Raw genomic sequence first — 144,179 nt, 5'->3', positions numbered from 1 at the left:
GAGGCTGAGGTCAAATGAGATAAACAATAAGGCCAACTTAAGTTATTGGGAACTCAAACAAAAAAACAGGAGAATGAGAGATCAAATTAGGTTTCTAAAGAAGCAACTGACAGAGCTGGAGGGCTCAAATTAAATCATTCATTTTTGTTTATAAGCATATTTGTTTGCAGTACATTTGTATCGTGTAATGTGTACTTTAGTTTTAAGTTCAATTAATAATTTTAAGTGTTTTTCATTATTAAGTTTTAAATGCCAATATTAAGAATGTATAGTTAATTGATGCATTTTCTTTCTAAAAAACAATAACAGATACCTCCATTGTGATTAGTTTTGGGAGGCCACATGCAATACCATTTCTATGTAAACTGTCTGAAGTCTTATCTTGCAGGAAGAAAACCAATGAAGATAGAAGGCTTCTCACCTTTCCTTCCAGTTTTTCCCCAATAACACATATTATAGATTGTTGTTTTTCAGGTGTCTTCAGGACTGATCTTACCATGAAGCTATGATGGTGGCGTTGGACAAATTAAATAAGTATAATGTATCACAATGGAGATGTAAAATGGTGCATTAGGCCAAAATAATTATATATATATATATATATATATATATATATATATATATATATATATATAGCATAAAGGGGTAAATAATCATACCTAACCAATCCTAACCAAGCCCCAAACTTTTAGGAGAATACTGATGTATACCTACTCCAGTCTTTTCATATGCAGAGGAAGGGGGAGGTCTGCTTTTTTTGCTATAGAACCACTTGCAGTGGGTGTTCCAGCTAACCTTTTCAACAGAGCTAAACTGGGAGCTTCTAAGTAAGTTTCTAAACAGTTTTATACTGGATTTTTAGATCAGTATCTGTGCATATTATTCCTTATAGTAGTGTCTATTACATGCAGTTAAATGAAAATTGGTGTATACTGTCCCTTTAATTTCAAAATAACCAAATAAAGTGAAGGCTACTCGTTGTCAGTGCTGGTTGGAGCCCACTTCCAGCATAAATCCATTTTCAAATCCTTTAGGCGCAGGCCTGTATATAACCCAGAACTCTTCCTCCTTCACTATGGTCTTAGTGGGTCAAAAAGATGCTGTCACTAATTAAAACAATAAAGTTACTTTATAATACAGATTATTGTATTGTTAGGTAACTAATCTGTTTTTTGTGTCAACGCAATCACAATCAGGCATTTTAATTGTTTATCGACAGCACTTTTTTTAAAAAATGATTGTTTTGATGATTAATGTCCCTGTACTCAACAGTCCTGTTTTACTAATCAAATTCTCCATACTAAAAGGGACATTATAGTGCAAAAATAAGTAAATAACTAATTTATTTTTAGCACAAGAGGCCCTGCAATGTTATGTGTTTAACACAGGGCAAAAACATAGTTAATGTTGTGTTCGAGAGCTGAAGAGCACTGCTGGTCATTATCAGATACAGCCGATGAGCCAATTGGCAGTGACAGTCATACACCCAGCTATGGGACTGCTTCTGCTTATTGGCCAGATTACAAGTGAAGTGACATGCTATTTATCGCTTTCGCTCTTGCGCAAACACAGTGCATATTACAATGTTTGCATGCAAACGAAAGCTGACACGCTACCTTGAGGACAATGTTCTTGGCATAGTATACATTCTTCTATTTATTTTTAAATATATATTTATATACAGTATATATGATTATATTTTTGTAAAATATATATCTATACCTATATATATAATATATATATATGTATTTAAAAATACATAGATCATTTGTGAAGAACATTGGAATGTAATACCTGAAAATATTAAAAAACAAACAATATATACGTATGTATATGTGTGTTTACATGTGTATATATGTGTTTATATTTGTATATATGTGTATACGCATATAACTATAAATATCCATGAAAACTACATATATACTCATATAAATATAAATGTATATATATATATACACATATATTCATACACATATTTATACATGTATATGTATGTATATACAGTATACATTATAGCTCTTTCCATTCAAATATCTTGTCACGTACCATATACCTTTTAACCTCATCATTTTTTATTTTTAATATTTATATGACTACCTTCCTTACCCACTCATTTTGATGCTATATTTATATAGATACAAACTTAACATTTATCATTTGTTCAGTGAAGAAAAGTATTTTAAAAAAGCACAGTTTATTGGTGCATTACAGAGTTTGTTTATATGAATATTTACAGGTCAAACTTGCTGTAAAAATGTATACTTAGGGTGTATATGTAATTTTTAATAATGACAAATGCACCCCATAATTATTTTAATAGCTTTACTAAGCTGTACTCAAATTAAAAAAAATGGCTACTGCCCTCTGAGCTACCAAGAACATGCTCAACCAGTTCACATTCTGCTTTTATAGAATATTAATATGAGTAACATATTTCCCTTTCCAATAAATTATAAGAGCTATGCAAGTTTGGGCCATTTTGGTATTGTTCTCTAAGCCAATACAATTAATTATAAGCCATATAGAGCATGTTCTTATTGCAATATATATTGTTTATACTGGGGCTTTTTACCCACACAGAAGGCCTAGATCACAAGTGGAGCCCTATTGAATAAGCAATATGTGCTATTAATATCTCTGCACTATGTTAAGATTAGCGCACAATCTGGTATGACGATTCCATTGTAAAACAGAATAAGCAGGAAATGTTTAGCACGGCCGACATCCTTTTAGCTCCCCCTATTCTTTTAATGATGCAACACATAACAGCGCTAAAAAAGTTACTGCGACTTGAGACCTGAAGTGTTAGGGCTACAATAAAAGTAAAAACATATTAAATGTATTACACACGCACTTATATATATATATAATGTAAAATAAATGTTTATACTTGAAATAAATATATAAAAAGTGCTTAAGTGATATGGTATGACAAGGTGTATGACTGGGAAGTGCTCAAATGTACAGGTTTTTTTTGTTGGGGTACTCACCAGTACTTAGTACTACCACCTCTGCCAAATACTAGTAGTTTTCACAAGAGAGGGCTGCAAAATATGTCAAGCATTGTAAATAACTTTGACCCTATGCTTTTCTCTTTACTGAGCACAATAATCCGCTAGTACCGGCACCTTTTTTTTGTCCTAGTGCATCTTTGTTTTAGGGCGCAGGCAAAAGGGAGAGCAGCATACTATATATAGCGAGCCCAGTAGAAGTCTATGGGAAAGAGAGTTGGCATGGCTGTGCTCTCTGACCTCTGGATATTAGCACGTCTGAGGCTTTTGCTTGAGGGAAAACCTTTTACGATTAACTTGTGATATGAATACAATAATGGGAGCGCTAATGATTTAACTTGCTCTCAATAGTGCTAATATTTTTACAATTCATTTATAATCTAGGACATGGTTAATATCAGGTCCAGACCATAAGTGCACTACTGGTCCACAGTTGAACAGAGCAGCTGAGCCAATCATAGGTGGAATATGTATAAAGCTGCCAATCTCCAGTCATGTATTGTTAGGATCTGCAGTATATTGCCAGTCTGGAGCTTACATTAACATTTACGTTTTGGAAAGAATAGGGTCTTGGTAAGGAATTCTAGGTGGCCTGTTATTAAAAGGGTGTATAAAGAAAATGGTATTTTGTGTCTGTACTACCCCAGGGTACTGTTATGTAACAGCTGCTGTTAAAGGGACAGTCAAGTCCAAAAAAAACTTTCATGTTTCAAATAGGGCATGTAATTTTAAACAACTTTAAAATGTACTTTTATCACCAATTTTGCTTTGTTCTTTTGGTATTCTTAGTTGAAAGCTAGACCTAGGAAGGCTCATATGATACTTTCTAAGCCCTTGAAGGCCGCCTCTAATCACATGCTTTTGTATTTGCTTTTCACAGCAGGGGAGAGCTAGTTCAGGTAAACCCTATAGATAACATTGTGAGCACGCCCGTGGATTGTGGCAGACACTGCACTAATTGGCTAAAATGAAAGTCAAAACATAATGAATTAAATGTCATGTGATCAGGGGGCTGTCAGAAGATGTTTAGATACAAGTTAATCACAGAGGTAAAAAGTGTATTATTATAACTGTGTTGGTTATGCAAAACTGGGGAATGGGTAATAAATGGATTATCTATCTTTTAAAACAACAAAAATTCTGGTGTTGACTGTCCCTTTAAGTGGCATTTAAAAAAAGGCTGCTTTATTGTTTTAATAATGCCAACATCAGCACCATGTGCACATGCTTGGCACCAATCTCAGCGTTTACTTGGGGGCTCATGTGTAGATACTATCCTTGCACAGTAAATTGACCATAGGATCCAACCAGAGCTCCAGTAAACTCCAGCTGACAACAGTTTGATGTAGCATTGGAAAAAAAAGATAAATCAGCTTTTCTTTCAAATTAGTTTGCATTTCAAAATGACTTAAAAACGTATGGTGGGGATTAGGGGATATATAGCACCAGTACACTTTTGACTTTTGTGTTCCTTTAAAGGGACTATAATACATTGCAAAGAGTAGCATTTAAACAATAAACATCTCAGAATAAAATTGAATTAAAATTTGTTTAAATTGAAAACAATACAGCAGTACCAATAGTGTACTTCCTACTTATGCTTGTTGGCTAATATGTACTTTGCGCTTATGCTCATTGGTGATAAGTACGCTGAGTATTTGTAACTATAAGCCAGTGAAAAGTAGCAGAAAATATTAGCCAATGAACATTAGTAGAGTATTTATCAGCCAATGAGCAATAACAGGAAATGTGTTTCTGCCAAGAAGCATTTGCAGGAAATGCACAAATTCCACATTTGTTTCAAACTGTATTTAAACAGCACTTTTCTCAGAAATTTTCAGGCAAAAAAAAATCAACATGTTAATTGTCACTGAACATGTTTTTTAGTACAATCTCCCTTTAAAAACTGTGGTTTCAGCAATACTTTTGAAGCCCTACATGGGTTAAATAGATGAGTTACTTTGAAAAACAATCGGCTAGATTACGAGTTTTGCGTTATGAGCAGCTCGGTACTAACTTGCAAGTTATTTCCACTGCTCACCTCCCTATAGCGCTGCTATTACAGGTTTTAAAAAACCCAGCGTTAGCAGGCAATATGTCAGCGTTGAGCAAAATTGAGCTCCATACCGCACTCAAATACCAGCGCTGCTTTGAGCTGGTTTTACATGCTCGTGCACAATTTCCCCATAGACATTAATGGGGAGAGCCGGCTAAAAAAAAGCCTAACACCTGCAATAACGGAGCGTAAAGCTCCGTAATGCAGCCCCATTGATTCCTATGGGGAAAGAATATTTATGTTTAAACCTAACACCCTAACATAAACCCCGAGTCTAAACACCCCTAATCTGCTGCCCCTGACATCGCCGATACCTACATTAAAGTTATTAACCCCTAATCTGCTGCCCCCGACATTGCCGCCACCTACCTACACTTATTAACCCCTAATCTGCCGCCCCCAATGTCGCCCACACATACATAAATGTATTAACCCCTAATCTGCTGCCCCCAATGTTGCCGCCACCTACATTACAGTTATTAACCTCTAATCTGCCGCCCGACATCGCCGTCACCTACCTACACTTATTAACCCCTAATCTGCCGCCACCATCGTCACAGCCACTATACTAAAGTTATTAACCCCTAAACCTAAGTCTAACCCTAACCCTAGCGTAACCCTAACCCTAACACCCACTAACTTTAACATAATTAAAATAAATCTAAATAAAAATTACTATTAATACCTAAATAATTTGTATTAAATACCAAATACCTATAAAATAAACCCTAAGCTAGCTACAATATAGCTAATAGTTACATTGTAGCTATCTTAGATTTTATTTCACAGGCAAGTTTGTATTTATTTTAACTAGGTAGACTAGTTAGTAAATAGTTATTAACTATTTAATAGCTACCTAGTTAAAATAAATACAAATTTACCTGTAAAATAAAACCTAACCTGTTTTACACTAACACCTAACCTTACACTACAATTAAATCAATTACATTAATTAAATACAATTAACTAAATTACAAAAAATAATAAACACTAAATTACACAAAATAAAAAAAGAAATGATCAAATATTTAAACTAATTACACCTAATCTAATAGCCCTATCAAAATAAAAAAGCCCCCCAAAATAAAAAAAACCCTAGCCTAAACTAAACTGCCAATAGCCCTTAAAAGGGCCTTTTGCGGGGCATTGCCCCAAAGAAATCAGCTCTTTTACCTGTAAAACAAAATACAAACAACCCCCAACAGTAAAACCCACCACCCACACCACCAAACCCCCCAAATAAAATCCTATCTAAATAATCTAAACTCCCCATTGCCTTGAAAATGGCATTTTGATGGGCATTGCCCTTAAAAGGGCATTTAGCTCTTTTTCAGCCCAAACCCTAAGCTAAAAATAAAACCCACCCAATAAACCCTTAAAACAACCTAACACTAACCCCCTTACAGTTTTTGTAGACCGGACATCCATCCTCAACGAAGCCGGGAGAAGTCTTCATCCAAGAGGCAAGAAGTCCTCAACGAAGCCGGGAGAAGTCTTCATCCAAGCGGCAAGAAGTGGTCCTCCAGACGGGCAGAAGTCTTCATCCAGACGGGCAGAAGTCTGCATCAGCCAATAGGATTTTTTCAACTTTAATTTTGATTGGCTGATAGAATTCTATCAGCCAATCGGAATTCAAGGGACGACATCTTGGATGACCACCCTTAAAGGAACCTTTATTCTACAGTAGCCGTCAAAAGAAGAGGATGCTCCGTGCCGGATATCTTGAAGATGGAGCCGCTCCGTGTCGGAAGGATGAAGATAGAAGATGCCGTCTGGATGAAGACTTCTGCCCATCTGGAGGACCACTTCTTGCCACTTGGATGAAGACTTCTCCCGGCTTTGTTGAGGATGGATGTCCGGTCTTCAAAAACTTTAAGTGGATCTTCGGGGGTTAGTGTTAGGTTTTTTTAAGGGTTTATTGGGTGGGTTTTATTTTTAGCTTAGGGTTTGGGCTAAAAAAGAGCTAAATGCCCTTTTAAGGGCAATGCCCATCTAAACACCCTTTTCAGGGAAATGGAGAGCTTAGGTTATTTAGATAGGATTTTATTTGGGGGGTTTGGTTGTGTGGGTGGTGGGTTTTACTGTTGGGGGGTTGTATTTTTTTTTACAGGTAAAAGAGCTGATTTCTTTGGGGCAATGCCCTGCAAAAGGCACTTTTAAGGGCTATTGGCAGTTTAGTTTAGGCTAGGGTTTTTTATTTGGGGGGGCTTTTTTATTTTGATAGAGCTATTAGATTAGGTGTAATTAGTTTAAATATTTGAAATATTTTTTATTTTGTGTAATTTAGTGTTTATTATTTTTTGTAATTTAGTTAATTGTATTTAATTAATGTAATTGATTTAATTGTAGTGTAAGGTTAGGTTAGGTTTTATTTCACAGGTAAATTTGTATTTATTTTAACTAGGTAGTTAGTAAATAGTTAATAACTATTTACTAACTATTCTACCTAGTTAAAATAAATACAAACTTGCCTGTGAAATAATAATAAAACCTAAGATAGATACAATGTAACTATTAGTTATATTGTAGCTATCTTAGGGTTTATTTTACAGATAAGTATTTAGTTTTAAATAGGAATAATTTAGGTATTAATTGTAATTTTTGTTTAGATTTATTTTAATTATGTTAAAGTTAGTGGGTGTTAGGGTTAGGTCTAGGGGTTAATAACTTTAGTATAATGGCGGCGATTTTGGGGGCAGCAGATTAGGGGTTAATAACAGTAATGTAGGTTGCGGCGATGTTAGGGACAGCAGATTAGGGGTTAATAATATTTAACTAGTGTTTGCGATGCAGGAGTACAGCGGTTTAGAGGTTAATATGTTTATTATAGTGGTAGCGATGTCGGGAGAGGCAGATTAGGGGTTAATAATTGTATTTTAGTGTTTGCGATGCGGGAGGGCCTCGGTTTAGGGGTTAATAGGTAGTTTATGGGTGTTAGTGTACTTTGTAGCACTTTAGTTATGAGTTTTATGTTACGGCTTTGTAACATAAAACCCATAACTACTGACTTTCAGTTTACGGTACGGATCTTGACGGTATTGGCTGGACAGGCAAATTCGTAATACTGGCGCTATGGAAGTCCCATTGAAAAAGGACTTTTTGAAAGCTGCGGTAGTTACGTTGCGTTACGGCCAAAAAAGTGTGCGGGACAGATATACCTGCAAAACTCGTAATAGCAGTGGTAGTGAAAAAGCATCATTATGAGGCTTTTTCACTCATAACGCAAAACTTGTAATCTAGCCGAAAGTTTGTTATAATTGATTTTACCCTGAGCTAGTTCTGTCTGGTATCAATGTGCAATCACAGATATATGCAGGTGAGTAAGAATAAGGAAGTCCCACACCCCCCTTGTTTTCTGACTCATTTCTTGATACTTATGCCTGCTATTATATTTTCCAAGCAGTCACTAAATGTTGTCAAGATAGGTGTTTAAAATATCACAGTGAACAAAAATACTTAAAGGAACAGTCTAGTCAAAATTAAACTTCATGATTCAGATAAGGCATGCCATTTTAAACAACATTCCAGTTTACGTTTAGCATCAAATTTGCTTTGTTCTCTTGGTATTCTTTGTTGAAAGATAAACCTAGGCAGGCTCATATGCTAATTTCTAAGCCCTTGAAGGCCGCCTCTTATCTCAAGGCATTTTGACAGTTTTTCACAGCGTTAGTGTGCCATATAGATAGCACTGATTGGCTAAAATGCAAGTCTGTCAAAAGAACTGAAATAAGGGGTCAGTCTGCAGAGGCGTAGATACAAGTTTATCACAGAGGTAAAAAGTATATTAATATAACCGTGTTAGTATATCTGTAAAAATCTACATACAGTTTAAGGGTGAATTTTGTTAATATAGTAATGGAGAAAAGTATAGACTATACAACCAATCAAATCACAACCGTAATCATTGCAATAATCTACCTAAATTTTATTAGGGAATTGTATAGACTATGGCCTAGATTACAAGTGGTGCACTAAAGTTAGTATGGGTAGTGATAAGCAATACCGCAACCGCTCTAACTTACGCGCGTATTACAAGTTGAAAGTAAACAGTTGCACTTGAGCGCAAACAAAAATTGCACTCATTGTGTTAGTGCGCGTAAATACCTAGGGGCCGATTTATCATGGCCTGTATTGTGCCTAATGCACCTGTTTCCGCACGAGTCTTCAGGCTCGCCGGAAACAGGAGTTAAGAAGAAGCGGTCATAAGACCGCTGCTCCTTAACTCGTCTGCTGCCTCTGAGGCTGAGGACATCAATCTGCCCGATCTCATATGATCGGGTTGATTGACACCCCCTGCTAGCGGCCGATTGGCAGCGAATCTGCAGGGGGTGGCATTGCACAAGCAGTTTAACAGAACTGCTTGTGCAATGATAAATGCCGACAGCGTATGCTGTCAGCATTTATCGATGTCTGGTGGACATGATCACTACAGCGGATCATGTCCGCTAGACACTTGATAAATCGGTCCCCTAATGTCAAGTGTAACCAAACAACATAAATACATAAAACTAATCCATTACACTCATATAATCACTTTTTGAAAAAGAAAAAAAATCATATAAATATTTTTTTTAAAAAATGTATAAGGGTTAAAAGGTATATTGTATATGACAAGGATATAAGGTTATAATGTGTGTGTGTATATATATATATATATATATATATATATATATATATATATATATATATATATATATATATATGTCTAATTATGTGTATAGCAGTCCCATGAAGCCATATTCGACCTACGGCTTGATTTTAATTTTGAGTAAATATATATTAATATATATCTGTTTCACTTGCTTAATTATTTTTTTTGCAATTTGTTAAAATAGAGCTGTCTTTTTTCAGTCTAAGAAATGCAGAACTCTTTACTTAGTATATGCATTTATTACTGTACAATGTGCATTATGCAGAAGTTACTCTTCAAAGATAGATAATACCCATCAACACGGAATATCTAATCTGGGATAAGATTGCACTCACAGAAGTAGCTGGGGGCGCAACACTTGGTCAAGAGATTGTAATTCAGTTTTGGGGAGCAGACATAAGGCTATGGACTTGACCTGGGTTTTTATTGCTATCCTAATAACAATAATTATATAATAATGTACAATTGGTAATATCCATATGGCTTATTATAGTTTTTGTCAGCCTACTGTGTCCTGTCATGTCTTCTTAGACTGCTGTAGATCAATTTAATGACTCTTATAGGAACATTTCTCAAGCTTCATATGCATCTTCTGAGATTTTGCACTGCGGTTTGCATGAGAGAGCCTGTCAGAGGTGGCAGAGATAAATCACACAAAACATGTGAGTTTGGGGTGATTGACAGGCAATGCTCTGGTGTGATTGGTTGCGCAAGAACAGGGTGGGATGGCACAAGAGAGCTAAATCCTAAATTCTCCAAGCAATGCAGGATCAGAAGGGGTCATTGCAGGTGGATAGGTTTTCTACTTGAGAACTTGTCCACCTGCAGAGTTGTACCAGAGTTGACTAAATCCTGACATGCAATACATTTGTAATTAGTTATGGTCATTTTCTTTTGAAAAGTTTAATTAAAAAATATTATATTAAAAAAATGAACAAATAAATGAATGTTTAATAATTGCTTTGTTTGTTTCTCCTTATGACTTGCACACATTATATTTGACTTGAAGTTGCTGTCTGTCTTTTCACAACAAGCCAGCAGCACACACCCTGTCCAGATAGGTTGGGAAGGGGACACTGCACCTTTTGTGCATTTGCCAAGTTCAGATTCTTCCATTATTATGCCTTAATTTTGTTTGCTTTACTCTACATCCCCACTGAGAAGGCCAGAACATGTAGCTATAAAAACACCACACATATTTATTATGAGAACAACTGATCTTTAACTGTCTAATATTAATATGTTAAATGCACTATAGAAGTAAAAGCTGGGGAAATGTGTGCATCATGTGCATTATCACAGGGTAACTAACTTGGTTTTTAAAGTAGTTTACTTTTGTCATTCAGTTTAAAAACAACCTATATCTAGGCTGACCATATTGCCGCTTTAAAAAGGGACACATATGAAAAATACATATGTCAGGGCTGTTTTCAGGGCTGTTTAAAGAAATGGTTTTGTATAAGAACCCTCACATATGTATTTTTCATATGTGTTCCTTCTTAAAGCGGCAATATTGTCAGCCTACCTATATCCCTTAGTGAACTGTATCTCCAGTTTTACTCTAGGTCTTTCTGCTTCTCCAAGGGCTCATCCCCATCAGTTGTTGCTGTATGTAAATAGCGTTTACCTGAACTAAAATAAAGAAATCATTAGCATCTGGAATTATAAGTACGTAAGTGAAAAGGTAACAGACATGTGAAGGTTAAAAGCACGGCATAGTTGTATACTGTAACACCTTTGCCTTGACTAAGTGGACAAGGCTTGGAGTAAGGCAGATTAACACCCATTTATCTTATAATGTGACAGCAGTGGATTTTACCCATAAACCTGTTTCTTGTCATATGTAAGTCATGGTGTATACATATAATTAGCTGATATCACTCAGTAGGATATTATGTGCATTTTTTGTTTGCTTCACCTAGGAGGACATATTTCTAAATCCGATAAGGTGTTTCTTATTGATATCCTGTGCTGAATAAACCAACTTTTCTTGTCAATTTTTTATAGACTTTTCCCTTTCCACCAATTCAGCTGTCCTATAAGCCTTGATGCCTAATAATCCAAACTCGCCATCATGGAGAGAAATCACAAAAAATCTATGGGGATTTTTTATTTAGAATTATATGTAAGGTAGGTGTCTTTCATTCTCACCCAGAACCCTGTATAGCTAGATAAATTATTGTCATGCTAAATGTTTCTAATATTCTTTGAGTATCCATTTAGATGAGACCTCTTAGATAATCTTGCCAGAACAGAGAGCTTTAGATAATCAGACCCTAAGAGCCTAAATATCTACGCATATTGTATCTTTCCACTAGTCCAGTGGTAGCCACTGCTGATGTGAACCCGGTTACTGCAACTTAAGAAGCAGCGGTTATAAGGATGCTGCTTCCTAAAGGGACATTAAACCCAATTTTTTTATTTCATGATTCAGATAGAGAATACAATTTTAAACAATATTCCAATTTACTTCTATTATCTAATTTGCTTCAATCTTTAGATATTCTTTGTTGAAGAAATAGCAATGCACATGAGTGAGCCAATCACACAAGACATCTATGTGCAGCCACCTATCAGCTAATTATATGTATACACCATGACTTACATATGACAAGAAACAGGTTTATGGGTAAAATCCACTGCTGTCACATTATAAGATAAATGGGTGAGCCTATCTAGATATGCTTTTCAGCAAAGGCTATCGAGAGAATTAAGCAAATTAGATAACAGAAGTACATTAGAAAGTTGTTTAACATTGCATGCTCTTTCTTAATCATGAAAGAAAAAAAATGGGTTTTATGTCCCTTTAAACCCTCTGTAAACTCATCAGTTTGGGGGGGATTTACATGGGGTGGCACTGCAATAATAAATGTGAGCAATGGGCAAAAGGCTTCTGCTGCCCTCTTGCCACAAGCATTGATGACAGGTTCTCTCACTGGAAACATGATCTGCCCGTCAAATGATAAATGGGGTACACAATATGAATTTCCTGCTAATTTTAATTAACATTTGAACAGCTCTTATACACCATTGACCTATCTATCATATATATATATATATATATATATATATATATATATATATATATATATATATATATATAATCTATCTATCTGTCTCTGTCTGTCTTTCTGTCTGTCTGTCTAGAGCAATATTTTCATTTGTGCTAATATCCCTTTCTCTATTAGAATGTGTAGAAACCAATTTTTAATTATTGTATTATGCTATTCAAAAGTTTTTTCATTGTAGAGAAGAGATTTGCTTGGAAAAAAAAAACATTTCTCCCCAGCTAATAGCTGAGGATACTTATCAGTGATTAGTTAATGCAGCTATTACATTGGTTTCATCTGCAAAAAATAAATAAATATATGGCATTGCAATGTCTGCTAGATAAAGAGAAATAAATCATAACCTTTGTATTGTATTATATAGCATACTAAATGCCCAGAGCATGGGTTTATAGAACGTGTTGCACTAACCTGCAGAGATACTGTTAATCACAGGTGTGGCTGTGAGTCATTGCTTCTCCTTGGAAACCCGTCTGTTTTCTTTTGTACTCTTTGCTTTGTAGCTAAAGGGGAAAATAAAAACAAGAAAGTTATTTAGAGAATTATAAAAGAAGTATTTTTTGCCAAGAAAAGTAAAAGTTTATGGGCCTAGATTCACTTAAAGTGAAAAAAATGCCAATGATATAAATCTAAGTATTCTTAATGTTTTGTAAGTCTTGGACATATCTGTAAAATGGTAATGAGTAGCCTACATCATTTATTAAAGGGATAGTAAACCCCAAAATTTTCTTTTTATGATCCAGATAAAACATACAATTTTAAACAACTTTCCAATTTAATTCTACTATCACATTATCTTCATTCTCTTGTTATCCATTTCTGAAGGGCCAGCATTGCATTACTGACAGGAAGCTTAAAATATCTATTTAGCCAATCACAAGAGACAAATGTGTGCAGGCACCAATTAGCAGCAGCTCCAACTAGTGTATGATATGTGCGCATTAATATTTTAACAAGGGATACTAAGAGAATGAAGCACATTTGAAAATAGAAGTGAATTTAAAAGTGTCTTAAAATGACACGCTCTATCTGAATCATGCAAGTTTTATTTTGACTTACCTATCCCTTTAAACATATTAAAATAATTTTAGAGTGAGCTACTGCCAAAAAGTTATGTTAAAATAAAATTTTGTTGTTTTTTTTTTCACAGTTCTTACACATTTGACTCAAACAAACATTTTTTCAAATACAAATCTATTTCAGTATTATTTTGTATGGATTTTGAAATGCACTGCTACTGTTATATTCCTTTAATATTGCAAAGTGACATCTCCATAGCAGTGGTGGTTTTATGGGAGTGAAAAAGAATCTACAAGGTTTTACCCCATTGGGCTGAAGAGGAGGATTCTTTGCCACCATCCATTCCCACTTAGCCATGCCCTGGATGATTAGCCACACCCAAACTTCAAACCCATATCCTTGTACCACCCAGCTCCACCCACAGAACACTCAACCCTTCCGCCACACAAACTGACTGTGCCAACAGAACACTGTCCCTGGGCCAAATGTAAAAGATCCTGACTCTCCATCTTATTCTTCCATCTTAAGGATAGAAATAATGAATTTGACAATGTGCAATGTGAAGCTCTGAATCTGACTATGGGGTCCTATATATAGTGGTTATAGTGGTAAAACAAAAAGTACAGTATAGTGTGTGAAGTAAGCTTTTTGGTTCAGCTCTACACAGCCTAATAGGACATACATCTTCAGTTTTATATTTTATTATTCCTATATTGTTCCTTAATATGATATAATTGAGGATTATAAAAAAAATCTCTTGTCTGGCATTTTTGCAAATGGTTTATCTTATATCTAATAGCTTTTTGTATTAACATGTTTTTTCTTGTCATATGTATCACTCAGTGTGAGATCTGGGAGCGGCAGCAAGTTACTAAGTAGTCAGCTATTTCTCACAAACGTGTAAAACAGATTTAATGTAATCTAATTCACACACTTTTACATTGCTCATCAAAGCAGAACTACCTAATTCTATCAAGAGTTTGTCAAAAAGCAATTAACTTCTTTCTTATTTCTATATTACATTTATTATACTTATTGTAGTATTTATTTATTGTTTTGCCAATCTTTAGAAGTAGAGATGCATTACACTCTACATGTAATATCCCTGTAAAATGTTAAATTGAGAAAAAAAATCATTATTTTGCCTTTTTTATTGTAAAATCATTCTGAAAACTGTGCCTATTGCACTTCCTATAGAGAGGAAAGGGATATTAAACAGTCTGTTTCATTGTTGTAAAACAAAATTATAAATTAAAGGGATACTGAACCCATATTCTTTCTTTCATGATTCAGATAGAGCATGCAATTTTAAGCAACTTTCTAATTTACCCTATTATCAATTGTTCTTTGTTATCTTGGTATCTTTATTTGAAAAAGCAGGAATGTAAACTAACGAGCCGGCCAATTTTGGTTTAGCACCTGGGTAGCGCTTGCTAATTGGTGGCTAAATGTAGCCACCAATCAGCAAGTGCTATCCAGGGTTCTGAACCAAAAATGGACCGGTTCCTATGCCTAGATTTGCATTTTGGTGAATAGTCCATGTTATGTGTGCAAAGGACAACACTTCAAGCATATAGGCGCAAAAAAAAGTAGGTAAAATATGTGGAAGGGGCAGATGGGACCTTGAGATTAACAATCTATTTACTACTGTCCCTTTGAATATCTGTATTAACTTCAGTGTTGTATTTAGATTATGCATTAACATAATTATATTGTTACTGTTTTAAGATAGTGCTTTGTTTATGATACACTGAATTTATTTTGCATTGTGAATGGCTCTAGGGATTGACTGAATATTTACACTGATTTTGATGTATAGAGTTCATGTGTATACTGTTTATACCGTTTTATATTGGGCCAGATTACGAGTGAAGTGCAAAATATTTCTTGTCCAAGTGCAATAGTTGCGCTCCACTCAGTAATACTAGCGCAGGCAAATGTGCGTTGGTATTACAAGTTAGGTGCAATGTGAACAGCACAACAATAGGGGTAAGTCACGCAGCGATGGACAGCAAATTGAAATACATATGTATATAAATATATACATATATATTTAAGTGTTTATATGTGTATATACACATATTAACGCATAAATATATAAGCATATACATATATACAGTATTTATAGAGGATACACAGTTCCTCATAAACCGCAATGTAAAAGCACTTTTTTAGTGCATTTTTTTTTCTAACATGCCACACCCTCTCACTTTTTGCAGTTATTTAAAGGGACAGTAAACCTAAAAAATAATGTTATATAATTCTGCACATAGTGCAGAATTATATAACATTATATTAGTGTTATCGTTATAAAACCTTATTTCCCCTTTGAATTTTTTTAAAATATGACAGGTTTTCAGACCCGCTCTCTGCGCGGGTCTGTTTTTATTACACAGCGCATCGGGCCAGCTGTATAGTCACAGCCCGGCCCGACCGCGCCATAACACTAAGTGCAGCTCGCTCCTGCTGTCAGACAGAGCAGGAGCGAGCTGCACTTAGTGTTATGGCGCGGTCGGGCCGGGCTGTGACTATACAGCTGGTCCGATGCGCTGTGTAATAAAAACAGACCCGCTCAGAAGAGCGCAGAGAGCGGGTCTGAAAACCTGTCATATTTTAAAAAAATTCAAAGGAGAAATAAGGTTTTATAACGATAACACTAATATAATGTTATATAATTCTGCACTATGTGCAGAATTATATAACATTATTTTTTAGGTTTACTGACACTTTAAAAAATAAAAAAAAAACTACTAATTTTCATACTTAAAAACTACACTACACTGTATTTTGGGGACATTTTGAAAATTAACCAGAGATTTGATCTCTGGTTAATTTTCAGAGCGCTAATTGCTACCTCAAGCTTGCGGTAGCAATAACCAGCCACATTTCCCAGTTTTAATTAATCTTCCTTTTGCAGGATGCCCCATTTTATTATCTATTTACTGCAACTTATGTCAGACACTTCATAAAAGCATCAAAAGAGAATGAATCTAGGTTTAGTTTCACAATAAAGTCAAAATTAAAACTTTTAGGATTCAGATAGGGCGTGTAATTTAAAAAAAGTTTCAATTTATTTCCATTATAAAACTTTGTTTAAACTTTCAATATGCACACTTTCTGAGGCACCTGCTCCTACTGAGCATGTTCAGGAGTTCACAATGTATATAGTTTGTGATTAGCTGATGGGTGTCACATGATACAGGGGCAGGTAAAAATGTAGTAACTTTGACATTTCAGATTTAGGGGTAGATTTAACAAATGTCAGGTGAACCATCTCCACCTGGCATCCCTAAATGCCAACAGCATACGATGTCAGCATTTAACATTGCACAAGCATTTCACAAAAAATGCTTGTTCAATGCCTCCTCCTGCACATTTGCGGCCAATCGGGCGCTAGCAGGGGGTGTCACGATTGGGATGATTGCAGTCTGCCACCTAAAAGGTGGCGGACAAGTTAAGGAGCAACGGTCTTATAACTGCTGCTTCTTAACTTATATTTCCGGTGAGCCGGAAATATCGGGTGGAGAAAGCAGCATCGTCTGCTTGATAAAGCTCCCCCTAAGCGTTATTGCATTGTCTTTTTATTATGCATTTATTGATTATGTAGTTATATTTTATTTAATGGTCCTTTAAAATACCATCGGCTAGATTACGAGTCTTGCGTTAGCCTAAAAAAGCAGCGTTGAGGGGTCCCAATGCTGCTTTTTAATACCCGCTGGTATTACGAGTCAGGCAGGTACAGGAGTACCGCTCACTTTTTTTCCACGATTTTCGCATACCGCAAATCCGCTTACGTCAATTGCGTATGCTATCTTTTTAATGGGATTTGCCTAACGCCGGTATTACGATTGCTTGAAAAAGTGAGCGGTAGACCCTCTCCTGTCCAGACTCCTACCGCATTTAAAAGTCAGTAGTTAAGAGTTTTATGGGCTAACACCGTAACATAAAACTCTTAACTAAAGTGCTACAAAGTACACTAACACCCATAAACTACCTATTAACCCCTAAACCGATGCCCCCCCACATTGGAAACACTTAACTAAAATGTTTAACCCCTAATCTGCCGACCGGACATCGCCGCCACTTTAATAAATATATTAACCCCTAAACCGCCGCACTCCCGCCTCGCAAACACTAGTTACATTTGATTAACCCCTAATCTGCCATCCCTAACATCACCGACACCTACCTACATTTATTAACCCCTAATCTGCCACCCCCAACGTCGCAGCTACTATATTAAATTTATTAACCCCTAAACCTAAGTCTAACCCTAAGTCTAACCCCCCCTAACTTAAATATAATTTAATTAACACAAAATAAAATTACTATTATTAAATACATTAATCCTATTTAAAACTAAATACTTACCTATAAAATTAACCATAAGCTAGCTACAATATAACTAATAGTTACATTGTAGCTAGCTTAGGATTTATATTTATTTTACAGGCAACTTTGTATTTATTTTAACTAGGTAGAATAGTTATTAAATAGTTATTAACTTAAAATAAGTACAAAATTACCTGTAAAATAAATCCTAACCTAAATTACAATTACACCTAACACTACACTATCATTAAATTAATTAAATAAATTACCTACAATTAAATTAAATAAACTAAAGTACAAAAAAAAACAAAACACTAAATTACAGAAAATAAAAAAAGAATTACATTTTTTTAAACTAATTACACCTAATCTAATCCACCTAATAAAATAAAAAAAGCCACCAAAATAATAAAATTCCCTACCCTACACTAAATTACAAATAGCCCTTAAAAGGGCCTTTTGCGGGGCATTGCCCCAAAGTAATCAGCTCTTTTACCTGTAAAAAAAAAAATACAATACCCCCCAACATTAAAACCCACCACCCACACACCCAACCCTACTCTAAAACCCACCCAATCCCCCCTTAAAAAAACCTAACACTACCCCCTTGAAGATCACCCTACCTTGAGCCGTCTTCACCCAGCCGGCCACAAGTGGACGTCCAGAGGGGCAGAAGTCTTCATCCGATACGGCCAGAAGAGGACATCCAGACCGGCAGAAGTCTTCATCCAGGCGGCATCTTCTATCTTCTTCCATCCATCTTGAAGACATCCGACGCGGAGCATCCTCTTCCACCCGACGGCGACTAAAGAATGAAGGTTCCTTTAAGTGACGTCATCCAAGATGGCGTCCCTTCAATTCAGATTGGCTGATAGAATCCTATCAGCCAATCGGAATTAAGGTAGGAAAAATCCTATTGGCTGATGCAATCAGCCAATAGGATTGAAGTTCAATCCTATTGGCTGATTGGATCAGCCAATAGGATTGAGCTCGCATTCTATTGGCTGTTCCAATCAGCCAATAGAATGCAAGCCTTACTGACAAAAACTCGTAATCTAGCCGCATATTTCTTCATGGAACTGCAATGCTGGTTATATATAAAAAGATTCAAATGACTCTCCTCTATATTATCATTTTACCAAACAAATTTTAACGAACATGAAAGTGTAAACTACTACTGCTGTGTGAGCATTTTAATATTATACTGTTGCTAGCATATAACTAAAACTTTCAAAAGGTAAACTCATAATTAAAGTAATGTCCAGAGCAGTAATGCACTACTGGTAACTATCTGGTGATTGGCGGCTATGCACATTATCATTGGTTGACCAAATGTGTTCAGCTAAGTCCCAATGCATTGCTGCTCTGGATAGTGCATTGCATGCCTTTTGCAAGAGTTAAACACATAGGTATATGCAAACAACTGAGCAATAATACAATGCTCTAACACATTAGAGCATTTTCTTTTGCACCTTTCTGTCCTTTTATGTTTTACCTCTCGATAAGCAATCCTTTTAGAATACCCTAGAGTGACCCTAGGGTTGTTAAATTAATTTTTATCATACTTCAGTTGGACACCTATATATCAATTAGAATTAAGAAAATATTTTTTAATTTCCAGTAGATAAATATCAGAGGTGACATAGAATGCAATTCCCAGTCTAGTCACACTCTTATTTGTGTATTTATAAGTGTGTAAGTATCAAGCAATAGAGAAAGTCTACAGAACTATTGCCTTCAAAGAACAAAACCTATCACCATGACAACTTATTTGCCTTTTGAATCTTTTGTGCACAATCATCATCTCTTGCTAATCTGCACATTTGGGTAAACTGCCAAGAAGCAACTAGAATTCAAATGCATAACATACACACCCTTGTCTGAAATACAGAACCACTCCCTGAAAAGTGACTTAGCCAGTTTTGTAGGTAGTGCAATCTCTGTAGATCTGTCTGTCAAACGTGCTTGTTGCACTATGCTAAGATTTTCTCAAGGTCGTCAGACATTTCACAAGGGGAGGATAAATACTATAAATCAAAACTTCAGATCATTTTTTTTTTTTGCTTACATTGTGGAAAGTCTTTTTTTGCAATAGAAATATTTTATGTACATTTATTTTAATTCCTATTAAACTACTCACAAAATGCCAAGTAAATTCAAACTCTGTGAAATGCCTCTCTCTGGTGTTATCTCAAAAGCAACTGAGAATCACACAGAATATAGATTTTTTTTTAGTAGAATGCATCCACTCCCAGCATGCATTGCATTCTGGGAACCCATCAGGGCTGTCTGCTTCATCCATTCTGACACATGGCAAATTCCTCACACATGCTAACTTGTTACACTCTGCTGTCAGTGGTATTTCTACATCATACAGATGATCACTCTGCAACACAGTTCTGATCTTACCTTCATTATTCACCCATAGTGTTTAAGATAATAATTTTACCATGTTTATTCCAAATGATTTACAATCTGTAAGATGACCTTACACTATCTTTTTTGTTGTATCTTTTTAGTACTGGATGTTTTGTCTAGAATAATATATATATACCTGTATATATATATATATATATATATATATATATATATATATATATATATATATATATATATATATATACTAATAAAAACTAAACTTTCTCCCCCCTAAAACTATGCATAACCGAGACCTCTGGGGCAAATATCTTTCACAGGTCTGCCATTATATGGATTTACAAATTAGTTTATGTGAACATAAATTCTATAGGTTGTCTCAAAATGTAAAATGCAAATCAATAAGATAATGTGCATATTTGCAGTTCAACTCTTATGGCAGTACCTCAGTCTAGATGAGCACTTGCTGTATCACCTGTATAATATTATATACATTTGGCAAAAGGAAAACTGTTTACATGACAAAAGGTGCAGACATAGCAAATATGTAATTTTGATTTACGAGGGTTGTTCTGAAAATAAAGCCTGTTTGCTATTTGCTCTAAAACTATTAACTCAAATGTGATGTCTTTACACCACCAGATGGAGTAACTCCTCCTGCATGACTGACATTTCTGTAATTCTAGGTTTAGCACAACCATTGATGTTAAGCAGAAACAAAGAGCTGCCATTGAGTTCTTGACCAAAGAAGGATGTACTGCTGCCGACATCCACCAAAGGCTCAGAAATGTGTATTGTGAGGCGACAACTGATGTGTGTAATGTGCGAAGATGGGTGAAAAAGTTTAAAGGAGATTAAACCAGAGTTGAAGATATTACGCATAGTGGCAGGCCATCAACAGCAGTCACAGATAAAAATCAAAACAAGGTTGAACTAATTGATTCACACAGACCTGTGCATCACTGTCCGAGAGATTTTTGGGGAACTTACTGGAAAGTGTGTGCTAAATGGGTTTCTCATTATTAACAACTGATTTGAAAGAGAAGATACTACAGGTGTATTCAGAACTGTTGGCAGCATTTGAAGCCAACAAGAAAACTTTTTTGGGGAATTTTTGCACTGGCGATGAGACCTCGGCATACCTTTATGACCTAGAGGCCAAGAATCAGTTGAAGGAGTGGCGGCACTACAGCTCCCCTAGACTAAATATATTCAGAAGCCAGTGCTCAGCACACAAGTTTAAATATCTTCTGGAATAACAAGGGGGTGATTTTGCTTGATTCTCTTGAATGTGGGACAACAATTAACAGCGACAGCTACATTGTATCACTCTGGAAACTTAGAGAAGCCATCTGCAAGAAAAGACCACAGAAACAGCTGAATGCAATCCAGTTACACCACAATAATGCACAACCTCACACTTCTTTGGCAACATCACAGATTCTTGCAAAAATGGGATGGTCAGTGGTACCACATCCACTTTACAGCCCTGATCTCACACCCTTAGACTTCCAATTGTTCGGTCAAATGAAGGAAAATCTTCGGGGACGGTGCTTAAATAATATAGGTGAAGTGACAGACGCTATCAGATGCTGGGTGAGGGAGTGTCCCAAAAACGATTCCAAAGTGGCTTTGATAAGTGGTTTAACGGTGGCGCAAATGCATCGCCACTAGAGGAGACTATTTTGAATAGTTCCATATTGTAGATAAAGAGTTACTCTACACATGTAGGTAGTTCCACATGTCTTGTGTTGTTAATAAATGACTTATGACCTGAAAGGCATTACTTTCTGTACAACCCTTATATAATTTGTTACTATCTACGTTTAAAGAAATATAAAGTGTAGAAAGAAAGTGTTCTAACATGTAAGAGCATTTTATAATTGCACTATTACTTTATGTAACTGTGTGCAGAGGGATTAAACCCATTGATAAAGTCAGCTCCAGAACAGCAATGATCCAATAAGAAGAAAGATAAATCAAGGATAGTCATAGAGCCTGAAGTTGGTGTTCCTTTGTCTACAATATAAACAAGTCTGTCTGGCAGGGTCAGGTGACACACCCTTTGATTTTCTGTATCTTGCTTTAGATTATGTAAGTTTTTGATGTGAGTGAAATGGTAACCACAAAAAAATCCATGGTTCCCTAAGCATTTACATGTAGTGTGTAAATGATGCTGTGAGCGAATTCACATGGGCACTCTAATGTCAGTATCTTGTGTGCATAGTTGTACAGGAGAGTGACAAGTACATCTGCCGCTGTTTTGTTGGTAACTTTGCTATTACTTTACTGTTTATCTCACAAATGACATTTACAACTTACAGAAAAAATACTTTGAAAAACAAATCATAGACATAAAAACCTTTAGATGCTATAGTGTAGTCACCATCATTAACTTGCATGGTGCTTAGTCAGTAACAACATGACACAAGTGTGCATGTGCACAGAATCGTGCTTGTATAGGCACATCACATTCATAGTAAAGGCAAAGCTAGAAGCAAAACAGACTACTTTTACCTGGGGGCTGTTATGGATCAGTTATGTTATGGTAACGTTTATAAACATTGTCATGGATCCATTTAGACATATCTACAATGTGGCTGTAAACCTGAAGTATCACTTTCGTGTCCATTTAACCATATCTCATTTCCCACACATGTGCTTCCCTATCTCATTACAAACTCTTATGTTACTCATCTTTAATCTCTCTTAATTCTCACTTCTCAGCTCTAGCTTTTCTCAGGTGGCACTTACAATATCCACCCTCTATCATTACCATCTCTAATTCCTCACCTCCACCCTCTCTCTTTCCTCATTCGTCACCTTCTTTGACCTAACACTTATACACTGAGACACGTTTTTCTCCCTCCTTCACTACTTCATCACAATTTCCACATTCTCTATAATCAGTCTCACTTTACTAATCTTAGTTAGATATTTTTTTGTAATTTTTTTTTATATAAGAAAAAAGCTGTTTATGCTCTATGAAACCACAGCCCGTTAAAATGGGCTGAACTTTCAGGGTGAACAGAACTCAATAGTGTATCACTCTACATAAACACAAATGATTTCTTATCTTATCTCTTTCAGAGATATCTATTGAAAATACACATTTTAGTACTTTTCTGTTCCACCCCTACTGGAAGCATAACTTTCTGCTAAACATTCCTTGTTTACCCAGCTTTTCTACAACCATTTTTTTTTAAAGGGACAGTCTACTTAAAAAAATCTTATTGTTTAAAAAGACATATAATGCCTTTATTACCAATTCCCCTAGTTTTGCATAACCAACACTGTTATATTAATACACTTTTTACCTCTATGATTACCTTGTATCTAAGCGTCTGCAGACTGCCCCATATCTCAGTTCTTTTGACGGACTTGCATTTCAGCCAATCAGTGCTGACTCATAAATAACTCCACTGGAGGGAGTGAGCACAATGTTATCTATATTGCACACATGAGCTAGCAGTGTCAAACTGTGAAAAACTGTTAAAATGCACTGAGATAAAAGGCGGCCTTCAACGGCTTAGAAATCAGTTTCAACAAAGAATGCCAAGAGAACAAAGCAAGTTTGATGATAAAAGTAAATTGGAAAGTTGTTTAAAATTGCATGTCCTATCTGAGTCATGAAAGTTTAATTCTAACTTTACTGTCCCTTTAAGTACTGAAATTTTCAGCGTTGGGGAGGATACATCAGGCAAAACAGCAATTTGCCAAAATAAAGGTAAAGTATCTATTTGTAACCAATTTAATTCACTTCAGCAGGTAAAATGAATCATTAGGAACACATTAAATGGAAGAAGGTAAGTTCAGGAGCGTGCACGTGTCTGCAGCACTATATAGAAGCAGTGTTTCAACAATGTCATACATTAGCAAGAGCACTAGATGGCAGCACTATTTCCTGTCATGTAGTGCTCAAAACATGTGCATGCTACCTATCTAGATATCTCTTCAACAAAGAATAACATGAGGACGAAGCAAACTCGAAAGCACAAGTATTTCCTGCCTCTCCTATATGGCAAATGGGGTCACAGGTGTTCTCAGAACTACTGTAAATGGACAAATAAGGATATGGACCTGGTTTTGTATAATTGGTGGTTTCTTTATACAGGTACTAATCATAGATGACTGAATAATAAGCAACAACATCAAATAAAAAAACTTAAAGCAGAAAGTTATTTCTTTTTTCCATTTTATGAAGTTTGACTGATTGATTATATATAAATATTTTTAAACCTGTAGAGTGAAAAAACAAATTCAGCCAATGAGGATAACCCAACAAGCAATCGTACTCATGCATTCTTCAAACTCCCTGGCAGTGATAAACAAGACGTTTAAATATAAATTCTATGTACTGACAGAAAAGGCCTTAGGGACAGGGTGGAGACATAAACTGCAATGTGATGCTCGTTCGTTTTATCTCTAACAATGCTTTAGCCAAACAGAGGCATACGCAACACACCACAGCATTTATATTTACATTTATTTTGTTTCAACATGTTACTTAAAAGCTATTACAGAAATAGAGACAGAAATAGAGACATCCCTTCTTCCATCTTCAATGGGCAGTATTTGTTTCATAGGCAATACGGTACATGAAACAAGTAGGCTTACCTATAATTCTGTAGGAAGGAGAGATTACTTTACATACTTAGGAACACTGTAATCATCTTTATTCTCTGCAGGGAATAGAACTAGGAGAGCTGGTAATAATTCTGTCCTGTTTGGACTCAGGTGGAATTCAGCCCTGCTTCACCACAGGTACATATTTTATTTCTGCATCCTGATGGGCAGTACATGAAAAGTACTGCCCATGCTGTATGGAACATTGGTATGCTGCAGGGAGGGATTAAAAAGAAACTGCTCTGACTAGTTAATTGGTGTCTGTAAAGCCACTCTCCTAATTTATAGAGACATAGAATTTGTTAGCAGATTGGAACCATTCGGCCCATCTAGTCTGGCCAATTTTCGGAATTTAGCCAAAAAGCAGGGCCTTATCCTCTGCCAAGACTAAGGGCTCGATTTATCAAGCCCCTATGGCTGCAAGTTCTCACAAGAACTTGCTTGCCGTAATTTATCAAGCAGCGGTCACCAGGTGGCGAAATTCAATCTCCGCGGTCGAGTCAGACCGAGGAGATTGACAGCTCCTGCCCGCGTGTGATTGGCTGTGCACGGGCAGGGTGCGGGATTGCACGCAGGCGCAAAATTGCGCTCGTGTGCAATGTTGATAACCTGCAGGTAATTTCGCCCCGCCACAGGCAAGCTGAGGGTATACGTGCCCCTGTATGCCTCAGCTTTGATAAATCTAGCCCTAACTATTCCAAAATAATCTACTATGCTTTATTTCACTCAGGACTAGCCTTTAACAATACACCATTTAACTTATGGTGAACCACTCCACATAAAACATACAATGCAAAATAAAACTCACAACCATACGTTTGCATTTTCACCCTATGCAAAATATATGCAAATGTGTCTTTACCCAGTACACATTTCTGATGAACCTTCTACCAATAGATGGTGCTGTGTTACACAATGTCCAGAAACTTTCAACCAATAGAGAGCACTGTGTTACCCAATGCCCCTATGTCTTGATAACATTGGGAACTAAACTCCTATAATTGTTACAGCTTGCTATAGTTAGGTTCTAACATTCTTAATATAGCAAATAATGATAATTTGACTTGGAATCCCTGACTTAAGCTATAATGTAAACTGGATTTACAACACAGGTCTCTGATCTAAGTTTCTCAGTGCTTTGAGGATAGCAGACTTCAGCTAGCAAACCAGCTGATTATTCTCATAAAGATCGGATGAACCAAATTACTTGCCTTTTGAGAATAGCAGACTTCCTGATCTTTCTCCAAGTCATTCAGGCAATTTAGCCCAAGCCATTGTACACTCATTCAAAACTGAAACCACTGCATGTAGACCTCTTGAAGTTATGAATATATGTAATGAATCACAACTACTTTATAGTACTTAGATTTCTAATTACATTCTTAATATGATGTCCATATATGTGTACAACATTAAATGATTATATATTTATTCTTATTGCTTTTCTCAATTTTATTTTTTATTTAACAAACCTTTAAATGTAGTGTACAGGATCAAATGTTAACTTTCCTTTTGAGGTTACTGTTGTGTTATACTTTAAAACAATGTAAGCTCACTGTAACCTTTTAGCTGAACATTTCCCTTTAATGTGCACAAAATGTGAAATATGTAAAGCTTACAAAGTGCAGCACAAGAATAGATTCTAGCAAACAAAATATGCAAAAATTACAAATACATGAAAAAAAAATTGCAGGTTGCTCCAACCATGTCTGTGTAATGTGTGTGTAATATATCATTTACCCCTTCTAGTAATAAATGCCAAGCTGAAAATGGAGGTCAAATACCAATCAAAAGCACACTTTGCGTTTTTTTTTTTTTAAAATGCTCTAACAAAACAGAACCTTTTTAGGCTAGAATGTCGATTTAAATTGTATATATTGTTCTAACAATGGCAATCATTTGCATACACCGAGATATTTTACGTATAAGAAGCCCTGTAACATTTATAAAATTAGCAAAAAAGACCTTGCACTTATGGATATTTAATAATAATAAAAAAATGTAAGAGTCACTTACCAGTGAAATTACACAATGCAACTTGCATGCTAAGGCTCTGTTTGAAAAAAATAAATAAAAAAAGAATTTAATAGGTGTGCAAGGCACTTGACCTATAACTGATTTAATATGTTCTTGAAGTTTATTACATATAGATATATTGATGACGAAATAAGTAAAAAAATGCAAAAGTAGAAAAAGTAACAAAGGGTCAGTAAATTGAGGAAAAAAAAAAAGATACAGAAGGAAAGATAAACCTTTCTTTATTAAATTAAATGCTGGGGATAACAAACTAAACTACATTGCAATGTTTCATCAGAACTATAATTAGAAGACATGCATAATGGTCTTCCCTACATATTCAATTTTAAACTTACCTTATTGTTTTTATAAATTGAAGATGATTGCTGTAATTGCAGAGGATTCATCTTTATGTTCTTTATCATGAGTGCATGGATATAATTTTACAATCCATAGAAGTGATTCATTTATGTTTTGGTCTACTTATTAAGAAGGTATTTTGTGTGTGTATGATGGATGGATGGAAATATACAGATATATAGACATATAGATAAATAGGTAGACAGCCAGAAATACAGACAGAAAGACAGACAGACAGATAGATAATATATAGAAATAGATAGATAGTTAGATGATAGACAAATAAAGGATAGCAAGATTGATAAAATGATAGAAGATAGATAGATTGATAACATGATAGAAAATATAATGGTTATGATAGATAGATAGATATATATATAGATAGTTAAACATATAGATTAAATGATAGATAGGAATATTTATAAAAGGATAAAAGATAGATAAATAGAAATAATGATAAAGGATAGACAGATTGCTAAAAGTATAGAAGATAGATAGATGGATTTATCAGGTCTCTTGAAAAAGTTCAAGTTCAACCACAGCAATCTTGCCTCTGCCGTTCCGGGATCAAAGAGGGATGAAGCTGCTAACTGGAAAGATATTGATGGCATCAAAGTTATTTTGGCAAATACAGGATTTTGTTTTCTTATTAATATAAAATAAAAAAATATTTTAAAGTGACTTTGTATTAGTTTTAAAATAATGTATGTAATGTCTTGATAAATGTATGTTCCTATGTTGAGAAAACCTTTTCTTGTGAGGATTATGAAGGCTTTTATTCTTAAACTTTTTATTGTAATATATAAGAAGAAAAAGGTACAAAGCATATTTGATCTTTTGGGTATTTTATTTTGTTAGTCAAAGTCATATATAGGTAACAGATCCCTTCTCCCACTTGTTTGTGATTATCATGTGACTTACTTTAGCCAATGCATTTGCTCATTTTAATTTTCCTTTCTACTTTGCACCTGAGCAACTGTATTGGTGCAGTTGTAATGAATAATACTGAAGCTTATGTACTACACTACTGTTTGCATGTGTGTCTTTAAAGTGCTGGGAAATGAACGAGTTGTCTGATATCAGACAGCTGTTATAGTAAACATTTAAGGCTAGGTTACAAGTGAGGCGCAAACGATTTTGCGCAAGCAATATTGTGTTTTCGCAAACCATTTTAATTGTGCTTATATTACAATCGCAATTGGGATTTACGCTACAATGTTTACAGAGCTGTGGTCAACTGTTTTCCAAAAAAATGTTGCACTATATATATATATATATATATATATATATATATATATATACGTCTATATATGTGTACATATGTATTTATGTATTTATATGTGTATATGTGTCTGTAAATTCATATATACACATATAAACACATAAATACATATATACACATATAAACACATAAATACATATATACACATATAAACATAAATATATATGTTCACACATGTAGACATATATAAAAGTGCACTCGAGCCCTTTGCCATTAAATAGATAAAAACATGAAAAAACATATTTATGCAATATTCATATTTAATAAAGGTTTTAACTATGTATTTACTATAAATATTTTACATTCGCTAATGGTAATATGCCATGTTGTTTGCTTAATGTTTTTTTCTCCATTGACTTCTATGGGGAATGTGAATATGGGATTGAGTTTGCGCGATACTGGGGTGTTTTTTTTTTTCTCTATTGATTTCTATAGGGGAATACATGCTCACGCATGCAATATTCTAAGTTCAGATTTTTTTTAACTTGTAATACGAGCACAATCCGGCTAGCACAAAAAGCTTAAAGGGACAGTATACACTCATTTTCATATAACTGCATGTAATAGACACTACTACAAAGAATAAGATGCACAGATACTGATATAAAAATCCAGTATAAAACTGTTTAAAACTTACTTAGAAGCTCTCAGTTTAGCTCTGTTGAAAAGGCAGTTGGAAAGCCCACTGCAAGTGGGAAAAAAGAAACACTTCCCCCCCCCTCCCCCTTCTTTTGCATATGAAAAGACCCTTTACACAAACAGGAGAAAGTAGCTGACGGTATTCTCATAAAACTTTGGGGCTTGGTTAGGAGTCTGAAAATCATGATACCACATACCTTTGTGACCCTATTTTTATGCGTCGTCTGAAAAATTCTGAAGTAATATACAAGATAGCTGCAATTTTTGTCAAAGTGACTAAAATGTATCCATTTTCCTGATTGTAGTCAAACTCAAAAGTGTTGTAAAAGGTAACACACACACTCTAATATAAAACACACACACACTCTCTCATACAACACACAAAAACACTCTCATGCAGCACACATACACACCACACAATCTTATACTACATTCACTCTCATTCAAAACACACACACCACACACACTCATATTACACACACTCTCGTACAACCCCCCCCAATACACTCTTATATAACACACATACACTCTCATACAAAACACAGAGACACACCACACACACTCCCATACAACACACACGCACTCATACAACACACACACCACACACTTTCATACAACACAACACACACATACACACTCCTACAACACACACACAAGTTGCGACCCAGTAAACATGGTGTTGCAACCCAGTAATGGGTCCCGACCCGTGGTTTGAAGAAGCCTGCCTTAGGCAACACGAACAGTGATTGGTGCTTTGGAAAATCAGAAAATAAATAGTTAATTTAGGTTGTAAGCTTGTCTATCGATCAAAGATTTGTTATAGCGCAAAAAAAGCCCTGTTTGGTGTGAAACTGTTATTGTTTGATGGCAATTATGTACTTATTAAATAAGAATATTGTCTTTCAAACATCCTTTTAATATTTTTTTCATACTTACAAAGATTTTTGTTCTAAAATATCATAGTATGGATTTATTTGTGTATATTTTGATTTTACAGAAAGTGCCATCACAAAAGGAAACTGAATGTACAAATTATTTGCTCGCTCTTCTCATTTACATGCACACACAGATGCACACTCAAACATGCAGACATGCATGCGCGCACCCACGTGCACACACACCCCTACATGCTCACCGATACTTTCATGTATTTGCATGTAACCATGCTAAATTTATTCATAAAACACATTCAGTTTATTGAAACTATGTAGTCTTTCATAAACACCTTATGCATATACAGCATATTCATTCCTTAAACCTTATCTTAAAAAGATGATCACGCTGCACTAATATTTTCTTCGAGAAAAAAAATAGTGCCATATTTATTTAAAAGTGCTTTATTAATACTTTCTATAAAATACAAAAATATTGCCAAACATAATGGTTTGTTCATAACAGTGCAGGTTGCTAAATCTTTCTTGCTTATTAACTATTATATTAGGTTTTTGATATATTTATTTTCGATCATTTCTCAATTTTTGACCCTACTATAAAATTGAAAAAATAAAAACGCTGTCTGATAAAAGCTGCAACCCAAAACACAACCACAATATATGTGCTAATCATTAAACAGAAGTAAAGACAAATAAAGCAGAATTTTTATAAGCATATAAGCAGTCTGTTGTGGATTGGGTATTTAACAGCTATTTTTTTGTCAAGTATATAACAGAAGAATGTTCATTTTGCAACCTTAGAGCAAAGCAATTTCCAGTGCATGCACATATTAAAAACGATGTCACTGTGTTTTAAAAATGAAGAACAAGAATTGTACTCGGCACAGTAAACATATAAAGCAGATTACAAAAACACACACACACAAAAAAGACATTAACATGTTTCTTAAGGTGTATGTGTTCTTTTTATGAAGAAAGAGTTGAGCAGAGAAGCAATCGTATGTAGAGACAACTTACTACTTAAATGTAAATAACAAGGCAAATAGAAATTTTACAGATATTGAGAAAAATATTTTAATCATAAAAAAATATTATTATTGCAGTTTAACTATTTTATCATATTTTAATTTAAGACATATTCATTTGTCAGAATTTATCTACAGGTACGTGTTTGTATTTGTTAATTTTATTATTTAATTTATCTATCTCCAAATTGCACTATTAATAAATAATACCTGTAATTTTTGTAAACTATCTTTGCACCTAATGTTTTTCTATAGTTAGGTTATTATGTCCTAAATATAGCAAGTCACTGAAGATTACATGACTTTAAAAAATTGGTCAGTTGAAAATCATTGTTTTGTTAATAGCTGATTTACAATATTTCTAGTAACAAACCAGCTGATTTTCAAAAGAGCAAACTTAAAGTGACTTATAGGGACATTAAACACTAAATACGTTATTCCCCACCTCCATCTAGTCATGGGTGCTGCCATGTTGAAATTCTACTTTCACTGCATTCTAGTGCTCATTTGTTTGCATATGTGCAGCAACTCTACTTCAGATATCTGCAGTAAAATGAAGGTTCCAGTATGTTGCAACCCATAATTAGAGGGAGTTGCACAAAATATGTTCAATGTTTATTTAAGCCAACTATTTTAGTTAGCTTAGTGCAAGAAGATTTACAGTCTGTGAATAGATCTTACTTTGGACCCGATAATCTAAAGTTCTCCGCTCATGTAAGATGATCAAAGATCGAAGAAGTCTTGTAAATGATGAGGTCCCTCAAAAAAATGTAAAAACTTATATTTTAACTTCAGAGATGTTTATCTAACTATGCAGGGTTCTGTATGTGAATGAGAGACATAGAAACATAGATATTGATGGCAGATAAGAGCCATAGGCCCAGCAAGTCTGCCCGATATTATCTAACAGTATAAACTTATCTAGTTCGTAGGATAGCCTTATGCTTGTCCCAGGCATTTTTAAAGTCCCCCTCAGTGTGTGTCATTACTACCTCTTGAGGAAGTTTATTCCATAAATCAATCACTCTTTGTTTTCCCATTTGCACATGCTCAAAGCAATTTTTAACTTGCTCCTAAAAGGAAACACTATTTAAAACGGAAGTTTAACAGTACTAAGTAGAAAAAGGATAAATCATATACAAAATAAAAATACAAAAAACATGAAAAATATAGATATAAAGAAAAAAAATTCTGGTTAAGAGAAGCTTATGTAAAGCTGGTTTTCACTATGATATTATTGCTAGAACAAGCATATGATATAATTGTCAATATTACTTTGAATAAGTGCCGTAATAAAGAAAAAATAGCCACAAAATTCTTTCTCCCTATACAACATAAAATATATATGAAGAATAATAAGGATTTTGACAGGACATTAGGCTAAATGGAAAAAATAATACTTTAAGAACATTTTATTTACAGATGCGTAGAACTTTTTTTTATTTTACATTTTGTACATTGACAATACAATTGTATATACTAGAAGGTTCTCTTTTAGTATTATACTGAAAACTATTTAGATCTAGAGGTCTTAAAAATAGGGGATTATTCTATTTTTATATATTTTGTATACATCTATTTTATTGTGTATTTAGTATATTATTCCAATAATTTTGTTTTCTTTAGATTTGAAGTGTAGACATTTTTAAAGAGAATAAGGCAAAAATGTAACTCAATATTCTCATAAAATAGACATTATATTATAATATTTATACACATATCTGTTTCTTATTGATGTTTTCTTTTATGTGTTTATAAAATACACAAAGCATTTGAAAATGTAATAGTTTTAAAGCAAATTATAATATGTTGAGGTGTTTAAAAAATATTGCTTTTTTACACAGTACAAATATTAAGAGAGTATGAGGAATTTATTTCTTAGTGTACTGTACAGTACTATACTTTGTTACTTTACTGCGAGCTAGAGTGGGTGACGTTGACGCAATTGACTGCTGCAGCAAGGGCTCAGCACTCAGCATATGGCGTTTCATACCAGGGCTAGAAACAACTCTTTTCTCTGTCACAATCACATTTTGTCCACCACCTAAATCTTGGTGACTTCTATTGACCTGAACATTAGACATTGGCTGTATGACCCTTTCTGTAACTACAACATTCTGTGCATCAACACAGTCTGCAATATTTAGGCTATTTGATTGTCTTGAACCACTTGGAGTCATTGTTCTCTCTCTTAGGACAACACTAGATCCTTCTGCTAGATTTTGGAAATCTAGAATTTCCTGCATCCCAGAAGCAGGGCGGACCACCCTTTCTGTGACATAAACATTTGAGCCATCATAAACATCAGAAAAGCCTCCTTGCATTGCAGAAGTAGGACCAACAACCCTCTCTGTTACGAAAACATTTGAGCCATCATACACATCAGAAAAGCCTCCTTGCATTGCAGAAGTAGGACGAACAACCCTCTCTGTTACGATAACATTTGAGCCATCATACACATCAGGAAATCCTCCTTGCATTCCAGAAGCAGAGCCAACCACCCTTTCTGTTACAAGAATGTTAGAATGAGGTCTTGGTTCAACAGCACGTACAACAGGATTGAAAGGACTTTCAGTGGTTGTATAAGTCTCAGTAACCACTACATTACCAGGAATAAATGACTCAGTGATAGGCCTAGCTGGCTGAAGGTTAGAAGAAGAGGAATAGGAACTCTCACTGATATAATTAGAGCTACCAACGTTTGCAGGTGGAGCAGCATTGACATTTAAATAAGATTCATCTAACCTTACACTTATTTCATTATCTACTGATGTACTAGGAGCAATCAGTCGTGGCTGATCATCACCAATCCTTGTTGGCTCAATTTCTGCACCAGTACAGATTTCAGCTAGAGTTTTAAATTTTGATCCTAAAGTGTCCAAGTAGCTATCATCAAGATCATCAGCAATAAAACTGCAGCAACCAATGGATCCTGCTGGGCTTCCAACACCTTCATTATCGTAAATTAGAAGACAATCATTTGCCGGTCGGCTGTCATCCTCATTAGCATAGGCATCTGCTTTCTAAAATAATATGGATAAAATAATAATTGTGTAAGCCTAATGTTTAAATCCCATTGCTACTATTGCTTTCAACTGCATATTAGACATAACACCTGACTAAGCCTTAGACAACTGATCTGTCAGTTTTCTTATATTAATAAAACTATCTTTGAGAATTAAAAAATACAAATAGTCAAAGCAGTCAGATGGTGTAACATGTGTCAATGTAATGCTTGAAACTATTTATTGCCATAATGATTGCAGAAGGAGAAATCTTTAGTCTTAGGGGCTGAATTATCAATGTGCGGATGGACATGATCCGCTGTATCGGATCATGTCCGCCGCACATCGATAAATGCTGACAGCATACTCTGTCGGCATTTGTCATTGCACAAATATTTCACTAGAAATGCTTGTGCAATGCCGCCCCCTGCAGATTCACGGCCAATCGGCCGCTAGCAGGGGGTGTCAATCAACCCGATTGTATGCGATGAGGCGGATTGCTGTCCGCTGCCTCAGAGGTGGCAGATGAGTTAAGGAGTAGCTGTCTTAAGACCGCTGCTTCTTGACTCCTGTTACCGGCGAGCCTGAAGGCTTGCATGGAAACAGATGAATTGGGGCCAATTGACGGCATGATAGATCGGCCCCTTAGTGTAAAACTTTGTTAACTCTATAACACTAAGCAATTACTTGTTTTAATACACAGTAAATACTGAAGTATTCCTATTTTGCTTTCCATAGTGGAAAACCAGAATTTCTGTAATGAGTTTCTTACCTCAGCAAAGTAGTTTTCAACAAAAGCCATATTCACAGCTCCACCTTCTTTGTATGATGGGGGTAGAGCTCCAAGAACTGAACCTGCCATGTTACTCTCTCCAGAAAATCCACCTCCATATCCTGCTCCATTGTACACTGTCATTTCTCTCATTGTGCCGCCTCTTCCAGCTCCCCCTATTATTGCTCCTCCTGCTGCTGCTGCTAATGCTCCTCCTGCTGCTGCTCCTCCCATTGCTGATAGATCTTGGCCTGCCCCAACTGCATAATTATTATGAAAATCTGAAAAATAGTGAAGTCGTAAATGTTCAGCCTCTGTCGCTTTCAAATGCAATGAAAAAAATGCTTTAGTTTTTATCTAAAATTCTTTGCCTTTCAATATACTTTGACAATTAGTAAAGCAAAAAGAAATCCGGGAATATGAGTGTTTTTTTTTTAAATACAAATAATGCTTAAAGGGTCAATCTAGTCAAAATTAAACGTTCAAGATTCTGATAGGGCATGCAATTTTAAAGGGGCAGTCAAGAACAAAAAAAAAAAACTTTCATGATTCAAATAGAGAATGTAATTTTAAACAACTTTCCAATTTACTTTTATCACCAATTTTGCTTTGTGCTCTTGGTATTCTTAGTTGAAAGCTAAACCTAGGAGTTTCATATGCTAATTTCTTAGACCTTGAAGGCCGCCTCTGCATTTGACAGTTTTTCACCACTAGAAGGCGTTCATGTGTTTCATATAGATAGCATTGAGCTCATGCACATGAATTTACAGAGGAGTGAGCACTGATTGGCTAAAATGCAAGTCTGTCAAAAGTACTGAAATAAAGGGGCAGTCTGCAGAGGCATAGATACAAGGTAATCACAGAGGTAAAATGTGTATTAATATAACTGTGTTGGTTATGCAAAACTGTGGAAAGGGTAATTAAGGGATTATCTATCTTTTAAAACAACAACAATTCTGGTGTTGACTGTCCCTTTAAGTAACTTTTCAATGCACTTTAATCATCAAATTTGCTTTGTTTTCTTGGTATTCTTTATTGACAGCTAAACCTAGGAAGGCTCATATGCTAATTTCAAAGCCCTTGAAGGCCGCCTCTTATCTCATAAACATTTTGAAAGTTGTTCACAGCTAGACAGCACTAGTTCATGTGTGCCATATAGATAACATTGCACTCACATCCGTGGAGTTATTTATGAGTCAGCACTGTTTGGCTAAATTGCAAGTCTGTCAAAAAACTGAAATAAGGGGTCAATATGCAGAGATGCAAGGCAATCACAGAGGTAAAAAGTATATTAATATAACTGTGTTGGTTATACAAAACTGGGGAATGGGTAATAAAGGGATTATCTATCTTTTTAAACACTAACAATTCTGGAGTAGACTGTCCCCTTAAAGAAATTAAAAGGATAATAAAAAATATAGAAACAACAGTTGTTTATGGATTTCTAAAAATAGAAAAAACACATCATTATGAATGAGATCATTTTTCTTGTAATTAAATTTGATGCAATGTTTTAAATATAGTTTAATTACATTTTTAATGTTAAAATAGGTGAAGAACATTTTATGAAGGGATCTGGATTATATTCTTTAATGTGTGCCAGTGAAGTTAATAAATAGATTGCTTGTTGGAGAAAATATAATTATAAATGAAATAAGAGATTGTGAATCTAATCTTTCTGAACCCTTTGTGATTACAACTGCTCAAATGAAAAAATGCACATTAAATCTAAGGTCAGCAAACTATGGTGCTTGTGCCAAGTGTGGCACTGAAAGATAACATCATCTCAGGGCTAGCTCTTTTCTCCTCTTTTGGTCCTCCTGTACAGTGGAGTGACCCGCTTGTTGAGCGCACAGTGGCTCAAGCTTGCATAGTGAGGTGGCTGCACTGCTCTAATACCACTGCAGGGCGGGGGGCGGGGATATTATGTGACACCCCACACATGACACGAAGGGAGCAGAGCTGGAGGCCATGAGGGCCATTACACAGGAAGCACAAGCACATGGAACTGGGCATGGGGCTGAGCTGGGCCAGTGGGGGGGCGGGTCTGATCTCCCAGTCTGATGTTCTGTCAAAATAGCCACCTTGTCGCGATTAGCTACCTCGACTTGCGCATGCTCACAATAATGTAATCACACTCCACATACGTTTGAAAGGAATGTATGGAATGCGATTATGTAATGACCAGCATGTGCAGATGCAGGTAGCAAATCTCAACGGCCATGGACAGGCGCTCATGCGCAGTTTAAAAAGGGTAACAAATTTTGATGGTCTTATTGTTCTTACTGATATGCACAACTTTTTTGACTGGTAGCAAGTCTGTACAAAACTGTACCACGAAGCATACAGTTAATGGATTTATAAAGAAAAGGATAGAAATATAATTGTTCATTTGAATATTTTTTAATGTTCATGGGACTAGTAGGTGTTTGGGGCAAGTGTTACCGCTATTGGGGCCCTGGTTTAAAGTAAAAAATAAAATGAAAATGGAAATGAAATTTTTCATAACAGTATATTTTTTAAAGTGCATGTGACTTGTAGCATATTAAATTCATTAACTATACGCTACATTGTACAGTTAATGAATTGCTACTAGTCCAAAAGGTTGTGCAATAGGACCATCGAAATGTGCTATCAACTTGAACTGCGCATATCTGTGGCGGCTTTAACAATGGAATGGAAGCAGTAGATTAGTCCCCTTGTCGAGATTTGCAACCTGCATCTGCGCATGCTGATCATTACATAATCACATTCCACACATTCCTTTCAAACATATGTGGAGTTCGATTATGTAATTGTGACATGCACATGTTAAAGTAGCTAATCTCAACAAGGTAACTATTTTCCCAGAAAACCGGCCCTCTCTGTGGACAATAATTTAAGGTGCTGAAAGAGGGATGTCAAGGCCAGCAGTATAAGATCTGCAGACTGATATGGTCACTTTACGATATTACTTTGATAATGGTGTTTATTAAAGAGTGCTAGCCCCTGCAGTAGATGATGATAATTAGGCCTCTCCATGGACATAGTAAATTACGGATAGTTTTAAAAAACTTTATAATAGAACAGCTGCATATTTTGTTTTACATAGTTAGTATTAAACATACATAATCACATGCACTTAAACTTACCAGAATACTCAGGTCCAGAAGATATGAGCATATTGGTCACATCCTATAAAAAAAAGAGTAAAAGATTTAGAGCACCCACAATTAGGTAAACATATTAATTTTCATAATGTAGGGACTCAATCAAATTAGGTAACATATATGTCATAAGAAGTTGTTTCTTTCTTACATGTAAGAGATGGTGTTTTAAAATGTACTATTGTTTTCTGAAAGTGGATGCTCTAGTATCCAATATCCTGAAGTTAGCACGCATCAGTCTTTCACTCTTGCACTAACATATTACTTTCAAGGTCTAACTGGCATGAGAATTTTTTTACTGAGTGAGTGAAAAAGTTGAGCCACTTGTATTCTGGACCAGTGTATATAGATATATAGATATATAGATATATATCATAACAGAATAATTTTATGCTGGAGGTATGAATATTTATTTTTCTCCTCCTTGTCTGCTATTGTTTACATTCATAATTTTTTGAATATTTTACATAAAAAGGCAAATGCAAGAACAAGGGGTCATGATCTCAAGCTGAAGAGTAGTATATTCAGGAGTAATTTGAGGAAACACTTCTTTACAGAAAGGGTGATTGATTCATGGAATATACCACAAGAGGTAGTATTGACAAACACTGTGGGGGACTTTAAGAATGCCTAGGACAAGCATAAGGCTCTCCTACAAACTAGATACGTTTATATCGAGCAGTCTTGCTGGGCATATGGCTCTTATCTGCCGTCAATATCTATGTTTCTATAATGTGACACTATTTGAAATTGCTATATTGATCTTCACACCTTGGATGACACATTGCTTGAAGCCTCATTCAGGCTAGTACATGATATAGTTATAACAAACCAACAGAGACAATCCACTGATGACAGTTTATTTGCTGTTTTCATTGACACTTCTACTGTTTTGGTAGTCATGCTCCTTTTTTACACCGTTCTGTTTCTTACATAATTCTATTGTTTTTCTCAGTAAATTAAATTGTAATGAAAATCATTGTGAGGTATAATGTATGATTCACCAGTTATCTGCTCTTAGCATGTATGGCCCCTCTGACAGATGAGGGTTAAAGGGACAGTTCACCCAAAAATTTTCTCCCCTTTAAATTATTCCCAATGATCCTTTTAACCTGCTAGAGTGTATTAAATTGGTTACAAGTAGCTCCTTTACTCCTATTTCAGCATTTGAAATAGCTGATTTAGCCTGTGGTATCGCCACCTACACTGAACAAATTAATACTGGAGTATAGGCTATTGAATAGCCTAAGTATACACAGCCAGCAGAAGAGATTACACTCTCAGTGGGATGCAGGATAGTTAAGTAATAAAATGATAATTTTCCATTGTTCTCTCTATGCATTGAGCTTTGGTGTTCCAGCCAAATAAAAGATAAGGAAGCAAGTCTGTTTACACAAACTTAGAACATAATGAGATCTGATATCACCTTTAAGTTCAACCCATTGTAATAGGCTGTGGTTTCAAAGCACAAAATCAGCTACTTCATATACACAAATAAGCATGAAAATGGAATTTCTCAAATATTTTATACTCTGCAGTTGGTATAACAAGTAATTTAAAATGCATTAATGAAAAAACTATTTTTAGTGTACTGTCCCTTTAAAGGGCTGTTGTCTATCTGCAATGAAAAAGAGTGTAAAAGCAGCCATAACTACTGGGGATCACAGCATGAATAATTAGTGACAGAATTGTTTGTGGTGAAAGGGCATTTGTACTCTTGCTGAGAAAAGGATATTTGATGAGATCCCAAGGAAGAGAGCAGGAATTTCCCAGTGAGTGTTTGGATGCTGTGTCCACAAAACCCAACATGTGACCATACAGCTCATGTGTTGCTTGTAAAAGACATATATTCAACCACAATACGTGTCCATTTTCCTGCCCAATCTTTGTGAGTGTTGTTGAAAGTGCGCTTTTGTATTAGTTTTTCTGATGCTGCTTTTTATTTATTTATTTGTTTATTTATTGTTTGTTTGTTTACTTTTAATCAGCAAAGTTTTTTTTCTTACCTAATATTTATTTTTACTTAAGCAAATGTACCATGTAATCTTCATCGAAGGATATGTTATTGTCATGATTAAATGTTAGCCGTTGAATCTTCTCACTTTAAATCATTTTTAAAATAAAAAAAATATTTTTTTTATCAGTTTTAACCAGATGTATATGTTGTTTAATGTAAAGATCTAGAGAAATATTTTAAATATATTTTTATTTATTTATTTTAGGAAATATTGGGTACACGGTGAATAATTTAATATTTGGCAATTGTGTGGGTGAATTAATTTTAGAAAAAACATTATTATTTTTATGGTCAAAACAAAATATTAATCAACTGACCACATCTTCTGGCTTAGCTCCTTCAGTTCCCCAAGGGCGACAAGCTCCGTCATATCCCTCTGCAACAGGTACAAATCCAGTTCCTGCACCAGGCCCACATAGACATAGCAGCATTAATAATGGAGCCACTGTTAGAGAGGGAAATAAATCGTAGTATATTGGATCAGTCATTGAAATAGCCCAATAAATAATATGTACATTTGCTGATTTACGTAAGGGCTGACAACTTTCTGTTTATAAACACTGTAATTACTAGTTCTGTTTATGTTGAGTTAATGTTCCCACTCCATTATTTAATCTTCTCCTTTTTGTTACTGTTAAATTTAAATTAAATAATTCTTTATTGTTTCTTTTGAATGATTGTTGACTGTGTCTGCTAAATATTCAATTCTTTTTGTTTTTTTCCATTTTAATGGATCAAATATAACATGTGGATATTGGAGGTAACATATTAATATTTAAATATTAATATTTTAATTATAATTCTCATAGATATTATTGCCAGTCTAATGAAATCAACATTTAAATGTAATATTACAATGATAAATGTGATATGTGAATGCTATCATTCAATATTTTAAATGCAACATTCCATATTCATATGCTAACATTCACTTTATAGAAGCATTCAAATATGAAAACGAATGTCAAGGAGAACATTTAATCTACCATTCAAACATCAGAATTCATACAATTGCAATCCTTTGATAAATTACATAGTGGTGTATTTAACTTAAGAATATTACATAGGAGAATACCCTAGTAGAATAAACTAGGAAGTACATACCCCAGTAGACTATATAGCTATGATGGTTGAAGCTTGCTGATAGTCAAACGCTTAGTACATAAGTCAAAACAATATGACTTTGCTATTACTATATGTTAAAACTCCAAACCACAAGTTTAAAGTTTTGATTTCTAAGGTTATTTCTTTTTCTTTTTTCACGTTTTGTTTGTATTTTTGTTTGTACTTATTTTCTTTTCTTTTGTACACTGTTACTAAAACAATAAAGTTGTATGGTGTAACAATTGCAATTGCTTTGCATCTTTTTACATTTTCAAAAATATTGAAACATTAAATATTGAAATATTAACAGTGTTTAGTAATCTGTCAAATATATTAATTGTAGACTAGGAATAAAGAATGTATTATGCATCAAGTACTCAATATATTTAGATGACTTACATAGCAGTGCTAAAAATCCTAAGACCATAAGACCGATAGCTGCCGGGCCAAGTGAAATGTTTTTGGATGCTCTTTTGGCAGCGTCACACACACGACCGTCTGTACATTCGCAAACTTCTAAAGGAATTTTCCAAGGATTTAGACAACTTACATTATTCCTGTCTCTAACAATTATATCAGCAGTGATGTTACTGGCAGTTAAACTTGATGGTCCAGTTAATAGTGCAGTTGTTGCTGCCAAAAAAAAAAAAATGTTGTTGTTACTTCTTTATAAACTACCACTTTCATATAATTAATTTAAGCTTACAGTAAATGCAAAAAATATTACCATTCATAATTACACATACTAATACATCATGGAGCCCTAATTAACGTTCCCGCTCGAGCATTAACTGTGCTAGAAGTAAGCTTTTTGTGTGCTTGGGTTGTACTCATATTATGAGTGAAAGTAAATTGTTTTCACTCGTGAGCTTACCCAACACGGGAAAAAAGCCGAAATTAGAATATCGAGTGTGTGATAACCTATGTATTTGAGTAAAATTAACATTTTTATTTCATTCTAAAACAAACTAACAACATTTCTTCAAAATTCCAAATAAAAATATTGGGCTAGATTACAAGTGGAGTGCAAATGTTTCCATGCAAGCTATGATCTACTTATAATGTAATTCTAGAACTGTAAAAAGTTGTAGCTGTTATGTGAAATACCTCTCAAAAAATCATCATTAACAGGCAGTAACTATCAGTCAATGGGCATTACTAGGAAGTGCTTATCATCCAAAGAGGATTAGTAGGACGTAAACAACTGATATCACAAGAAGTTTTTACTGCACAATGTTTTTCATAAAATATTGTGTTTTTTCATATAAATGTTTGTGCACATTGTTCCTTTAAAAGTGTAACCTGAGATAATTTAATGCTTGATTCTTAAATAGATCCCATTTAAAAAATACATAGATTTTCAAATAAATCTGTGCAGTGTACAAATGACAAACACTGTATTTGATACATGTTAGTTTTACATATTTATTCCCACTTACAATTAAAGGATTGAAGTGTCCAGCCAGTAGTTTGTGGGCTAATAGATACAAGTTCAAAAGTAAAAGGAGCAGCATTTGTTGCAGGATCAGAGTTAAGGGCAGTGATATAAACCTGTCTGCTATCCAAACATACAGGGCGTTTTTCAACAGTTATTGTTGGACAACCTGCTTTTCCTTCAGGAACATTTACAACAAGAGTGGCAGTTGCTGTTCGGTCAGGTAAATCTAAAAATGAAAGGTCAGATTAATAAAATTAATAGGAAGAATTTTACAGATCCAGTAGTTATTGAAATGACTTCATAAAAGGCATTAAAATGTTTGGGGTTAACCCATTTGATGTCTTACCAGGGTTTATTGCCAATATCTCAGCAGTGTATGTGCCATTTTTGACACCTGGTGAATCTGCAGTTAACATATTTATGGCTTTGATCTCCCCAGTTACTGAGTCGATAATTAGCCAATTTTCAGTATCCTGACCTTTCATGTACCTGTTTGTAGAATACAGAATATAACAAGACCATATAAATCAGAGGCTTGTTAGTTGTGTATTAAAAAAAAAAAAAATCAGTATAAAAATTAATAAAAAAAGATTATTCCTACTTTTATCTTTTTAACACTGGCATAACTAAAAATAACATGCAAAATATGTGATATATGTATGTATATATATATATATATATATATATATATATATATATATATATATATATATATATTAGCTCTGCAAACTATTTGCATTTTCTTGACATCATATATGTTACACATTTATTTATAATTGTTTTATTTCTAACAGATATCTATAACAAAGGTAATTGTAAAAAAAAAAATAATCCAACAATTTGTTGCACATAATAATGAGGCATTGGTGATTCTGAAATAATTATGGGGTTGTACTTGTAACATTATAAAATAACAAGGATGAAAAACCCTTGCAGTGAAATTAACTGTAGGCAGAGTTACATTTTCCCCAAATGATTACTGCAGAATGATGTTTCCGAATCTGTTTTTGTTTCTTTGGTTACACTAAAGCCTGCAGGTTTAGGGACAGTATACACTAGGGATGGGCGAATGTTTAGCAACATTCGAAAAATGAAACAAATTTTAACACATTCATTCGTTCGAAACGAATTTAGAATTTTTACATAACATTCTAACATTCGATTTTCGAATGTTCGGTTTCAAATTTTACAATTACATTCGAAAATATTAGTTTAGAAAAATTTGTATTTATATATTTGTAATTGTATTTCTAATGCTTTCTTTAAATGCAATATTCAAATTATGCAATGTTCAAATTAAAAATTTGAATTTATATATTGGTAATAGTATTTCTATAATGTTTTCTTTAAATGTAATAATCAAATTATGCAATATTCAATCAAAATAGAAACATTCAAATTGATATATTTGTATCTATTATGTATCAATTTACTAGATTCCCTACCACATGAACTATTGAACTTCTGAATAGCATTTGTTAAATAGAATATTAAATTCGAAATTTGGAATGTGGACATTCGATCTAATTATAAACATTCAAATTCGAAAGTGACATTCGAAAACTGTAAATAGCATTTGATTATAGAATTTTTAAGAATATTCGTTTGTATCAACATTCGGATTTGTAATTCGAATTTCGGTAATAACATTCATTCTAACATTCGAATTTGGAAATTTACACATTCGCCCATCCCTAGTATACACCAATTTTCATATAACTGCATGTAATAGATACTACTATAAAAAAAGAATATGCACAGATACTGATCTAAAAATCCAGTATAAAACCTTTTAAAAATTTACTTAGGAGCTCCCAGTTTAGCATTGTTGATGAGGTTAGACTGGGACACCCAGTAAAAGGGGCTGGGAAAACAAGAAGAGCAGACCTTTGTGCATATGAAAAGACAGATAGCATAAACAGGAGCCAGCAGGAGTCTGTAAACACATGTATACATCTGAAACTGTGGGGCTTGGTTAGGAATCTAAAAATTGGCACAATGTTATTGAAAAATAAACTAAACTATACATTTTTACAAAAACACAACCAGATGGGCTATATAAATGGATCCTCTACAAAACATTTATGCAAATAAAAATCTAGAGTACAATGTCCCTTTAAGAGACATTTCAAACTACTACCAGTACCAAACTGTGCACAATCTTTTTTAATATGCACCAGCTACTACTGACCATGAGTTCCTCTCCTCCTAAAAACTGTACATTCATTTGGCATCCAAGACACAGCCCTCTCCTGGTTTGCTTTACGTCTCTCAAACCACTAATTTTCTGTTTCCTTTGACAACATATCTTCTGATCATTTGCCTCTCTCAGTTGGAGTACTGCAAGGCTCTGTCTTGGATCCCTTGCTTTTCTCTCTCTATACATCGTCCCTTGCAAAACTAATAGCCTACTTTGGCTTCCAGTACCACTTATATGCTGACGATACCCACATCTGTCCTGATATTTCTCCCTCTTTACTCAACCAGATTTCCAACTGTCTCTTTGCAATTTCCTCTTGGATGTCCTCACACTACCTCCAACTCAATCTGTCCAAAACTGAGTTGCTTTTTATTCTTATTTATTTTATTCTATTTATAACCTCTTTGAAACATCTGACACCTGACATTTCTCTGACAGTCAGAGACTCTATTATCAACACCTCATCCAGTTCACACTTGGCTCACATTCAACCCACATATACAAGCACTTACCAAATCCTGACATGCACACATAGGCAACATTTCCAGAATTGTCCCTTCCTTACTCAAAAAACTACAATAATAGTAATTATTTCCCTCCTTTTGTCACGCATTGACTATTGCAATCTACTTCTAAATAGCCTTCCAAAACACCGCCTCTCCTCCCTCCAATCTATTATGAATGCTTTAGCTAGACTCATCCACCTAAGTCACCGATCTACATCAGCTGCTCCGCTCTGCCAGTCTCTACAATGAATCCCTATGCACTCCAGAATATAATTTAAAGTATTATCCCTAACTTACAAAGTAGCCTCACTCCCAACTATATTTCCTCTCTCCTCTCCAAATATTCCCCATCCTGTCTTCTTCAATCATCCTCTGACCTACATCTCTCCACTACTATTATCTCTATGTCCCACTCACGCCTCCAAGACTTCTCACATGCTGCTCCTGTCCTCTGGACCTCTCTACCCCACTCCATAAGGCTTACCATCTCTCATCCTAACAAAAATAATTATTGAACTGCCTGACTCACTGCTCCAACTACAATCCATGTAACAAGCTAGCCAAAACCTTATGTCTCTGCACCCTCAACCTGTAGACTGTAAGCTCTCCGGAACATGGCCTTTTTTCTTTCTGTACTAGATTTGTTTAGTACGTAATTTTGTGGCCCTATGCAAATAAATGATAATAATAATAATATCAGTAAAAAAAACTGCAGCTGCAGTTAAAACATATAACCAAGTGACATTATGAATATATTATAATAAAGGACTAATACTCAAAAGGAAAGTATCATAATAATATGCAATCTTTTCCCTTTCAATCCTAGTTTAGCTGTAGGCTGTGACACATCAAGATATCCTAGCACCGTGAATGAAAACCACTGCCACAAAGCTATAGTATGTAAACAATGGTCCATGATCTAGCATGGAAGATTTGAAGAAGGCTAAACTAACATGATTTCTGCTTAAATCTATTTGCTGAGAGCTGCGAAAACACCAAAAAAAACAAAATATTATGAGGAACTTTTGCGGATAAATAGTTCTTAGTAAGTGGCTATAAGTGGAATTTGCATGCAAGTTTTAAGGGACATTGTAAACTAGATTTTTCTTTGCATAAATGTTTTGTAGCCCATCTGGGAGTGGTTCTGTAACAATGTGTAGTTTTGCATTGTGCTGATTTTCCTAACCAATACCCAAAGATTCAGATGTATACTGATGTCTACAGATTCAAGCTTGCTCCTGTTTGTCTAAAGGGTCTTTTTATATGCTGGGAAGGGGAGGGGGGGGGGGGTGTCTGCTCATCCTGATTTCCCAGCGCCTTTCATTGGCTGTCCCAACTTAACCTCATCAATTGTACTAAACTGGGAGCTTCTATGGAAGTTTTTAAAAGGTTTTATACTAGATTTGTATATTATTATATGTGCATATTCTTCTTTATAGTAGTGCCTATTAGATGCAGTAATATGAAAATTTGTGTATACTGTTACTTTAATCTATTATACATCCCAGATGCTATCCCTTTAGTGTGGCTTAGGACAAACTCTTTCGACTGGAGCACAGGTTAAGGTGTGTCAGAGCCCAGAGTAAAAGAATAAGATTTTATGAATTATTTGTCAGAATGTACAAATACTTTATAATGAGCTTTGATATGCAGAGAACCAAAGTATTGCAATAAAATGTTGAAAAATATGTTACTTTAGATTTTGATAACTACCCTCAGTAAAAATATTAAACTGCTGAGATGCCACACTTTTATTTGACTTATTAAAGGGACACTAGACCCTAAATATATGTTTTGCCCCTCCCCTTAATCATGTATGCTGCCATTATGGAACCTAGGTTACCTGGAGTGCAGTGAAAGATAGATTTCAACATGGCGACTAGAGAGAGGTGGAAAATTCCCTCAATACTAGGGTTATAAAATAAATTAAGTGTTTAATGTCCCTTTAGTTTGAAATTTATGTCTATTATCATTCTGCTACACAACATTGTGAAATTTTCTTACTTATTTTAGACACTTGCAACGCGAAACATAGACATCTGTATGCTTTGAATGCATGCCCATATTTCTCCTGTAAACAAGGTAGATGGTGCAAGACTCAGTAAACCTCATAAGCCACTATGGCCACCTCATAACTGAATAATACATGATCATGCAAAGGCATGAACAGACATTTTCTAGGGGGGCAAAAAGATAAAACAAAATATTTCAAACATAATAGTCTCAGTGGCAACATGCAGAGCAGCAGAGGAAAGTTTTTTGTATGCATCATCTTCATTTTCAAAATGGTGGCTCAGTGGCATCTACAGACTCAAGTAGAACTCATGCTTAAATATAAGATGCAGCATTTCATAGTGCAGTTTTGCACCCCACCTCCCCGGTCACTCATAGCAACATGTTGTTTATGTTATTATTAAAACAATGACATAATATAAGAAAACATTCTTACACAATATTGGTTGCTGGTTTTCCAGTCTCCATATCAATAGCTGTAAATTTTGCTAGAATGCGAGAAATTAAATCATCTCTATTTATACCATCAGGGAGAGTGATATATTGTGTATTTGGCTGGAACGAAGGCCCTTCCATCTGATTTCCTACAATAACGTTTATGGTTGACATTTGAGCTCTGTATTCTGATATAACAGAATGGTGAAATGCTGCTCTGTTAACAACAACAATACCAAGGTTCATTGATTGCATGGCTTCGTAATCAAGTTCCTGTAGAGGTAAAAAAAAAGCTTATTAATTATTACTATTTTGTTTTGTTTACAATGTGTTAACTTATTCAGTGCCAAATCACAATTAAAGGGACACTGAACCCAAATTTTTTCTTTCGTGATTCAGATAGAGCATGAAATTTTAAGCAACTTTCTAATTTACTCCTATTATCAAATTTTCTTCATTCTCTTGGTATCTTTATTTGAAATGCAAAAATGTAAGTTTAGATGTCGGCCCATTTTTGGTGAACAACCTGGGTTGTTCTTGCTGATTGGTGGATAAATTCATCCACCAATAAAAAAGTACTGTCCAGAGTCTGAATCAATAAAAAAGCTTAGATGCCTTATTTTTCAAATAAAGATAGCAAGAGAACGAAGAAAAATTGATAATAGGAGTAAATTAGAAAGTTGCTTAAAATTGCATGCTCTATCTGAATCACAAAAGAAAAAATTTGGGTTCAGTGTCCCTTTAAGTGAAGTATTAAGACAGAAGTAATAGATTTAATGGGACACTCAAGCCAAAATTAACTTTTATGATTTAGATAGAGCATGGAGTTTTAAGACACTTTGCATTTTACTTCCATTATCAAATTTTCTACTGAGCATGTGCACACGCTCACAAGGTATATGTATACTAGTCTGTGGTTGGCTGATGACTGTCACATGATACAGAGGAGAAAAAATAAATTTGGCAGAAAACAAAATATACTGTTTATTTGAAATTCAGAGTCAGTGCTATTGCATTGTCTTTTTATTATGTACTTTTAAAATGATGTAATTCTACTGCATTAAGTAGTCATTTAATGTTAGAATTATATTGCCTAAAACCAGTAAATTATATTACATATGATGCCACGGAAATTCTAGTTTCCTGTTTAATCTTGCATAAAAATACATGTTCTGTTCACCTTTATCACTCAGAGTTCTAACCATTGTTTTTGATTAGACAGGTTTGTTATACTAAAATTAATGTTTTAATTATTTCACTGACGTTTTTTCAGTAAAACATGTCTGCAGTGATAAAAAAAGCTATCAACCATCCACTTGCGTGTTTCTGAATGAACTGACTGGGGGAATCTTAAAAAAAAAGAGTCTCAAATAAGCTGTATGTATAATCAAAGCATGCAGGTTGTAATAATAGCAGACAATTTACCTAAAAAAAGCTTCCCTTCAAGTATTAGGTGAGCTTTCATGCTTAGGCCAATATGTGGATGAATTGCATTCTATAACTCCTTTTTTTTCTATAGTGTTCAATAAAAGTTGCTGTTTCAAATGCAATCAAGAAAGGCTGATAATTGAATCGATAAAGTTTCAGTATTCAAGGCCACATTGGCTGGTATGGGACACTATGAAGCTGATATGATTCTTGAATGCATTTCCCTCCACCATGCTTCCTTTTAGATAACATTAAAGGGATAGTCTAGTCAAAATTAAACTTTAATTATTCAGACAGAGCATGCAATTTTAAGCAACTTTCTAATTTTCTCCCATTATCAATTTTCTTCGTTCTCTTGCTATCTTTATGTGAAAAAGCAAGAATGTAAGCTTAGGAGCCAGTCCATTTTTGGTTCAACACCTTGGATACTGATTGCTGACTGGTGGCTACATTAAGACACCAATCAGCAAGCGCTATCCAAGGTGCTAAACCAAAAATGGGTCGTCTCCTAAGCTTACATTCTTGCTTTTTAAAATAAAGATACTAAGAGAACAAAGATAATTGCTAATAGGAGTAGATTAGAAAGTTGCATGCTCTATCTGAATCATTAAAGTTTAATTTTGACAAGACTATCCCTTTAATGTAACGAGTTCTATAGCTTTACCTTAACGACTTTCAGATAAACTTCATTCGTTTGAGTATTTGTTTCTGTTACAAACCAGCCTCCTTCATTTCCAGAGACAAACTCAATAACAGCTATCCAGTTGTCAGAGTACATTTCATCAGCATCGAATACTTTCATGATTAGTAATTGGTCATTTAATGTATTTTCCTCAATTTGAACAGAGTACTATAAAGAAGATAATAAAATACAAAAGGGTCAATTATAATTAATTAATAAATATAATATATAGTTTGAACGCAAAGATAATTATCAACAACAATAATACAAATGTTATATTCAGAAATATGTGTACAATGGGAAATAAACAATACATTTTTAACAAAAGTTATAATTTAGTCCTAAAAATTTTCAAACATTTTGTAAAATTAGTTAAAATTAACCTAATGTTACACTTTAACGTCTCACTTTAGTTCATTTTTAATGTGGTTAGTGTGAGATTTCAATTAAATTCTATTTAGACCAAAGACTGCATGGGTTTGTGTAAATTGTTCAGTTTAAAGGGACAGTGTTTTTTTCTCTCTCTTCAAAGTGTTCCCAATTATATATTTTATCTGCTGGGATGTATTATATTGTTTACAAAAAGCTCCTGTATGTGTATTTTGTAATTTGAACTAGCTGATTTTCTTTCTTAAGACACGGTGAATCCACGTATCATCATTTCCCTTCCCACAAACCCCAGTCATTGTCTTTGCCTGCGGTGCAAGGAGGAGGTGAAGTCTTTTTGGTGTCTGAAAAGAACTTTATTTCAATCAATATTTTATTATTTTAAAGCAGAGTAGGTTTGCTCTGATCTTTCCTTGGGTCTAGCCGTACCCCACGTCAATCTCTTCAGTAGGGCAGTAGTGGCTTTTAAGCAGTTGAGAACTTGTGGGTTAAAATCCTCACTGTGCCTCTAAACAGATTGCTGCCCTATTCAGAACCCTGAGTAAGTTTACTATAATCTTTCTTTCTTCCCAGGTCCCTGTGAGGAATGGCATCCTCTCACACCGGGTGAACTGTCCTTTCTGCTAGACAGCCTTAATTACAGGTAAGTGCCATTTTTTTCTTTAAGCTTCAAAGGACACTGGCACTTTAAAGCAGCTTCTTGCTGCAGAATAAGGGACGTTAAATCTTTATTTTTGATTCTCTTAAGGATCCATTATGGCAGAATAGCAGGCACTGAGGGTGATTAGGAGATTGGGCATTACAGGTTTAATAGCCCGGCTCATTGGTGGCTCAGTCTGTTTCTCCTGGTTCCGATTTACCGGTCCAGGGCTCTTTTACCGACCATGTGGTTGTTTAAACAGGCAAAGTACTTGCCGTTTTTCTCAATTCCCATTAAAAGATAAATATATATATATATATATTTTTGGCTTTATTGTTAGTTGCATTATAGAACAAGAGGCCTTGCTAGCTGTTGCATGCGCACTTTGCTTTAACACCCAAGTAGAACCCCTTTTAGTTCTTCATGTACTGAAAGAACTTTATTTTATTAGGATATACTTTTTGATTCTGAGCCACCATCCTCTAAGGCTGACGCTGTTCAGGTTTCTCCTGTATCAGAATTGCCGCAGCTTTCTCCTCAAGCGTCCAATTAATTATCGTCACCTCATGCAGTGCCCTGCAGTTCCCCTCACGCTCCTGTAGGAGTTTCTTTGCAAGACATTGCGCTCCAGGTATGCTCTGCAGTTTCTGAGGCATTGTCTGCTTTTTCCATACTTCAGGGAAAACGCAAGAGGAAATTTAAATATTCGGTTAAGGTTTCTGATCCAGTTGTGGCTATCCAGGCTGTTCCTTCTCAGAGGTCTAAGAAGTAAAGCACATCGGTAGCATCTGAGGGTGAAATCCCTGACTCAGACAGTATAATTCCTTCTTCTGATGCTGAAGTGGTATACTTCAGGTTTAAGCTGTAACACCTACGTATGTTGCTAAAGGAGGTTTTGGCTACCTTGGACGACTCTGATACGACTATCGTAGTCAACCCTAAGAAATCTAGTAAGTTAAATACTCCTGTACCAGACAGTGCTACAGAGATTATTGCACGGGAGTGGGAGAGGCCTGGAATTCCCTTTTCTCCATTTCCAATTTTCAAGAAATTTTTAGTGTGGCAGCCTATTGGTTTGATGCGTTGTCTGATTCTAGACAGATACTGCTCTTGAGGAGATCCAGGACAGGATTAAGACTCTTAAGTTAGCCAATTCCTTTATCATGGATGTTTCCTTACAAGTAATTGAGTTGGGAGCAAAGATACCTGGTTTTGCTGTTCTAGCTCACAGAGCTTTGTGGTTAAAATCCTAGTCTGCGGATGTTTCATTTAAGTCCAAGCTTTTGGCGATACCCTACAAGGGTAAGACCTTGTTTGGACCTGGCTTGGCTGAAATAATTTCAGATATTACAGGTGGAAAGGGATCCTTTTTTCCACAGGATAAAAAGAATAAGCCAAAAGGATGTCAGAGTAATTTTCATTCCTTTTGAAACTTCAGAGGTAAACCTTCCCCTCCCTCTTCCAAACAGGAACAGTCCAAGCCTTCTTGGAAGCCCAATCAGTCTTGGAATAGGGGGAAGCAATCTAAGAAACCCACAGCTGATTCCAAGTCAGCATGAAGGGTCTGCCCCCGATATGGGAGCTGATCCAGTAGGGGGCAGACTTTCTCAATTCGCTCAAGCCTGGATACGGGATGTCCCGGATCCCTGGGCTGTGGACATTGTATCCCAGGAGTACAAGTTAGAATTCGAGACTTTTCCTCCCAGGGGCAGGTTCCTCCTCTCAAGATTATCTGTAGACCAGATGAAAAGAGAGGTGTTATTAAATTGTGTTTAGGATCTTTCCACCCTGGGAGTGATAGTTCCAGTCCCAAGGCAGGAACAGGGTCTGGGTTTCTACTCCAATCTGTTCGTTGTTCCCCAAAAAGAAGGGAACTTTCAGACCAATTTTAGACCTGAAATGTCTAAACAAGTTCCTCAGAGTACCGTCCTTCAAGATGGTAATTATATGTTCCATTCTTCCCTTGGTCCAAGAGGGTCAGTTCATGACAACCATAGACCTGAAGGATGCGTACCTTCATGTTCCCATACACAAGGATCATCACAAATTTCTGAGATTCGCCTTGCTAGACAAACACTTTTTGAGTTTGTGGCTCTGCCATTTGGCCTTGCCACAACTCCCAGAATTTTCTCAAAGTTTCTGGGGGCTCTTTTGGCAGTAATTCGGTCTTGGGGCAATGCAGTGGTGCCCTATCTGGAAGACATTCTGGTTCAGGCACCGTCTTTTCAACAAGCAAACTCTCATACTGAGATCTTGTTATCTTCGCTCCCATGGATGGAAGGTGAATTTGGGAAAAAGTTTTCTGGTTCCAGCTACAAGGGTAGTTTTTTTAGGGACCATAATAGATTCCCTATCGATGAAGATATTTCTGACAGAACAAGGTTCTGATTTTCGATTTTTGCCTTGCCCTTCAGTCCTCTCCTCGGCCGTCAGTGGCTCAATGTATGGAGGTAATTGGTCTGATGGTAGCTTCCATGGACATCATCCCATTCACTCAGTTCCATCTCAGAGCTCTGCAGTTATGCATGCTAAGACAATGGAACAGGGACTATGCAGATCTGTCTCAATGAATAGATCTGGATCAGGCAACAAGAGACTCTCTTCCGTGGTGGTTGTCTCAGAAACACCTCTCCCAGGGAACTTGATTCCGCAGACCTTCCTGGGTGATTGTGACCACGGATGCCAGCCTGCTGGGCTGGGTAGCAGTCTGGGAATCATTGAAGGCTCAGGGTCTATGGACTCGGGAGGAGTCAGATCTCCCCATAAACATCCTAGAGCTGAGAACGATCTTCAATGCTCTTCTGGCCTGGCCTCAATTAGCCTTAGCCCGGTTTATCAGGTTCCAGTCGGACAACATAACTTTAATGGCTTACATCAACCACCAGGGAGGAACTCAGAGTTCCTTGGCCATGACAGAGGTGGCTCAAATTATTCAGTGGGTGGAAACCCACAACTGCTGTCTATCTGCGATCCACACTAGGAGTGGACAATTGGGAATTTCTGAGTAGACAGACTTTTTATCCTGGAGGTGTTTTCCAGCTTGACCCTCAAATGGGGGCGCCCGGAGCTGGATCTCATGGCATCTCGGCAGAATGCCAAGCTCCCGAGGTATGGTTCAAGGTCAAGGGATCCACAGGCCGTCCTGATAGATGCTCTGGCGGTCCCTTGGAATTTCAGTCTAGCATACCTGTTTCCTGCATTCGCTCTCCTTTCACGAGTCACTGATCGGATCAAGTAGCACTGGCGTGGCCTCGCAGGATCTGGTATGCAGACCTAGTGGAAATGTCATCTCTTCCATCTTTGAGACTACTTCTGAGGAAGGACCTTCTACTTCAGGGTCCCTTCCTTCATCCAAATCTCACTTCTCTGAAGCTGACTGCTTGGAGATTGAACGCTTAATATTATATAAGCATAGGTTTTCCGAGTCGGTCATTGAGACTTTGATCCGAGCTCGCAAGCCTGTGACAAGAAAGATTTACCATAAGATATGACGTAAATATCTGTATTGGTGTGAATCCAGAGGTTACTCTTGGAGTAGAGTCAGGATTCCTAGAATTTTGTCCTTCTTCCAGGAAGGTCTGGAGAAGGGTTTATCAGCAAGTAGTCTGAAGGGTCAGATCTCTGTGTTGTCTATTTTGTTGCATAAGCGTCTGGCGGGAGTGCCAGACATGCAATCTTTTTTTCAGGCCTTGGTCAGAATCAGGCCTGTGTTTAAACCTGTTACTCCTTCATGGAGTCTTAACCTTGTTCTTAAAGTTTTACAGAAGGCTCTGTTTGAGACTATGCATTTATTAGATATTAAGAGGTTATCTTGGAAGGTTTTGTTTCTTGTTGCTATTTCTGCCCCTTATCTTTCATGCTTATAAGGTGGTTCTTCGTACTAAGTTAGGTTTCCTTCCTAAAGTTGTTTCGGACATGAATATTAATCAGGAAATTGTTGTTCCTTCTTTGTGTCCTAATCCTTCTTCTCATAAGAAGCGTTTGCTGCACAACCTAGATGTTGTGCATGTGCTGAAATTCTATTTGCAGGCTTTGCCTTTAACCAGTCTTCTGCTTGTTTGTTTGTTTCTCTGAGAAACGCAAGGGTCAGAAAGCTACGGCTACTTCTCATTCGCTTTGGCTGAAGAGTATTATTCGTTTGGCCTATGAGACTGCAGGACAGCAACCTCCTGAGAGAATCACAGCTCATTCCACGAGGGCTGTTTCTTCTTCCTGGGCCTTTAAAAATGAAGCTTCTGTGGAACAGATTTGCAAGGCTGCAACTTGGTCCTCTCTGCATACTTTTTCTAAATTTTATAAATTTGATACTTTTGCCTTGGCTGAGGCTTCTTTTGGAAGAAAGGTTCTTCAAGCAGTGGTGCCTTCTGTTTAGGTTACCTGTCTTGTCCCTCTCTTATCATCTGTGTCCTCTAGCTTGGGTATTGATTCCCAACAGTAATTGATGATGATCCGTGGACTCACCGTGTCTTAAGAGAAAGCAAAATTGATGTTTATCTGATACATTTATTTGTTTCTTGACACGGTGAGTCCACGGCCCTCCCTGTTTTTACAGACAGTTTTTTTGTTATCTAATCCTCAGGCACCTCTGCGCCTTGTGTTTTTTTCTCTCTCTCTTTTCCTTTAGTCGAATGACTGGGGTTTGTGGGAAGGGAAGTGATACTTAGGGCAAGATTTATCAAAGTGAGAATAATAAAATTCTCACATTTGTCGTCAAAAAACCCCTCACAAATTATATCATCATATTATGAAAGGTTATGCGCCAATAAAGTCGTAACTTTTCATATATGCGAACATATTGACTCATGACCATTCGCAAGTCTTAAATATATGCAAATAAGTTGTCTGGAAATGCCTAATTCTTGTATTAATCTCTATTGGTATTTTAAAATGCTTTACCGGTGTCTAAAATTAAGATTGATAAAAAAAGTGAAAATGAAATTATCGCAAGAAAACTAGGATCAGCCATTCGCTTGACATCGCAAAAAGGTTTTGCCCCAAAAATGTCTCTAGGATTTTGATAAATACTGGCGCCATTTTTTATTTCACACATCTCTAACTATTGCGCAAATAATAGCAAATTTTTAGCCGCATTTTATCGGGGCTTGATACATTTTGCCCTTAACAGCTTTGCTGTGGTGCTCTTTGCTTCCTCCTGCTGGTCAGGAGTGATATTCCCAACAGTAATTAATGATGATCCGTGGCTAACTGTGTCAAGAAATAAATCAATCAGGTAAACAAAAATTTTTTTTGTCTTTTGTATCCCCACTTATACTGAAGCATTCAATACTTAAGTACTGGTTATAGAAAAACTATGTAAACAAAAATGTTTAAAAAACACAACATACTCCCAGTGGGGGTTGAACAGAGAGGTACTAAAATGTTAATTTTCCATTGTTCTCTCTAAGGGCCTAATGATCAAAAACTTGCTGTCGTGGAGAGAATTCCCACAACATCTTTGGAGTTGGAGTTTTTTTTCAACATTATATTGTAATGTATGCATCTCTTCACCAAAGTTATTGGGAGAGATATCAATATCATTTAATATCAGGAGCTTTAGTTTGCGAGGTGATTTCATGCAGATTATGTTAAGTATTATTGGTATATATATATATATATATATATATATATATATATATATATATATATATATATATATAAACTATTACTATGTAATATATCTAGTCATACAAATACAAACCTTGGTACTGGTATTAAATTCCATTAATAATTCTTACCGATTCATACTCTAAAACAGGGAAGTTATCATTCACATCAAGGATTTTGATATCAGCTTCGCAACTCCCAGACTGTCCTCCTGCATTTCCATCCAAATCGGTACCACTAACCATAATCCTGTAGCTACTTTGTGTCTGAAAACATTGAATAATACAAACATTATAAAGATATTTATCTAAAGAAAAAGAAAATATTGTTCAATGATTTTTGACAGAACAATTACATTAAAAACATTTAAAATGAAATAAGGCAGACAGAACACATACACATAATTGACCTTTTTTTGTAGCCTGCATAATGGAATATGGATATGCAAAAAAACTATATATATATATATATATATATATATATATATATATATATATATATATATATATATATATATATATATATATATGTATATATAGCAACAGGTTTCAGTGCCTTACGTTCAGCTGTGTGAGGCACTGAAACCTGTTGATACAATCTTGACAAAGATTGCGAGGACCGAAACATTGACTGATTGATGTAATCCTATGATGGATATCTTGCAGAAATAAAGTTATAAACATTGGAAATTAAGACCTGTGAGTGCCCCTTCTTCCATTTGACTTTCTATGTGTATTTTATGGAAAGCACCCAGGCAGACTAACAATATATATATATGTGTGTGTGTTTTATTATCTCAAATTAATTCTTCATTTTTTCCCCATTTTTAATTGTCTGCATTATTTCCAAATCCAGTTTTCATATACTTTCTTTCAAAATAATTTACAGGTTCCATGTACTTTTTAGCATGTTAAGTTTCATGAATCAGTACAGCAAGAGCAGAACCTTTACTTATTCACAGCAGGTCAGAAAATGGTATAAACAGTTAAAGGGACATTTTAGAATAGAGGCAGTTTTGCAGTGTCCTTGTATTAGCTTTTACTGGGAATGGCACATAAGGAGGATACATCCATAAGTCCTATGCACCCTCATTCAAACACTGTACCTTCTCACAGAGCCAGCGGCAGCCGTGCATGTTGTGTTGAATACTAACACAATTTACTGCAAAAATGCTTATATTCAAAATTGAAATGCACTAATGTACATTTCAATTTTAACTATAATGTCCCTTTTAGTAAGCTTTCACCTAGGGTTGCCAGCTTTCCTTAAATAATGTCCTCCCCAAAAGCTCTATTAAAGTCTCCACCTTTGAACCCACCATGCATATTTTTTTCATAAGTGAGCAGTGATTTTATCCTCTCGACTGCTAGTAACACAACAGTGATTTAACCCACTTTAACTACCAATGGCAAACCCAGAGCCATGTTCTTGCACCCTCATAGTTCCCAGTAAAACAAAAAAATTGTACTTTTACCCAGTGGCTATTGGCAATAAACAGAGCAATATTTTAACAACTGTAACTGCCAGACGCACATAAGACAGATATGTTTTTTTTACCTTCCTAGGCTGTAAAAATGAGCAGTACCTGTGCAATGTTGTTTCTTCCAGGACCAAATCTGTAATGCTTAGTGGCACAGGAGGTATTTAAAATGTTGCTGCCAATAAGGGAACTTTAAAAAAACGAACATTTTCAAGTGTCCAGTAGATTTGTAAAGATTTTTCTTAGACAATTTGCTGAAATAGTGGACTGTTCAGCTGAATACTGGATATCTGGCAACCCTACTCTCACCACTTAGTATTTTAATTACTGAAACCTTGTATGAAATAGATGTTCACCTTTTTGTTTTAAATAATACATTTTAGTTTATTTTTTTAAACATGCCCCTGTATGGCCCTTTAAGCAGATAATATGTAAATGGTCAAATTTTCAAAATTTAAATAACTTGTGCATTTTCTGAGATATTTGTGAGTGTAGTGAATGAAGGAACAGGATTAATTTTTAGATTTAAAATTTACAGTTTTGTGGCTTACCTCTCTGTCTATTGTACTTGTCATCGTAAAGACTTGTCCAGTATATTTATTCATAATAAACATTACTGGATCAGAGGGATCCTGAGAAACAATTTTATATGCAATTTTTGAATTAATTGTATTTTCCTCATCTGCATCTGTAGCAGTAATCTGCATCACTATCGAGTCTGAAAGATACATGAAAAAAACAGAAGCATTATTAATCACGTTATTTATATGTCTTACAATGACGTCTGCAAGAGCCAAAAAGATACATGTAAAATAATATAAAATATTCTTACTTGCGCTGCTACGCTCTGCTATTGATCCGACAAAGATGCTTTGTAAAAATACTGGGGCATTATCATTAATATCCATAACTCTGACACGCAATTCTAGAGGTTTTTCCACATCTCCTCCATTAGGATTAAGAGCTCGTACAGTTAACTAGGCAAAAAAAAAAAAAAAAAGAATTTAATTCAATTATATTAGTAGTAGCGTATAATTTTTAAAAACATTATTGTGACCGATGAAATCTCTTTACAGTGCAAATTGGGAGTCAGGTAGATATGTTAATTATTTCTTATCTATAAGTGAAATGTGAAAGAAGCAATTTAAAAAAAAAAAGAAAATTAAAAATTAAAAGAACAATATTTCTTAGGGAAGTATATTTTTTACTATGTTACTTCAAGGGATATTTGAAATGCAACTTAAAGGGAAAGTGTAATGTAAAATTGTTTTCCCCTTAATGTCTTTGCAATTACTTTTTGTACCTGCTACATGGTTTAAAATGTATGGGAAATTACTCCTTTAGGTATATTTTTGTATATGAAATCACTTTATCTGCTAATTGAGTGTCAGTGTGGTTTTTCACATCTGACCTGGCGTAGTTTTGATAATTGGGCACTTAGAGAGACAATTGAAAAATAACATTTTCTTATCTCTCTATCCAACCACCTAATGGGAGTGCAATTTCTTCTAAACCTTCTTGTTTAAATAGCTTTGCCATAACCAGTATTTAAATATTGAAATATTCAGTATAGGTGGGAGTACATCAGGCAAAAACAGCTATTTCAAATGAGAAACTAAAGTTAAATAGTCTATTTGTAAACAATTGAATACGTTCCTGCAGGTAAAACTGATCATTGGGAACACTTTAAAGGGAGAAAAAATATATATAGTACAATACCCCTTTAAATAAATCAGATTTCTCTCTTGTGATTTGTAGCATAGGTGAAGATTCTTACATCTGAAATAAAACTGCTTACAACTTACATAAAACATTGGAATTTGTTCACGGTCAATACGAGCTGCTGTGACATTCAAGTCTCCTGTTCTGGGATTGATCAAAAATACACCAAAAGGCGCTCGATCTACTCCAGGCCCAGAAACTGTGTAAGTTATTCTTTGTTTTATTTCAATATCCGAACGGACCTGTAGGTTAAAGAAAAACAGTGTCATGTTTTAACATAAGAATAATAGATATTATTTATTATTTGTTCTGAGTAACCCACACAACCCAAAATATAGAAATAACTATTCTATATTTCATTTGGTCATTAACACCCAAAAATATTTAAAATAGTAAAATATTTTAGGTCTCACATGATTGTTTTTCATTGAACCCTTTAAAGTGAAGATAAAATACACATGTTCAAATAATAAACAAAAATTAATATATTGATTTACGCAATGAAAGGAAACAAAATGTTCTCATAGTATCAAATTTAATTAATCCTCTTTGTATCCTTTGTTGAAGGAGCATCAATGTACTAATAGGAGCTTGCTGAGCCAATGACAAGATATGCATATATGTGCAGCCACCAGTCAACAGCTAACTTTCATCGTTTTTTGATGCCCCTGAGCCTAGGTATGCTTTTCAACAAAGAATACCAAGAGAAGCAAATTAGATAATAAAAGTAAATTAGAAAGTTGTTTAAAATTGTAAGTTCTCTCTAAATTATGAAAAATAAAAAATGCGTCCCTTTAAATTGCAGATTTGCCTCCAATGACAATATTGCTTAGGTGGAAAAGATGTTGACATTAAAACAACTGCATCAAAAATCCCTTAATCAAACTTAGGTGTCTGTAGAACTGATGACCAAGGTAGGAGACCAATGTAGAAGATTGTTAATCTTATACTTAAAGGGACAGTCAAGTCCAAAAAAAACTTTCATGTTTCAAATAGGGCATGTAATTTTAAACAACTTTCCAATTTACTTTTATCACCAATTTTGCTTTGTTCTTTTGGTATTCTTAGTTAAAAGCTAGACCTAGGAAGGCTCATATGATCATTTCTAAGCCCTTGAAGGCCGCCTCTAATCACATGCTTTTGTATTTGCTTTTCACAGCAGGGGAGAGCTAGTTCAGGTAAACCCTATAGATAACATTGTGATCACGCCCGTGGATTGTGGCAGACACTGCACTAATTGGCTAAAATGAAAGTCAATAGATAATAAATAAAATGTCATGTGATCAGGGGTCTGTCAGAAGATGCTTAGATACAAGTTAATCACAAGAGGTTAAAACTATATTAATATAACTGTGTTGTTTATGTAAAACTGGGGAATGGGTAATAAAGGGATTATCTATCTTTTAAAACAACAAAAATTCTGGTGTTGACTGTCCCTTGAAGAAGATGGAAAATCCAAATTGTAGTATGTTGCAATTTCAGAAGAATAAATATGGCTCCAATAAAAGCTGAACATTACGTGGGGCCGTATTCTTCAGCATGCGAATACCTACGTTTATTGATTCTCCTGGTATTGTTTGTTAACCTCTTAAGGACATATGACAGAATTTTTCCGTCATAAAACAATTGAACAAACTGAAAGCTGCGTCCTTAAAGGGTTAAAGGAACAGCAATGCACTACTGGCAGTTAGCTGATCACATCAAGTTACCTAATGAAAAGATGCATAGATGTGCAGCCACCAATCACCAACTAGTTCCCAGTAGTGCATTGCTGCTTCTGAGTCTACCTAGGTATGCTTTTAAACAAAGGATACCAATATAAATAAACTAATTGGATATGGAAGTCATTTGGAATAAGTAAAATAAAATAAATACAGATCTTTCACTTATTTTCCCAACTGAGAGAATATAAATATTTGATTGGACTTTCCATATGTTTTAAACATTTTTCAAAGCTAATAATCTGCAGGACAAAAAAAACAAAACACACACACACACACAAAAGAAAAAACACAACTAATTTTATTTAAATACCTTGGCTATTGGATTTCTCTTTGTGTTATCTTGTTCTTCTCCCATATGAACAGGAGGTACAACCCATTCACGTTTTTGTCTCTTAAGCTGAAGTGGTTTCCAAATTATTTTCCCTTTTTCGTCTTTTCCACTGTTTGCCTTTAAATACAGATCACCCAAAAGTTCAATAAGTATAAATATTTATTTTTTAAAAAATTGTACAATAATAGGTAAAAGTCATATGATACGATGGTAAACGTAATGCTTGTAAAAAATATTTGGGCTCTTAGAAAGTATTTTTTTTATAAGACAAGTGGAATATGGAATTTATTGTGAGCATTTATAGAAAGGTCACAATATAATTTGAAAATATTTTTGACTGCTGTACATATGTTTATGCTGTAACACAATCTAATGCGAAGATATATGCTATAATTATAGAAAATACTTTTTGCGTTACTTGCCAGCATTGATGAGAGCTTTAGATCATCAAGCCCTATGTGTTTAACCTTTACAAACCACTGCAGTTCCTGAACAGAAAAAACTAGTGAGCCAATTAGTAGTGGCCTACGCAGGTATCCACTTATCACTGGCTATTTTCTGCACATTAGCTATGTGTTTATCCTCTTTGTGAGGGTTGAACATATAGTAAGCAAGGGACAATTATCTATACATTATATGCTCTATCAAATAACAGTATATATATATATTACAATGTTTGTTTAACTCACAAATAACACAAAAGTGCTAAAGCATATTTGTGCCAATTTTGGTTGATATATAATGATTTAAATGCTGTGCTAAATATAATGCCAACATATTTATTTGTGAGTGATTAATGTGCATTAAAAAGCGTTCTGTGTGTGGCAGGTTTTTACAAGTTTGCTTTTGGCCTTAAGGCTGTACGCTGGATGGTATTAGTGCATTTGGTATTCAAAGTTACAAACTGTACAAAACACATCTCTTCCACTTTGGATAATTGAACTAAAATAAATTGTGTGAACTTGCTCTATAAACTGCCACACATAGTGGTACTCAGCTTATCAACTTCTGGGGAATGAGAAAGAGGCTATGATGTAACAAAACATCCTTATCATTATGTATTACCTGTATCTGCCATTCACAGCTGCATTGCAGAGACACCTATGAAAACAAAAACAATTATTAGTGTATTTTTTACATTCCATAATTTAAACATTTCCAAATGTTTTAATTATTGTTAAAGAACCTCATGCACTGTTTTTACGCATTGCAAATGTTTCATGACTAAATTGTTCCAGTTCAACAATGAAAAGTATCAAACAATGGATTAAAGGAACAGTAAAGTCAAAATTAAACGTTTGTGTTTTAAGTAGAACATGCCATTTAAAACAACTTTCCTGAGGTCCTCTAGAATTACTCTTTAACAATGGATATTAAGAGAACTAAGCAAAATTGACAACTGAAGCAAAATTAAAAGTTGTTTAAAATGTTATGCTCTATCCAATCCATTTTAGTTTGATTTTGTCCCTTTAAGTATAAATATGTGTATTAATTAAAGGGACAATTTACAAAATGAATCTCCATATGTTCCCTTAAACCTGTGTGTGTGTGTCTATTTATGCTATATATATATATATATATATATATATATATATATATATATATATATATATATATATATATATATATAAAATTATATATATAAATGCAAGTGTTGGTAGAGCGCTTTATAGGAAAATATCCAAAAATATATCTAAAGTCTCCTGTCTTATGTTTAAAGACTACGTGAACTTATGATACACTGGACTGTGCAAATAATAATAATTCTCTGTCACCGTTAATTGGCACACTATAATATATAAGACATATACAAAAGTGGCGGTATAAATGTAACAATAAAAATATGGATGTGTATATAAACGAATAAGCAATTTAAGATGTAAAAAAAGTTTTAAAAATATATATATTATAATATTAAAAAGTTCCTGTAAAAGTCCCTTAATAATATTCCTTAAAAAAATCTTCCTTAAAATATCTTCACAGTCTTGTTTAGAATCCAAAAGGAAGCCAGACTCTATTATTTAAACCAAGGTTAAATCGTTTGGTTGGTTCTTCTAATGAAAATCGATGCACTGTCATCACAGTATAAGAATAGCCGTTCTGTAAATAATCCATACTGTGATGACAGTGCATCGATTTTCATTAGAAGAACCAACCAAACGATTTTAACGCTTTCACATTACCTCATATTAGATTGAGGTGGAACACTGTAAGCAGCCAATTTTTAGAGTGTTTTGTTTTTGTTTTTGTTACATAAATAAAAGTACAATATTGCACTATTTTTAGATTTTTCTTCTTACTGCATGTACTCCGCATCTGTGTATTCCGGAGATTACGCTACCAACTCCAAGCAGCAGAGAAGAGGGGATTTTGAAGGCTAGTCGTGGATCATCCTTCAAACTGTGCGGCACTTACCTCATAAAATTGGGGGTAAGAAAAGTAAGTAGGAACCCCAACGGGGTCGGCCATTCTTTTCCCTCTTACTCTGGATATTTTGGAGAAACTATGTTTCAGTATTATTATCGACCTTATTATAGGTATTTAAATAACAGAGTCTGGCTTCCTTTTGGATTCTGAACAAGACTGATAAGATATTTTAAGGAAGATTTTTAAGGGACTTTTACAGGAACTTTTTTATATTATAATATATATATATATTTTTTTAAAACTTTTTTAACATCTTAAATTGTTTATTCGTTTATATACACATCCATATTTTTATTGTTACATTTATACCGCCACTTTTGTATATGTCTTATATATTATAGTGTGTCAATTAACGGTGACAGAGAATTATTATTATTTGCACAGTCCAGTGTATCATATGTTCACATAGTCTTTAAACATAAGACAGGAGACTTTAGATATATTTTTGGATATTTTCCTATAAAGCGCTCTACCAACACTTGCATTTATATTTTATTCTAGTAATGATTGTACTATAGAGGGCAGGTACATATCATACTTTTTAGGCAGTAGCTGCTGTGGGGAAATACCGCCTGTATATTTACTGTATTACCAAGATTGTGACAGCCTAGCGCTTTTAGCTCCCCCCTTTTAAAAAAGAAAAATATATATATATATATATATATATATACTGTATATATATATATATATATATATATATATATATATATATATATATATATATATATATATATATTATATTTAACATACTGATTTGTTATTTTTTTTTAAAACCATTCTCCTGTAGATGTGCAAAACAATTTTTACATTTTCTTGCTGCTTTTAGTTATTAGTGTCCAGATTAGTTTTTAGATTTGATTTTCTCGAAAATTACAGCTACCAGTTTGATTACCAAATGAATATTACTTTTTTGTCATGATAAAATATCTACTATTCTGACATATTTATGGGCAGTAAACACCTTGAGATCTTTTTATATTATAAAATATTTAGTTAAGTGTAATGAAACAACTTTAGAATATTTTTTTGTTATTTATTTTGCCCCATTTCATGTAATTTAGTTGTGAAATGTCTAATTCTCAGAACTTGAAATGCACACTGCTGACTTCTTAAGGCCAACTCTGCTACATGTCTGTCCCTAATTGGATGTAACTGAAAACAATTGCAAAACAATGTACTTAATACTAATTTTATGACAGTGGCTAGCATTGTTGTCTGTGGACTACAGCCCAGATTGTATCCTCCAAATAGTGCAAATGGATGGTGGCATTTGGCTCTTGAAAAATTAATGCAGTAAAAAGAATGTTAATTTGTTTAAAAAATGTTAAGCCTTGGCAGATATGTTATTCTATAGCAACACAATAGAATATCTTGTAATGTGTTTATGACCTTTTTTTAACAGACTAAAAATCTAGTTGTGTGTGGCTGGCAGTATTGACATTCAGTATATACCAATTCATAAATAAAATGCATCTTAAGATTTAAATCCAAATTGCAAAAGTATTTTCAAATATTAATTAACAATGCATAACATTGCTAGCAGGTTGTAACACATATTGGAACAATACTTTTGAGCTCTGATAGCCAGAGCCTTCTCTTTGTATAGCATCATTTCATCACCTCCCATATAAGTAATATTACTCTCTACTGATAGTCAGAACCTTCTCTTTGTATAGCATCATCACCTCCTATATAAGTAAGGATAATACTTTAAAATATTAATTTAGAGAATAATATAAGTATGAAGATTTTTTACTGCACAGAGGATTTGATTGCTAACAGTGGCGTCACTAGGGTTGGTGTCACCCGATGTGGTAACTTATGATGTCACCGCCCCTCCCCCCAGAAAGCAGACACACACAAATACAAAAACACAGGCACACACACATACAAACACTCCGATACACTCAGACACACTTAGAAACATACTCAGACACACACAAAAACACTCTGACACACACACACACACACACACAAAAACACTCAGGCACACACACAAACACTTAGACACACACAAAAACACTCAGGCACACACACACACACACACAAAAACACTCAGGCACACACACAAACACTTAGACACACACACAACACACACACACACAAAAACACTCGGGCACACACACAAACACTTAGACACACACACAAACACTCAGGCACACACACAAACACTTAGACACACACACACACACACAAAAACACTCATGCACACACACAGAAACACTCAGACACACACACAAAAGCACTCAGACACACACATACACAAAAACACTCAGGCACACACACAAACACTCAGACACACACACAAAAGCACTCAGACACACACACACGCACACACGCACACACACACACACAAACACTCGGTCAGGTGCCAGGCATCCCCTTCATGATTTCCCAGTTCCCGTTTAGAGAGACAGCACAGCAGTGAGTGACTCCACTGCTCCACACATCACTGAACAGTGAGCACAGATAGGCAGGCAGGTTTAGGCTAGTTGCAAGCCCCACGGTACGCCCACAGCATTCATAGTGAAATTGGGCAGAGGAGGAGCAAAGTACAAACAAGCAAAAGCAGCCGGGAAAATTATTTGTGGAAATTGCAGCGCTGGCTCAAGGGGCAAAAAAAATGAAGTGTCTACAACTTCCCCAGTCCCACTAATGTTCACAAATGCTGGCCCCTCTAATAAAAATATCTATGCATCTCTACATTGTATTTCTTTGAATTTCAATAAAATTAAAAAAAAAAAAAAAAAATTTTTTTTTTGGTGGTGTCACCCCCTGGAGGGTGTCACCCTGGTGCGGCCCGCACCCCCCTCGTGACGCCACTGATTGCTAAGTTGTTGTGCCAATTAACTGAAGAAGAAAAAAAAGCAAAAACTTAACTAGATAAATTCACTTTATTGGAATCTCTATCTACTGCAGGGGAAACCTCTCTTTTTACAAGACGGTTAACAATAGATTTGATTTTAGTATTCTCCCCAGGACCTTTTGATGGGTGTACCATTAAATTAAAACTAGCTAATATTAAACATTTTCACTTTTTATTGCACAAATTATCAGTAAATAAATGTATGCTTGCACATTTTCTTTTGAGAACACTGGATTTCTAAATTGTTGTGCAGATTGGCATACTTTAGAAAAAATAGTAATACTACTTGAAAGTGATGCAGCATAACTGTAAAAAACTGACAAGAAAATATCACCTGAACATCTCTGTAAAAAAGAAAGATATTTTACCTCAAAATGTATTTAGCTCAGTAAGTGCTCTGTGAACAGTTATGCTTCAGTTCAGCTGGATGTTGAAAAAACAAAACAGCCAATCAGCTTCATCAGTGCTGAGGTCACACTTTGCTTTACTGTGATCTCATGAGATTTCACTTAAATATTGTGAAATTTCATACTAAACTTCCTTAAACTGATGAGAAATAACACAACTGTGCCTGCACATGCCAGATGAGCAGCACTCCTTTTCAAGTCCCTAGATTAACAGCCTGCTTGGCTGCTTAAAGGGACACTGAACCCAATTTTTTTCTATCATGATTCAGATAGAGCATGCAATTTTAAGCAACTTTCTAATTTACTCCTATTATCAAATTCTTTTCATTCTCTTGGTATCTTTATTTGAAATGCAAGAATGTAAGTTTTGATGCCGGCCCATTTTGGCAAACACACTGTGTTGTTCTTGCTGATTGGTGGGTAAATTCACCTACCAATAAACAAGTGCTTTCCATGGGTCTAAACCAAAAAAATAGCTTAGATGCCTTCTTTTTCATATAAAGAAAGCAAGAGAACGAAGACAAATTGATAATAGGAGTAAATTAGAAAGTTGTTTAAAATTGCATGCTCTATCTGAATCACAAGAGAAAGATTTTGGGTTCAGTGTCCCTTTAAAGTCTCTATAAAATACGATGTAGCTACTAAGGAAATTTTGAGGTCAAATATCTTCCTTTTTACATAGATGTTCAGGTAATATTTGTTAGTCAGCTTTTTACAGCTATGCTGCATTCTTTTTTTCAAGCAATTTAACATTTGGGTATACTAATAATAATAATACCTGTTATCAGTGCCGCAAGTCGATTAAGTTCGAGGTTGTGCGCTATACAAGTATCCAATTATTATTATTATTATTATTATTTGATTAATACATAAAACAAATATACATTATAAATAGATAAATAAATTCCCTTTAGCAGTATTTTCATGCATTACATGCTAATCCTTTCAGCAGTCGTGGCCAAAGTGAGTGCTGGACATAACTGCAACAAAGAAAGAGGTAAAGGAGAAAGAGGTAAAGAAAGAGGTAAAGGAGAAAGAGGTAAAGAAAGAGGTAAAGGAGAGAAAATGTAGAACTAAATAAAAATAAAGGTAGAAATATGTAATACAAGATGAGCTTCCCCACCATTATCTCTTGATTAACTTTTTCTTTTTGCACTACTAGATTTTTAGAATCATGCTGTTGATATACTCTTCTGCAAGGCCTCATTTAAAATGCTTAGATGTGCAGTCATAAAGTTCTGACTGTAATGATCAAGGACCACTTTCACTTCACAGGTTGTAGATTAGAGAGACTTGCTTACCATACTTTCCTGAAGAAAAGATCACTTTTTTAAAATTGAAAGGAAATGTACCTTGTATTATGGCTATAACCAGAGGTTAGAGGCTTCACAGGCTAGAAACGACATGTGTCCTAGCATACTGCATTTCCTAAGCTTAAGTAATTTGAACCTATATTATGTTTAATATATTAGTGAGTTATTTCACAAAATCTTATTTGAACTGAATATTAGTGTTACTGAATTGCGGCACAATGATGAAAAAAAATACTTAACCTATTTTTTTTACCACATGACTACTGATCATAAGAGTGCATAAATGTATTCCCCAGTTAACCCTTATTTTAATTTCTGACAAAATCCTGATTGTATTTTAGTTTGTATATTTTCCATTTATACAGCTTATTGTGGTATTTAATTTATTTACATCTTACTTTGACAATTCACATTTACTTTATTTTTCACCATTTATTATGCTGTTTATTTATCATACATTATTCAATTCGCTTCACATTTCATTATGGATATGTTTATTGTAAGCTTTGAAAGCACTTTAATTTGAAGTAACTGTTATCATATTTATTGTTACTTTTTCTATTAAAAAGTAGACATTTTATGTTCTGCAAGTTTTAAATTTACATATACAAAAATGTGTGTAAACCAATGGTTGTTTTTATTTTTTTCTTCATGCAAATGACTTATAATAATAAACAGATGTAACTATTAAAATACCCAGACTCTCTTATTATTGTTAAGCAGAAAAACCACTTCTTATCGTATCACTGAGAAAGTGGCCTTAGTTGGCATGAAATACGTTGGAGGAGGGATCCACTCTAGCGTGATGTCTCCTATTTGCTTTTTCTGGTTGAGCACAAAGAACTTTATGATTTGATAACACTAAGCATTGTGCAACCTTTAGTACCTAAGTGGTTCTTATCTGTATTTTGACTAAAATAGCCCATCTTTGGAAACATCCCTTGCTGTCTTTACACTAATATCTTTTTCTAACGCTTGGCTGTCATAATGTTGTGCAGTTATGAGCCATGAGGTTGGGGCACTGATAGGCTTTCTGTTTCACGTGGATGGTTATAGGTATTTGTGTTGGTGTTAAGCAACAAACAGTGAAATAGTGAGGCAAGATGCTTATGAGGTAAAAGGCAATATGCAGTTATGGTATATTATAGTTTGAGAGGTAAATTCTTTATTCATTCAGAGGTTTTGATGGAGAAAACTTAAAGGGACAGTCAACACCAGAATTTTTGTTGTTTTAAAAGATAGATAATCCCTTAATTACCAATTCTCCAGTTTTGCATAACCAACACAGTTATAATTATACACGTTTTACCTTTTACGTTTTACGTTGTATATAAGCCTCAGCAGACTGCCTCTTTATTTCAGTTCTTTTGACAGACTTGCATTTTAGCCAATCAGAGCTGTCTCCATGGTAAATTCACGTGCATGAGCTTAATGTTATCTATATGAAACACGTGAACTAATGCCCTCTAGTGGCGAAAAACTATCCAAATGCATTTAGATTAGAGGCGGCCTTCAAGTTCTAAGAAATTAGAATATGAACCTCCTAGGTTTAGCTTTCAATTAAGAATACCAAGAGAACAAAGCAAAATTGGTGATAAAAGTAAATTGGAAAGTTTAAAATTACATGTCCTATTTGAAACATGAAAGTATTTTTTGGACTTGACTGTCCCTTTAAAAGGCTGGATAAGTACAGAGGGGCTGTTATCCAGAAATCATTGATTGGCCACTAATGAAAGAAAAAAAGATAAAAAACCATATCAGTAGCATTAACTTTTCATAGGAAAACTCTGAAAGATTGGAATGGGGTTAAGGGCTGATTGGATCTTTCATGTGCTCCATTATGTATCTTAGACATAAAATTATGGATTTGCACAGGGAAATCGTTACTCTCCACCCAGTTTTGAGGTAATTGTAACAAACATTTTGTATATGTTGGTATTTTCAGACAGAGAAACAAGCAAAATAAACATGTCATCCATCAGTGTATTGTTATATGAAAAGGTAGTAACACATGTGAGACTCAAATGAATCCCATACTATTAAAAAAAGGGCATGCTGGTTATTTGTTGGGTATAAAGAAATCCCATAACTGAGCGAAACAGTAAACACCCTTATGAGTCAACCACACCTAATATGATGTGAAGCCTGCCCGAGGCAGGTACAAGGCACCACCTATATGCACTTGCAATAGCGTTATGAGCCAAATGCTGTTAGTTTGCGCCTGCTCCTTTAAAGATGTAGGGTGGGGTAGAAAAGTAATTATTAATTGTCTTTTTAACCAGTCCATCCTAAGTGTTTTATTGCTTCAAACCCCAGATCATTTAGTAAAAAATGAGGCAGCATTTATTTTACAGTATACCTGAAATACATTGTTAAGCTGTAGATCTTACACTTATTGTCAATATTCACCTACATTCTATTTAGCCCTTCTACTCACTCCATTTTCTCCACTTCCTAAAGAAATTATTTCACTATAGCTTCCTCATCTTTCTATTCGAGTGAAAGAGGCTCAATGATTAATGTAGGTATTGGTGAGACTTGAAAAGCTGAAAAGATTTTAGAGGCTGTTAGTGAATATACACTTTGCTATTATTAGTCTCTATCACTAATAAAACAATATATTATCATTTGTTATACATTTTTCTTTGGAATATCGCTTTTAGAAATAATGCTAAAAATGAACAGAACACAAAATATATGGAAATACTAACTAATATTAGTATTATTAGTATTCTTTAAGTATTGCCCCTGTGTCATTGCTACAAGAAGAGAAAATTTAATAAAATAATCTAATGAAAAAAAAGAAAAACAATTTCATGTGCAGCAGATTTACATATACAAGATATGTGAGGAGTCCTCTTTTGCCACAAAATTCAGCAACACAGTGTTACCAGTGTCGCTAGGGATTCTTGGTAAGGTCATATGATTAAAAATGCCCCACATTTTAGTTGCTTAATCCTCTAATGCATGTAGGGTGCTCTTCAAGATTTTAAAACTAAACAAGGGTAAAACATGAAATTCCACATAATCTACTCAATAGTACATAAAGAAAACATACTTTTTTCTAAAAATAAGATTTACTCTTTACTTGCAGACAATATAGGAAGGGAAAAGGTCTGTAATGGCACCATGAGGCCATATATTGCTTGAGGCCCAGTTCATCCTTCTGTCATCTTGCTGTATAAAATAAAATGTTCTCATGAAGCTTTTCTGGTCTACTTTTCTCATGAAAAATATAAAAAAATAAGACAGTTTTGATTTTTTTTATATTAAATATGGTACCTCCACTTTTCCCCCCCTTCTATTGAAAGCCACCTTTCTCATTACAACAATGTTTATATATATATTTAACATCACCAATTGGTATATTAAATGCAAGACCAGGAGTAATTTTGAACCAGAAGACAATGAATATCTGTCTATGTAAATTCACTAAGAACTGTCTCAAGCTTCACCAACCTCCCCATTCTCTATAGCTATCTATCATGTTACTCTATATACAGTAGCCTAATTAATAAACAAGGGAGAAAACAAGGAATATCTGTGGGTGTAAATTCACTAAGAACCATCTCAAACTTCACCAACCTCCCTATTCTCTATAGCTATCTATCATGTTACTCTATATAGCATAATTACAAAACAAGGGAGAGGTATCTGAGATTTATGCATTATACTTTATATGAACAACATGGGAACTGAAGAGACTGGAGGAGGCTGGGAGGTTGGTGAGGTTAAAAATACTGGTGAAGATGCTTAGATAAGTTATTCTACTCTCCCCTTCTGATGTTTGTATATAGTATTTTCTTATATATTATATATTGTAAGTGAACATTTTTTTTTTAAAAAAGGTTTTCAATTGTTTTCCCTTTTTTTATGATGTTTTTTTAGTATTAATTGGAAATTGGTATTTAGCAGTCTATATTGCCTTATGTACATTAGGAATAGTGAGATTTGTTCTAAATGAGCTCACATTCTCATGTACAGAATTCATCAGTTTTGTCTTTTGTTGATCAACCTCAAAATCCCTTTACTAACCACATGTAGAAATGTTGAATTTAACAGGAAAAAAACCCCTAGATATTCAAATGGAAAAATAAAGAAACCACAAGTATTTTTTGTATAATTAAATGAAACCTTTTTTGTAGTTATTGTACAATACCACATAGAATAATAATGCTGGATGCCACCTTCACATCTGGAATGCTTCTGAAATCCTTTTAAAGTGACAGTGTACTGTAACATTTTCTCCCCTTTAATTTGTTCTCAATTATCCATTGAGTGTATTAAATTGCTTACAAGTAGTTCCTTTACTTTTACATTTTTATTTCTTTTCTCCCCCCTGATGCACATAATTGCACAATATTGCTAAATAACTCACAGCAGATGAGTTAATAGCCTTTCGTTAGACAAAGCTATTTTTTAATATAAGATTTTGTTTCCGGTATCTGTATGTTATGGTTGTGGTTGCTGTAAAAATCCACTAAGATTTTTGTAAAATTGAATTAGAGTAAAATAATTAAAAAAAACCCCATTTTAATAGACATCAATTGCATCCTCTGTTTGTGAGTGAATACGTTCCTGACATAATTATTTCCACAACAATTATAAGTGAGCTTGATGAATGATGAGAGATGGGAGTCCCACCCACCACTCCCCTGTGTGATTCATCAGCGTCACAATGAAACCATGTCAATAAAAAAATCACTAATGCTAGCTAGAAGCTTTCTTTTATTTATCTAAAACTGTAGTAAAATACACAATAAACCTTTATTATTGAACCATACCCATTATGTTTATACCATGTAAGTCTGAACACAAAGAATGATCAAATCCTGAATATATATATTTTTTTACTTCAACTCTGGAAAGAGCATTTCCAATAGATCACTTGAGATAAAGTCCATGAATTAAAGGGTACGGTATAAGTTCAGTTTAAAAGGATAGAAAGGTCAAATTTGAAATGTGCATGGCACCATTTCAATTAAAAACATTTTTGCAATATTCTTCCATTAATGTAGGAAGAATTACAATGTCTGCAGCAAGATCCGCAGGTTAGTAATCATATACAGCTGTGCTGCCCAATAGAGCAGCTAAATGTGTGTAGTAACTGGCTATAGTAAAAACCTTTATAGGTTATAATAGTACAAATGTCTAGCTGCAAAAAAGACCTATATAGTCCTATATAATTTGTAATAATATATATGCCACTAATAACGTATATAAATACACGGTAATTAATACATAAAGAAATACGATAAATACGATGGATTAATATATATAAAAAAAACGAATTATATTCGATCCGAGGAAAATAAAAATTTCAGAATTTCAATACACAGCCTAAACATCAATTTAGAATCCTCAGCATAAGACAACAATAAAATTCATAAAAACAAGCACGTATAATAGTCTAATAAGCACATATAATATAATATGCAATGTGAGCCAATTGTGAAAACGGACCTAGTTGTTTTCACTTTAGATCAGATAAAAGTCCATATTGGTTGAAAAGTCTTTTGTGATGTAAAAAAGTATTTTATAATGCAAAAAGAAGCCGTTTGTTGGTTAGCTGCTTTTAGCTGGTTAAGTATGTTAGGCTTAGTGGTCACGTCACTGATGAAGCTATAAAAGCGTAGACAAAAAAGGACAGAAAATTCCTTTTAAACAGAAGGAATATTCAAATGGCAAGGTGCAAACTTATACTTACACCAGTTGCCGTTTGTAGATGTTCCTTCAAATCCAGTCGGAGGAACATCTACAAACGGCAACTGGTGTAAGTATAAGTTTGCACCTTGCCATTTGAATATTCCTTCTGTTTAAAAGGAATTTTCTGTCCTTTTTTGTCTACGCTTTTATAGCTTCACCAGTGACGTGACCAATAAGCCTAACATACTCAACCAGCTAAAAGCAGCTAACCAACAAACGGCTTCTTTTTGCATTATAAAAGACTTTTTCATCACCAAAGACTTTTCAACCAATACGGACTTTTATCTGATCTAAAGTGAAAACAACTAGGTCCTTTTTCACAATTGGCTCACATTGCATATTATATTATATGTGCTCATTAGACTATTATATGTGCTGGTTTTTATGAATTTTATTGTTGTCTTATGCTGCGGATTCTAAATTGATGTTTTAGGCTGTGTATTGAAATTCTGAAATTTGTATTTTCCTCGGATCGAATATAATTATTTTTTTTATATATATTAATCCATCGTATTTCTTTATGTAGTAATTACCGTGTATTTATATACATTATTAGTGACATATATTATTACAAATTATATAGAACTATATAGGTCTTTTTTGCAGCTAGACATTTGTACTATTATAACCTATATAGGTCTTTACTATAGCCAGTTACTACACACATTTAGCTGCTCTATTGGGCAGCGCAGCTGTATATAATTACTAGCCTGCGGATCTTGCTGCAGACATTGTAATTCTTCCTACATTATTGTTCACACTAAGGGGCCTATCTATCAAGCTCCGAATGGAGCTTGATGGCCCGTGTTTCTGGCGAGTCTTTAGACTCCCCAGAAACACCAGTTATGAAGCAGCGTTCTAAAGACTGCTGCTCCATAACCTGTCCGCCTGCTCTGAGCAGGCGGACAGACATCGCTGCAATTCAACCTGATCGAGTACGATCGGGTTGATTGACACCCCCCTGCTGGCGGCCTATTGGCCGCGATTCTGCATGGGACAGCGTTGCACCAGCAGCTCTTGTGAGCTGCTGGTGCAATGCTGAAAACGTAGAGAGCGTATTGCTCTCCGTATTCAGTGAGGTCTGGCAGACCTGATCCACACTGTCGGATCAGGTCCACCAGACTTTGATAAATAGAGGCCTAAGTATTGAGGGATTGCTTTCTGTATATATAGCTGCTTTGTGGGACTTTTCTCAGTGCTGGGGCTATCACTTCACATTTAATATTCTTCCATTAGCAAGAATGCTTCTAGTGAAAGTTATTACTGTTATGCACCAGTATTTAAACTAATTTAAGCGGAAATACTGGCGCTGAAAGCAGGGTAGTACACAAATACAATATACGGGTAGACCCTTTTAGGTTACCCGTATATTGTATTTAGGTTACCCGTATATTGTATTTAGGTTACCCGTATATTGTATTTAGGTTACCCGTATATTGAATTTAGGTTACCCGTATATTGTATTTAGGTTACCCGTATATTGTATTTGGAATGCTATGCTGAAAATCAGCTCTTGTCAAGGAGAGCATAATGAGGCTCTGATAGCAGTGTTTGCAATAATATTTGCAACAATATTGTAACAATGTTATACATATAGTACTCAAGATGTGAACTCTATTGAGACTACCTCAGTATACTCATGTAGAATGGAGCTAATATCAAACCAAAGAAACAAAAAGAGGTACATTTGTCAACAGAGGTAAATTGGGAACTTTTTTTTTTAACTGAATGCTTTATAATAATTATGAAAGTTTTTTTTTACTTCCATGTCCCTATACACAATTGAATTCAATCAATAACTACATAATAAAAAGAAAACACAAAAGCAGTTATATGTATAGATTTTGTCAAAGTTATTTACATTTTCCTTCCTAATGCATCATGTGACAGCCATCAGCCAATCACATAATGCATATACGTATATATCCTGTGAATCTTGCTCATGCTCAGTAGGTGCTGGTTCCTCAAAAAGTGTGTGTATAAATAGATTGTGCACATTTACATAATGGAAATTAAATATAAAGTTGTTTAAAATTGTGTGCTGTATCTGAATCATGAAAGTTTAATTTTGACGTGACTGTCCCTTTAACCCATCATTATTGCCAGAAGCTCTTTTCCTCCCATACTTTATTTCACTAAAACTCTTAAGCTTTCGTTTTTGTCAGTGTTTCCCTTACTCATTATCAAAGGGAAATGAAACCCACAATGTTGCCTCAGAGGTGGCTCTAGAGTTGCTGAGGCCCTAGACAAAAATTAAAATATGAGGTTTCTCCTATGTTTCATTTTTATTACCTTTTAAGTATGTCCCTGTACTGTACATCTGGTTGTGTGGGGACAGAGAGAGGACAACAAGAGAAGACAGAGTTTAGTCTAGAGAGCACTGGTTTTCAAAACTGTCCTCAGGCCTCCTAACAGGTTATATTTTGAGGGTGTCTGTACTGTAGTACAGGGGAAATAATCATCCGATAAGTAAACATGGTTATTTTATCTGCCCTCATTCAAGGTCATCTTTAAAATCTGGCCTGTTAGAGAGGCCTGAGGACAGGTTTGACAACCAGTGGTCCAGAGGACAGAATGCAGCAAGAGTGGAAAAAATAGAAGAAAGATAGAGAAAATGGATTGGGAGAGGAAGGAGAAATAATAATCAAAAGAGCATGTGTGAGAGATGAGAAGAGAAAAGAAGGGGAGAGAGAGGAGAAGGGATGAAAGAGGAGGGATTGAGAGAGATAAGAGAAAGAGAGGAGGGAAACAGAGAGTAAGAGACAAGAAGGGGATGATAGAGGAGGGGCTAACTAGGGAGAAAAAAAAGGCAGTGTGAGAGAGTAAATAAAGAAGAGGAAGAGAGGAGAGTGTGAGAGAAGGTACAGAGGAGAGAGTATAAGAAATGTTTATAGCAACTGTGGTTGCAAATGGGTTAAGATGCTCAAAGTGCAGTCCCCTTGTCCCTTTTACATGTTCACTGTTGCCTATGTTCACACTCCCCCATGATTATGCTGAAGCTGAGAGCACTGCACGGAGCAGGCAAGTGGAGGAAAGCAAGGATTCTGCATTTGACCACCAGAGAAATTGCAGTTGTGTAAGAGGCTGTGAGGTTTAGAATATGTGCAAGGAGAAAGTTTGTGGGCAGGACCACTAAGTTACCAAAAACTAATGTCCAGGCAAAAAAAAAAAGCACATTTTTTTCTATGTCCCTCTGCAAAGCCCCATCATGAGTGAGGCCTTTGGTGGCCACCTATTTGGCCTAACACTAGGGCCACTTATGTATTTCCTTAATGATTCAAATAGAGCATGCAATTTAAAACAATTTTCTAAATTACTTCTATCAGGGACGTATTAACGGATAGGCCAACAAGGCCGCTGCCTAGGGAGGCAGATTTTGGGGGGCAGAATTTTAAGTGCATAGGGCAGCACACAACCTAAATATGCCACTGACTTCTATTATTAGTTTTCTTCATTCTCTTGATATAATTTCCAAAAAAGCAGGGATGTAAGGTCAGGATTGTGCAAGTGTCTGCCGTACATATATCTAATAAACTATATTGTTCCTAAGATAGTCCTCATTATTAGTGTGGCCTGTTATTTAAAGGAACTCTAAAGTCAAAATTAAACTTTTATGATTCAAACAGAGCATGCAATTAAAATAAATATATACAATTTACTTCCATTATGAAATACGCACAGTCTTCATAATTTCTGAGGCACCAGATCTATCTGAGCATGTACAAAAGTTCACCGTATATACGTATATGTGTTTTGGAATTGACTGATGGCTGTCACATAATACAGGGAGCTGGGAAAATGGTAACTTTAAATATTGATAGAAAAAAATCTACTGCCCATTTAAAATTCACAATAAGTGTTATTGCATGGTCTTTTCATTATGCATTTTCCTATTATGTAGTTTTACTGTATTCAACAGTCTATTAAATTTACTGAGTCTTCCACACAATCAAACCAATAGTCAGTGTTCATAAAAAAAGTCCTTCTCATATGGCCTCATGATCAGAAACTCACTGTCATAGTGAGTCACTCAAAATCTTTTTTTGAGCATTTTATTGCAATGTATATTTCTCTGGCTCACACCCAAAGCCCTGCATACATAGGTTAATTAACACATGAAAAAATATTTTTGTGTATGGATTTATATATTATGTTAACACTTTAAAAGCTTTTGCTTTTATTATTATTATTATTATTATTATTATTATTATTATTATTATTATTATTATTATCAGGTATTTGTAGAGCGCCAACAGATTCCGCAGCGCTATAAACATAGTTGGTATACAGGATAACATTTATAGGGATCAAATGGGTAGAGGGCCCTACCGAGAGTTGCACTATTGTAGTCGGCTCTTATAAGGGCGATCTGCAAACAGTTGGGCTCATAGGCTTACATTCTAAGGGGTTCAAGGGGAAAGCAATGGAGGTAGGAAAGGTTAGTGTAGGTTGTATGCATCCCTGAATAGTAGAGTCTTTAGGGAGCGCTTGAAGCTGTTAAAACTAGGGGAGAGTCTTGTGGAGCGAGGCAGGGAGTTCCACAAGATGGGGGCCAGTCGGGAGAAGTCCTGTAAACGGGAATGTGAGGAAGTAACAAGAGAGGATCACAGGAGGGAGAGTATCTGGAGACAAGGTCTGAAATGTAGGGGGAGCAGTGCACTTGGGGGCTTTGTATGTCAGAGTGAGGATTTTGTGTTTAATCCTGTAGGCAAGAGGAAGCCAGTGAAGGGATTGGCAGAGAGGTGCAGCAGATGAAGAGCAACGTGTAAGGAAGATGAGCCTGGCAGAGGCATTCATTATGGATTGTAAAGGAGCTACTTTACCAAGTTTAATATAATTGCAATTGTATTATCACACACATGCTACTCAAAAAATGTTTTGGATGGAAAATATATATTCATATTTATAATATATACACTATTTACAATATATACAAATCAACAACATTACAAGTCTAGGGCAAGTTCACAATAGAATTACATATGTCAAATATTTTGGTATCACATTACAAATTATTTCAAACCCCCTCCTTCACATGTATAAGTTTATAGTCTTCATAATTCACAGATATGACATCTTATAGTTAACCATTATAATCAATCAGATTATTAAGGACAGGGCTACGTGCACTGAAAAGTGAATGAAAAAAATATATCAATTCAAAATAAAAAAATAAGAATTATCTTAAAGGGACACTTACAGTAATATTGGTTTCCCTTTAAAGGGACATTCCAGACAAACTGAAATCTACATCAATACATTTCACTTTTGAATATACACATTTTTGCAATAAACTCGCATTAGCAAAAACACTTCTAGAGAAATCTATCTCTGTTTTATGTGAGAGATTTTACTGTGCATGTGCACTGCCAGTTCTATTAGCAGACAATCTATTAAAAATGTAAAAAGCCTATTTAAATAAGTTTCACATGCATAGGCAGTTAGGCACAGAAAAAGCTCACACTAAAAACAGTGATACCAGTGATACCTGTGCAAGTTAATTTTGGTTGTGCTCTCAATTATTTGTTATGGTAGCTGTAAAGCACAGGTTTACAAACCTTTCCTCAGGCCTCCCCAACAGGCCAGGTTTTGAAGATTACCTTGGATGAGAGCAGGTAAAATAACCATGTTTACTAATCAGCTGATTATTTCACAGACAAAAGCACCTATTTTAAAAGATATGATCTGAATGTTAGAAACTGTGCCTTAAAAGTGTAAAATATGTGAATTAAAGGTATAATGAGAGCAGTAGGTGAATTAAAATGTTTCACCAATAAAAAATACAATGTAATGGGTGAGCACTAGATAGCAAAGAACATCAGATCTGTTTTGTAATAGTTTTTTTTACTTATTCTTTAAGTTGCTGCACAAGACACAAAAATAATACATAAATTGCAAAAGGGGGGTCAATATACTGCACTGCTAGCTTTTCTATGTACCCTTAATGCAACATTAGTTTTAAAACCATAAACCAGATTTGAATAAATAAAAGGTAATTTTCCCTATCCTATTTAAAGGGGCTTTGCTGTTAAAATTTAAATGCACATAGATTAATTACATCTTTGTATAAAAAAACTATTTACAATATACATGTATTGGCAAAAATGCTTCTAGTAAAAGGTATCACTGTTTTAGTGTCAACATTTTTCTATGCACGTTGCATGTGAAGCATAGCTTAATATTCTCAGGGCACAAGCATTTGAAATACTGCAGCTGCTCAGGTCACCAGTGGGGCTTGTATCATGTCAGCAATTAACAAATTAAGTAATTAACAGATGGTACAAGCATAGGCTCTCTGAGCAAGTACTGTATTAAAAATACTGGTGCAAGGAGCATACTTAAATACACTTTTGAAACAGCTATTGCTTTGGTTAGAAACATTTTTGCTAATACATGTATATTACAAAAATGCTTCTATTCAAAACTGAAATGCAGTTGTCGCTGGAATGTCCCTTTAAGTAAAAGTAAAACCCAAGATCATCCTCCTCTGAACCACCCAGCCACAAACATGTATTACCTTAACTTTGTCCTAGCCTTGCTGTCCTGGATTAATATTTTAAAATGTTTGGAGCCATGGAATAATGGCACATTTTACACAAAGACAATTTTTAATTTTTTTTTATCAGTTATAAAAGTGCTATAAAATTATTATGATTATTATTATTACTAAAGTATCCTTTTTTGTGCGCGTCAGGTTGTGCTCATATTATGAGTTAAAAGTAAACTGTTTTCGCTTGCGTGCTAACCTGACGAGCGTAAAATGTCTAAGTTAGAATATCATGCTTGATAAAGTATTCCCCCATATATTCTCATGTGCGCTAACCCAACATGAAAATATGAATATTTCACGTTCCAATGTTCTTCACATAGCAGAATATGTTCTACTTATTCATAATTTATTCCAAACATTAAAAGCATGTAAGTAGTAGGTTTAGGCCAAACGCGTTTCGTCATACACATATTTCTACATATATCTGATGGTATTTTGGTACAATATATATATATACCTATATATATATATATATATATATATATATATATATATATATATATATATATATATATACATGATTATATATAGGTATAAATATATACATATATATATAGGATATATATAGGAATATCTCATTATAAATACTTAGAACATATTCTGCTCTGTGCAGAACATTGGAATGTGAAATATTTACAGTAAATACATAGTTAAAATTTGTATTAAAAATGAATATTGCATAAATATGTTTTCTTATGTTTTCATGTACTTAACTGCAAAAGGTTCCAATGCATGTCTAATGTGTGTACATATGTATTTATATAAATACACACATATAAATACATAAATACATATGAACACACACACACACACTTGCTTAGATTGCAATTGCTTAGATAAGTACAAAAATGTATTTACATGTGGTTTCTGACTGACCACAGTCAAAGAGATCTGGTAAACATATTCAAGATGGTATATTGCAAGACTGCTCTGGAAATAAAAATCCCTGTAAAATTTGGTTACAGCTATTTAATGTGTATTGACAAATTTTGTAATAACACAATTAATGATGTGCAGTATGAATATGTAAACAGGAGCTTAATTTCCCATAATGGGATACTGTACTCATTTTTTTATTACAGATATCATTGATGTTCATATGCTTCTCACCCCAATACAGCTGTGAGAAATGAGCATTGCTTTTACCAAGAATATTCTGTCAGAATTGTGGTAAAAATGAAGAAATATAAGAAAAAAGATTCTGAGCTTTATGCAGTGTGAGGTCATCCAGGAATAGCTCAGAGGATTACTAAGAAAAAAAAACTAGGAGGTCATTGATCTGTCAAAGAGTGATATGAGTTATGGAACTTGATAATATATGTTGGAAATTATTCTTCGCTCCATGTTCCAAAGTGAGGCCCAAAAAGCAAAATAACTTAGGTTTTCAAACTGCTGCATATTAGCTTTACCAGCAGTTTCATTTGCAGCATATTCAGCGTGAAACAAGCACAATTTTACTCAAAATTAATAGTTGTTTAATGTTTGCTATTTTTTAAATTTTTGCTCAAATTACAGTCATACTAACTGCACATGAATGTCTTGCCTGTGCTGGAATGAAAAAAACACCTTCAATTATACCAGGCTGGAATCTGATTTAAATCTGGATATATTTTATTTTGGTTTAAAGTTAACATTAGTTAAAGGGACACTAAACCCAAATTTTTTCTTTCATAATTCAGATAGAGTGTGTAGTTTTAAGCAACTTTCTAATTTACTTCTATTATCAATTTTTCTTCATTCTCTTGCTATCTTTATTTGAAAAAGAAGGCATCTAAGCTAAGGAGCCAGCCAATTGTTGGTTCAGAACAGTGGACAGCACTTGTTTATTGGTGCTGTCCAATCAGCAAGGACAACCCAGGTTGCAAACTAAAAATGGGCCGGCTTCTAAACTTACATTCTTGCTTTTCAAATAAAGATAGCAAGAGAATTAAGAAAATTTGATAATAGAAGTAAATGAGAAAGTTGCTTAAAATTGCATGCTCTATCTGGATCATGAAAGAAAAAAAGTAGGTTTAGTGTCCCTTTAAAGGGACAGTCAAGTCCAAAAAAACCTTTCATGTTTCAAATAGGGCATGTCATTTTAAACAACTTTCTAATTTACTCTTATCACCAATTTTGCTGTGTTCTCTTGGTATTCTTAGTTGAAAGCTAAACCTAGGAGGTTCATAGGCTAATTTCTTAGACCTTGAAGGCCGGCTCTAATCTAAAGGCATTTTGATAGTTTTTCACCACTAGAGGGCATTAGTTCATGTGTTTAATATAGATAACATTGAGCTCATCCACGGGAATTTACCATGGAGGCAGCTCTGATTGGCTAAAATGCAAGTCTGTCAAAAGAACTGAAATAAGGGGGCAGTCTGCTGAGGCTTAGATACAAGGTAATTACAGAGGTAAAACGTGTATAATTATAACTGTGTTGGTTATGCAAAACTGGGGAATTGGTAATTAAGGGATTATCTATCTTTTAAAACAACAACAATTCTGGTGTCGACTGTCCCTTTAAGCATAAGCAATATGCACACATTGCCACTTATCACAGTGCAAAACATTTTATGTACATTTTGTTTATTTCTGAGGTATTTGTTGCAGTGCTGAGAGATGTGCTTATATATTGATTTGCACTTGACAACTTGGGAAATGAGAGAGCACAGGAAACACTCACATGTCATGATGCAAAAGTGCAAGAACCTATACTGTATAAAGTAACCTTAAGAAAATCAGAAAATCAGTCATACAGAGATAGACAACTCTTGTACTACTTGTAGGATATGATTACAAACTAACACTTCCCACCAAGCTCTGTTTTATGGAGCAATCCAATCAGCTTTCATTCCCACACCTGCAGCTTTAATTAGAAGATAAAAGCAGTCTCTCATTTTTATGCAATTGCATTACACATTTGAAGGAACATTAAATAGCTTTTTCTTTTGAGTAAAACTGTTTTTTTTTCACCTTCCCTAGAGAGGCAAAAAAGCATGAATATGCTGCAAATCAAACAGGTGGTAACCTAGGTTACAGAGTTTGCTTTTTGGCCTCTCTAGTGAGCATGTGACAAAAAATATTTTTATATAAAACTAAGATGTTCTTTCTAAAAACATCCATGTTTATAACACGGGTTTTAAAGTCTTTTTGTATGTATTTGGTGCAGCAGAAGTTAATAATTACTTTTAAAAATATCTGCATACAAAATAAATGTTCTAAACTGTTTACAATTGTTTTTGCTAGCACCGTTTTTTTTGTTTTACTTCCCAGTGAAAGCGTTTTGAGTGTTTTTTGTTTTATCTTATCTCCTTTACAGTGGCTATTTAACAAGATATATAGTTAAGGCACTAATCAAGCAATCACTGTGCAACTTGTAGAAGGGTCAGTGTGTTTAATTCAATGGAAGGTACTCCAGCCTCTTTGGAGGGGCTGGAGAAAACTAAAATTTTCAAATTTAAATTGCTGGAAAGCAGACAAAATAAATAAATTACACGGCAAAGTTGTTTTACTGGGCAGAATTTAACATCTTATGGGGAATTCAATCTTAAAGCTCTACAAATACCTGATAATAAAAGTTTAATGTCTGTTTCAGAAGTTTCATTCATGACCTTGATTGGGCCTTTTTCATATCTTCTCTTAAATTGTGAGATGATAATTCCCTATTATCCTCTGTATTAGGCAAGATCTTAAGAAAACCTCTCATTTTTATACATATCATTATGATAATACAGCCAAATTAATGTGTTTCAATCTTACTTGTGAATTTGCTATGACCTTTATTACTCTCTTTTACACAAATAATAGGTGTGTGTGAAGTCCTGGATTATGGGAACAGAAAAAAGGAGGGCTATGCTGACTGTTTATTGACTTTCCTTGGACATGATATAGACAAGACAGTTGTAATTTACAGTCCCATAATACTAAGCCGATTATTGTTAGATTTGTTTTTATTTACAAGCCAGAAAGAGTTTTCTCCTAAGTGTAAAGGGCTAAGTTATCTACATTCCACTTGTGTGCTCTTGTGGCAAATCAAACTGATACTCTCAGTTCTTAAGAATATAATTTTGTTTCTAAAGACATTTTAGCATTACACTACCATGTTTAAAGTGATAGTAAATTGATGTCACTAAAGTTAAAGTGATAGTAAATCCTAGCATTTGTGAAACGCTAGGATTTACCAGTGAAACAAATAAAGGGGACTTTCAGTCTTGAAGTATAAAATATTTCATGCTGAAAGTTCCTTTTTTTTGTCTGAAGTGTTCACCGCATTGAGCTCCACAGGCAGCCAGCGGCAGAATGTTATTTTGCTGTGAGGTGCCGTTTCCACCTCTTAGCCAATAGCTGCATGGGCCATGCTAAGATCACCTAACAGGAAATGGCGTTCTGCCATGGGCTGTCTGAGTCGCTCAGCACGGTGAACGCTTCAGACAAATAAAAGAACTTTTAGCATGAAGTATTTTATACTTCATGACTGAAAGTCCCCTTTATTTTTTCCACTGGTAAATCCTAGCATTTCACAAATGCTAGGATTTACTATCACTTTAACTTTGGTGACATCGATTGACAAGTTTGTTGAAAGCCATCTATCATCACTTGTTAAAATATAAGCAGTAGCATCACCACCTAGACTGGTTAACTTCTCACAAACAAAATGACATTGTTCATCTTCTAAAACACCCACTAATCAAAGAAAACAAACAATGTACAGAAATTGAACTGATGCTTTATCAAACAGGTATTTCTACAGCATCAGTCATATGATCTTTGTTATCCTTGCAAACCAAACTAAGCAATAATTATCCATCATGGGTGTAACTCACAGTATCTGTTCCAAACATGCCCGATGATTACAACATACTTTTAAAATTGTATTTTTTCAATGCAACGTGAAAAAAAAAAAAAAAACTTTCACAAATATTTATACAATGACATGTTTTCTAGTATTTTCTTGGCCATAAAAGAACACAAAATGAAATACTGTAAAACATTTAAGATTATTTTGTAGATTTTGAGAATGTTTAAATTATTTTTATTGTGATACATTTTTAATATACTTACTAACACAGTAATTTGATGATTCATAATGAATTACTGACAAAAGTATTTTTTTGTATACAGGGCCGAAACTATAAGCAACATTTAGAATACTAACAATATTAATTTCACAAAAGAGCAAAATATAGAGCTATTTTATGTTAAGCTGAATAAAGAGAAAATAAAAAAATAGTATTATAATGCAGGAAAGTAGGAGCTATTATCACTATAAGCCTATTGACCTGTGTATATTTTATCACTTGCAGTACATATATATAGGTATCTGGCTTTACTATCTTTGTTCTATTTTATTTGAGATCTTTAAAAATGTTAAATGATATATTGTTTTCTATTTAAATTAATGTAATTCTGAGCATTTACTGCATTTGTCTGTTCAGCACCCAAAATTTGTTAAAAAAATACTAAGAAATAATAACATGTTTATATTAATGTATTTGGTTAGTATTTCTTTGGTTATTTCAAATGAATAGAGGTAGATTTGTTAAAAATCAGAGTGCACTTGGTTAAGTTTGCACATGTAAAAAGTTACATGTTCCTGGGAAGGACACGGAATTGGATTCTAATACATTTCAGAATGATATGGGACCCATCATTGAATTAAAATAAGGCCAGGGGTTATGTATAGATTAACACTCCCATGTGAAAATAGCAGACTAGCTTGACCAGATTTATGTAGTTGAATATTTTATGTTGGCTTTGCCAGACAGGGAACCTAGTGCTTACCTATGATCCCAATAGATCACCAGTGCCTATACATTTCTTTCCTTTATTTATGCTCACACAGCAATCTCTTCGCAAGATACATTGATTAATGTAGGTGCTGATGTAAGATAATATATCTCTAAGAACAGGAGTGCTGTCATTATTTGATTCTTATACATTTAATTCCATATACTACGCATTTCTCCACCAACAAAACACACAATGTAACAAATTGTAACCATCCTTATAATTGTATCAAAAGCCAGTCATATATGAACAAGATACTAAGACAACTATACTAGAAAATGTCATTTATTCCCAGTTACAAAGATAATATTATAAGATCCTCCCTTTTGAGGATTTAATGTAAAATGGGCCACACTCTTTTTTTAACCCCACAACACATGTAGTTCTTTGGAATTTGTTAAAAATAAAATATTGTAGAAACACTGGTATGCTTTAGAATGATCTGTTTCTAGTCTTCAAGGGATGCCATCATTCCAAGATTTCAGCAACTGTCTCATTCATCAGAAGGTAAAATACTCTGTTTCATGTCAACTTGAATAATATGTGTACTGAGTCAGGAAAACCCCCTAGATCTCAGTAAGTTTGTGGCCCTAGAATACCACAGTTGGATATCTATGAAGATAAATTATACTTACTATGCAAATAAGATTTGATTAATATACATGATAAATATGCATGTAGATAGCTAGATAGATATAACAGTATTTAATATGATAGTTACATACACTATACACATATCTTATATTCTAATAAAATATTTTCAGTAAAAGTGTTTTTTCATATAATTGCCCTGTTGTATTTGAAGATCACAAAATCACAGAATACTATTCATTTAAGAGGTATTTGATAAACAATGATATTATGCTTACGTTTTTTTTTAAGATTTGAACTATGATTTTGCCCTGTAGCACTTTTCTCTTCTACATACATATACAGTTATCTTGCCTATGTGTAGCACACAAGTATAAAATATAAATAGAAAAACATTGATGTGAAGATAAATGTAATTTATTTCATAAATAAAGTGCTCTTAACATAATTAATTCAATATTCACATATTTAGACTCATATTCAAAAAGGACAAGTTTTAATTGTATGAAATAAATAGCTCAGGGCTTATTTTAAGGACAAATTCTCACCACACACTAAAGTAAAAAAAAAAAGGGGTTTATTGTTTATCTTAGTATAATAAAACAACAGCCATCTCCAAAACAAGTTTGTGTGAGCACTTATACAGATAATTCCAGACACCATAATTACATTATTACTGTGTGTTCACATTAAAAGATGCATTAAAATAGGCAGCTTTAGCTATAAAACATTATAATGCAAAACAATCCCATTAGTTATTAAAATATCTCAGCACGTTATCTTGTCACAACTTATAAAACCTGTTTGGATAATCATGAACACTGTATTTGTCTTTTTCATTTGTATTTGCTGGAAATTTCAATAACAAGTTTTCAAGCACCCCCAAAAACAAATCCAGTAAGGCTTATAGTTGTATAATGTGCTATAAATATGGCTTGTAAGGGTGCCCTATATTCATTACAAGGTTTGATGATATAATCAGATGGTCTACAATAATATCGTAGAAAAATGAAAAAGTAGCAGCAGCACATTCTATCAAGTCTTCACAATTTATTAGAAGTTTTAAATGCTCACAGTGGCATATGTAGTACATAATAGAAAAATAATTTATATACTCATGTAAGCCAGTGGAATCCAACAAGCAATGGAGTTCTAATTTCAATATTTGTATAGAAAATATTGTCATCTATTCTTTGATGCATGCATGAAAGTCCTACAGGTGTTCTCTATGTATGATTTAGTTAGACAATATGCATGTTATTTAAAAGGAAAGAAGTCGCTTAGCATCACTTACCAACAATATAAAGAAGGCAGTAAATTTTGCACACAGGAGCCAATCCATTGTCTCTATATTCTGTAGATTCAGACACAGTTCTTAGGATGTTGTTCTGTATTATTTTCCCCAATGTTGTTAAAAGGGATGGCACTAACTGTGTGCTCTTTCACTTGGGTGTTAAAGGTGTCTCCCTGTTTCTGAGATGAACTGAAGATGCTGTAGAACTGAGTCTTTTCTCCTCCCCGTAATCTTGGGCTGGTCACATTTGAAACACATGACTCCATCATTATTGCTTCCAGGTAAATGCCTACTGAGACACACCTTACAACTTATTGCAATGAAACTTTTCTAAATAATAGATTTTAATACAGCTGCCAAAATGTTACGAGAAATATGTATTAAAAATAATTTGCATGTATATGCCTTAATACTTTTTATTTTCAGTATATGAGGGGAGATAGATAGATAGAGAGAGAGAGAGAGAGAGAGAGAGATGGGGAGAGAGAGATGGTGAGAGAGAGAGAGTTGGGGGGATTGAGAGAGATGGGGAGAGAGAGATGGTGAGAGAGAGAGAGAGAGAGAGAAAGAAAAAGAAAGAGAGAGAGAGAGATGGGGAGAGAGAGATGGGGAGAGAGAGAGATGGGGGGATTGAGAGAGATGGGGGGGAGAGAGATGGGAGAGAGAGATAATTAAAGTGGAAGAAACTCTAAAAATGTTACATTTGTATCAAGAGCCCTGTTTATTGACACACACAAAATTAATGTTTTAAAATACTCTCATGTGGATGCAACAAAGTACATAAACATTAATATAGTGTTTCTTTAATATAGACCTATAAAGCGCTCTTGAAACAAAGCCGTATAAATTACAAATCAATCTAGGTAACTGCCCAGGACCCTATAAAAACATCTATAAAGTTGTCTTATTGCTTAGCTCTCTTATCTAGATGCAATATTACAAAGGTTTTGCATCAATATGTTACCAAAATGTAATATGTACATCTGCCACTGATCATTATTATCCAATAATTTAATTATTGAATTTCTCAAATAATTGTATTAATATCCTAATCTCCTTGGTATCTATATGATTAACCCCTGATAGTTAATCTGCTGTAGCAGGAGAGCTGATGATAAGACAGTGCTAAGCAGGACACAATCAGTGATTGGCTGCAAAGTGCCTCTTGTGTCTGTGATTGGCTCAGCAGCTGTGTTCAGTAGTAATAATGCATTGCAGCTCTTGAGCAGGACTTTAGAGTTATGCAGTGTTAGTGGTATCTTCTTTGCAGAGGTTAAATATTATTAGTGACCAAGGGACATTTGTGTAATAATATAATACATTTTTTAACATTACTGTGTCATTTTAAGTTGGACTGTATATATTTATCTTAATCTTGCTGCACTAGAAACATTTGGGGATAAATGTAAAAGATCTATGCTATACATTCTGCAAACAATGGATTGGTTTGATTGTTTGCTAAAATATGCAAATATTAAAAATGAATTGGTCATAAAAATATATATCTCACAACAGTTTTTTGCAATTGTATAATACCTTGGTTGCTTGCTTAGGATCATTAAATCCTAAATTAGTTCAAAAGTAGAATATACAGCATCTTTTCTAAATGACCACAAACAATAAGGACCAGATTGCGAGTGGCGCGTTAACAGTTATCCGTGAACGAAAAGGGGTTTATCGTGGGTGTTTGCTCTTGTCGGGTTTACTGCACATATTACAAGTTGAAAGTAAATGCAATCGCTTGAGCGCAATCACGATTTATGTTAGAGTGATTACTACATTCTCAGAGCTCTGGTTAACTGTTTCGCAAAAAAAAAAGGTGCCACAAAACACATCAAAATACAATGCAAAGTACAGCTACGCTCATAATAACACTAATAAAAAGTATTTAAAAAGATATTGCACAAAAAGTTATAAGGGCTCAAAGGGCTTTAACATAGAGATACATATATGTACATCCCTAAATATGTACAGTGTATGTATATGTATGTTTATATATATATATATGTTTGTATGTGTGTACATATGTATTTATATGTATAGATATGTATTTACAGACATATATACGCATATAAACACATAAATACATATATACACATATATAGACATATATAGAAGTGCATTGGAGCCCTTTACAGTCAAGTAGATGAAAACATGTAAGAACATATTTATGCAATATTCATATTTAAAGGGACACTGAACCCAAATTTTTTCTTTTGTGATTCAGATAGAGCATGGAATTTTAAGGAACTATCTAATTTACTCCTATTATTAAATTTTCTTCATTCTCTTGGTATCTTTATTTGAAATGCAAGAATGTAAGTTTAGATGCCGGCCCATTTATGGTGAACAACCTGGGTTGTCCTTGCTGATTGGTGGATACATTCATCCACTAATAAAAAATTGCTGTCCAGAGTCCTGAAGCAAAAAAAAAAGCTTAGATGCCTTCTTTTTCAAATAAAAATAGCAAAAGAACAAAGAAAAATTGATAATAGGAGTAAATTAGAACGTTGCTTAAAATTGCATGCTCTATCTGAATCGCAAAAGAAAAAAATTGGGTGTCCCTTTAAGTGTTATGGTGTGTATTTACTGTAAATATTTCACATTACAATGTTCTGCACATAATATGTTCCATGTATTTATAAACAGATATTCCTATATACATATGTATATATGAATACCTATATCATATATCATATATCATATAATCATCTATATATATATAGGTATATACAGTATATATATTGTATCAGAATACCATCAAATATATGTAGTCATATCTATTTATGAATAAATAGAACATATTCTTATATGCGAAGAACATTGGAATGTCAAATATTCATATTTTTATGTCGGGTTAGATCACTTGAATATGCGATCGGGTTTGCATGTGAGGAGGGTGTTAGGTTTTTTTCCCACTTTCTCTGCTCTATTGACTTCTATGGGGGAATTCATTATCGTGCACACGATATTCTAACTTCTGCTTTTTGCGCACATCAGGTAAGTTAAAAAAGTTTTTTCAACTTGTATTACGAGCAACCTAAAGCGCACAATAAGCTTACTTTTAGCAGAGTTAACACTCAAGCAGGAGCATTAAAAACCACTACACTTGTAATCTGGCCTAAATGTATAAAATAAAAAACAAAAACATATTCTAAAATATGTTCGAAAGCTAAACAAGAAAAGTAAAATAAAATAAACTTTATTTGCAGTCAACAGTTTGAAACAAAATAATGTATTTGTCTACTGTGTCTCTGTTAACAACAGAAATAATAAACTGTATAGATCATCAGGTTGTAGATGATCCACCCTTTTACTGCAGTCACATCTCTTCACTCATCAAACCCAACCCTAACTCCCCATGACACACTCTGATACTCTGATGTGTTACAATACACTTGAACTGTGGTTCTTAATATTGTCTTGCTTTAGGACAGCCTTGGCGTGCATGTAAATTTCATATGACACAAGCAATTTATTTTTATATCTATTAATGTGATTACAAATGAAAATATATGTATGCTATGTATATCATAATCATTGCACAATGAAAATAGTATGCTCAGCAAATGATACTATGAACAATATGGTTTATTTTCTTAAAGGGTCATTCTAAAGGAAACATTTAATTTTTGTATAACTGATCCTAGCTAACTGTGGGGATCAATCTCAAACTATTGGCTGTTTTGGTTTAGGCAGGTATTCGGCCCAAATAGGCACTTGTATAATGGCAAGTGGCATAATGGCACTTGTATAAATCCCAAACTGGCTGTTTCGACATCTTTGCAAGTATTACAAGACACTTTGGAATAATTCTATTATGTTGCACATGTGCAAAACACTCTGAAATGGACCCAAGCACACATGGTCGAGATTCATTAAAACTCTAATCTTCACTATTGTTTTGTCCATCTGCAGCAGGCAGGGCACACTCTTACTTATGTATATATATTGAGTATATGATATTCTGTTCAGCTAAGGGATCTTCAGGAAAAGTAAGATCAAGACCCCAACATCTAGAAATGGTGTGTAGCAATCACTTTCTGTTAATGTTTGTGTTTTATTCACACTGGCATTGTTGTCATTGTTACTTTAAGTACAGGTATCCTCAGAACTGGGCTTTCAAACATAATTATACCTTGATGAATGGAATTTCAAATAGGATCACACCTTTGTGACCTTGATCTCAAAAGGAACTGTGCATTCGTGACCAGACTTTCAAATTGGTTTGCGCCTTCATGAATGGAATTTCAAAAAGAGCCACAACGTCATGATTAGGGTTTCAAAAGGGATTGCAACTTTGTGTCCACAAAGTCAAAACACATTCACGACAGTGGGTCAAATTACAAGTGGTGCGCTAATGTTAGCGTGCACAGCATTGAAATATTCTGCCTGTGCTAGCTTGCACTTATATTACCAGTTGAACGTAAATGTGATCCTACAAGTGTAAACTATTATTGAGCTTGTCGGGTTAGCATGACTAAAGATTCAATTAAAGGGTTATGGATAAATAAACGTTGCACCAAGCACAACATAAATACATTAAAATAAAGTGTAACATTCATATATAAATACACTATCTAATAACAGTTATTTATAGAAATAGTAAAATTAAAGTTATTAGGGTTTAAAGGTATATGGTACATGACAAGGTATTTGAATGGAAAGAGCTATAATGATTAGATACATACATATACATGTCTAAATATGTGTATATGTATATATACATACGTATATATGTGTATACATGTGTATTTATGTGTTAATATGTGTATCTATGTATCTACATACATACTCATATAAACACATATATACATATGTGTATATATACTTGGAAGCCCTTTTTACTCAAATACATGAATTATTATTTTTTTTAATACATTTTAATATTTAGTAATGTGTTTTAGAGTGTATGTACCGTAAACACCTTACATTCCAATGTTCTTCACATAAGGGAAAATGTTCTATGTATTTTTAAATATATATTCCTATATATATATATATATATATATATATATATATATATATATATATACATATACAGTAAATATATAGGCATAGATATATAATAAAAAAAATACATTAGATGTATATAGAAATCTATTTTTCTTCTATGTGAAGAACATTGGAATGTAAAATATTCATAACTACCTTCCGGTTAGCGCTGTAGGTTTAATTCCTAAACAGAAAAAGTTCCATTAGCCCAGTAAAATATGGTAACCCAAAAACCTCACAGCCGTAGTAGCCCTCACAGTGTTAGTCTCATTGATGCAACAATCCCAAAAACTTTAGGGTAAAACAGCACTATAAATATTCAGATGAAACACTCACAGTACTGCTGGAGGTAAATCTTCCTAGACGCTGGTCACCTGCTACTCACAGCGGACAATCATGCTGCAGCAAAACTCCATGTTGCTCCTTTCGGCTGATATCCCAAGATGTTTCACGCTGTGGCGCCTCCCACTGTAACCTATGGAGAGCCCTGTGGAAAACTTCAATGATCGAATGCCTCCATAAACAAACAAATTCCAGTCCGGCTCCTTACGTGGTTAAAAGAGGTATCTTTATTAAGAAAATAGTTAAAAACGCTAAACATAAAGACTACAAAAAAGTAAGCAATGAACTGCTACCTAAAAAGCTAACAAAAAAGCTACGACCTGGGGCCATATGGCGTCACTGACACGTTTCGGGTTTCCCCGTAATCATAGATGCTCACACCATGTCTTCCTCTTACTTTTATGCCTATTAAACAGGTGTAAGCCTCATTCTGGTCTAAGCTGCCATTTTCTAATACAGAACATAAACAGTGTATATACATAACTATGAACAAATAGCCTTCAGAGAACACCCCTATACCCATAGGCAGCACACAAGACAGTGATTCTGTTACTTACCCAGAAAGAAGGGAATTAGACCTTGATTTTGATGATTTGTGTTGCCTTAGGGATAGGGAGGGTCTTTTTGAAGTAAATGTGAATCATGTAGACTATACAATAAATAAAGATATTTATGAAAATAAAATTACCCATACCTTCTCGACAAAGTCCTAGAATTATTCCATAAGACTGTAGAAAGAGAATTAACAGAGCTGAATAATCACAGAGACATTCAGATAGAGGTCTGAAGGCAGTAACTACATCCCTTAAAAAATAGGCTTGATCTGGTTTTTAAACAATTAGACAAAAGAGGAAGCACAGTAATGCTTAGGAGGGAAGACTATATTACAGAAGCACTGAACTAACTAGAGGACACTAATACCTATCTAAAACTAAAGAGTAATCCCACTAAGGTATAACAACAACAAGTGATGTCAATGGTGGATGAGGGGGTCGAAAGAGGATACATGGATTTGAAGACGGCAGTGTATCTGAATGTAAAGCATCCTAGGATCCCCCTCTTCCACCATTAACCTAAAGTTCATAAATCTCTAGACAGTATAAAAGGGAGACTAATAGTGTCAGGGATTGGTTCATTGTTAGAACCCCTGTCGGAATGGGTGGACTCAGTGATCCAACCCCTAGTATGTCATCTAAGTTACCTAAGAGACATGAAACATCTTTTAAGGGTGGTCCAAGACATCAGTTGGGAACCACATTATGGATGGCTTACAGTGGATGTGGTCTCCCTATATTCCACCATACCACACGAGTTTGACATTACTGCGATTGAAAGCTTTTGAGTATTGGTACTAATCTCTCTCATGATCAGAGAGAATTTGTACTATATCTTCTTGAACACAATTTTTTCTCCTTCGAGGGACAGTTTTATCTTCAAATATGTGAAACGGCGATGGGTGCGAAGTTTGCGCCATCCTACGCCATCCTGTTTTTAGGTTGGTGGGAGGCCGTACACATCTTTGGAGATAAAAATCCCTACAGGTAATATATAAAGGTCTATAAAAGATTCATAGATGACCTGATCTTTATATGGACAGGTACAAGAGAGGATGCCAAGTCATTTGTGGAGTATCTAAATAAAAATACTGTAGGATTGAAATTTACAATGGAATATGATGAGAGGAAGATTAACTATCTGGATGTATCCCTCATAGGAGTAGATAATAAAATTGAGAGCCAATTGTACAAGAAACCCATCTAAAAAATACCTTGTTGCAGGCAACCAGTAACCATCCCACCCATGTACCTTTTGCAATAGCAAAGGGACAATTTCTAAGGGTTAAAAGAAATTGCAGTAATGCAGATGTATACAAACAAGAGTGTGAGACACTTACACAACATTTAAGAGAAAGAGGATACTCTAACAAAGTAATAAAAAAGGCAGATGTTTGTTCAAGGAATAGATTTTTGATGGATAAGCAGAAGGTAGTCAGTAAGGAACAGTGTAAGACCACCTTTGTTACTGGCTACAGCAACCAGTATTCAAAAGTATGCAAAATATGTAAAGTAAGGATGTAAGTTCTCGTACAGACTAGTAGTAACATTAGGTAATATTCTCTCTCCCACTCAGCTACCACCCACAACTGGAGGGGCTATAAGCGCCTGGTTAACACACAATGGAACTTTTAGATGCGGAAGCTCCAGGTGTGACTTTATTCAGGTCACTAGCAAATTCATCTCTTACTCGACAGGTAATGAGTATACCACTTTACAATGTATAAACTGCTCTATGAGCTATGTGGTATATCTAGTTTCTTGTGTTTGCTGTAGGATGCAATACGTGGGCCTCACCACCAGGGAGGTGAGGTCAAGAATCAGGGAGCACCTTAGCAATATTGATAATGGTAGAGAATACTCAGCATTGGCTACTCACTTCATTAACAAACTTGATAAAAGTGTAAACTCATTTAAATGGCAGGCGATTGAGAGAGTATTTATCCCTTATAAAGGGTGGAGATAAAAAGAAAATCCTCTATCGTAGGGAGGCTTTTTGGATTTTTATTCTGTTTCTGACCTCATAAACCACTGGGAGTAATTGTAGGAGTTCTGTTTATTGTTTATATACTCAAATAATAATAATGATATTGATTGATGTTCTCAGGATTTCAGTTATGACTTGGGCATATGACAATATTGATACCCTTTGTATATGTCGATAAATATGAATGTAAATGCAGGGTCACGTGCTTAAATTGTACAGATGTCACCAAAGCTGTTATGTAATGCAATTTATCAATTTTTGTGGGAGACATTAGAATAGTGGAATAATACAAGATGTAAATATTGGAATAGTATGTATGTTTATAATTCAGTTATCTTAATCTAACATAAATAGAATTGAGACACTTAAAGTTTTCTGTACTATTTAGCAGACAATAGATGACTTTGAATATTATAGTAATCTGGCCAAGTATATTTTCCAGACTGAACTTCCAGTCATGAAGGCTTGATTATGTTTGAAAGCCTGGTCAGGAAGTTGTTGTTCTTTTTTAAATCACGCTCACAAAAGTGCATTTCCTTTTGAAATCACATTTACAAAGCACAATTCATTTTGAAATTACGTTCATGAAAGCGTGGGGCTGTTTGTATGACATTTTTGCTGCTAAATATTATTGCAATAGATCAGTTTCAAGCTTTACAGTGTTAGAACTGTTGAAATCCCATTTTAAAAGATGAGAAAAACTGCTGCCAACTTGTGCTAATAGAAACCTGTGGTCTTCTTATTGATTTCAAATATATACTGTATGTTGCTAAATCTGAAAATTGTTCTTTTAAAATCAGTAATTGGAAATATTGAAAAAACAACTTTAAAATATTTTGTCAATATAATCATAGAGCAAACATGCACAATATACCCATCATGCCTATATACAAATGGCTCTCATAGGGCTAAATTACATGGCAAGCTAATGTTAGCACGGGTAACACTAAACAATATTGTGACTGTGCTAACTTGTACACACAGGGACAAAACTACCATTGGTGCAGCAGTTGCACTGGGCCCAACTGTTGGAGGGGGTCAAAGCAGCCAGTCTATCCATAGGTATGTGTAGAATGTGTATAATCCTAACGCAGGGCAGGTCCATCTATCTATCTATACTCATTATAAAAAGCAGCATGTATATTATTACTATTGCTTACTACAGTGTTACCTTTTGGGTGCCCCCCAAAAAATCTTGCACCAGGGCCATCTCTTTAGTAGGTCTGCTACTGAGTACACATATTACAAAACTTAGACTAAATGAATGCGTTCGAGCGCAAACAGAATTTAATCAGGTTTGTACTTGGCGCAATTGAAGATATAGGGGCCTATCTATCAAGCTCCGAATGGAGCTTAATGCCCCGTGTTTCTGGCGAGCCTGCCGGCTCGCCAGAAAGAGCAGTTATGAAGCAGCGGTCACAAAGGCCTCTGCTCCATAACCTGTCCACCTGCTCAAAGCTGGCGGACAGACATCGCCGGAAATCAACCCGATCGAGTAAGATCGGGTTGATTAACACCCCCTGCTGGTGGCCCATTGGCCGCGAGTCTGCAGGGGGTGGCGTTGCACCAGCAGCTCTTGTGAGCTGCTGGTGCAATGCTGAATACGGTGAGCGTATTGCTCGCCGTATTCAGCGAGGTTTGGCGGACCTGATCCGCACTGTCGGATCAGGTCCACCAGACTTTGATAAATTGGGGCCATAGTGTATAGTGTAAGGGGTAAAAAAACAGTTGCACCAAGCACAATACAAATACACTATCTGATAAAATTATTCATATAAATATTATAAATATATTTTTTAAAAGGGTTAAAAGGTATATGATATGTTACAAGGTGTTTGACTGGAAATAGCTATTATCTATGTCAAGAACGCTGTATCGGGTTATCTTGTGAGCGATAAGTGTTAGTTTTTTGTTTTTTTTTTAAATCGTGCTCCATTGAAGTCTATGGGGAGAAGAAATTAACGCGGTTGCAATATATAGAAAATCCTGAAGTTAGCTTGTAATCTGACCCATATTGTTTAGCTAATGATCAGGATGGATTTGTATTACAATAGGTTAATCTCACACATGTATACATTCATTTTCATGCCAAGCTACTAAATATAGGAGTACTAAAAGGTAACACACATTGGTTGAAGAAATTGACATTGTTACTAAAGTTAAAGGGATATGAAACCCAACATTTTTCATTCAGTATTCAGATAGAGCAAACAATTTGAAACAATTTTTTAATTTACTTCTATTATCAATTTTTCTTTATTCTCTTGGTATCTTTTGTGGAAAAGCAGATACCTAAGCTTAGGAGCCGACCCATCTCTGGAGCAACATATGGCAGCAGTTTTGAAAGAATGTTATCTATATGCAAGAGCACTAGATGACAGTGCTATTTCCTGCCATGTAGTGCTCCAGACACCTACCTAGGTATCTCTTCAACACAGAATTTCACGGAAATTAAGCAAATATGATAATATAATAAACTTTAAAATGGTGTGTTCTGTCTGTATCACAAAAGAACATTTCTCTTGTTAAGTGTATCCAGTCCACGGATCATCCATTACTTATGGGATATTAACTCCTCCCCAACAGGAAGTGCAAGAGGATTCACCCAGCAGAGCTGCTATATAGCTCCTCCCCTAACTGCCATTACCAGTCATTCTCTTGCACCCAACGAATAGATAGGATGTGTGAGAGGACTGTGGTGATTATACTTAGTTTCATACCTTCAATCAAAAGTTTGTTATTTTATAATAGCACCGGAGTGTGTTATTCCTTCTCTGGTAGAATTTGAAGAAGAATCTACCTGAGTTTTTCTATGATTTTAGCCGGAGTAGTTAAGATCATATTGCTGTTTCTCGGCCATCTGAGGAGAGGTAAACTTCAGATCAGGGGACAGCGGGCAGATTAATCTGCAAAGAGGTATGTAGCAGCTTATTATTTTCTGACAATGGAATTGATGAGAAAATTCTGCCATACCGATATAATGTAAACTCAGCCTTAAATGCAGTAGCAGCAACTGGTATCAGGCTGTCATGTATGTATATTTTACACTTCAGTATTCTGGGGAATGGCACTTCACTGGAATTATACTGTATGCATAAAACTTTAGCCTAATTTGCAGGGACTAGCAACAGGCTTTTTAATAACACTCAATTTATTAATGTTAAACTTTTTTTGCTGGCATGTAAAATCGTTTAATTTTCTGAGGTACTGGGTGAAAAAATGTTTTGGGCACTATTTTTTTCCACTTGGCAGTCGTTTTATTTAATTTATGACAGTTTACTGATCTCTCTCACTGTTATGTGTGAGGGGGAGGGGCCTTTTTTGGCGCTTTTGCTACGCATCAAAAAATTCAGTCAGAAGTTTATTGTCTTCCCTGCATGATCCGGTTCATCTCTACAGAACTCAGGGGTCTTCAAAACTTGTTTTGAGGGAGGTAATCACTCACAGCAGAGCTGTGAGATTGTAGTTGACTGTGATAAAAAAACGTTTATTTCTGTATTTTTTTTTTTTCCTGCTATCAGGGTTAGTTATCCTTTGCTAATGGGAGCAATCCTTTGCTAAAATTGTGTTTTTTAAAAAGATTTGATGCTATAACTTTTCAGTTTATTAATTTTCAACTGTCATAACTTTTTCTGTGCTTCTTATAGGCACAGTACGTTTTCATATTATAGTAAATTACTTGAAAAGTATTTCCAAGTTGCTAGTTTATTTGCTAGTGTGTTAAACATGTCTGATTCAGAGGAAGATATCTGTGCTATATGTGCTAAAGCCAAAGTGGAGCCCAATAGAAATTTATGTACTAACTGTATTGATGCTACTTTAAATAAAAGTCAATCTGTACAAATTGAACATATTTCACCAAACAACGAGGGGAGAGTTATGCCGACTAACTCGCCTCACGTGTCAGTACCTGCATCTCCCGCTCGGGAGGTGCGTGATATTGTAGCGCCGAGTACATCTGGGCGGCCATTACAAATCACATTACAGGATATGGCTACTGTTATGACTGAAGTTTTGGCTAAATTACCAGAACTAAGAGGTAAGCGTGATCACTCTGGGGTGAGAACAGAGTGCGCTGATAATATTAGGGCCATGTCAGACACTGCGTCACAATTTGCAGAACATGAGGACGGAGAGCTTCATTCTGCGGGTGACGGTTCTGATCCAAACAAACTGGATTCAGATATTTCAAATTTTAAATTTAAGCTGGAAAACCTCCGTGTATTACTAGGGGAGGTGTTAGCGGCTCTGAATGATTGTAACACAGTTGCAATACCAGAGAAAATGTGTAGGTTGGATAAATATTTTGCGGTACCGGCGAGTACTGACGTTTTTCCTATACCTAAGAGACTTACTGAAATTGTTACTAAGGAGTGGGATAGACCCGGTGTGCCGTTCTCACCCCCTCCGATATTTAGAAAGATGTTTCCAATAGACGCCACCACACGGGACTTATGGCAAACGGTCCCTAAGGTGGAGGGAGCAGTTTCTACTTTAGCTAAGCGTACCACTATCCCGGTGGAGGATAGCTGTGCCTTTTCAGATCCAATGGATAAAAAGTTAGAGGGTTACCTTAAGAAAATGTTTGTTCAACAAGGTTTTATATTGCAACCTCTTGCATGCATTGCGCCTGTCACGGCTGCAGCAGCATTTTGGTTTGAGTCTCTGGAAGAGACACTTGAATCAGCTCCATTAGATGAGATTACACACAAGCTTAAAGCCCTTAAGTTAGCTAACTCATTTATTTCAGATGCCGTAGTACATTTAACTAAACTTACGGCTAAGAATTCCGGATTCGCCATTCAGGCACGCAGAGCACTGTGGCTAAAATCCTGGTCAGCTGACGTTACTTCTAAATCTAAATTGCTTAATATACCTTTCAAAGGGCAGACCTTATTCGGGCCCGGGTTGAAAGATATTATCGCTGACATTACAGGAGGTAAAGGCCATGCCCTGCCTCAAGACAGAGCCAAACCTAAGGCTAGACAGTCTAATTTTCGTTCCTTTCGTAATTTCAAAGCAGGAGCAGCATCAACTTCCTCTGCACCAAAACAGGAAGGAGCTGTTGCTCGCTACAGACAAGGCTGGAGACCTAACCAGTCCTGGAACAAGGGCAAGCAGGCCAGGAAACCTGCTTCTGCCCCTAAGACAGCATGAATCGAGGGCCCCCAATCCGGGAACGGATCTAGTGGGGGGCAGACTTTCTCTCTTCGCCCAGGCTTGGGCAAGAGATGTCCAGGATCCCTGGGCGTTAGAGATCATATCTCAGGGATACCTTCTAGACTTCAAATTCTCTCCCCCAAGAGGGAGATTTCATCTGTCAAGGTTGTCAACAAACCAAATAAAGAAAGAGGCGTTTCTACGCTGCGTACAAGATCTTTTATTAATGGGAGTGATCCATCCGGTTCCGCGGTCGGAACAAGGACAAGGGTTTTACTCAAATCTGTTTGTGGTTCCCAAAAAAGAGGGAACTTTCAGGCCAATCTTGGATTTAAAGATCCTAAACAAATTCCTAAGAGTTCCATCGTTCAAAATGGAAACTATTCGGACAATTTTACCCATGATCCAAAAGGGTCAGTACATGACCACAGTGGATTTAAAGGATGCTTACCTTCACATACCGATTCACAAAGATCATTACCGGTATCTAAGGTTTGCCTTTCTAGACAGGCATTACCAGTTTGTAGCTCTTCCATTCGGATTGGCTACGGCTCCGAGAATCTTCACAAAGGTTCTGGGTGCTCTTCTGGCGGTACTAAGACCGCGAGGAATTGCGGTAGCTCCGTACCTAGACGACATTCTGATACAAGCTTCAAGCTTTCAAACTGCCAAGTCTCATACAGAGTTAGTACTGGCATTTCTAAGGTCGCATGGATGGAAGGTGAACGAAAAGAAGAGTTCTCTCTTTCCACTCACAAGAGTTCCCTTTTTGGGGACTCTTATAGATTCTGTAGAAATGAAGATTTACCTGACAGAAGACAGGTTAACAAAGCTTCAAAATGCATGCCGTGTCCTTCATTCCATTCAACACCCGTCAGTAGCTCAATGCATGGAGGTGATCGGCTTAATGGTAGCAGCAATGGACATAGTACCCTTTGCACGCCTACATCTCAGACCGCTGCAATTGTGCATGCTAAGTCAGTGGAATGGGGATTACTCAGACTTGTCCCCTACTCTGAATCTGGATCAAGAGACCAGAAATTCTCTTATATGGTGGCTTTCTCGGCCACATCTGTCCAGGGGGATGCCATTCAGCAGGCCGGACTGGACAATTGTAACAACAGACGCCAGCCTACTAGGTTGGGGCGCTGTCTGGAATTCTCTGAAGGCTCAGGGACAATGGAATCAGGAGGAGAGTCTCCTACCAATAAACATTCTGGAATTGAGAGCAGTTCTCAATGCCCTTCTGGCTTGGCCCCAGTTAACAACTCGGGGGTTCATCAGGTTTCAGTCGGACAACATCACGACTGTAGCTTACATCAACCATCAGGGAGGGACAAGAAGCTCCCTAGCAATGATGGAAGTATCAAAGATAATTCGCTGGGCAGAGTCTCACTCTTGCCACCTGTCAGCAATCCACATCCCGGGAGTGGAGAACTGGGAGGCGGATTTCTTAAGTCGTCAGACTTTTCATCCGGGGGAGTGGGAACTTCATCCGGAGGTCTTTGCCCAAATACTTCGACGTTGGGGCAAACCAGAGATATATCTCATGGCGTCTCGACAGAACGCCAAGCTTCCTCGTTACGGGTCCAGATCCAGGGATCCGGGAGCGGTTCTGATAGATGCTTTGACAGCACCTTGGACCTTCGGGATGGCTTATGTGTTTCCACCCTTCCCGATGCTTCCTCGATTGATTGCCAGAATCAAACAGGAGAGAGCATCAGTGATTCTAATAGCGCCTGCATGGCCACGCAGGACTTGGTATGCAGATCTAGTGGACATGTCATCCTGTCCACCTTGGTCGCTACCTCTGAAACAGGACCTTCTGATCCAGGGTCCCTTCAAACATCAAAATCTAATTTCTCTGAAGCTGACTGCTTGGAAATTGAACGCTTGATTTTATCAAAACGTGGTTTTTCTGAGTCAGTTATTGATACCTTAATACAGGCTAGGAAGCCTGTTACCAGAAAGATTTACCATAAGATATGGCGCAAATACTTATATTGGTGCGAATCCAAGAGTTACTCATGGAGTAAGGTTAGGATTCCGAGGATATTGTCTTTTCTACAAGAAGGTTTAGAAAAGGGTTTATCCGCTAGTTCCTTAAAGGGACAGATTTCAGCTCTGTCCATTCTTTTACACAAACGTCTGTCAGAAGTTCCGGACGTTCAAGCTTTTTGTCAGGCTTTAGCTAGGATCAAGCCTGTGTTTAAAACTGTTGCTCCACCATGGAGTTTGAACTTAGTTCTTAATGTTTTACAGGGGGTTCCGTTTGAACCCCTTCATTCCATTGATATCAAGTTGTTATCTTGGAAAGTTCTGTTTTTAATGGCGATTTCCTCGGCTCGAAGAGTCTCTGAGTTATCTGCCTTACATTGTGATTCTCCTTATCTGATTTTTCATTCAGACAAGGTAGTTCTGCGTACTAAACCTGGGTTCCTACCTAAGGTGGTCACTAACAGGAATATCAATCAAGAGATTGTGGTTCCATCTTTGTGTCCTAATCCTTCTTCGAAAAAGGAACGTCTGCTACACAATCTAGATGTAGTCCGTGCCCTGAAATTTTATCTACAGGCAACTAAGGATTTTTGACAAACGTCTTCCCTGTTTGTCGTTTATTCTGGTCAGAGGAGAGGTCAAAAAGCTTCGGCTACCTCTCTCTCCTTTTGGCTTCGTAGCATAATACGGTTAGCCTATGAGACTGCTGGACAGCAGCCTCCTGAAAGAATTACAGCACATTCTACTAGAGCTGTGGCTTCCACTTGGGCCTTTAAGAATGAGGCTTCTGTTGAACAGATTTGCAAGGCTGCAACTTGGTCTTCTCTTCATACTTTTTCCAAATTTGACACTTTTGCTTCTTCGGAGGCTGTTTTTGGGAGAAAGGTTCTTCAGGCAGTGGTTCCTTCCGTATAAAGAGCCTGCCTGTCCCTCCCGTCATCCGTGTACTTTAGCTTTGGTATTGGTATCCCATAAGTAATGGATGATCCGTGGACTGGATACACTTAACAAGAGAAAACATAATTTATGCTTACCTGATAAATTTGTTTCTTCTCTTGTAGTGTATCCAGTCCACGGCCCGCCCTGTCACTTTAAGGCAGGTAATTTTTCCATTAAACTACAGTCACCACTGCACCCTATGGTTTTCCTTTCTCTGCATGTTTTCGGTCGAATGACTGGTAATGGCAGTTAGGGGAGGAGCTATATAGCAGCTCTGCTGGGTGAATCCTCTTGCACTTCCTGTTGGGGAGGAGTTAATATCCCATAAGTAATGGATGATCCGTGGACTGGATACACTACAAGAGAAACAAATTTATCAGGTAAGCATAAATTATGTTTTTTGAGTTTCATATCACTTTATTGGATGGTTCTTTTTACAAGTAAGAAATTGACCTACTGTATACCATAGACTCTGTGCATATTTAAAGGGACGTAATACTCATATGCTAAATCATTTGAAAGTGATGCAGTATAACTGTAAAAGCTGGCAGGAACATATCACCTGAACATCTCTGTGTAAAAAAAGAAGATATTTTACCTCAAAATGTCTTCAGTTTACAAGAGTATTTGCTCTGGTAACAGTTATACTCCAGCTACTGTCCAGCTGAAAGTTAGAAAAAAACAATAACAACAATAGCCAATCAGCATCAGCAGTGCTGAAGCATGTATTGCTTTGCTGTGATCTCATGAGATTTCACTGAAATCTTGTGGCATTTCATAGTAAACTTCCTTAAACTGAATATGAAAATTGCATGACTGTGCAATACCGATGGCTGAAAACCACCCACTGAATTCTAATGCTAAAAAATCAAAAGCAAGTTTCAGTTTAAAAATAAACAACTAGCCTTGAGCTATCAACCTACCTATACATTGTAAACTTTGTAAAACAAATTATGCTTCTGGAATGTTTTTTATGATTTATAGCTCACATGCTGAAAAAATGGACTGAGCTATTCTAATATAACATTTGTATTAGTTTACACTCTTTAGAAAATGTTCATTTGTATATCTCAGACATCCCAACCTGCAAAAACTCATTTCAGGGAGGTGGCTTCACCCGCTACTGTGCCGCCCCCCCCCCCCCCCACAGTTATATATTGGACACTTTGAAACCCTAAATAAGATAGAGACTTATCATTAAAGTAGCTTCCCACTAAAGTCACATTTAAAAAAGTAGCTTTATTGCACAACCACAAACAACAAACCTATTTTCCAGTGATCTACGCTTGTTGAATGCTTAAATATTTTAGAATACGAAGCTTAATGACATGCCGTAAATAAGGTAGTACAGGTGGCCCTCGATTTACAACGGTTCAATTTGCACCGTTTCAGAATAACAACCTTTTTTTCCAGTCATGTGACTGCTATTGAAAAGCATTGAGAAGCAGTGCATTGATTAAAATAGCCAATAGGTGGAGCTGTCCGCTTGTGTTGCAGCAAAGCCAAGCAAGCTGAAATTAATCAGTTTAACCAGACCTGAGCTATCAAACAGATTTCAAAGGAACAAGATCTTCCTGTCTATAATTCAGTCCAGATTTGAATGCATAGAAAGAACTGTTTGCAGAAAAATGTAAGTGAAGTCTGTGTTGTGTGATTATTTTATTAGGTTTATAATGCTGTTTAGCATTAAGTCTTCATTTCAAAGCTTTAAAAATAAATGTATTAGGTGTTACTTATGAAAATTTTGAGAGGGGCCTGGAACATAACTCCCTCACTTCCCATTGACATACATTATAAACTGGGTTTCAATTTACAACGGTTTCGATTTACAACCATTCTTTCTGGAACCTAACCCCGGCGTAAACTGAGGGCTACCTGTATTTGTGTTTTATTTTATTAGAGTCAGTGGGGGATTTTTGGTTACTGATGCTTTGAGGGTTCTATAACGTCCCAGCAACTAAAGGCATTCCTTAAAGAAACACGTTTCCATATTTGGGCCACATTGGATCAGGGTACTTGGAGTTTCAGGGAGATTGCATTCCATTTGCTGGCATCAGGGAGCCGCTATTACATTCAGGGAGACTCCCTGAACTTCAGGGAGAGTTGGGATGTCTGATATCTTTCTGTGTCACCAGTGGATTCTAAAGAAACAGTGCCCTACATACCATGTTTGAGATTTGCTGATGTTACTGTGAATTGATACCAGACAATGTTCCCGGAAAACTTTTTGAGAATTGTATTATCTCTCATTATTTGCATGAATAACCATCAGGGGAATTTACATCATTTATATAGAGTTTTTATCTAATGGTTTAGTTTATCTTGTAGTAAATATTATTATCCATAGACAAATGAAATCCATTTGTATCACTGGCAGAATTTATTAAAATAGTTCAGCTCTAACAAGAGTACTATTCTATACTTTATTAAGTATTAAAATAAAATTGGTGTCACAGGTATCATTGTGTTCTTTGATATACGAAAAACTCCTACTGAAAAAAAGCCTATAGCAGTCCCATGCTATCAGTTGAAATAGTTAATAATATTTTTGACTGAAATAAGTTCATTGAACACCTTAATAGCATAATGATACAAACACATTTGATTGCTATTCTTGGTGTGTCTTCTCCTTTATTCCCAGGTTCCAGACAGGTTTGACTCCTCCATCGTTCACTGTTCCTCCCACTACTCAGTACTGGGCTGTGCGTTTCAGTGCATGTCAGTGCGTGCTGCACGGTTTATGACACATTTAGCATACACATGTTTCTCCTTGTCATGCTTTACCAAAATTACATCGTATCTCTGATCTAATTATGTACAATGCTCATAATTACTTTGTGACAATATAATAAGTACATATTTCATAAATATATTTTTTTCACTTTGTATTTTTACCAAGGTCTTCATTTGTATTTTAAAAAAGCCTGGATTTGATTTGATGGGGTTAATCATTGAATAATCACATCTCACTGTGCTGTCTTTTAGAGTGGCAGCCTGTTGCAGCCTGCAACAAAGCTGTATAAAAGAGTAATGAACTAGTTCCACCAAATGTGACACCCCCCAAATTCTGTCACTCTAGATCCTCAAAAAATCAGACAATATTTTTTAATTTTAAAGCTAAAATTTTCATTTATTTATTTCACTAATTAATTAATTGATGTTTGTATTCACTATGCATAGAACACAACTGTGCTTTTTTTCCCACATGATAAATTATAACCAAAGATTTGTGATAATTGGAGGTGATGTGTTTACAAAAATCATTGGATAGCAACATATTTATTAAATTACATTACATAATACACTTGATGAGCAACATTAAGTGGTGTGAATTGCACAGTGATTTCGGAACAAGGTCCTCTTTGTGGAATTCTCGTAAGCAGGGGATTTTAATACTTTTGGACTATGACCAACTTATGTATATAGCATTAGCAGGGTGAATGATTTTTCAGTTTCAGCATTAGCTCAGTAACCAATTCTTCAGATATGAATTCAAAAACAGTCTATAGCACCATTAAATTCCATAATTTATTTCTTCTTCTTAAAACATATGGATTGATTATGAGTGGAGCGCTATTTATCGCTCCTGCTCGACTTATAACGCAATCCGAAAATTCTAACTTTAGCTTTTTGTGCGCATCTGGTACCGTGTGTATTACAAGTTTAAAATAAAAAGCCAATCATAGAATATTGTGACTGTGTTAACGTATTCCCCCATAGACTTCAGTGGAGTGCAAAAAGCTGGAAAAAAACCACACCCAATCAATCACGCAAACCGGATCTCGTTTAACAAAGTGTGCTAACCCGACTTGAAATATGAATATTTTACATTCCAATGTTCTTCACATAGCAGATTATGTTCTATATATTCTTATATATGCATATATATATATACTGTATATATATATAGAAGTATATCTATTTATAAATATTTAGAACACATTCCCTTATGTGAAGAACATTGGAATGGGAACTATTTACAGTACATACACAGTTAAACACTTTATTAAATATGAATATTGCATAAATATGCTTTTACATGTTTTCAGATACTTGACTGCAAAGGGCTCCAATGCACTTATATATATGTCTATATATGTATAATATGTATTTTTGTGTGTGTATATATATATATATATATATATATATATATATATATATATATATATATATATATATTTACACATACATATACATATTTAGACATGTATATATACAGTATCCCACAAAAGTGAGTACACCCCTCACATTTATGTAAATATTTTATTATATCTTTTCATGTGACAACACAGAAGAAATGACACTTTGCTACACTGTGAAGTAGTGAGTGTACAGCCTGTATAACAGTGTAAATGTGCTGTGCCCTCAAAATAACTCCACAAACAGACATTAATGTCTAAACCATTGGCAACAACAGTGAGTACAACCCTAATTGGAAATGTCCAAATTGGGCCCAATTAGCCATTTTCCCTCATGTCATGGGACTTGTTAGTGTTACAAGGTCTCAGGTGTGAATGGGGAGCAGATGTGTTAAATTTGGTGTTATTGCTCTCACTCTCTCTCATACTGGTCACTGGAAGTTCAACATGGAACCTCATGGCAAATAACTCTCTGAGGATCTGAAAAAAAGAATTGTTGCTTTACATAAAGATGGCCTAGGCTATAAGAAGATTGCAAAGACCCTGAAACTGAGCTACAGCACGGTGGGCAAGACCATACAGCAATTTCACAGGACGAGTTACACTCAGAACAGGCCTCGCCATGGTTGACCAAAGAAGTTGAGTGCACGTGCTCAGCGTCCTATCCAGAGGTTGTCTTTAATACATAGACGTATGAGTGCTGCAAGCATTGCTACAGAAGTTGAAGTGGTGGGGGTCAGCCTGTCAGTTCTTAGACCATATGCCGTACACTGCATCAAATTGGTCTGCATGGCTGTCATCCCAGAAGGATGCCTCTTCTAAAGATAATGCACAAGAAAGCCTGCAAACAGTTTGCTGAGGACAAGAAGACTAAGGACATGGATTACTGGAACCATATCCTGTGGTCCGATGAGACCAAGATAAACTTATTTGGTTCAGATGGTGTCAAGCGTGTGTGGAGGCAACCAGGTGAGGAGTACAAAGACAAGTGTGTCTTGCCTACAGTCAAACATGGTGGTGGGAGTGTCATGGTCTGGGCCTGCATGAGTGCTGCCGGCACTGGGGAGCTACAGTTCATTGAGGGAACCATGAATGCCAACATGTACTGTGACATACTGAAGCAGAGCATGATCCCTTCCCTTCGGAGACTGGGCTGCAGGGCAGTATTCCAACATGATAACAAACCCAAACACACCTCTAAGACGACCACTGTCTTGCTAAAGAAGCTGAGGGTAAAGGTGATCGACTGGTCAAGCATGTCTCCAGACCTAAACCCTATTGAGCATCTCAAACTGAAGGTGGGGGATCGCAAGGTCTCTAACATCCACCAGCTTTGTGATGTCATCATGGAGGAGTGAAAGAGGACTCCAGTGGCAACCTGTGAAGCTCTGGTGAACTCCATGTCCAAGAGGGTTAAGGCAACATTTGAAAAAGCTGCAAAGCGAAATGGACGTCGGAACTATTAGACTTTTTTTATCTCACTACTACATCTATCATCTGCTCATGTCGCCAGAGGTGGAGTAATTCCGTGCTGAGATTAGCCTGTGTTTGGTCAGCGGTTAAGCTTCTGCCTCCATCCAGCTCACAGGTTTTCTCCTTTGAAGGGTAACCACTGTATTATCATTCAGTTATCCTCATTGCATGGTGTCAATATTGCATTTGTGACATTTTTTATCAGTTTTAATAAATATTACTTTTTTACTACTTGCGTGTGAGATACTGTTTGCCTAACAGTATAAAGTAGGTGTGCGCATTATCCTGAGCCTGGAGCGGCTCCACCAAATGTGAGTAACCATTTGTCCGTTTTCTACCATCTATTCCAAGTGGGTTACAGAATTACACTATGGTGTATCTTTTCTTCTATCATTTTATGTGAGGACGAATTCGAAGACATTGATTGCTGAACATCTCATCAGGAGGGAACATATCCTTCTAACTAATTAACGAACTCTGAGTTCACATTTAATTTTTCACATTTATTCAACATTTCAAGTGCACAGGTTCTTAATCCAACATGATTAAAGGCCTGTGCACCCAAAACATTGCATACCCATCTGTGGGCAAGATTGCAAGTGGAGCGGTATTTAACAATTCCACGCTAACTCCGCTAGAAGTAAGCTTTTTGCACGCGTCGGGATAGCGCTTGTATTGCAAGTTAAAAGTAAAAGGTTTTCGCTTACGCACTAAGCTGAAGTTAGATTATCGCATACACGTTAACATATTCTCCCATAGAAGTTAATTGAGTAAAAAAATGGAGAAGCCCTAACATCCTACTTGCGCCCAAACCCGACATGAAAATATGAATATATTCATATATTCTAATGTTCTTAACATAGAATAATATGTTTATTAATAAATATATATTTATACATATATCTGAAAGTATTTTGGTCAATATATATCTATACCTTTATATATATATATATATATATATATATATATATATATATATATATATATAGTAATCTGCAACATAGGACTGCACTCGCTGGGTTTATATAAAAAAACTTTTTAATTAGGTAACGTTTCGGAGCACGCAGGCCCCTTCCTCAGACCAGTACAGGCCTGTACTGGTCTGAGGAAGGGGCTTGCGTGCTCCGAAACGTTACCTAATTAAAAAGTTTTTTTATATAAACCCAGCGAGTGCAATCCTATGTTGCAGATTACTATGATTACTAATTGATCTGGCACCCTGGTTGGCGACTATTTGACATTGAGAGTGCAGATACACATGGAGGATATATATATATATATATATATATATATATAGATATATATATATATATATATATATATTAAAGTAGACATGTGCACACTCCTGAGCTCTTATATGCTTATGTATTTATAAATAGATAGATATATATATATACATATAATTTTATATATATATATATATATATATATATATATACACACAGTACACAGTGGGGCAAAAAAAGTATTTAGTCAGCCACCACCAATTGTGCAAGTTCTCCCACTTAAGAAGATGAGAGAGGCCTGTAATTTTCATCATAGGTATACCTCAACTATGAGAGACAAAATGTGGAAACAAATCCAGACAATCACATTGTCTGATTTGGAAAGAATTTATTTGCAAATTATGGTGGAAAATAAGTATTTGGTCAATATCAAAAGTTCATCTCAATACTTTGTTATATATCCTTTGTTGGCAATGACAGAGGTCAAACGTTTTCTGTAAGTCTTCACAAGGTTGTCACACACTGTTGCTGGTATGTTGGCCCATTCCTGCATGCAGATCTCCTTTAGAGCAGTTTTGGGGCTGTCGCTGGGCAACACAGACTTTCAACTCTCTCCCTCCAAAGGTTTTCTATGGGGTTGAGATCTGGAGACTGGCTAGGCCACTCCAGGACTTTGAAATGCTTCTTACGAAGCCACTCCTTCGTGGCCCGGATGGTGTGTTTGAGATCATTGTCATGCTGAAAGACCCAGCCATGTTTCATCTTCAATGCCCTTGCTGATGGAAGGAGGTTTTCACTCAAAATCTCACGATACATGGCCCCATTCATTCTTTCATGTACACAGATCAGTTGTCCTGTTCCCTTTGCAAAGAAATAGCCACAAAGCATGATGTTGCCACCCCCATGCTTCACAGTAGATATGGTGTTCTTTGGTTGCAACTCAGCATTCTCTCTCCTCCAAACACGTCGAGTTGTGTTTCTACCAAACAGTTCTACTTTTGGTTTCATCTGACCATATGACATTCTCCCAATCCGCTTCTGGATCATCCAAATGCCCGGACATGTACTGCCTTGACACGTCTGGCACTGCAGGATCTGAGTCCCTGGCGGCGTAGTGTGTTACTGATGGTAGTCTTTGTTACGTTGGTCCCAGCTCTCTGCAGATCATTCACTAGGTCCCCCCGTGTGGTTCTGGGATGTTTGCTCAGAGATTATCAGTGGTCTTGTATGTCTTCCATTTTCTAATTATTGCTCCCACAGTTGATTTCTTCACACCATGCTGTTTGCCTATTGCAGATTCAGTCTTCCCAGCCTGGTGCAGGTCTACAATTTTGTTTCTGGTGTCCTTCGACAGCTCTTTGGTCTTCACCATAGTGGAGTTTGGAGTGTGACTGTTTGAGGTTGTGGACAGGTGTCTTTTATACTGATAACAAGTTCAAACAGGTGCCATTAATACAGGTAATGAGTGGAGGACAGAGGAGCCTCTTAAAGAAGAAGATACAGGTCTGTGAGAGCCAGAAATCTTGCTTGTTTGTAGGTGGCCAAATATTTATTTTCCACCCATAATATGCAAATAAATTCTTTCCAAATCAGACAATGTGATTGTCTGGATTTGTTTCCACATTTTGTCTCTCATAGTTGAGGTATACCTATGATGAAAATTACAGGCCTCTCTCATCTTCTTAAGTGGGAGAACTTGCACAATTGGTGGTGGCTGACTAAATACTTTTTTTGCCCCACTGTGTACTGTGTGTGTGTATATATATATATTTCCGAAAAGCCAGCACCTTTGATTAGCAAGCCACAAACTCCTCTGACGAAGAAGCAACCCCACGCTTCGAAACGCGTAAGGATTTACCTTTACAGAGTGTGGCTTAGCTCTTTTTTACCTTAGCGACTGCAACTAGCATCAGCCTTTTAACTGCGGTTAATAAGATACTTTGCATACTTGTGCAGAAATACCTTTTTGACCGCCAACCGCGGCACTTCTAAGTACTTTATCATTACTTTTGGCAGCATTTTCTACGCTGCCCTGACATATCCGCATTTGCATAAACACAGTAGTCTGATAGCAGCCTCACAATACAGTCAGTAAGACTATAGGCCTATCGAACTTTACACTACACCAGCAGCTCATCCTAGGCTGCTTTAATATATCAGCATTCCAACCTTCACCTACACGAACATAGCCTTTGCTAACAGGGAAGCCTAACAGCTTTCTGTTTTGGGACACAGAGGACACTACGTGAAGTGACTTTATTACTAGGACATACCAAATTAATTTATCAACAGACACTTACCTCAGCAACACCTGCCTAAGGTGTATAAATATATACTTACACGCCATTGCTTACCTCATACGGATTGAGGGTAATAAATGTGAGTGCATTTCTTACACCTGCCTTGTATGTAATAAATATATATTTTTTATACAGTATTACGCTATGTGCTCTTTTTCTTTCCTTGCCATATTTCATCCTACACGGTGAGAGCCAAGACCCATATCGCATTACCATACTGCGGAGAGATACCAAGTCAGCAATATCAGGGACCAGGAGACTCTAAGGTTGAAAGTACCATACACAAGCCTGGCATGAAATAAAAGAAACAAAGGATAAGAAAATCCTCCAACACAAGGAAGACTGCCAAGATATACCGGAGAGGCACCGACCAGACACTCAGACATTACCTCATATGATTGAGGTACCCTCTGGTAAGGGCACACCACTGGTCTTCTAGTACCAGCATTACTGTTACCATTTAGTTGTATTGATAAATATACATCTTGAACGTATAAATATTCATCGTACTTGTTCATAATCATCATCTGAAAACCCTTTTTTTATAAGACTAAGGAAATTTGTCTACTTCAATCAAGAGACATTTTATTTTATTTCATTTCATTGCATACCATTTCTTTCTGGTAAAACCGTTCATACTTTTATACAGTCTGAGTATTTGTAGCGCTGAATATTTTTTCGATATTTCTCTTGTACACAATATATATATATATATATATATATTTATATGTATACATATACATATTTAGACATGTATATATATATATATATATATATATATATATATATATATATCTTCGTTAAAGCTCCTTGTCTGCCTTTTTAATATAACATGGTATAATAAATAAAGTCTAGGGGGATTATTTACTTGGAAAATTCTAAAAATAGATATGCACATTTGTAAAGTATAAATCTGTGCTCCCATTTTAATTATTTAGTTATGCATTGTCAATAAAATAAAATAGTTTGGAGTACACAAGCAAGGGATACACAGAATATGATTAATTTAGTTACACCTTTTTGCTTGAGTTTAATTTCATATTCAGAATAAGTGCATTAATTGCAGAATACACTTTGGCAAGAAAATTATACTGAATTAGTTGCCATAATATATGTATGCAAGAAAGTAAGTTTAGATGCCGGCCCATTTTTGGTGAACAACCTGGGTTGTTCTTGCTGATTGGTGGATAAATTAATCCACCAATAACAAAGTGCTGTCCAGAGGATGAACCAAAAAAAAGCTTAGATGCCTTCTTTTTTAAATAAAGAAAGCAAGAGAACAAAGAAAAATTGATAATAGGAGTAAATTAGAAAGTTGCTTAAAATTGCATGCTCTATCTGAATTGCGAAAGAAAAAATTTGGGTTCCGTGTCCCTTTAAGATTCATGGCTATGATTTCCAATTAAAGCAAAGATTCCAACATCTTAGAAAGAGTTGCAAAATTACCTATTTTTTTTGTCTCTCTTACCTATTGCAGACCATGCAAAACACACCTGTTTTAGCCTCTGCGTAATTTGGATAGTCTACATTTGGACTGAGTAGACAAATAAATCTTTATGTAACAGGCATTCTTGTTGGCTTAGGCCTAGTTTCCATTGCTGTTGTAAACTAGGTAAACTAGCGATAGAGGTATCTTCATTAAAGTCTAAGAAGAGGTTCCATGTTACCACCAGTTTACACTGTTTGCGCTATTTACAACAGCAGTAGAAACTAGGCCTTAGTGTAGGCCTACATGGCAACAAATAGTAAGCTGATAAAAGATAAGCAAACACCATCTATAACTGATTCCTTATTGATGATAGCTACCTTGCATGTTTGATTTCATCTTGCTATAGTCTCCCAACAGCTCAATTAACCTGTACACCGCTGTTTTTTAAGGCCATAATAGCGTGGGGTCTCGCTGTGAGTGAGCAGCAGGACTACGCTATTATGACCTCCTTCCCTCTTGCAGGCGTCCTGGAATAGCAATATCAAAAAAGCAATCCCCATTGTCACTGGTCGTTAAGAGGTTAATGAAATATGTGTAATTAACTTTTACCATTAATTTTTTGGTCAATTTATAATTGAAATGTTTATAGCATCCAAATACTTTAAATTCATTTTGAACAAACATTATGGTATTAATACATTATTTGTGAATTTGTATAGTTTAAAAGTATGAGTTCTTCCCTCTGCCATTTATTGAAATAAATAAATTATTAAGTTTGCTAAAATATTAATCAAGTGTGAAACTAATTTTCTTTGCAGGATACATCACAAAACAAGCCTTTCTACCCTACCCTAAGGAGCACTGAAGACAACGGATTTGGGTGCTGAGAAGGTGCTCTCCTCACACTGTGCAGCACTTACCTAGGGATTGAGGTCTGAAAGTGTAAGTAGAAACCCCAAGGGGGTGGAATTGATATTTCTTTGTATTAGTAGAACTTCTTAACAAGGAGAATTGAATGCTTCTGACTTTGGCGCATTGCTAAACACTTTGTCTATAGACTCTAAAACAACTATATCTGATTTGTTATACCCTCCTGGAAAGAAACTTGCTCTGTTACATTTTAACTGTGATAGTGCCACTCATTTAACCTCCTTTAGTTTCATTTTGTCATTCTGTTATGTACAATATATATGGGAAATATATGTACTGTACTTAATTGCTTAGAGTTTGGCTGCCACACAGAACTTAGTACACTAACTGGTTCACTTTGTACAGCGCCCTTTGACCATATTTCCTATATATATATATATATATATATATATATATATACAAGATATATGAAGGCACTCACTGGTCTTTTCAAAATATATTTAATTAAATAAGCGTGACGTTTTGGGGGGACACTCCCCTTCCTCAGTGTCCCCCCGAAACATCACGCTTATTTCATTAAATATATTTTGAAAATCCTGTATTTTAACCTGCTGGCACCCTGGCAGCTGTGGATTAGGTGAGAGTGCTCTTTTCTGGACTGTATATATATATATAGTCTGTTGCAGTCAAATGCACCTTTCAACCCATATAAAAAAAAATATATATAGTTATATGAATAATTTTTATCAGATATTTTTTATACAAGTATAAAAGTATATTTATGTTTTGTTTGGTGTAACTGTTATTTTATCCCTAATGCTTTACATAAGGCTTTAAATTCAATTACTTTCAACTTGTAATACATGCGCATATTAACACGCCCGTGATATTCTGACATTGCTTTGGTGCAAATGTTAGCGTGCCACTTGTTATCTATCCATACGTATTTTGACAATGTTGGGGGACAAGGGTTTGTAAATGACTGCAGAGCTAGAGTGGCATACTTCTGAGAGAATTTGAGCTATTTTTAAAGGTCCGTTTGGGGAAGGTTATTTATTTGCATGGCTTTGAAACAGATTATTGTGGTGATGCCTCTTAGAAAATTGTGGCAACAATTTACAGTTTCAACTTTTCATGCTAACTCTTTGCAGTTAAAATGACCTATTTTACCTGTCTCTGAGAGCATATTAAACTTTATTCTGGTACTCTGTGCATTAATATTCTATTTACATATTTATATTCTACATTTAAAATCTCTAGCTTGTACTGTATAATTATTTTTATTATTATAGGCTTATTATCTTTATTTATAATATGCTATAATTCTCCAGTTCTTTGCACAGTGTACAATAAATAAAGATAAGACAGGGAAGGCGGAAGGACTGCATATAGAATAGTTGGCATACTATTGAATAAGCAAGTCTAAACATTTAAAAAAAAAAAATAATCCTTTTTATTGCAATTGTTTTTCAATAGCCAAACCCCACCCACTATTTGCCTTATTTGGAGTAGCCATAGCCAATATAGTCTTGAGTCTGTAGACAACAAGGCTAGTCATGATCATTATGTTAGTATCAAGTGCATTGCTTTGCAGTTATCACCTAAAGCCAATTAGGGAAACACATGTAGCAAGGTTACCCTTGATCAGGGTGCATTTCTTGTTCTGGGAATAAGAAAATTAACAATTTTCACAGCTAATTTGCATGAAAAGGGGGAGAAATAGAAAATTATTAGTAATTAGTAGTATATTGCAACGTTTATTTCATTATGTATAACTAAACATTTTACATTTTCACTGTCCCTTTAAGCCTTTTAACTGCGAACACAAATTATACGATGATGTTAATCATGGAGAAAAATATATTATCCCACATCCATTAAATTAAAAAATATTTCATATAATTTTGTAATGAATTAGCATAATATGCTGAATACAATCAACATCTTATAATTGGAGTTTTTCTTTTATATCTGCAGATATTGGATGATTATACCTGTATATTGATCATCAGAAATTACCAGGGCAGGGAAATTCTGTATGATTTTTATACAAGGGGAGTCATAGAATTAATTTTGTATCATAAGATATAAAAATATTAATGTAATCCTATAATTGAATTTAAAAAGCCTATCAAAGTATTTCATGGTTATAATTGCTAGACTTGCACAATAAAACATTGTATGAATCAAATGTAGTTCCTAAATGATTAAAAACTGATGTGAGACATAAGAAAACAAATGAAGACATTCCTTTTGTATTAAAGGTTGAGCACAATTTATGAATTAATAAAGCACTTGTGTCACTTTGTTAGTCAGTTTTTTTAGGTGCCAGTCTTGTTCGCTTTATTGTCTAAACATATGAGTATAAAAAAAAAAACTTGTGAGCACAAGGAAACATCCTGAGAGGCGATAGGTGTGTGCACCAGAATGTCAACAATAATCACACATTAATTTATTATGCCACCTCCCAGAAAATAAAAATCATTCTAATACTACATAGAAAAGATTCTTTGTTAAAGACCATTAAATACACTAGAATTGCATAATCCACAAATACATAATAAAACAACAATGCCATAACACTTAGCACCTAATTCTTTTTGCTGGGTCAGGCATGAACAACTACAGTGATATTCACTGGAGCTGCCCTCGGGAATTCTATAAAAAGTAAGTATTCCCTGTGTAATGGAAATTAAAGGAGCTTGTGGGAAAGTTAAACTTCATGGGCAGTGTGAAGTTAGCAGAGAGCACACTAAAAATTAAACCCTGCAGCCAATACAGTTATTATATTTTGCAGTGTACAGTATCTTTTTCTATGAGCGTAAAAAGTGTTTTGAGTATTTTGACACAATCTCTCCACCTTTTAGTTTGTGGGATAAAACAGTGAGATGTACAGGGGGAAAATGTTTACAGAATACGCCAGACCTGAAAATGAAATTAATTCAGTGCATCAGTAAAGGAAGGGAGACTCATTTTACAATAAGAAAAAAATAAGCTTTGAATTTATTGTATAAATACAAATTTAGGGGTTGCGGAGAGAGGGGATCATATTTACATATGTGGTGACAATGTGACAAGGTTAATGGTATTTGGGAACAGGCCTCCGCTCTTCTGAGTTCTATATTTTTGGAAACAGATAATACTGACACCTGAACAAGTTTTGTTACATTTCCTCATCCCACAAGTGCTGAAAAGAAACTAGCCATGACTATCTGCACTCTTGTTAGAATCAGTCTAGCTAAATTTTGGAAATCCACACCACCAAGCTTTTCACTTATAAGCAATACAATAGTACACCACTTTAACATGGCTAGTATGGCTGCTGAAATGTTAAATACCAAAGAAAGCTTAATTTCACAATGGTAACCATTTATAATGTACCATGAAGCTAGAGAGAGGAGGGGGACCTGAGATGTGTGGATTGGGAACACGAGGAATGGAGAGCAAGGACCCAGGTGCTGTAGTTTATCTGAGGCATTACTTAGAAAACATTTCATATGATCTTTTCTACTCCACAATAAGATTTTGTAAGGAAATCTTTATTTAGAGGAATGTAATATTATTATTATTTTATTATTATTATTGGTTATTTGTAGAGCTCCAACATATTACGCAGTTCTATAAACATAGGCGGAATACAAGGAAACATTTATAGGGATCAAATGGGTAGAGGGCCCTGCCAGGAATCCCACTGTTGTAGTCAGCCCTAAAGAAGGTGATCTACAAACAGCATGGCTCTTAGGCTTACATGCTAACGGGGTTCAAGGGGATAGCAATGGAGTAGAGGAACTAGTATAAAGAAAGGTTAGTGTAGGTTGTTTGCATCCCTGAACAGTAGAGTCTTTTGGGAGCGCTTGATGCTTTCAAAACTAGGGTAGAGTCTTGTGGAGTGAGGCAGAGAGTTTCACAGGATAGGAGCCAGTCTGGAGAAGTCCTGTAAATGGGAATGTAAGGAGGTAACAATAGAGGAGGAGAGTAGGAGGTCATGAGCAGAGCGAAGGGGATGGGAGGGAGAGTATCTGGAGACAAGGGGGCCTTGTCTCCAGATACAGCAGTTATGAAGACGGCTGCTCCATAACCTGTCCACCTGCTCTGAGCAGGCGGACAGACATCGCCGGAAATCAACCTGATCGAGTACGATCAGGTTGATTGACACCCCCCTGCTGGTGAGCTGCTGGTGTAATGCTGAATACGGCGAGCGTATTGCTCGCCGTGTTCAGCGAGGTCTGGCGGACCTGATCCGCACTGTCGGATCAGGTCCCCAGACCTTCTTAAATAGGGGACAAGGTCTGAGATATAGGGGGAGCAGTGCAGTTGAGGGCTTTGTATGTCAGAGTGAGAATTTTGTGTTTAATCCTAGAGGCAAGAGGAAGCCAGTGAAGAGATTGGTGCAGCAGATGAAGAGTGACGTGCAAGGAAGATGAGCCTGGCAGAGGCATTCATTATGGATTGTAAAGGAGTAGCTAAGCAGCAGCTGGGGAGACCAGAGACAACAGAGTTGCAGTAATAATAAGTAATGTAATATCTGTGACAAAAATGCAAAACATGTAAAGAAAATGCTATATTTGTAATATGATGGATACTATATATGCTTGTTTTTTATTTGTAATATTCACTGTGTAAAAATACAATACAAACAATTTCAACATAAATACAAATGTATCTGCGAGCAGTGTAGTTTTATTACAATTTCTTATTTCCTTAACAATTTCAATACCATTTTTTTCATAAAATAAAAAATGTTTCATTTTTTAATGCTATTAAATAATACAATTTTTTACTGTGTATTTTTAGCTCAGTATTTAATTTATTGATTTTATATGGGGTTTTTTAAATTAATTTTCTGTGAGTACTATTGTAATGTATGCATCACCTTCATCCCTGCTTACCAATAGGCACTCATAGCATTAAGATAAGGGCTTCAAAGTACTGACAAGATATCTTATAGAATCTCACAAGCCCAGAGAGCTTTATAGGATTGAGTAGAGGCAAATAAACAAATGAGCAGTGAAATCTCAAAGTTCATATACACCGCTCTTGTGACCATTTATCAAACATTAGCAGTGTATGTAATTTGGTCAGGGGAGTATTTCAAATGATTAATCCCATACTTGGTTATGAGGACATGAACACCATATTACACAGAGACTCCAAAAGGTATCACAGTGTTGCATACATACTGTTGCGGAGTTCCCACATTACCGAATCCACTCCTCCGTCTGCAAATGTGTAGTTTCAACCAAGGCCAGGAATGGCTCTCAGGTAAGTGTTCGTCTCCCACAGAGCAAACGGCTACAATCTTACCAATGCTAGATGAGTGGCGGCAGCTGTAAGGGCTCTCTTTCACGCCCACAAACAAATTCGAACAAATTGTGCAGAAAACAGCTCAGTCCACTTAAGCGGAAAGATGCAAGAGGCAAAACATAAGTATTTAAATGTCCATTTTATTAGAATCGCAAATTAAAAACATTAGGGCACATCTCACAGGTGTTAGCTGATGCCTTTCATGCCATCAGGCATTTCATCAGAGCTGATTTGCAAATGTGACACATCCCTTTCTAACTGCTTGGAGTTTTCTCTACTGGCCAATCACATTCAAATTAGGCAATTCGTCATTTACAAACATTTATACATAGACCAACAAATCTCTCAATTGAGCCCTTAGTCTAAATTTCAAATAAGTAGAACATTGTTTCTGACAAATTTCAAAATTAATTCCATTTTCTCTGCCCCCTGTACAATGTGACAGCCATCGGTCAATCACAAAAAATCATATAGGTATATATTGTGATCTCTTGCACATTTATCAGTAGTCAGTGCTTCAGAAAGTGTGCATATAAAAATGGATTTGTTTTATTTGCATGCTCTATCTGAATCATGTCACTTTAGGGACATGAAACCCATTTTTTTCCCCTACAATTATTATAGAGCCTGTAATTGTAAATGCCATTACAATTTACTTCTATTATCTAATTTTCTTCATTCAGTTGGTATAATTTGGCGAAGAAGCAGCAATCCACACAGGTGAGCTAATAACACATGGTATGTATGTGCAGCCACCAATCAACAACTCCTGGGTCTAACTAGGTATGCTTTTCAACAAATTATACCAAGAGAATAAAACAAATTAGATAATAAAAGTAAATTGAAAAGCTGTTTAAAATTGTATGTTCTCTCTAAATCAGGAAAGAAAACAATTGGGTTTCATGTCCGTTTTTACTTTATCGTCCCTTTAACTTTGCACTGTACTCTGTGCACAGCAAAAAAAAATGTTTTGTTGATTTTTTTGTTCATGAAACGAAACGTTGTTCAAACAAACTGCATTAGAAATAAATTCTGTTCTTTAATTAAAACAACAAGTATAAATTTAGCAGTTTACAGAAATTATTTTTGTAACTTTCAAATAAACTTATAAATGAACATCTAAAATAAAAAAAAATTTCTATGACAAACGCTTTAATACTGACTGCTAAGTATACTTGCCAATAACTGGAAGAACTACAGAGGCTACATAAATTGTTTGTATGTGTATAAATGTAGTGTGAGGATCATTTTCAAGACATAACACTAACAAAGCGTCACACGGAAATTCACACAAAGCTTCTGGTATTTGTAGAAAATGTCTTTTGGATTCCGCTGTTTGCTTTGGCATGCTATGCATGTTTTCCTTTTTACTAAATGTTTTAATCCCTTTGTTCCTTTAGTTGGTTAGTGGTTGGATAATTTAATGTTAGTTAATCAGTGTATTATGCATAACATAAGTTGTACTGTAATTAAAGGGACAGTCTACACAATAAATTGTATTGTTTAAAAAGATAAATAATCCCTTTATTACCCATTCCCTAGTTTTGCATAACCAACACAGTTATATAAATACACTTTTTACCTCTGTGATTACCCTGTATCTAGGCCTCTGCAAACTGCCCCCTTATTTCAGTTCTTTTGACAGACATCCTTTTTAGCCAATCAGAGCTGGCTCACTGGAACTCCACATGTGTGAGCACAGTGTTATCTATATGACACACATGAACTAACATCCTCTAATGGTGAAAAACGGTCAAAATGCCCTGAGAGAAGAGGCGGCCTTCAAGGGTTTAGAAATTAGCATATGAACCTCCTAGGTTTAGCATTCAACTAAGAATACCAAGAGTACAAAGCAAAATTGGTGATAAAAGTAAATTGGAAAATTGTTTAAAATTACATTCTCTATCTGAATCATGCAACTAGACTGTCCCTTTGAGCACTCATTGTTTAGCTTACCTATATCATTTACTTGTATAAATTTATAATAGAAAAGCTTCTTTTAAGTGGTCCCTGCTTACCAATAGGCACTCAGAAACCCCTGAAAAGTGCCCCATGCTAAAATAAATCCAAGGCACGCTGCAAAAGTGTCCCCTCTAAAGGCAACCTGGTGAAAGTAGTCCATGGCTCTTGCTTGCCAATAGCTGCCTAGGAACCCTCAAGAAAATTGGCCCCTCCTTACTAGTGGCCCCTGTATGTTAATAGGCACCCAGGCAACCCAGAAAAGTGGCCCCCGCTCACCACTTTCCCAGAGTGCTTGGACGTGTTTTGGTGAACAAGGGCCACTTTCCTGGGGAGCCTGTGTGCTTACTGGCAAGCATGCAGGTGTAATTTTCCAGGGTGCTTTGGGGCGTATTGGTGAGCAGGGGCTTTTTTCCTTGAGGGTTCCTTAATGTCTATTGGCAAGCAGGGTCCACAACCCTAGGTTCCCTGGGCACCTATTGTGAGCAGGATGCCTGGGCACATATTGGTGAGCAGGAGCCACTTTCTTTGAGAGTCCTTAGGTGACAATTAGAAAGCAGGGGCCACACTCCTGGGTTGCTTGAGCACCTATTGATAAACAGGGTACACTTTCCTGAGATGCCTGGGCACCTATTAGCCAGCAGGAGTCACTTTCTTGAGACGCCTGGGCACATATTGCAGAGCAAGGGCACTGTCTTTGAGTTTTCCTAGGTGGCTATTAGCGAGCAGATGCCACTTTCCTAAGTTGCCTAGGTTCCTATTTACCAGCTTGGGCCACTTTCCTGGAGTGCTTGGACATCTATTGGCAAGCAGAGGCTGCTTTTTGCAGTATCTGGGTACCTATTGGTGAGCAGGGGCCACTTTCCTGAGGTACCTTAGCTAGTGTTTTCCTCTCCCGCCTTCCTCACCTTCTCTCCACTTTTAAAGTGGATTAGAAGTTTTCATCAAAAATCAAACAATGAAATGAAAAATTTAAATTCTAGTCATCCAATAGAAAAGGATAATTAGGGATTGACAGATTTAAATCAGCATATCAGAATTAAGTGGTACTCCAATATATTGGGGTTCCACGCTTCCAGGATTTCAGTGTGTGGTGGCCACTGCATAAAGAGCAGGGCTCCCCAAGGAGAGCTCAAGACTCAAAGATTGCAGAGCGGAGTTGGCAGAAGTCTCCCTCAGTGAAGATGGGCTCCCGGAACCTGAATGAAGAGGGCCCCAGCGTTGAAGAAGATTGAAGATTGGAGGCAGTGGAAGAGGCTGACAAAGTCTTCTTCTGCTGTCATGAAGATGGGCCCTTGGCACCTGGAGCCTGGATGAAGAGGGCCCAATGTTGGATCAAGAGGAGCCAGATTCCTATCAATTGTAACACTTTTGGGGTTAGTTAGGGCTTTTTTGAGTTGTTTTACTTTAACTTTTCTTTTCTAGCCTACTTTTTTCAGATAGATTTTGTTATTTTGTGGGTAGGGGTGTTACTTTAATGTAGGTGGGGGGGTTTGTAATTTTTTTTTTTTTTACAAAAGAGCTAAAACTACTTTAGGGCAATGCCCTACAAAAGAACCTTTTAAGGGCTATTGTAATTTATTTTATTGTTAGGGTTAAGGTTTTTTGTTTTGGGTGGGTTTTTTTATTTTATGGGGCATGTAGTTTAGGTTTAGGTTTAATGTTTTCTTATTTTGGATACTGTAGTCTATATTTTTGGTAACAGCTTTTTATTTTATTTTTTGTCCAACTAGGTCCAACATCCAACTATGCTGGAGAGTCATAGTGCAGTCATTTTGAATAATGTATCCAGGTTTCAGGCGGTCTTAAACCCGGATACATGATTTGAAACCCAGAGGTGGCAACCCTACTGGGACAGAATGAACAACTGGGTGGGACACTGGGACAGCGCCTCTAAACAGGGACAATCCCAGTAAAAGTGGGACTTCTGGTAAGCCTATATATATATATATATATATCTATATATATATATATATATATATATACTGTATATATATATATATATATATATATATATACAGTATCTCACAAAAGTGAGTACACATGCTGTATATATATATAAAAAAAGTCCCAAAACAGAAAGCACTCCACCAGATTTGTAATTCACATATACTTTATTCGGGGTCTCCCCTGTCCTCAGATACCAATAATAAACAGTGTTACTTAGCACCCTTATATAGACCCACACACCAAGTGAAACAGCTTTGCCTGGTCGTGTGCAGAGCCGCAGCGTCCAACACACGCTACTGCACATGTGCGAGTGGAGTTACGGATGCCCACAACGGCCAACTGTAAAAAAGCAAAGTACATATTTAAAAACAGCATAATAATACATTATGTGGGGCAGCACGTTCATTAATCTCCTAGGAAAGGAACAAAATTAATCTCCTCATTTATTCCTAGCGGTTTCAGACTTCTGATGCTGGTGCTGGAAAAATAGTGGTCTTTTTCTTCTTTTTAGTTATATATATAAATATATATATATATATATATATATATATATATATATATACAGTATCTCACAAAAGTGAGTACACCCCACACATTTTTGTCAATATTTTCTTATATCTTTTCATGTGACAACAGTGAAGAAATGAAGCTTTGCTACAATGTAAAGTTGTGAGTGTACAGCCTGTATAACAGTGTAAATTTGCTGTCCCCTCAAAATAATTCAACACACAGCCATTCATGTCTAAACCGTGGGCAACAAAAGTGAGCACACCCCTAAGTGGCAATGTCCAAATTGGGCCCAATTAGCCATTTTCCGGTGTCATGTGACTCGTTAGTGTTACAAGGTCTCAGGTGTGAATAGGAAGCAGGTGTGTTAAATTTGGTGTTATCACTCTCACACTCTCTCATATTGGTCACTGGAAGTTCAACATGGTACCTCATGCAAAGAACTCTCTGAGGATCTGAAATAAAGAATTGTTGCTCTACATAAAGATGGTCTAGGCTATAAGAAGATTGCCAAGACCCTGAAACTGAGCTGCAGCACGGTGGACAAGACCATACAGTGGTTTCACAGGACAGGTTCCACTCAGGTTCCGACCAAAGAAGTTGAGTGCACATGCTCAGCATCATATCCAGAGGTTGTATTTGGGAAATAGACATATGAGTGCTGCCTGCATTGCTGCAGAGGTTGAAGGGGTGGGGGGTCAGCCTGTCAGTGCTCAGACCATACGCCGCACACTGCATCAAATTGGTCTGCATGGTGCACAAGAAAACCTGCAAACAGTTTGCGGAAGACAAGCAGACTAAGGACATGGATTACTGGAACCAAGTCCTGTGGTCCGATGAGAACGAGAAAAACTTATTTGGTTCAGATGGTGTCAAGCATGTGTGGCAGCAACCAGGTGAGGAGTACAAAGAAAAATGTGTCTTGCCTACAGTCAAGCATGGTGGTGGGAGTGTCATGGACTGGGCCTGCATGAGTGCTGCCAACACTGGGTAGCTACAGTTCATTGAGGGAACCATGAATGCCAACATGTACTGTGACATACTGAAGCAGAGCATGATCCCTTCCCTTCAGAGACTGGGCCGCATGGCAGTATTCCAACATGATAATGACCCCAAACATACCTCCTTGCTAAAGAAGCTGAAGGTAAAGGTGATGGACTGGCCAAGAATGTCTCCAGACCTAAACCTTATTGATCTGTGGTTCATCCTTAAACGGAAGGTGGGGGAGCGCAAGGTCTTTAACATCCACCAGCTCCGTGATGTCAGTGGCAACCTGTGAAGCTCTGGTGAACTCCATGCCCAAGAGGGTTCAGACAGTGCTGGAAAATAATTGTGGCCACACAAAATATTGACACTTTGGGCCCAATTTGGACATTTCCACTTAGCGGTGTAATCACTTTTGTTGCCAACAGTTTAGATATTAATGGCTGTGTGTTGAGTTATTTTGAGGGGATAGCAAATTTACATTGTTATACAGGCTGTACACTCACTACTTTGCATTGTAACAAAGTGTCATTTCTTCAATGTTGTCACATGAAAAGATATAATAAAATATTTACAAAAATGTGAGAGGTGTACTCACTTTTGTGAGATACTGTGTATATGTATTTATGAATAAATAGAGCATAATAATATGTGCAGAACATTGGAATGTGAAATATTCATATTTTTATGTCAGGTTAACGCATTTTAGAAAATGCGATTGGGTTTACATGCGAATGAGGTGTTATTTTCCCACTTTTTTTGCCCCATTAGATTATCCCGCTAGCAAAATTGTAAATTTTGTTTACTTCTAGCGCAATTAGCACTCTAGGGAAAGCGCCATATATCGCTCAACTCGTAATCTGGCCCTAAATGTCTCACAGAAATCAGAGTTTCTCAGTTCTACCAGAAAGCACCCCGAATAGACCAAATACAAATTGCTTGCCTGAGCTGGTAAGCTGCTCATTCACTGGGACTGACTCACCTGTGCTCAGGTAGGGAAATCCTTAGAATCCAGCTGGTTAGTGATATTTTAGGACTGGAGTTAAAGGGATACTAAAGTCAAAATTAAACTTTCCTAATTCAAACAGAGCAGGCAATTTTAAACAAATTTAACATTTTCTGTTATCCAGTTAGCTTTGCACTACTGGGAGTTAGTTGTGGATTTGTGGCTGCACATATATGCCTCTTGTCGTTAGCTCACCTGATGTGTTCATCTAGTGCCCAGTAGTGCAATGCTGTTCTTTCAACAAAGGATACAAAGAGAATAAAGCTAATTTGATCATTTAAGTAAATTGGTAAGTTATTTAAAATTATATGCTCTATCTGAATCATGAAATAAAAATTGGGGGTTTCATGTCCCTTTAGGAAATTAAGATATAAAGTTTGTCTTAATGTTTGTCAAAGTGTTTATCATTGTCAAAGGCATTGTGGAGACATGAGCCAGATATAGTGAAATAGCACAAAGAAAACAATGGTAAAACCTGCCAGGTAAAGTCTTCTATACCCAAATGAAATGAACATGAAACACTGTGTATGTGAGGAAGTTAGATGCATAGAGATATTATTTATCTTATCATATGTTTTTCTTTTAATGTATGTAACAATATTAAAGCACTATATGTGTGTTGTGTGTGTAAGTTGATTAAATTATTATTTGTTGTTCTAATATTTCCCAAGGTTTAATGTATTTGCATTGAGTAAAACTGAATTTTAAAATAAATTAATGAAAACAGAAAAATGTATCTGTAATCAGTTTGTCACATGCTGAGATATGCGCTATTGCCTCTTATTTTTTTAACCTAACATTTAGGTGTTGCAGTTGTGTTTAATTAGGGCAAATTGTATGCCTGTGACGATATTTGCTACAAAAAGAGTGAGAAACCTTGGTGTAGAAGACTTTGGGAGTAACTTTTGAGACATCAAAGTCTCTTTTAATATATGTATCCTCTTGAAAAAGTCCGGTCGTAACACGTATGAAACGCGTAGGGGTGTGTGGTTTGGAATGACGTCTGCCCCAGGAAAATTCTCACCAGTGCAGTCACGTGGTGTAGGACATTAATGGACATTAACGGCCAAGAACGCTGTGAAGGCACAAACAGCTGTGTGCTGAACCTACTTGGGCTACCTACGTATCTAACAGAAACTATCACTAATTGTGCAAGCATACCTGTGGACTACGGACACTCTTCTCCGCTATTTTTATAGTAAGTGATTCATTTGTGCAGATATACCACTTTTGATTCTTCTTTTTTTAGCAGTATTTTCAGACTTTTTATACACTAATTCTTTCATTAATACTTTTGAGTTTTTAAGGTGTTGACTAGGTATTAGCGCTAATTTAAGTTTTTCTTGTATATTATATTTCAGCAATCAGGCACTGCACTGAAAAAAAGATCTGCATAATAATTAAGGCCTAGATATAATTCTAGTGGAATGCACAAATATTATCACTTTTATGTGCTAACATTGCTAAAGTTAAATCAATAGCATTATTATTTTTGTGCTGGTATTACAAGTTATAACTTCTTAGTGCTTGAGCAAAGGTCTAGGGTGTGCTAGCATAAGCTGAATGTGTGCTAAGCATAAGGGCCACTAAGCCGAAGGTCAAATAGTGGATTTTTCCACTTACTATTATTTTGTATTGAAATAGAAGTTTAAAACACTGCACATGTACATTCAAACACATACATACATATGTAACATACACATATACTGTATCTAAGATACACCATTATTGATAATGTATCACCTGTTGAGCAAGGTGGAGATAGATCCAAAATGCTTTTGCAGAAAGAATCTAGATGGCCCTATTATCTGAACACTTTAAAGGGACATTAAACAATTTGAGATGGTAGCATAAAATGATAAATCATGTATATATATATATATATATATATATATATATATATATATATATATACAATTTCAAAAAACAAAGTAGATAGGCTCAAATTCCGTGAAGTTTAATATGTAGAAGGCAAAAAATGACAGCTTAAAAGCAATACAAAAATAACACTTGAGCATTTGAAAAAGGAGTAAGACTGCAGGCGGGTATTCCGTCTTAGGCGCTTCGGCTGTCCGCCTTAATCATAGACCATGTTAACCCTTGATCACTGATCACTTTAAATATACCATCTTGTCTTTCGATTGGTTCCCACAGTCTAACATGTCAGCCAATACTAAAAGGACAGTTACCAGCAGATGTATCAACTAGTGTAAACATACTCATATAGAAAACATTAAATATAAAGTACAAAAAGAGAAAAAAGGAAAGAAAAGAACACACACAATAAAACCTCAAAGACCAGTTGCATTCGCTTTGCAGAAATATATAGCAGTATAAATACAAACCTGAATTTGATAACAAATCATATTGAGCAGCAATTGCAGCTTACATGTATAATATGTACAATGTTTATAACAATATATTATATATTGACAACATTATTACCAACTGGGTTAATCAACTTAAATACTAAGGAGAGTTACCTAAATATACCAATAACATTTTTTGTTACTATTTAAATATTGCCAACTACAACCCTTATCTATTTTTCACTAGTGATAAATGCTTGTATACATATATTTGTATCCCTATTTGCCTTATCAAAAAGATTATATAAAATATAGAATTTATGGCTAGCGAAAAACACTCAGTGTAGCATTTAAACATGGGAAATAACCCTATATTTGTAACAACTATGAAAACAAAGATTTATTTATCCAAATCTACTCTCGTATTTAATTATGGCACCAAAAATGTATTAAATCAGTTTCAATATTCATGCCTTGTGGTTTTCTCGCCTTTAGGGTATATATCCAAAAGGCCTCTTTTTTAAGGAATGCTCTCATTCTGTCTCCACCCCTGGGTGGTTTTCGAATATGGTCTATGACCATCCATGTGAAGGATCTATCATCTTTACCATGTAATTCTACAAAGTGTCTGGCTGCACCTGTGGCAGGGTTACCATGCTCAATATCATTAAGAAGAGCACGTATTAATTCTCTTGCCTCTCGTGACGTACATCCAACGTACTGCTTGTCAAATAAGGTACAAGTGATCACATAAATGACATGATTACTTCGACAATTGGTACAATGATAATGTGAATACAATCTTTGTGATACACATGACTGAAAAACCTTTCCTACTGTTACATGGGCACATGCCTTACAAGTACCTCTGCCACACTTAAAATGTCCCTTGGTTGTGAGCCAACTACTGTTTGTGGGAGGAGTCCTCAACATAGATGGAGAAACCATATTACCTATGGTGGCATTCCTGCGTGATACACAGTAACATCCATATTTTATCTCTTCCTTCAAATCATCATCTGCTAAAAGTATAGGGAGATTCCTACAAACTATATTACAAACTGCATAATAGTTAGAACTATATGTAGTGATGAAGGTGGGTTTATCTTTACGCTCCATTTTCTTATGTGTATCATCAAGTAAAGCTGCCCTATCCTTATCCTTGACATCATTCAATGCTTTTGTAAGTGTCTTAGGATCATAACCTCTATCTAGAAACCTAGACATTAATATCTCACTTTCACGCTGAAAGTTGTCATCACCAGAACAATTACGTTTTAAGCGCAAAAATTTGGCCCTTGGCTATTCCATAGCCCATATGTCTAGGGTGACAGCTCCCAGCATGTAGGAATTTGTTAGAAGATATGAGTTTCCTATATATTGAAGTATCAATTTTGTTCTCTGTAGGATTTCCCATCAATAACACATCCAAATATGGCATCTTATCTCTATCATAGGCTGAGGTAAATTCAAGACCAACCTGATTGTTATTAAGATATTTCTCAAATTCTTTGCTATCTAACTCAGTGCCAACCCAAATAAATAGCAAGTCATCAATATATCTTTTGTATCCAAAAATTGATTTTGAAAATGGGTTATCATTTGCATAAACGTGGGTAAACTCCCACCAGCCCATAAAGATGTTTGCATACGCTGGGGCAAATTTTGCCCCCATGGCTGTACCTCGCTGCTGCAAATAAAAAGTACCCCTAAATTCTAAATAATTATGAGTAAGTAAAATTTTTAATACAACCAATATGTAATCAATCAGTTCGGGAGAATAATCAGTTAACAGTTTTAACATATATTCCACGGCTATTAAACCTTTATCATGAGGTATGGCTGAATAAAGGCCCACTACGTCTATGGTTAGCCACCCCATGTCCTCTTCCCATAAAACTCTGCAATATATTTTCATTATTTATTTTGTCTCCTTTTCCTGTAATTCCAATTTAAAATTTTGAGCTTTTCAGTTCCTTTTAGAAATAGAAGTGCTGAACACTGTTATATTCCACACAGCCATTGGCTGCATACTCTAGTGACCTATTTCTACCTGTCTGTAATTGGCCACAGCAGAGAAGGTAACCTAAGTTACAACATGGCAGCTCACATTGTTTTATAGACTTAAAACTTGCCACTTATTTTGTCATTATTTAAACAGGTAATGAAACTTTAAAAGATTCATCTACATGTTATTCTCAGACTAATCTTTTCCTATCATCCTAACTAGTATTTATTTAGGGCCAGATTACGAGTGGAGCGCTATTTTAACTTGCACCTGTAAAGGGGCAAATTTGCATGTTTACTGGCGGACTTTAAATAACCAGCCATTACAAGTGCCTGGGGCAAGGATTCAGCAACAGGTCATTAGTCCAATCTTTCTGAGTACCAAAGGGTTAAGCAAAAATCTAGCAAGTAGAGAACCCAGGGGTCCACAAAAGCAACCTATACATGGGCAAGGAAGAAGTGAAAGGAGGTGCTTTAAATAGGCACAGGTTAGCGCTGAATGTCACATAGGTGCACAAAATGATGTTACAGAGATGTGCTCAAAGTGTGCGGCAATGACGTCACTGCAGTGCTGCAAGTGGAGGAAAACAAACAAGAAACCATGGAAATGGCCGAAAGGAACAGAGGCGGACGGCAAATACGTGACAGGCTTCCATTGAAGTCTATGGTAGCACGCTCTTGTGAGCTCTTTGTTTCGCATTGCACCACACTTGTTATTTACGTGCACTGGTATTACTGAGTGGAGTGCACAATATTGTGCTCCACTCATAATCTAGCCCTTAGTGTTTAATGTCCCTTTAATTCCTTATGGGATAAATACATGTCTAGATTGTCATTGTTTCCTTTAGGATAATGCTCTATGTAACTTGAAATATAGTCTAATGGTTTAGATTAATTTGATGCTAGTGTAATGAGTCTGCATGCAATAAGCATTTAAAGAGTTGTATATATTAATCTTCTGTTGTTATACAGGGTTGTAAGATTAAAACTTTTCCTGATGTATATTTATTTAGTGAACTATGAGTAGTGATAGGTTGATTTTTTTAAATATGTGTTTATGATTGAGTAACTAGTATCAGAGGGTTGGTATGGCTTTACCACTCTGCTGCCATTCATGAATGGATAGTTTTTTTTGGTTACATTCAGTTATTATTTTTTGCATATGGTTGCTGTGTATTGATTATAATCTTTATATACTTCCACTGTAACTTTTATACAGTATATTTTATTGTGGGACATTATGTTTATAGGGATTATTTTATGTTTGTTTATATGATGCTGTGCTGGGTTGCTATGGTTATGTCGCAGCACACACACATACACACATATATATAAATATATATATATATATATATATATATATATACATATATATATATATATATATATATATATATATACAGTACTTTTTTCGTAAAAGAAAATGTGCCGGTACTCATTGATTTATGATTGATATATTCTGCTCAGTAACTGTGGCAAAAGCAAAGGGACAAGAGTATTTAAATGATGATTATAAATATTACCTCTTATGAGTTGGCAGAGGTAGGGGTACTCAGTACCAGTGAGTACACCACAAAAATGCCCTGCATATATATATATATATATATATATATAAAGTGTGTATACTCAGCTCAGTGCAACACAAATCAGTGCACCTTTCATTACTGAGATTAAAATCTCAAAAAAATTTTTGTCAGTACTTCGTTTTTGATGACAGACTCAATCCTCTTTGGCATGGAGGATACCAGTGTTGAACACATTTCTGGAGAGAGGTTCTGCCATTCTTTAGAGACAATTTTTTTCAGCTGCTCTTTGCTAGAAGGGTTGTGTTATTTTATCTTTCTCTTTAAAATACTCCAAAAGCAACGGTCATTGTTTTTGGCAGTGTGCTTTGGATTGTTCTCATACTCGAGTATACCTCTTCTGAAAAGCTTCTGGAGACTGGGTCATCTTGTCAGACAGTTTTTTTGGTATATCCACAGGCATTCATGGCATATCTATAAATGTCATCTATGCAACAACTTTTTGTACTCATACAGCCCCATATCATCACATTCCCACCTCCATGATTCACTGTTGAGACTGTGGGGCAGATTTATCATGGCCCAAATGGGGCCAAATACATTTGTTTCCACGCAAGCCTTCAGGTTCTCCGGAAACAGGAGTTAAGAAGCAGTGGTCTTTTTTTTAAATCTTTTTTTTTTATCCATCAATAGAAGAAAACATTACAGGATAAAGGGTCAAAATACAGCCATGGCGTCATGCAGGACCCAAATAGAAAGCATGCAGGACTTTAACCGTAACTCAAGGTCACAATTCTCTAATATTGGAATTTTGCCTATTAAATAAAATACAACAGAATCAAAACAAGCCGGAACGAAACACAAAAAAACCCCAAAAAAACAAAAACACCAACCCAAACCCACTGCTCCTTAACTCGTCCGCAAACTTATGGGGTTGATTGACAGGCCACTAGCAGGGGGTGGCGTTGCAGAAGCAGTTCACCAGAAATGTTTGTGGAATGATATATGCCAACAGCGTATGCTGTCTGCATTTATCGATGTCTGGCGGACATGATTGCTACAGCAAATCATGTCTGCCAGACACATGATACATCGGCCTCTATGCATTTAATAATAATCCTTTCCAGGTTCACACTAAACTAGCTGGACCACATCTGAATCAAACAAATTTATCTTAGTCTCATTTTACAAAAGAATGTGCTCCCAATATTCATCAGGCGTCTTTTCATTTAATTTAGCAAAGTTTAATCTTACAATTTTGTGCCGAAGAGCAAGCAATGTTTTTTTTTTGGATGCCGTCTATAGAGTTGGACATTATGCAATATCATTACCACTGTCTAAGCCTTCACAGAAACTCCTACGCATTGGGTTTATTGCTGAAATTAAAAGTTGAAAGTAAACGCAATCACTTGAGCGCAGTCGTGATTTACGGTAGAATGATTACCGCACCCTCACAGCTCTGGTTAACTGTTTCATGAAACAAAAAAGTGTCACAAAATACATCAAAAATATGTTAGAATGTACAGTTACACTCATAATAACACCATCTAATAAAAATGATAAAAAATATTTAAAAAAATATTGCACAAAAACATTATAAGGGCTCAGAGATATGAGGTCTCAGAGATACATACATATACATGTATAAATATATGTATGTATGTATATATATATATATATATATATATATATATATATATATATATATACATATATATATATATATGTGTTTATATGTGTGTACAGATATATATATAGAAATATGTCTTTCAGACAAAAATTGTCCATGTAAATGTCTATTATAAACCCACCTAGGTTTATTGATCAACAAAGAATATCAAAATTACAAAGCAAATTTGATAATGAAAGCAAATGGGTACTTTATTTAACATTACATGACAAGTTCAGACAAGTTCTTTACGCTGCTCAAGGCCTGACTCCGCCACTCTCCTTCAACAGACAGACTGCCTGTATTGCAAATGTTTGGGGCGGTACTGGATACTATGACATGGTGCACACCAGCGGCTGAGCACACTGCAACTAAAGATCCAAACAAACCACAATAAGCTGCACTCAAGGGAAATGATAAAATCCAAATTTTAATGATTATGGTAAGGATGTCTTGTTTTCTGTCCCCCAATCCTTGGAATGTGTTTTTTTTTTTTGAGTTTTAAAAAAGCTTTATTAAGGAAAAATAAACTGCGATACAGAGTGTCATACCATAAAGTGATAACAGAAAAAAATGTACAATTAGTTGCAGGTAGTACAATAGCTAACAGTCGGTTATGCCACAAACGTGACCAAGTGATGGATGGTATGCATTCAGTCTGGATAGGTATTCCCATCATACCTTTGATACTTATAAATAATAAAAATAAAAGGAAAGATATATCAACATAAATGAAACAGACGGGTTAAAATAAATTATCTAACAACCTATCAACCATTCCAGCTATTTCATAGGGTCAGGTAAAAGAGGGGAAGAGTGTCGGGGGGGGGAGGGAAGGAAAAAAAAGGGGGGGGGGAAGGTCCACCTGGGCTATAGGGAGCTGTAAATTTCAGTCTATTTATCCAAAGTAACTAGTGTATGGGAGAGAGAGTCCCAGTAAAACTGGATATTATGAAAAACTGATAGGGAGTTGTTTTTATAATATGAGTATTTCTCAATTTCAAGGAGTTCAGATGTGTTGTGTAGCCACTCCTGCACAGTCAGCACCTTTGAGGATTTCCACTTACGAGCGATGAGCAGCCTGGCACTGTTTAGGCAATATTGGAGGAGTTTCCATCAAAATTTATACCCCTTATCTGGTTTATAACTAAATAAAGCTGTGAGAGGGGATAGGAAGAATTGGTCACCTAGAATGAGTTTCAAGTGTTCTGTTATGTCATTCCAGAAAGGGAGCAACTTAGGGCAATGCCACCATATATGGGCCATCGTGCCTGGGGACCCACAACCCCTCCAGCAAGTCGCGTTAGTATTCGGGTAAATTCGTTTGAGCCTATCTGGGGTGAGGTACCAACAGTACAGGATTTTGTGGTTCATTTCTAAAATCCTGGGGGAGGATGAGGATTTGGAGGATTGATAAAATATATTTTCCCATTGTTCATTAGAGACAGGGAGGCCAAGGTCCTCCTGCCAAAGGGTAACATAGGATGAGGGGGGCAAATTAAGGGTAGAATCCAATAACTTTTTAGTAATCGATAGGGCCCCCCTGGGTACTATCCCCTCATGACAAAATCTCTCGAAACGAGAGAGTTCTCTCAGAAGGTCCTTCTTATGAGGTGAGGAGCTCAACAAATGAGACAGCTGTGCATGCTTTAACCAGTGAGAGAAAACCCCCCCTTTAGTGTCTTTTAATTGGGATCTGTGTTTCAGTGTTCCCTTGTCAGTCAGGCATGTGAATGGGATTGTCTGGTCAATATCTATTTGGCCCGCTTCCGTGGGCAATATCCCCCCACTGAGCTCCGCATTTATTGGTACCGGGGTCAATGGTGAGACATAAGTAGATATTCCCTTATTTTTAGTCCTAATTGAGTCCCATGTCCGAAAGATATGCGAGTATGTCAGTGATGTCCTGGCAATTGTGGGTCTGCAGTTGTGTTTGATCCAACAGAGCGGACCAATAAAGACAGTGTCTAGTAAGTGTGATTCGATAGAGGCCCAGGTCTTTGTAGAGGAGCGGTCATGCCACTCCCACACCCTCTGTAAAACAATTGCTTTGTAATATTGGGAAATACAAAGGACCCCCATGCCCCCTTCTCCCACAGGCTTAAATAGGACTCTTTTGCTAATGCGGGGCTTAATGCTCCCCCAAATAAAAGTGTTTATTGTCGATTGCAGTTGAGTTAGGTATGATTCAGGTAGATGTATTGGGGCTGCTTGGAGGACATATAAGATCTGGGGGAGGGTGGTCATCTTGACCGATTGGATCCTACCCCACCAGGATATTGGTTTGTTTTGCCATGTGTCAAAGTCTTTCCTAATCTTCTTTAGAAGAGGTAGATAATTATGTTTGAATATTTTATCTACAGATGGAGTTAGGTAGATCCCTAGATATTTAATTTTGTCGTGTAGGAGTCTATATTGGCAAAGGGTCCGAAGGGTCTCAAATTCTCCTCTTCGCATGTTGAGGTTAAGGATTTCCGATTTCTGGGTGTTTATTAAAAAGTTCGAGTGCTTACCAAAAGCCTCAAACTCCTCTAGTAAATGGGGCAGGGATTCAGCTGGCTGGGTGAGTAGGGTGAGGACATCGTCCGCGTAGAGAGTGAGTTTATAAGTATTGGTGCCTAATTGTATGCCTGTTATTTTAGGGTTGTTCCTAATATGGGACGCTAAAACTTCTATAGAGATGGCAAATAGGAGAGGAGACAGGGGACACCCCTGTCTCGTACCATTTTGTATATTAAAGCAATCTGATAACGTTCCGTTCACTCTAACTTTAACCGAGGGGAGAGTATATAAGCTAAGGATTCTTTGGATCATGACAGGGCCGAAGCCAAAACCCACAAGACTATGCTTCAGAAACTTCCAATCCAGCCGGTCGAACGCTTTTTCAGCGTCTGTGGAGATTAAAATAGAGGGGACATCCGACCGGCTGGACTGTTCAATCAGCTGCAAGACCCTGATGGTATTGTCTCGGGCCTCTCTTTTTGGTATAAAACCTGACTGGTCAGCGTGGATAATTTGTGGGAGTATTTGATTAATTCTAGTGGCGAGGACCTTGGCGTAGATTTTCAGGTCAGAATTCAGTAAGGATATTGGTCTGTAGTTACTAACTGCTGTAGGGTCTTTACCGGGCTTGGGTATCACAGAGATATGAGCCTCTAAGAAACTCTTGGACCAATGAGTGCCTTCATCGATAGATTGGAATAGGGAAGTCAGGTGAGGGATTAGTAGATTACTGAATTGCTTATAATATATGTTGGAAAAGCCGTCTGGGCCTGGGCGTTTGTGTGACGGCAAGGATTTTATGGCTACTAAAACCTCCTGGGGTGAAATGGGATTATCTAGAGTCTCGGCTATTTCTTTGGGAATATTTGGGAGTTTAGCAGCCAAGATATATTGTTCGGTTGCTAAAGGGGCGTTCGCTAATTGTGGAGGGGGAAGGTTGTAGAGATTACTGTAATACTTCTGAAAGTTCCCAGCAATCGACATACTGCTTACCGCCTGGTTCCCTGTCTCATCCAGTATTTTATGAATGTACGAATTAAGTTTACGTTCCCTGAGGGTTTTAGCAAGTGAGGGGCCTATTTTATTTAATCTGGCTAAGTGTAGTTTCTTAAGAAAGAGAGCTCTAGTCTGAGCTTCTGCATAGAGCAACTGATTCAGTTCGTTTCTGCGCTGTCTAAGTTGTGTGGAAAGAGATGCGTCCCAGGGGGTTACCTGGTGCTGCCTCTCCAATGTGCATATAGCCTGTAGAATATTATCACGGCTAGTTCTATACTGTTTTCTGTGTCTGGCCTTATGTTTGATAAATTCGCCTCTGAGCACTGTTTTATGAGCTTCCCAAAGGGTGTGAGGGGAAATTTCGTCTGTTTTGTTAAGTCTGAAGTACTCTTCTATACTTTCCGCTAGCTGCTTAGCTATGTCATCATTTTTAAGTAGGGACTCGTCGAGTCTCCAAACAAAAGGAGATAGAGGGGTCTCTGTCCATTGTAAATTTAAAGACACCATGGCGTGGTCTGACCAGGAAGTAGGTGTTATGTCAGCATCTCTTACCACATCGTATAGAAGCTGGTCAGAGAAAATATAATCAATGCGGGAGTATGTTCTGTGGGGGTTTGAGAAAAAGGTATATGTGTGTTGGGAAGGATGTTTCGTTCTCCATGTGTCTACTAGTGTTAATTGTTGGAGAATAGATGTTGTGTCTGATAGCGTCTTGGGGGGAGCACAACTACGACCTGATGAGCAGTCGAGCGTTGGGTCAAGAGCTAGATTGAAATCCCCGGCTAGTATTAAGGGCCCTATCTGATTAGATAATATAATTTGCTTAATGTTGCGGAAAAATTTAGTTTGCTTGGAGTTGGGGGCATATACATTAGTCAGAGTGAGTGGACGATTTTGAAGAAGGCCTGTGACTATGATCTACCCCCAGGATCAGCCTCTACTTTCCTAACCTGGAACTGAGTGTTTCTGTGGAAGAGAATCCCCACCCCCCCAATCTTTTTTGTGTTGTGAGCAAAGTAACCCGATGGGTAGTCCCCACTTGAGAAAGTAGGAGGGGATTCTTTGGGGAAGTGGGTCTCCTGTACAAATACTATATCCGCTTTTACTTTCTTGAACCAGGCTAAGGCGACTGATCGCTTAGTGGGCGAGTTTAGCCCCTTAGCATTTTGTGTGACTATATTAACTGTTTGACAAGCCATGCATGTAAGGTTTTGTGTTGAAGTATAGCCAATAAGGGGTTAAAAAGCTTACCTGATGGGCGGGAATCTCAGCGCATTTGTAAGCCCAGGAGGACCAAGGCAAAAGGGGAAGGGGAGGGGTATGCAATAACTCACTTGTTTCAAAGACAGTGCTGGAATGGTAAAAAAAACAAATTAGTAACATATCTTTATATACATCGCAAACATTGAGGCATAGCCTCTCAAGCAAGGTTAATCTCAAATAATGTATAATAAACATAATGAAAGTCTCCTAGTGAGACTCCTTTTAAGAGGGAAAAGTGACTGCTACAACTTTTGGTAGCAGGTCGGCTAATTGAAACAAATAAACATTAGGAAAAACAACAATATAACGTTGGGACTTCATAACTAAACCACCATGGACTCAAGTATAGCAGGAAGTCTCTAGTGTCCTATGGCAACTGGGTTTAACTTGAAAATAAACATTCTCTGGTAAAGATGGTCCTAAGACTGGCATCATTGCATAGTGAGTCTACATCTTAACTAATTCCCTCGCTATGACTGTGCTTTACTATATGTAGTGAGGGTCTATCAACGCTCTACTGGGTGAACCCCAAAGAGTCTAGTCAACAAGCCTAACTAGACAAGTTCTCAGGTAATCTTATTCTTAACAGGAGGCTGGTTGCTGTCAGCAAGTTTACTCTGTTTGTGACGGGTCACTCTATTCCATTCCGGGCGTTGAGGTCTCTGCTCCAGAGGTTCCGGAGCTGAGTCTTGGGTGGTGGATATTTCGGGGGGTTTAATCCCCAATTGGGAACAGAAAGAGTCTAGATCTTCTTGTGATCTGTAAGTTATAGTGTTATTGTCTCTCATGACTTTCAAACAGAAGGGGAACCCCCAGCGGTAGGGGATCTTCATCTCCCTCAAGTGTGTTGTCAGTGGTTTTAGCTCCCGTCTTTTAGTTAAAGTCATTTGGCTTAGGTCAGCATAAAACTGAAGTGGGTGGCCCTCAAAAGATATAGGGGCCTGCTTCCTAGCCGCAGCCAGAATGTTCTCTTTTTCTTTGAAACAGGTAAACCTGAGGATGACATCCCGTGGGGGAGCGTTGTCTTTGGGTACAGGCCTGAGGGCTCGATGAAATCTGTCAAGTTGGAATTCAAAAGGGTTCTCCTCTTGGTCGTCAGTCCCCATTAGATTATTGAACAACTTCTGAAGATAGGGTAACAATTCAGCAGACTTAATAGCTTCTGGGATGCCTCTGATTCGAATATTGTGGAGTCTGCCCCTGTTATCCAGGTCTTCGACCTGATCTTGTAGCTGTCGTATAAGGGCAGAATTTTGAGAGGTGTGGCGTATCTGCTGGTCCAGAATTCTATCAGTCTGTTCTATGTCTTCCTCCAAATGCATGATCCTGTTACCAATCTCATTTATTTCTTTCTTAACCTCCGATAGACTCGACTTAATCATGCAACTCACTTGGGCAATAAAGTTAGTGAAATCTTCCTTTGATGGGAGAGCCATTATGTCTGCTTTCGTTAATGTGGTGTCGTCCCCTTGATGAACCTCCGCTAAAGGTTGTGTAATGGCTGTCTCCTGTGGTTTAGGGGGTGAATTCGTTGAAGGGATCTCCATGTTTTTAAAAAAGGAGTGAACTTTTGAAGGTGCAGGAGTTAGTCCCTTGCTGGATTTCTCAGATCTGGGGCCTTTTTTGAAGCCATGTAAAAGCAAAATGCAGGGAGATTGAAGGCACCCCGTTAACCCAGTGTGATGTTATTATGCAAGCAGTAGGAATTTCAACAACACATAAAGGCAAGGTGTTTATGCTCTGGCCCGCATGTATATATTGAGCTGAAAGTGCAGCAGCTTATAAGATTTCCATGACTTCCTCAGTGGCGATATTGTGTACCGCCTAGCATGTGGGACCAGGGTACAATCTATTAGTTCAAACTTGTTATGCTGTGTAATACTGGAGCAGGGAGCAAAAAAGTTGCCGTGCTAGGTGCATTGATGTGTAAATCATTCAGAGACAGAATCACTCATAGATTCAAGGGGTCTAGCTCCAATATCCCCCTAATGTGTATGTTGATTATTATGATTGGGGAGTAGATGGTGTGGGTTATGTAGTGGGGGTTTGTGCCATATCCCCATGAGGTTTCTCACCACATTAGGCATCTGCGGTGCATTCCCAAGCTGTCTGCCGGATCCGGTCTCAGGCGATATCTCTGCTCTGTGCTGTGCTGCAGACTCAGCCGGGGTCCCTCGCTCATTAGCATTGAGGATGTTAGCTGCGTGAGTGAATAAAAAGAAGTAATGTAGCGTTAGGCCACGTGGTCCGCCTCATCGCTCCATGGGTTTTACGGTCCAACTGTCCTCTTTAACTGCTTCAACGGATATGAGGGTGTACAGCGGGTATTCAGCTGTTAGAGGTAGTAATTTTCAGAGCTTAAAAGTCGTTTTCCTGCTCGATCTGTAAAAGTTTGGCCGACCTCACACCGGAGCTCTAGAGACCCGCAGCCATCTTGGTGCAGGCTAGCTCCGCCCTCCTGGAATGTGTTATTTTAACCATAATCATTAAAATTTGGATTTTAACATTTCCCCTGAATGCTGTTTATCGTGGTTTGTTTAATACTTTATTTAACATTACATGCTCTATTTAGACCAGGAAAGTTTAATTTTGGCTTAAATGTCTCTTTACCTAAAGATCAATCACTTAAAGGGGAAAAGAAAGTAAAACTTTAATAACATGAATTTTCAGCTGTAGCAACAAATGGTTGTATTATGATCAATTAAAATGTGCTTATTAAAAAAAAAAATCAGTGTCAGACCTCACCTCTTTTTTCACACTTAAGGTTGTGCAGCATTGTATTGCTAAGTGACTAATTTATTAACAAAGATGTATCCAGATAAACTGGAAAAAAAAAGATTTTTGTAACCCTAGTGGAAGTTACATTTTGCCACCCCCTTGCAAAGATTTTCACTGCATTCCTTGTCTAATTATAATTCCACACCCCTATTATTACTAATAAAACTGTATTGTTTATTTCCGCTGTTAATTACATTATATTGTGGTTCCTTAACCATTATGAAACGTTTTAATTAATCTAATTGCTACAATTTCCTTGTCATTCTTATGTTTGTCAACCAATGCTATAGTCAATACCACTAGGAAGCAAGTATCATGTGCGTATGGTCTCGCCCACCCAGCACAAAGTAACTTAAAGAGTTTGAAACGTCAATGCTTGTGAATGTTAGAGTCAACATCCATCAATGTCATTGTCAGCGCTAATCTCTCTGGAATCCAAGCTCACAAATGTATGTATGCTCTGTACATTCAAGATTTTACAAGAATTTTCACAAAAAAAGAAAAAATGCAAATAAGATAAATAGCGCAGTTAAATAACTAGACAAAAAATATTAACACTTCTATAATCATAAATAAGGATTTTTTTTAAAATATATTCAGGGCTTGATTGCAAGTGAAGAGCTAATGTTATGTGCACCAGTAAAGTGTATATTTCCTTTATAAAAAAACAAAAAATATGTGCATCTTTTAAAAAAAACAAAAAACAATAACTGCACAAAGCAGCTGTAAGGGGTTAAAGTTAGTGGATGTGGGGTGTTAGAAAAAAACAGCACTGAAAAGTGCCTTTACATTGAAGTCCATGGGGACTATATTTTTACTGTTAATATTAATGTATATGTTTATATACATATATATTTATGTGTTAATATGTATATAGAGTATATATAAAGACATAAATATATATGTATATATTCATATATATTTTAAATATGCTGCCAAATGCTGCTCGATTTACCCCCTTCACAGCGCTAGGTTTTGTGCTATGTCTATATATATATATATATATATATATATATATATATATATATATATATATATATATATATATATATATATATATTTATATATATTTATATTAATTTATTTAAATGGACATGAAAG

The 144,179-nt window shown here is 35.8% G+C and overlaps 1 protein-coding gene and 1 long non-coding RNA gene across 2 annotated transcripts; one reads left to right on the top strand and one right to left on the bottom strand.

The window, feature by feature from the left end:
* The first annotated feature begins 11,425 nt into the window (after window positions 1-11,425).
* LOC128659535 (uncharacterized) lies at window positions 11,426-22,293 on the top strand. The gene is made up of 2 exons (XR_008402419.1): window positions 11,426-11,848; window positions 21,201-22,293. It is a non-coding gene; the product is annotated as an uncharacterized LOC128659535 (long non-coding RNA).
* Window positions 22,294-30,758: 8,465 nt separating this feature from the next.
* Window positions 30,759-89,088, bottom strand: DSG4 (desmoglein 4). Its single transcript, XM_053713135.1, has 16 exons — window positions 88,910-89,088; window positions 63,055-63,090; window positions 61,969-62,106; window positions 60,018-60,176; window positions 59,045-59,189; window positions 58,764-58,930; window positions 56,864-56,998; window positions 50,084-50,269; window positions 47,993-48,264; window positions 43,184-43,326; window positions 42,839-43,063; window positions 41,799-42,032; window positions 40,613-40,740; window positions 38,264-38,306; window positions 35,133-35,413; window positions 30,759-34,378 (listed from the first exon to the last, which is right to left on the bottom strand). The coding sequence occupies exons 1-16, from the start codon at window positions 88,955-88,957 to the stop codon at window positions 33,227-33,229; spliced, it is 3,492 nt and encodes a 1,163-aa protein (XP_053569110.1). The 5' UTR covers window positions 88,958-89,088; the 3' UTR covers window positions 30,759-33,226.
* Window positions 89,089-144,179: the final 55,091 nt, after the last annotated feature.

Source organism: Bombina bombina, chromosome 5 (assembly GCF_027579735.1).
Source record: "Bombina bombina isolate aBomBom1 chromosome 5, aBomBom1.pri, whole genome shotgun sequence".
Lineage (NCBI taxonomy): Eukaryota > Metazoa > Chordata > Amphibia > Anura > Bombinatoridae > Bombina > Bombina bombina.
Note: the sequence above shows the minus strand (reverse complement) of the source record. Positions and strands in the feature narration are given on the sequence as shown.

Excerpts from the sequence above, each read along its gene's own strand:
- DSG4 (XM_053713135.1), bottom strand. The coding sequence starts at position 88,957 with ATGGATTGGCTCCTGTGTGCAAAATTTACTGCCTTCTTTATATTGTTG. Across the intron at positions 60,177-61,968 it reads AGAGAAATCCAATAGCCAAG|GTCCGTTCGGATATTGAAAT; the intron begins GTATTTAAATAA and ends TTTAACCTACAG. Across the intron at positions 38,307-40,612 it reads GAGCTAAGCCAGAAGATGTG|GATGTGACCAATATGCTCAT; the intron begins GTCAGTTGATTA and ends TTTTTTTTATAG.